At 42.5% G+C, this 119,467-nt stretch overlaps 2 protein-coding genes and 1 long non-coding RNA gene across 6 annotated transcripts; 2 read left to right on the top strand and 1 right to left on the bottom strand.

The window, feature by feature from the left end:
* The first annotated feature begins 1,238 nt into the window (after positions 1 to 1,238).
* On the top strand, positions 1,239 to 54,086 carry SMARCAD1 (SNF2 related chromatin remodeling ATPase with DExD box 1). The gene is made up of 24 exons (XM_075421500.1): positions 1,239 to 1,435; positions 1,667 to 1,894; positions 18,323 to 18,497; positions 22,707 to 22,884; positions 24,928 to 24,991; positions 29,133 to 29,221; positions 31,851 to 31,940; positions 32,586 to 32,667; positions 34,104 to 34,495; positions 40,055 to 40,257; positions 41,515 to 41,605; positions 42,720 to 42,819; positions 44,351 to 44,410; positions 44,621 to 44,696; positions 45,166 to 45,301; positions 46,282 to 46,419; positions 46,728 to 46,823; positions 47,701 to 47,818; positions 48,081 to 48,202; positions 49,345 to 49,533; positions 50,409 to 50,527; positions 51,477 to 51,659; positions 53,106 to 53,215; positions 53,537 to 54,086. Exons 2-24 carry the CDS (start codon positions 1,690 to 1,692, stop codon positions 53,596 to 53,598), a joined length of 3,078 nt encoding a protein of 1,025 aa, XP_075277615.1. The 5' UTR covers positions 1,239 to 1,435; positions 1,667 to 1,689; the 3' UTR covers positions 53,599 to 54,086.
* Positions 54,087 to 60,749: 6,663 nt separating this feature from the next.
* On the bottom strand, positions 60,750 to 92,302 carry HPGDS (hematopoietic prostaglandin D synthase). The gene is made up of 6 exons (XM_009936973.2): positions 92,208 to 92,302; positions 80,089 to 80,230; positions 68,956 to 69,048; positions 65,383 to 65,492; positions 61,902 to 62,000; positions 60,750 to 61,216 (listed from the first exon to the last, which is right to left on the bottom strand). The coding sequence occupies exons 2-6, from the start codon at positions 80,219 to 80,221 to the stop codon at positions 61,052 to 61,054; spliced, it is 600 nt and encodes a 199-aa protein (XP_009935275.1). The 5' UTR covers positions 80,222 to 80,230; positions 92,208 to 92,302; the 3' UTR covers positions 60,750 to 61,051.
* LOC142361443 (uncharacterized) lies at positions 85,117 to 105,731 on the top strand. Of its 4 annotated transcripts, none has more exons than XR_012764072.1 (5): positions 85,117 to 85,446; positions 89,596 to 89,817; positions 94,051 to 94,295; positions 98,061 to 98,965; positions 99,722 to 105,731. It is a non-coding gene; the product is annotated as an uncharacterized LOC142361443 (long non-coding RNA). The 4 variants fall into 4 exon arrangements; XR_012764071.1 differs by having other exon boundaries at positions 98,061 to 103,686; positions 104,570 to 105,731; XR_012764073.1 differs by having other exon boundaries at positions 89,600 to 89,817; positions 98,061 to 105,731.
* Positions 105,732 to 119,467: the final 13,736 nt, after the last annotated feature.

Here is a 119,467-nt window from a genome sequence, read left to right as displayed (position 1 = left end):
TTTTCCTTGATATTTGCATGATGGGAAGGGCAGGAGAGCTGGAATTTGGCACAAATGATTTGGCCTAGCTGCCCATGCTGGGTAAACGCAACTGTTTGTGGCACCACGATGTGTTGCAAAGGGCACAGAGGCAAAGGGAGCACCAAACAGCTCCCATGTGAGAGTGCCCTTAAGAGGAACAAACTTTACCATAATGATGATACAGTACGAAGCAGCCAAGACTTAGATTTGCTGACTACTGGTGACAGAAACTTATTTTTATGATAGAAAGAAATTTCTAGGTAGAGGAAAGGTATGTGCAGGTGGCATTTCTGGAAAGACATGGATCCCCTCCAGCTTTCACGCTGTAGCAAGTCTGTCAGCCCACACCGCCAGCCCAGCCTCTGTGTAGCCTGGCAGTAACGCTGACAGCGGCACACAACCTGGCACAGCGCAGCCACGACCCTCACTCGGGCCTTTGGGCTGTTGCAGTTTAAATGGCAAATAACGCCGAAGGAGCTCTCAGCAAGCCACCCGGTGCTGCGGAGCTGGTGCGACGGATGGGGAAGTGGCCTTTTTCTGTTCTTCCATCAGCGAGCGCAGCCTCTCCAGAGTGTTTTTAAGAGCTGCTGCTGCACCTGGGCCCTCAGTGTAACACTTCCTCACTTCTGCCAGGCCCCGAAGCACCGCGTCTCACAGGGGGGTACCATTCCCAGGGCAGCCAGGTAAAGGCACGCGCTGAGGAACCTCAACTGGAAACTGCCCTGAGCGCCACGTCCTACAGCTCCGGAGCCCCTGCAATGGTCTTTCCGCAGCCCCTCACCCAAACTGTTCGACCTGGCGGCCGTGGTAGCAGTGACCTGCACCCTCGCTTGGTACCAAAATGGCGCTGCCGCCGCGCGGGGGGTGGAAGCCCCCGACCCAGGGACAGCCCCACCCCCAGGGGAGCGGCGGGCCAGGTGCGCCCGCCCCTCCCCCCCCCCCGCCCGCTCAGGCCCCGCGGAAGCCCCCGCGCGAGACCTCCGTGGCCGCGGACACCCGGGAGGACCCTCAAGAGCCGCGGCCGCCGCGCGGAAAGCGCGCGCGGAGCCTCCCCTGCCCCCGCCCCGCAGCCTCAAAGGCCGCCCCCCGCGCGCAGGCGAGGAACCGGCTCGCTCCGCTCTCGAGGGAATAAGGCGGGAAGGCGCACGCGCCCACGCGCCCCGTCCGGGCGAGGCGATTGGTGGGGGGCGGTGATGTCATAACAGGGCGCCGACGCCACCGCGCGTCGGCTGGGAAAGCCGCGGGTTGGTGCCGGTGCTAACGGGGAGCGTTGTGCTCTCCGCCGGCCGGCGGCTCCTCCCTCCCGTCCCCCCTCCCCGCCACGGCCAGGGGCCGCAGGGGCCGGCGCGACCCGGCCGGCGGCGCTGCCGCTCCCTGCCTCCCTCCCTCGCCCGCCGGCCCCGGTGCGCGGCAGGTGCGTGCGGGGCCCGTCGCGGGGGGTCCGGGGGCCGTCGTGGGCGGAGGAGGGGGGCGCTGGGGCGGGCGGGGGCTGCCCGCTGCCTGGCGACGTCGCCGGGCTCGCGTCTCCGTGGGAATGGGGATGCGCGGCCGGTCGGCGGGGCCCGGCGGCCGGTCCCTTCGCCGGCGTGTGGCCGGGCTGCGCCTGATGGGCCCGGCCGCCGCTTCCCGGCTCTCCCCCCCGCAGGCAGCGCCGATAGGGTCGGGAAGATGAGCCTGTACAACCTGGACCGCTTTCGCTTCGAGAGGAAGAGGAAGAGGAAGAGCGCGGAGCAGGAGGAGGAGGCCGCGTCTCCGCCGGCAGCCTGGGAGCAGGCGGCGGGCCCCGCGGCTGCGGGTGGTGCCGCCGGAGGGGACGGGGAGGAGGCGGCGGACGGGAGCAGCAGGCCGGGCGCTCCGGCGGCGGAGGGAGCCGGTGAGTCGGGGGTCCCGCGTGTGGCCTGGGAACGGGGCGAGTGCTTCGTTTCTAGGAATAAAAGTAATTACTGTCTTGTTTTGGGGTCCCTCCCCCCCCGTTGGCTTGTTTTATGAGTGCGCTTTGCTGTGCATCCGTGTTTCGCAGCAATGTCCGCGGAAATACCCCTATTTGTAATGGTGCTTCCTCTAATGGAACCTGAAACGACTTTTTTTTCAGTTGAGTAAACAAGCTATAGTTTAGCTGTTTGAAGTATGCGATGCTTTTCTATTTATTAATAATCTGTACTGATAGTTATTTTGTACTAATATAGTATATCAGGGTTTTCAAAGGAAAAAGAAAACACCAGTTTAGTGTTCTGATAAATGCAGCACTACACGGGCTTAACTTTTCCGCTGGAGTCCGAGGCTAATGCGATGTGGGATATCGCAGATAAACCTGAAAAGAAAGAAAACAGTTCCTTTTCAGTTGGGCCTGGTTTTGTAAAGAGCCAAGAAACCTGCTGCTGATTCTCACGAGCTCATGGTGTTCGCAGTTTTGTAGCAGAGAGAAGTTTGTCCCCTGTTCTGGCAGCAGCTTGTGGTTTTCATGGGAACATGGAAAACTTGCTTGTGTAGGACTTACTGGTTGGTTTGTTTGGCTGACAGACTAGACATGTGCTGTTTCTGTTTGGACTCACCAGTTAATGCTAATAAACAACTGTAACAGCTGTCAACTGCATCATCGCATTCACCTGCAGCTTTTCTGTTACTGAAGGAGTAAGAATGGAAAAACAAAAATAATTTGTTGCCAATTGTTTTTTACATTTTGGACATTCCATATAACTTGCAAGACCCCTGTCAGGATACAAGCGTTCTTGGAGAGATCAGACAGACTTTGACTATGTATTTAGTCAGAAATGCAGCAACAACATCAGCTGGTGGTGTTTAACTACATTTGTTTTGCATGCCACTTTCCTTTGGTGGAAGGCAGTTTATTGTAGTACCTTATCTATGCGATAACAGAGAACCTTTCATGTACAAGGAGGAGCTCCTCTTTTAAAGGTGAGCCAAATCAATGTTACAGGAGATTGATATTTACTATTCCATGATTTTTGGTTTTATGCAGGTTGACTGTTTTCAGTTGACTGGAGTGCTCTCATGTTTACATTAGTAAATACCAATTGGTGTTTTATGTTTGAAAAAAAAAACAACACCTCTAAATCTTGGCTTGAGAGTTCCCAATCTGGAGTCAGGTAACCTGTCCACTAGTAGAGAGGATGTTTGGGTGGTAGGGAGAACTTACCACAAGAAGCAAGCAACTGTTAGTTGTGGCTTCGACGTGTGGTGCTCTGTAATGGATCGCATGAAGGAGCGGGCGCTCTGAGGACGTGCACTGTGGAACAGGTGCTGTCCTCCTGTTTGTGGTAAGTCACTATCTCGTGCAGTGTAGGGGTTACTGAATGCGGGTACCCTGCTTGAACTGTCAACATAGATGTGAGGTGATGGATGGTGCTTTGTTTTTTGTGGCTTATTTGTCTCTGTGAACAGTTTTTTTTTTTTTTAATACTACATTTTGCCCTTTAATTTGCTTGCAGACTTGACTTTGCCATGGAAACACATAGGTAGACCATAACTACCAAGGCCAACAAACTTTAAAGTTTGTAGTTTTTCAAAATGCTGATCTCCCTTGGCTGGTATCCTACAGGGGCAGGGGAAGGAGAAGGCACGTAATATCCAATTTAGACACATGAGTATGAGCTTAGACATGAGGTGATAAAAGGAAAGATGGAGGGCAGCCTAGAAGAGGAACTGTTGTGGAAGGCTAAGGGATTGTGAGGAAAACTCATGGGAGATGATGGTAGCTACCAGTAAAGCAGGGCAGAGGGGAGCGGAAGTGTGGGCAAAATTACAGCGAGTGGCTGACTTAGAGTCCATGGACACAGATGCTGGTGTAGAACTGGAGTGCTAATTAACATTTAACATTGAGATGTAATTACTAGTACTTTGCATTTACATAATACTTCGTCTTTCCCGGTATTGAGTGTTTAAAGAAGATGGAGTGGTTTGGTGACTTTTTTCACTTATTTGCACATCATTATGTAACCTATCTGAAGGAATTAATTAACCATTTTAAAAATCAAATGAGATTTGCTGCATCTGTAGAGGTTAACCAGAAATAAAACACTCAGATTTTGTCTGCAGGACATGAGGTGCTTAAATGCTAAAGAGGAAACTAGATTTGATTAGCAGATGCCTATGCTCCTTGTTTCCTATTTAGTGACAGAAGACAGTTTTATTGCTTTAGCTCAAATAAAATGGACAGCTAATGGCAGGGCTGAGCAGCGGGTGTTAAAACTGTTTTCTTACGTTTTGTTAAATTTTGTTATACGCATTTTTCTGTGTTAAATAGTCGCCGGTAGAAATGTTTCTGTCTTTGATCAGATGGCTGTGGTTTTTGAATCCTTATTTGCAGTATGTATTCAATGCCATCCTGTTCATCATCGCTGGGAAAAAGATCAGGATGATAATTTTGCTCTACTGTACGATATCGACTTATGACATGATAACATCAATGTGCATGAAATTAGTCTTGTATTTGCATGCGGCACTGCGGTCATTTCCGTACCTCGGATCCTATGTCTTAGAATTTGTTAATAATCAAACTCAGCCTATGGGGAAAACCGAAGGGGATACCTTCCCCCACTCTTTCGCCCCCCCTCTCTCCTTCAGGCCAGTCCTAACGGCTTTTGGTAATTTCGAGTACCCGTGGGATGCTCAGGGCAGCACTCTCCTTTTGTTATGCCTCCTGAATGGGTTGCAGGTTTTGTTTAGGGTTAAGCAAGTCGTTAAGAACGTCCTGCAGAGACCTGCCCCGGGGCCGGATAGCTGTGAGTGGCTGGGTGTGTGGGACAGCATGGGCAGATGTCTAGAGCAGTGGGCACCTGCGGTGTGTTTTAAACTCACCCCTGAACAAATACAGAATCCGGACAATCTGGTAAAATATCTGCAAAAAGTGTGCTGCCACCCTGGGAACTCCAGAGACACACAAATCACCGCAGTTTGCTGGGGTCTGGCCCATGCCTACCGAGCCCTGTTCAACCTGATTCAGTGCCCTAAAGGGGAAAGGGGGGGAAGCGAAGTGGCAGGCACTGCGACTGGCGCTGCCCCCCCAGCTGGCCCTGCAGCCCCTCCAGCCCAGCAGGCAGTCACAGCCCCCCAGACTGGCACCACTGCAGCCACAGCTGCAGGGTCTGCCTCAGTTTCCCTGGCAGGCACAGCAGCTGCTCCAGCCCCAGTTCCAGCTGCAGGCAGCGTGGCTGAGCCCAATGACCAACCTGTGCTGGTAGCAGTCGCCCCCCTAAAACTAAAGAAAGACACAAAGAGAGCAGATCGCTCCGGGAGGGATGATGATGAGCCAGGGTCATCACGGGAGATAGAGACAGAGATCATCACCCGGTCCCTGTCCCTGGGCGAGCTGCGAGACATGCGGAAAGATTTCAGCCGCCACCCAGGTGAGCACACTGTCACCTGGCTGCTGCGGTGCTGGGATAACGGGGCCAGCAGCTTGGAGTTAGAGGGCAAGGAAGCCAAGCAGCTGGGATCCCTGGCCAGGGATGGGGGCATTGACAAGGCCATTGGGAAAAAGGAACAAGTCCTCAGCCTCTGGAGGAGACTTCTGTCAGGTGTGAGGGAGAGGTACCCCTTCAGTGACGATTTTGTATGTTATCCTGGCAAGTGGACCAATATGGAAAAGGGTATTCAGTACTTGAGGGAATTAGCTGTGCGGGAGCTGATTTATAATGAACCAGATGATGACCAGTTACCCACCGACCCAGATGAAGTCCAGTGCACAGCATCTATGTGGAGGAAGTTTGTGCGGAGCGCACCCTCCTCATATGCCAACTCACTGGCAGTTGTAAACTGGAAAGGTGAGGAGGCACCAACAGTGGATGAGGTGGCTGTCAGACTCCGGCAATATGAGGAAAGTCTCTCTTCCTCGCTTGTCTCAGCTGTAAATAAATTGTCCCAGAAGGTCCAGTGACTCGAACAGAGTATGTCCTACTCCCCACCTGTATGGGCCAGTGTCTCAGCTATTAGGGGCAAGCGTTTCTCTGCTCAGGAGAGGGAATACAGAGGCTATACACCCCGGGGCACCCTGTGGTTTTACCTGCGTGACCACGGAGAGGACATGAGGAAGTGGGATGGAAAACCCACCTCAAGTCTAGAGGCACGAGTGCGTGAGTTGCGAGGTAAAACAATCACCAAAGGGGATTCTGTTAGGAAAAATGCTGCTCCAGTTTCCAGAAGCCAGCTCTCCAGACCAGGTAGACAGTTTGATCTTGATTCCGATCCTCTGGAGGGGACCTCCAAGTCATTCTTACAGCAGGTGAGCAGCAGATTCTCTGACAAGGATTAGAGGGGCCCTGCCTCCAGCCAGGTGGAGGAAAGGGACAACTGTGTTTATTGGACGGTGTGGATTCGGTGGCCTGGCACGTCAGATCCACGAGAGTATAAAGCTCTAGTGGACACTGGTGCACAGTGTACTTTAATGCCATCAGAGTTCAAAGGGTCAGAGTCCATTTGCATTTCGGGAGTGACAGGGGGGTCCCAAGAGCTGAGTGTACTGGAGGCTGAAGTGAGCCTCACTGGGCAGGACTGGCAGAAGCACCCCATTGTAACTGGCCCCGAGGCTCCGTGCATCCTTGGGATAGACTATCTCAGGAGAGGGTATTTCAAGGACCCAAAGGGGTATCGGTGGGCTTTTGGCATAGCTGCTTTGGAGACGGAAGAAATTAAACAGCTGTCCATCTTGCCTGGTCTCTCGGAGGATCCTTCCATTGTGCGGTTGCTGAGGGTTGAAGAACAACAGGTGCCAATCGCGACCACAACGGTGCACCGGCGACAGTATCGTACCAACCGAGACTCCCTTCTCCCCATTCATCAGCTGATCCGCCAGCTGGAGAGTCAAGGAGTGATCAGCAAAACTCGCTCACCCTTCAATAGTCCCATATGGCCAGTGAGAAAATCTACTGGAGAGTGGAGACTGACAATAGACTACCGTGGCCTGAATGAAGTCACACCACCACTGAGTGCTGCCGTGCCAGACATGCTAGAACTTCAATATCAGCTGGAGTCAAAGGCAGCCAAGTGGTACGCTACAATTGACATCGCTAATGCATTCTTCTCCATCCCTTTGGCAGCAGAGTGCAGGCCACAGTTTGCTTTCACCTGGAGGGGCATCCAGTACACCTGGAATCGACTGCCCCAGGGGTGGAAACACAGTCCCACCATTTGCCATGGACTAATCCAGGCTGCACTGGAAAAAGGTGAAGCTCCAGAACATCTGCACTACGTCGATGACATCATTATATGGGGCGACACAGCAGAGGAGGTTTTTGAGAAAGGGGAGAAAATAGTTCAGATCCTTCTGAAAGCCGGTTTCGCCATTAAGCGAAGTAAAGTCAAGGGACCTGTGTAAGAGATCCAGTTTTTGGGAATAAAATGGCAGGATGGGCGCCATCAAATCCCAATGGATGTCATCAACAAAATAGCAGCTATGTCTCCACCAACCAGCAAAAAGGAAGCACAGGCCTTCCTGGGTGTTGTGGGTTTTTGGAGGATGCACATCCCAAATTACAGCCAGATTGTAAGTCCTCTGTACCACGTGACCCGGAAGAAGAATGATTTTGGATGGGGCCCTGAGCAACGACAGGCATTTGAACAAATTAAATGGAAGATAGTTCATGCTGTACCCATTGGTCCAATCCGGTCAGGGCAAGATGTTAAAAACGTGCTCTACACCGCAGCCGGGGAGAATGGCCCAACCTGGAGTCTCTGGCAGAAAGCACCAGGGGAGACTCGAGGTCGACCCCTGGGGTTCTGGAGCCGGGGATACAAAGGATCCGAGGCCCGCTATACTCCCACTGAAAAAGAGATTCTGGCAGCATATGAAGGCGTTCAAGCTGCTTCAGAAGTGGTCGGCACTGAAGCACAGCTCCTCCTAGCACCACGATTGCCGGTCTTGGGCTGGATGTTCAAAGAGAGGGTCCCCTCTACGCATCATGCCACCGATGCTACGTGGAGTAAGTGGGTCACGTTGATCACCCAGCGCGCCCGAATGGGAAACCCCAGTCGCCCAGGAATTCTGGAGGTAATCATGGACTGGCCAGAAGGCAAAGATTTTGGAGCATCGCCGGAGGAGGAGGTGACACGTGCTGAAGAGGTCCCACTGTTTAACCAGCTGCCAGAAGATAAGAAACAGTATGCCCTGTTCATGGATGGGTCCTGTTGCATTGTGGGGAAGCAGCGGAGGTGGAAGGCTGCTGTATGGAGCCCTACACAAAAAGTTGCGGAAACTGCCGAGGGAGAAGGTGAGTCCAGCCAGTTTGCAGAGGTGAAAGCCATCCAGCTGGCTTTAGGCATTGCCAGTCGAGAGAAGTGGCCAGTGCTCTGTCTTTACGCCGACTCTTGCATGGTGGCCAATGCCTTGTGGGGGTGGCTGCAGCAATGGAAGAAGAACAACTGGCAGCGCAGAGGCAAACCTATCTGGGCTGCCCCATTGTGGCAAGATATTGCTGCCCGGCTGGAGCAGTTGGCTATAAAAGTCCGTCACGTGGACGCCCACGTCCCTAAGAGTCGGGCCACTGAAGAACATCAAAACAACCACCAGGTAGATTGAAGTGGCTCAGGTGGATCTGGACTGGCAACATAAGGGTGAACTGTTTATAGCTCGGTGGGCCCATGACACCTCGGGCCACCAAGGAAGAGACGTGACATACCGATGGGCTCGTGACCGAGGGGTGGACTTGACCATGGATACCATCGCACAGGTTATCCATGAATGTGAAACATGCGCTGCAATCAAGCAAGCCAAGCGGGTAAAGCCTCAGTGGTATGGAGGACGATGGCTAAAATATAAATATGGGGAGGCTTGGCAGATTGACTACATCACACTGCCACAAACCCGCCAAGGCAAGTGCTATGTGCTCACAATGGTGGAGGCCACCACCAGATGGCTGGAAACCTACCCTGTGCCCCATGCCACCGCCCGGAATACCATCCTGGGCCTGGAAAAACAAGTCCTGTGGCGACATGGCACTCCCAAAAGAATTGAGTCGGACAACGGGACTCACTTTCGCAACAGCCTCATAGACACCTGGGCCAAAGAACACGGTATTGAGTGGGTGTATCACATCCCCTACCATGCACCAGCCTCTGGAAAGATCGAACGTTACAATGGGCTGCTAAAAACCACTTCGAGGGCAATGGGGGGTGGGACTTTCAAAAACTGGGATACCCATTTAGCAAAGGCCACCTGGTTGGTTAACACCAGAGGGTCCACCAACTGGGCTGGTCCTGCCCAGTCAAAACCTCAGCGCCCCGTAGAAGGGGATAAAGTCCCTGTAGTGCACATGCGGAACATGTTAGGGAAGACGGTTTGGGTTAGTCCTGCCTCGGGCAAAGGCAAGCCCGTCCGCAGGATTGCTTTTGCTCAAGAATCTGGGTGTACCTGGTGGGTAATGCGGAAGGATGGGGAAGTCCGATGTGTACCTCATGGGGATTTGATTTTGGGCGAGAATAGTCCATAAATAAATTGTATAAAGTTAATTGTTAAATAACCCTGTCACTGTCTGTTATCACTGTTATGATTGTTATATTTTGTACCAGTAGTAGCATAGTAAGAATCGTCCAGATTAGAGAAGGGTGGACTTTTTCGATGAAAACCTAGCAGAGCACAGCGATGATGGAACTGGACCTGGTTTTGAACAACTGGCATCCAGCAACTTCATCAAGATCAACATCTCCTGCAGACTGTGGGCACGGGCCGCACCAGATACATCAGCCGTGAGCTCCGGATGCAGCAAGTGACCGCCCATCACCACACATCACCTCCCCTGCCACGGAAGACCATTACGACAGATGGAGCCTGAAGTCATGGATTAAATGAACTCAACGGACACTTTAGAGTGATGATCCATAGACTAAGGGAATGATGTCTGGAGACAGGAGAAGTGGTGGTGATCAACTGGACAATGGGGGACCTGGGCATGACGTAGATGGTATGGAATAAGGGGTGGATAATGTCCTGGGTTTGGCCAGGACAGGGTTAATTTTCACCGGACTCCAGGAAGGGGCACAGCCGGGAGGTGGGGGCTGACCCCACCTGGCCAAACAGAGCCCGGTATTCCATACCATGTGCCGTCACGCTGGGTTCCGGGGGGGGGGGGCGGCGCGGCGGGAACTCTCACTTGTGGCTCGGGAGCGTGCGGTGCTGGTGCGGTCCGAGAGAGCGGGTCTGTTTTGGTCGTGTTGTCTCCTTATCTGTATCATTGTTGTTCCTGTTTCCCTCTGTTTGCTGTTCTGTTAAACTGCCCTTATCCCGACCCACCGGTTTCTGCCTCTTTCTTTCCATTCTCCTCCGCACCCCGGCGGGGGGAGGGGCGGCCGCGTGGCGCTTTTGTTGCCGGCGGCAGCCAAAACCAAAACAAAAAGATACAGAGATGATCAGCTTATAGCACTGTGTGCTCTCTCTACTGCTGAATACAAAAGTCAAAGTACTGAGTTCTTTTGTATAAGAAGCAATTTGCACCAAGTTAACTAAAAACAACTTGCCCTAAACTCAATAAATTTTGTGAGGACAGCAATTACTCATATTTCTTCTGAAGACAGACAGTGGATTCACAAAATACTGGTATATGAAACTGGGGAATAAGAGGAGAGCGTTCCTTATTGCACTGAAAAAAAAAAAATTAAGTAGCTGATGGCTTTTTTGTACAATTTCATTTGCTATCATGCAATCATATTATGTATGTAACAAGAATTTTAAAATCAGACTCCTTCAGGAGCGCAGATGGTTCGGTAACATTTTTTAGGGACTTACTCAGATATCTGTTTTGTCAAGTGTCTTCAAATATGCATCTGATGAGAAGATGTGATTGTTCTAATTTCATTCGTCTTGGAAAAAGTAGTCAGATGATGTCTATTGCGTCATGAAACACCATTATCTTTTTAGCTTATTGTTTCATTTTGTTATCCCAGAACAAACTAATACTGGTAGATTGTTCTGCACCCTGGGTATATATGTATGTATGTATGTAATGCCTCTTGTTGCTGTGTGTTGAACATGCATAGCTTACGCTTTAATAAGCAGTTTGTAGTATGATGGCCAGAAGAATTGGTTGTCTTTGTACACTTAAGTACATTGAAAATTACGCATGCTTGCAGTGACTTTGCAGCCAAGTTGTAGGTGATAATTCTGAACATCACTTAAGTGAGGGGCAGAAACCAACTATGGGAGCAGTAATCAAGTTATATCTGAAAGACACTTCTCGAAAGAGTTGTAAAAATGTGTTGGAGTGACTTGTTTTTACAGAAGTCTGTGCTATTATTTACTAAATAATAACACATATTTGGTTTCTGTTAAGAAAACAGCAAAATTGTCTTCCTAATTTTCAATTACATGTTTTTAATTGTGTGAATAACCTGGTGTACTAAGATAATGAGATTATTCCAACTGTAGAAATAGAGCAGAACTGTAATAGAACTATAAGAATCAGAAGAACTATCATCATGAATTTCACTGAGACTTGTATTCAAAAAGCATGCTTACAAAGCTTCAGCAATGAATTGAAATAAAATTTGTAGATTAAATTCAACTACTATATGTAATCTTGTTATTGATAGTTGGTTTTGTTGATACCTTCTCTGTGCTCTTCAAATATCTAACCCAAATGACTGCACTTTCAGGTTACTATGGTGAGAATGTCACATCATTCACTTGCACTGGGACTGCTTTTTTGTTCTGATGTTGTCATTTTCTTTATGATCTGAGGAAGTCATGTCTCTTATGTCATAGTTTGTAGAGTGTAATTCTACGTAAAGTATTTCTGGAAAAAAGTAATGACTGCAGTACCTACTGGACTTTTCTGAGGATTCATGGGAAGATTTGTTGAAGTAATCATCATTTTAACATGTTCTCTTTAAGAAACACCTTAGAGTAACACTGACATTTAGGATTATTTTAGCAAATGAAAAAGATTTTCCTTTGAAAATGGAATATTAATTAGCTTGTTGGCTTGAACAGCATGAATTTGATAGTGCTTTCCAAAACCAGGTGGAAATTGCTTTCCATTTGACAGTGTTTGTTATGCAGTGGTAGTAAATGTGGTAAGCCTCAGAGTATTACCTCAGTTTTGTTTTCATTTGGGAGAGAAGAGGCTGGCTTTCTCTTGAGTGTGATGTATAGTTTCTGTAAGAGGCTATATTTAGAATTATAGGGCAATGTATTATGGCTCTGCGCTGGGTATATGCTTCCCAAAACACTGTAGTGAGTATGATTTAAAAAAAAATGCAACGTGACATGTTCTCAAGAGTAGTTGAAGCTGTGCATTTACTGTCTATGCTAAACAACATATTTCCTCTAATATATAGTAAGTTGCATTTGAGTACCTTTGTAACTTATCACTGTCTCCATGTAATCATAGACATTTTGATCCAGCTATGAAGTGTCTGTATAGCAGCAAAAATCAGTTGTTGGGTTTTGGTTTTGTTGTTTCTTTCCAATTAGGGTTACTTTTGTGGGTTTTTTTATTTCTAGCCTTGGAGTCAAACACTGGTCTTATGATTGCCAACATTACTTAATAGTCCTTTTTAGTCACCTCTAATCAGGAAATTCTGCCTCCAATAATTACATGCTGTGGCAATAACTGTTTAATCTGTTGCTACTCTACAAGGTTATAATTTGCTCTAAATGTAAGAACTCTTTATTACATATGTGATTTCTGCTCTCTTTCCACCCCCACACCTCTGGTAGTAAGGGATTCTGTTCAGTGCAATAGATGGAGGAGGGGGAGAAGGAATTGCTGCTTTTTTCAGAGGGAGCACACCTTTTCCAGGCAACTTGGCATTTCACAGATATAGGAGGTAGGAGTTGTCATGAAGACTGGACAGTGATTGCTATTTAAAGTGAAAATAAAATGAGAATCACTAAGTGAAGCAGTAAATACTCTTTTTATTTAAACCTAAACCTCTTCCAAGGTTTATATTGTAAAAAATTAAATTATTTTTTAAGACAGTGTTACTTTTGTAGACTTTATTTAAAAAAACAAAAACAAAAAAAACAAACAAAAAAAACAGTAAGGGTGCTTCTTAGCGAAGCTGTCATGCATGCCTGTCATTTGTGTGTCACGCTACTTGCAGAAGGAACATGTCTGGAATAGTCTAACCTACAAGGCAAAGATCATGAAAACCAACTTGATCAATTCTGTTAACTCAGTAGAGATATGAACTTCTCATGCTTCTTGTAGACCTGTTTTAGTATTTCCATTCACATCTTTTTATGCATCTTGTATTTCTCTCCTATTGTGATAGCCCTTGCTCTCCTAGCCCAACTTTAAAACCTTCCACATTTTTCTGCTTTTTCTTTGCTAGTGAGCAATTGCTGAAATAAATTTGCCTGCATCTTTATGTTTAAATCTAATAAAAATGTTTGATACGTTCCCAAAAGTCTCTGTTGCTCTTCTCCTGTATTCATCTTAAACGGTTTCCATATAAAACAAAGCAACTGTGTCAAGGACAACACGTCTCCTTCCACACATGGGCAGACAGAAGAAGGCACCACTGAGGAACGTTCTACTGCAGCATGTTGGTCTTAATTGCAGGGAGGCCTGTCTTGGGACAATATGTGTTACTGCTTCAGGACTGGTAATTTTTAGGTCTTCCTAAGCTTACCCATGTGTAGGCTTTTCAAGATAACAAGATTACTTTGCAAAGTGAGACTTTTGCCGCTTCTAGAAATCATTACCATAATCCTCTGTCATGTTTTGAAAGTGATGGAAAAGGTTTAGATTTTTATAATTCGATTAAAATTGAGGCCTTTTATCACAGACAAAGGAATTAAACACCATGTGGCTCATTTCTGCATTTGATTATCAGATGACTTTATTCTAGCCTCTCTGTGTCTAGTGTCTGCTGGCAAATCAGCTTTGAAAACTGGCATTACGCTCTATACTAACTAGACTCCGCAGGTTTCTGTGTTAGTGGATGGAGGCAAAAGAAACTACCTTTATTTCCAGCTGAAATTGTGGTTCCAGAGTTAGCAGCTGAGAAAGCACCACTGGTGTTTGGAATATAGACACATTAGCGTTAAGAAAGGATTGACGCGCTAGAGGGGAGAGGATGCCTCTGATGCTGTATTTCAATTATGAGGATGTAAAATCTCTTTATAGGAGGACTTGCACTAACAGTTGTGTCATTAAAACTCAGCTCTCCTGGGAGTTTTGTAGCTGACTCTCCTGCACTTTCCCTGTGTGGTGGTTTTGGTCGGTTTTCTTATTCGTTGTTCAAAGCTTTTTGGTGTATGAAATGAGCGTGGAGATTTTGTTTCAGCCATGTGCCACCCGAATTCAGAGTATATTACTGTCTGTCGTTCTTCACTGAGTCTTAATAAACCATAGCTATTCTTTGTCTAATTTTAGGGTCTCTTCTACCTCTTCTCTCTCGCTCTGTGTTTTCACCCATCTGCTTACAACATAAATCAGAGACTGTCAGCAGTGGGGAGCTCCGGTTTCTTCAGTACCAGCTGCATAGGTTGGGATTTGTTGTGTCGTGTCACAGGGTAAAAGGCTTGTCTTTGCGTGGTGGCAGGTGGGGGAGCCCGAATAACGCGATGCGAGACATGGTCCCTGTCCTGGCTTCTCCCAGGGCTGTCACAGGAGGGCTGCCAGCCCTCGGAGTTGAAAGTGACGCCCATTGCCAAGAGTCAGCAGCAAGGCTGTTTGAACTGTTGTCCCAAAATTAGGGTTCTTTTACCTGGTCTGGGAAAAGCTGATCCACGTGCAGATTTGAGATGTTTAATTCATGTCTGTGCAGAGGTGGGTGCTAGGTGGTAACACCACAAAGCTAGCACACCTGGGCAAACATGCGGTAAACATTTGTACATTTTGATCAACAGTTATCAATACTTTTACGGTTATGCTTAATCGCACTCTTTCCCGTTGGGCCTTCTGCGTCCCCACTTAAAGTCACAGCATCCTTTCTTTTTGCTGCTAATGTTCCATGAGGAAGGGGCTTTTCTTGGTAGGGGGCTCTCACTGTCAAGGGTGGGTTTTTTACCATACTAATTAGGATAGTTTACTCATAGTTGAAGTATTCTTCTTCTTATCAGCAGTTTTATTTCATTTTGCACTTAATACCTTGTTTTAATTGTGACTTGTCAGTTCCTTGTGTTCTTCTGCTGTCCTCCTCTCAGTTGTTTCACATCAGGAGCACTGTTCGGGTAGGGGGGGTTGCTGTCTTTTGGGGATCTGGGACTCATGAGGTGCCAGTAAGAATTTTTCAGATTCATACAAAACTTGCTATGGTATGTTTAAGGAGAGAAACCAAAGGTGGGGAAGGGGAGAGATCACAGTGGTTTGAAGTGTGAGCAAAATAGAGGGGTGAGAGGAGAACAGGGGTCGGTGATGTGTGGACAGGTCAGTATCCTTGTCTGGCCGTGCCCTGTTTGTGATCACCACGGTCAGTCCTGTCTTGTTAAAATCCTCTGCTAGCTGCTTTCCTGGATAAAGGGGAGTCTCTTAGGTGTGCACGGGGATCTGAGTGCCAGCAGCTGGAGAGAGGACCAGGGCTCACAGGCCAACGTGTCTGGAGTACCCAGCAGCCAAAGGGATCCGAGTGGGTGGAAAATCAGGTGGCAGCCTGTGGGGTCTGCATGTCTGTGGTGACAACCCCTGTGGAAGGAGCAGGGCTGCCAGGGGATGAGCTGCGAGCAGGTGAAGCGGCCTTGGGATCCAGGGAGGAACCGGAGGGTCCGAGTCACCCACTTGTGTGTGGGGCAGCCCGAGACGAGGGGGCCTGGTGCCAGCCACCGGGCAGAGGGTGGGGAGATCTGCGATGTGCATGTCCATGAGCCTGTGTGAGGGGATCTGCGCTGGTGTGGGGTGCGGGCCCTGGGGCTCCTGTGCCCCGGTGCCAGCAGGGAGGAGGCTGAGGCTCCACCCTGGGTGGACTGGGTGTCTAAGGCCAGCAGCCAGAGGCGTCCCCAGGTGGGGGGTGTGTGTTTGGTGACAGCGGACCTTTGTCATGGTGGGCCAGGAGGGGAGCGGGAGGCAGCCGTTGTTTGTGTGCCCCTGGTCCTGGAGCAGGGGAGTGAGTGCGGGCTGGGTGGCGACAGCAGTGGACTTGCCAGCCACCTGGGAAGCAGTTTCTTCTTTGGCACGGAAGACAGACAAACCCCTTTGTACTAAACCTGGACAGTAAGAAATGTGGAAGTGACAGATTATAGAGGTTTTTAGGTGGAAATTAAAACGTGGGTTTCTCTGCTGAAACAAGACGATTCTTGTTGTAACTAACCCTCTGACAGACTGTGATGTTCTTTCATGAATTAAAAGCTGAGATGACGATAATTACGTACTCTTCCTTCTTGCTTCTCTGTTTCCAAACTAGTGGACTAATGCCTGGTTAGAAGTGTGTTTCATATTTTCAATAGGGTTTTTCCTGTGCATGGGTAAGGTCGTCTGAAGACTTAAGGTTTCAACGATTGCTTTGATGAACTGTCATTGAACCCTTATTTGCATTTCCTCATGAATACTAAAGAAGCTGGAGTTATGCTCACTCCCATCTCTTTAACCAGTGTTAAGCTCCATTATGAAGTTCTATTCTTCCTTTTCAGTAGTGCGCTATGTAACATTTGGTACCAGAAGTTTTTACTTCATTTGGTACCTTTCACTTTCAAAGCCAGTATCACCTGGTAGTTTCCTGTCTCAGCAAATTGCTGGTACTTCTGGGATTTATCTTAGTTTTCATCAAATGCTACCACAATGAGTTATTTTAATTTCACTTTCTGCGGGATTACTTTCATACAGAAAATACTCTCTGCAGTGGTCACGTTCTCTGTTCCATGCATTCTTCTTTCTCTCTCCAGTCATATGCCTCTGGGGTCTGTAATTTGTCTGTACAAAATTACTGGGCTCACCAGCTATCCTTTCGTTCCAGCTCTGGCTGTAAAAATGGTGGAGTGGTAGAAAGGAATGAAGTCTTGAATGCGCGGGACTGCTGTGCTAGGTCAGGCTAGGTACCATTCTTGGCTCATTCCTTTCACAGAATACCTTGCGTACTTTTCTTCAATTACTGTCATGAAAGAACACACTTAAGAGGTGGCAATTGCATTCGAGTATTTCTGTTTAATGCAGATTTAAAGACAGAAGAGCTAGAAGCTGCCTGCTGAAGTCCGAGTGTATTGGGTAATTATTGTTCTTTTTCCTTAGGGTTTTCAAAAGATGGCAGCAGAACAGTTATAGCCTCCATAGGCAGTGGGTTGAACCATGTGTTTTGCCTTGCCCAGGCTTATATGGGAGCGTCAGAGTTTCACTTGGAACCACCTTGAAATACACAAAATGTGCAGTTAGATCACACTGTGCCTGAGCTTCGTTTGGTACTGTGCTGAGAAGGGTGACAAGGCAAAGTCTAATAAAGCGTAGGCTTTTTGGTTTTGTTTTAAAGTGTTCTAATCCTCTCTCCGCTTCAGGTTCAAGACCTATTTTGTATGTCAGGTTTTGTGTAGATTTCCCTGTGTGGTCAAGTTTTCCCTATCTGTGCATGGCGTTGATTTCAGGTGTAGCTGACATTGAGGGACTTAGTCATTCATTTTTCATGACTAATTCAGGAATTGTAGGAATAGACTGAATGCTTCTGCTTTTGGTTGTCTGACGAGCATGTTCATAACTGAAGAGTTAATACACACTAATGCACGCATAGTGGGTCAATTTTGCAAGTGTCATTGAAGGTAGTATATGATTCGTGAGAAGTCTTCACAGTGACATACCCTGGTTATGCATAGATTCTCTATATCCTGATGCTTCCTATCCAACACGAAGCATCCTTCCCATACAGCGTTACCTTGTTAAGAGTCATCTGGAGCATAAAGTGGAAAAGACTGGCTAAATAGGTTATGTCTCTATAGGAATTGTAAGTTACCTGTCAAGTCCCTTGGTCTAGCTTGCTATTTTTCTGCAGTATAACACTGACATTCCCCTTCTGAAAAGCTGTCAAGACAAGCAGAGCTTAACTCAGCCATCAGATACACCGATATGTTTCTATCCATGTCCTGATCAGCCTGGAAATAGTTCAGAGGATTTTGCTGATTTTTCATTTTTCCAAAAAAAAAAATGTATTTATGAGTAGTTATTAACCTAAAATACATGACCTTAAACTATGGTATGGAAATTATTTGTTTGGTGTAAGAGGGTTGAGGATCTTTTGCCAGGTACGTTACCGCTTTGAGGAATACAGCTTTCAGGATTTTACCATGCATAAGGATGTGACTTGTCTTTAAATGTTTGCTGTGTATAAAGAAGAAATCATGGCTATCTGACACTCTAAGTACAGCTAAATATTTGAAGTCGTAAGTCATTGTCTCGTATCTTTTTTCCTATTGAAATGTCTTGCACAGGGTACTCCGCCATCCCAGAAACTCCTGAAGCCAAGAGGACAAGGAAAGAGTCTTATTTCAAGCATCGAAGAGGGGTACAGTTCATAGATGTGTCTTCAGACAGCGAAGATGAAGAGCCAAGAAACTTCAGTGCTGTGAAAGAAAACTGGGCTCCAAGGAGAAATGTGGTTGTAATGTACGGTTTAAGCCAGTTTTCTGTAATGTTTGTGCAACATATGTGAAGTTCTAAATTGAAATACTGAATTGAAATCAGAGGCTGGGTTCTGCTTTACTGGTTTACCTGCCCTAACTAAGCTTTACTGGATTTCCATGAAGAAGAATCCAGCTCTTAAGCCATTTTCACAGAGAAGACACTTGGGAGGGAGGAGTTCTGTGATGTTGAGTGATAACTCTGATGTTCATTAGACACTTGAGCATTTGCCCTTCTGAAATCCTTCTAATGGCACTTCAAAGCTTAACGATAAAGTATTTGTTTTATTAGTTCTATCTATGTTGGAGCTGATTTTAGCTTGTTTTATTTTTTTTTATGAAACCGTTGTGGACAGGAAAGCAAGTAGAGCTTCAGTGTGTCATATAAGGGTTCCTGAGCTAAAGTATCAGTTGCATGATGTGTTTGGTATGCTTAGTGAAAACTTTTTTTATTGAATTGGAAATTTATGTTTTTGAGTAAGCTGGGAGAGAAGAAAATAGTGTGCAAGAGTCACTTGTATGGGTGCTAAAAAGGCAGCATTGAGAGTGCAGGAGAGACAAGATGTATACAGACACCTCACACAACCAGTTGGAATGGCTTAAAGAAATCCCCGCTGTTTATTACCTGCTAGGTATATGTCTGAGTGACCAAAATGTGGTAATTGTCTGTGCCCCTCAAATGTTCTTGGGCTAAGTGAAACAAGATGGCTTAACTTGCGTTTTTGAAAATCTGGCTGAACTAATCTGCAGAAAACTTTTATGGGAATAGCACCCTTAGCAGGCGTAGTCTCTTGTCAGATATTCAGTCCCTACGCAGAGTGTGGAGTTACTGGAGCTTGTCAGCAGAAAGGAAATAATGCTTTTCCCTGCTGCTGTTATCTGAAATTACTGATTTTTTATTTTTTTTTGTAAATGCATCTTTCCTGAAGTTTCAACTTAAGGCAGATACATGTTTTTTTTTTTAAAAATAATAATTTTAGTAGTTAGCAGAGTGAACTGCTTTTTTTGTCTATGGTTAAAGTTGTAGATTGTGCAAGGATACAGAGACTGCAAGCAGGCTGTGTGCACCGAATTGGCTGTGTGCCATGCTGTGTAAACACAGTTATACTGCTCCTGGGATCAACCTGATTTGGAAGCAGTACAAGCAGTTTTGACCATGTGGAGCCGACACAGCTAATAAGCCACGCAGGATCCAGCTTGCAGAGCCACAGCTTGCTATTTCTGTGCTGTATACCGATTACTGGGAGTGAGGGATGGACAGTGAAGTGGCTCCCAGTGGGACTGATGAACAAGAACTACATCCTCTTGTGCTCTTCATTATTCCTGTGTAGCCACGGGTCTCTTACGCGCCAGGCACCCCAGTGCCTGAAATTTTGGCACGATGTGTTGGCCCAGGTGCTAATCAATGTGTACTGAACCCACTAAGCTATCTCACAAGTGACATTCTGTTTGCGCTAATATACGAAATGGGAGCGTGGCAGGAACTAGCTTGGATCTGGCCAGGCTTGTGAGCTCTGGCTCATGCTGATTTTAGTCTGGTTTTGTGCAGAATTAGTCAATCAAGTGTCTTTGCATTGTGCATTTTAGTGCTTGTGTTACCTAGTGTTTGGGGGTTTTGTAAATTTTTTTCTTTTTGAAGGGTATCCTAGACCCTCTTACCCTGAATAAGGGAGAGAGCACAAAGTATGTCTTTCCTGAAAGGAGTGTGCCGTGAGCTCCAGCACCAGAATCACTGTCTGGACACGGCTGGAGAAAAGAAGTCTAATATGAGGCTTTGTGGGTCGGAGTCATACTCGTTTAGCCGTTAAATGAGTGTTTCTTCATACTTGATAAGAATGTCATTCTACAGAGAGGACAAGATTTATAGTGTGTGCAACTCTGGCTTTGTTGACAAGTCGAGGCCTGTAACTAGTGATGTTCCCCAGGGGTCAGTACTTGGCCCAGTCTTGTTTAACTTATTCATCAGTGACCTGGATGAAGAGTTAGAGTGTACCCTCAGCAAGTTTGCTGATGACACAAAACTGGGAGCAGTGACTGGCACACCAGAAGGTTGTGCTGCCGTTCAGTGTGACCTGGACAGGCTGGAGAGTTGGGCACAGAGGAACCTGATGGAGTTCAACAAGGACAAGTGTAGGGTCCTGCACCTGGGGAGGAACAACCCCATGCACCACTACAGGCTTGGGGCAGATCTGCTGGAGAGCAGCTCTATGGAGAGGGACCTGGGTGTCCTGGTGGATGACAAGTTGACCATGAGCCAAGTGTGCCCTGGCTGCCAAGAAGGCCAATGGTATCCTGGGGTGTATTAAGAAGAATGTGGCCAGCAGGTCGAGGGAGCTTCCCCTCCCCCTCTACTCTGCCCTGTTGAGGCCGCATCTGGAGTACTCTGTCCATTTCTGGGCTCCCCAGTTCAAGAAAGATGAGGAGCTACTGGAGAGAGTCCAGCGGAGGGCTACGAGGATGATGAGGGGACTGGAGCATCTCTCCTACGAGGAAAGGCTGAGGGAGCTGGGCTTGTTCAGCCTGAAGAAGAGAAGGCTGAGAGGGGACCTAATAAATGCTTATAAATGTCTTGAGGGTGGGTGTCAGGAGGATGGGGCCAGACTCTTTCCAGTGGTGCCTAGCAACAGGACAAGGGGCAATGGGCACAAGCTGAAGCATAGGAAGTTCTGTCTGAACACGAGGAAGAACTTCTTCCCTCTGAGGGTGACGGAGCACTGGAACAGGCTGCCCAGGGAGGTTGTGGAGTCTCCTTCTCTGGAGATATTCAAAACCCACCTGGACGAGGTCCTGTGCAGCCTGCTGTAGGTGACCCTCCTTGCGCAGGGGGGTTGGACTAGATGACCCACAGAGGTCCCTTCCAACCCCGACCATTCTGTGATTCTGTATCTAGATGTTAATCATCAATAGGAAAGGATAGGGTAAGTGCAGTGTTACCATTTCCATTTGGATTGATTTGCTTTTTTAAATGCAGTTTATAAAGAAACTTTTTTTCCTTATTAAGGCAAAAAGCTCTAAAATATGCTCGTAGATTTTTCATAAGCCATTTCACTAAGACTTTTTTTCTAAGTGGTTACTGGTTTCACCTTCTGAAGCTTACAACTAGATGGCTTGGTAGATTGAAGAGGAATTTGGGTTATTTTTTGTTTTGAGGATTTTTTTTTTTTACTCCAAGAAGCTCAACCAGGGAGCTATGTGTGCCTTTTGAAAAGGACAGGGAGAAAAGAATTATCTGATGAACGGATGTCTGAAAATAGTGTGTATCTTCTATGTAAGTGGCATGTTACTACTTTTTTCATAATTGTATTGCAGTCTGCCTGTTGCAACTGCTAAAGAAAGATACAGTGAGGAACAGCAGGTTTATTTTTAGTCTTTTATCTATGTCTGTGGAGAGACACCCACAGGCAAGCCTTTCTGATGGTGAAGTCCTTATGAAATGGCAATCTCCATAGAGTTCGATTAATTTTCATTCAGGAAAGGAGATTTTTATGTGTCTGTGGAGGGCAGTAGGATGTGAGACTTGTGCTTATGTTCAGCCTTGTCTGTGCAACTGAACATTGTAGAAAATACATAGGGATTGCTTTTCCTGCAGGTTAGCTTTAGTTATAAATCTTCCAGTAACTTCCAGGACTTTGTTTTTTTCAGAAAGATTGTTCCCATGTTTAGATGTTTAAGACTCTGCATAAAGATCTCTGAATTTTCTTTCTTAGTGAGCTGAGAACTAGGACAGAGAGTTGATACCGCTCCTGGAAAGCTTTTGCAAAGAACTTATCCGTTTATCTGTTGGGCAAATAAATACTAGCAAAACTGTCTGAGACAAACTTGGCAGGGTATGATGTAATTCAGGTAGCTGAAATGATGAAATGTGTTAAGACGATTGTTGCTAAATTGGCAAGTACCCTTTTATAGCACAATACGAGGGCAAGTCATGGTATTTCCCTTGTCTGTTCCTCCTTTCCTTTGCCAAGCTGAAATGTGTTTACTGCGAACAGAAGACTGTACCTAATCATATGTGCTTTATTTTGTCCTGAATAGGAGGTATCACTCTGGGTACAAGTTGATTCAGTGTTACTGAATGCATCTAAACACATTTTGCGTGATCCTGTTGGTTTTGGTTTACAGTAGTGTTCTGCTAGAGTAAAACATTCATAAACAATAATAAATTTTATTTCTTTTTTGCCTCCCCCATACATCATAGCTCTGAACAGTCTGATGGTGATGAACAGCCTGAAGATGAACTGCCTCAGTTGGCCTATGTAAATGGTGGGGATCAGCTGCCAGCTGTGAAGGAGGATGTAGAGGAAGACATCAGAGATGGAAAGCTGCAAACACTGAAGGAACTTTTTCCCCAAAGAAGTGACCGAGAATTACTACAAGTAATAATGCTCTTTTCTTTTGATTTATATTGGTGACTGCTTTGTAGGCAGTATTCCTAAGCCTCTGGCTTTATTAGAGGAAACAGCCTTAATTCTTATTAGCAAAAGGATATATCAAAGTAATGCATTTTAGGAGAACTGCAGCCATGTAACATTTCCATATACACATGCATACATACACAGACCTTTACGTGTATGTAAAATTGAATATATATATATACACACACACACCCTTTATATATATAAAATCCCTTTAGATGAACTCGACAACAGTGAATTCCAGCATATAGAAAATTTTTCTATTATTTCTTTCTGTTGAGATGTTTAATCTTGGTAGCTGCCTTGGTTGATAACTATTGATAACTGCCATTGTTGGAGTGCAGCTAACTGATCAAATGCAGAATGAGTTAATTCATTGCTGTCTTCTCCAGTAGGTGAAATGTTGCACCCTTGCATTTATGAGATTTAATACTCAAAGGCTTTAATACTTAAAGCCTTCAGTGAGGCAAAAAGAGAGTAGGTTTGAACTTACTATAATTTATTCTGATTATGCTGACATGTGAACCTGAGATACTCTTGGCCATTGTCCAATGCACGGTACAAATCTACAGTATCATTATGGTAACTTAATACAGTAAAATATGTTCAGTACAGTAAAATATATTTTTAGCCAGGTTACTTTTCCGTGCTGATACGCAACTAGGTTTTCACTAGCTTAAGTCTTCAAAGCTAAATGTGTTTAAATTAGTCTAAGTTTCCTGGTTGTTGAAATGTCATTAAAGAAACAGACAGATTTTACTGGTGCTCCTTGCTGGGTGTTTTTTTTTTTGTTTCCCCAGTGGATCGAGCTTTATATTTAGAGTTTCTACTTTAGGAAGAAAAAAGGGGTTGCAAATAGCAGTTTTTGAATTTTTTTTTCCTGGACATGGTAGTAAAATTTACATTGTAGGTATCCAGAATATATGAAGTTTCAATTTTTGGCCATGTAGAATGTGTTTAAACCAAAGAGTGATAGCAGTTCACCGTAGCTTAGAAACTAGCTAGACATGACACGTGGTATGTCTGACTGCTGTTTTGTGACTTCAGTGGTGTTTCAACTACTCAGGGGTATGTAGTGCTGACGGTATTTATCCTAAGGAGAGTGTAAGATAGCTCCTGTATCAGCAGAACTTTGTAGTACATAGAGGCTGTGCAAATTTTTGTCTGCAGTTAACACATCCACAACATTTTTGAAGGAAGACACAGCAATATTAGGCAAATCTATTGTTGCTTCATGAAGGATCTGTAACAGTCTGTCACTACAAACCTGATGAAGTCTATTAAGAAAAAATCATGAACCTTTTGGAAAGGAATTTGTGTGTTTATAGCAAAATTGTAATATGCTGTTTACAGACGTGGATAGATACTTGGGAATCGGGATTCCTCATAGCTTTATTTTTTAATATTTTTTCATATTTGTAACCTTTAGGCTGTTTGCTTCTGTTGCAGTTCTCGCATGCAAAAAGCATTCTAAAATTCTCAACATCCAATTAATTTGTAAAAATGATCTATTTTGAGAGTGATTTTGTGGATGGGAAAAGAATCGAGCACTGCAAGGAAGTATAGATAAACTTGGTGTTAGAAGTTTCATGCATGTACTTCCAGGAAATCAACCTGTGTGACAATAGCATATAGGCATCTTAAGAGTTAACAAATTAGGCTTTTGGATCATCTGTTTTTGTGATAGTAACATTGAAAAGTTTTTGAAAAATAGCTTTTAAGTAAACCTGCATAGTATGTTTGTGAAGTAGGAAAAAAGCAATAAGAAATGAGATTGTATTAAAAATGTTTTGCAGTAGGTTTTTGAAGTGTTTCCAAATACAGCTTATGTGGTCAGTCTACCTAATTTGGTATTCATTAATTATGTTCTTGATTTTTATAATCCATGTATTTTTTGGGGGGGTTTTAAAGTGTATTTCAGTCATGCTGATCTATTGTTGTCCTCCTTTGTTCAGCTGGATTAAATCTCACCACTTAGCAGCTGGCCTTTTTTTTCCTTTGCAGTTGATAGAATCATCAAGCACAATGGATGAAGCAATAGCTGCTGGTTTGAAGTTCAGTGATGAAGGTATGTTTATCAAAAAAAACAAACAACAAACTTTAGAAGCTGTAGCTAATTTAGTGAAGTACACTTGGCTGGGAGGTATTTAAAAAGTGGTAAAGCATACACTAAAAGTTATACTATTGGTTTTTTACTGTAGTAACACAAATCTGAAATTACAGGCTTTGCAAGGAGAAAGGTGAAAAGAGGATGCAGACCAAAATCCAAAAATAGAACAAAAAAGAGGAATTTGTTCTGTGAAGGTCAGGATTGCTTTACATGTGGGTCCTTAAGTGATTTCTATTTTCTCTGGTTCCTTCCTTGGCCAGAAGTTGAGGCAAACAGTAATGGGTCAGCAATAGTAATTCTAGATGTTGTAGGTGAGAAATCTGGTGGTATGGAAAAAATATACCCAAATTTGTTGCCACTCATAAATTGATATTGTTTGTGTTAAAGCCCATCACAATATTCTCTTCAGACTGACTTCCAGACTTGCTTGTGATTCTAAATAAGAACTATTAGTCTTAAACATTAGACAAATCCCCACAGTTCTCTAGCAAAACATCCCCCAAACCATGCCTTTGAGCTGTTATCAAAAAAAACCAACCAACCAAAAAAAACCAAACACCGCAAACCAAAAAACCCAACACGTGATGTGGGAGCGTGTGGAAAGTGGTAAGCATGTCAAAGTGTCATCATTCTTGGGCTTTGGGTTTGTTTCACCGAAGTCCAGGGTTAAGTCTCTTGCCTTATTAGTAGTTTTAACTGATTTACTGGGGTGGGTGTGGGAAGAGTGGAAGGTTGTTACAAATATTAACATCATTATAAAAAGCTGATCCATTTCAGCAGTCTCCATCTGTTTGCAGTTCAGTTGTCTGTGGTTTTCCTGAGAGATCTTCGTGGTTTGGATATGATGGAAAAAGCTATTTTTGATCACTCTTGAGTATAGTAGTGGTTCTAAGTGCTTCATGTGTCTTTTTCGTGCTGTATCTTATGGATTTGGAAGGCGTGTGTCTAGGAGGCTCATGTGCTGAGGGAGAACAGTTTTCTGTTTCTTTCTAAAGTAGAAGATTTTTTTGCTAATGCGGTTTCTTCTGTTTTACTTACTCTATTTTCATCTTCTGATTTTTATGTACAACTTCAAAGATTTTTTTAATAATTATCAGAAAGCTTTAAAACACTGGGCTAATTTTAATGAAGAGTTGCTTTTGTCTTTTTGTTGTGTGTGTTTTTTACCCACCCAGACCAACATTTTGAGGTTATCACTGTGTGCATGATCAGATTCTGTAGATGGGACTTGTTGGATGCGGGCAATAGAAAACTAAAACTGGCATATGTTTGAGGGACATGCTACTTCTGAGTGCTGCTGCTCCTATAAAATCCCTTCCTGGAAGACTCTGATTACTTTTAAAGGATTTTGATTAATATTAAACTAATTTAAGCTAATATATATTCTTAAACTTTGTTGCAGTTCACAGTGTTTGAACTGAAACACTTTGATTTCTGGTATGTAGGCCCTGCCTTTTGGCCATTTTTGTGTTGATCTAAGAATGCTGTTTCACATCCTTTCAATATGAGCCCACAGAAAAATCTTCTTGGCAGCAAAATTCTCACTAATCACAGCTGTTGTATAGAATACTTAGGTGTAAGCATGCCTGAAAATGATGGTATAAATCACCTCATTTTGGACACATTTTTTAAAAACGGAGACATTACTGAACATCTGCTTATATATATGTTAATTTATGATACACTTTACTTGTTGTGATCTGTTGACTGTGTGAGAGGTCAGGGCCAAGATACAGTTTTGTGAAGCATGGCTTTGCTAAGAAAGTGTGGCCAAGTCATCTCAAATTTTTCTGTCCTTTCAAAATGACAAAACTTTGTATTTATTGCTTGAATTCAGTAGCTGTATATAGCTAAAACAAGAAGCATTGTGGATGACTTACAGGTATGAAGATTAGATGTGACACACTGAAAATACCTGTATCAATGAAAGATAGGAAGTTATAGTAATACCTGCTGCTTGTGATTTGTTTCTGGTGTGGCATTCTGTATGTCTTGAAAACCGTGAAAGCAGTGAGGGTGCTTCTGAGCTGAAGCCTCATGTAAACCCGTCTGATGTTCACTGCTTTCTGAACAGGCAGAAATGGCTGTTCCTTTTGTAATGGTGGGCAAAGTCACAGTAATAAGGGGTTTTTTTTTTGTAGTGGTAGCAGCAAATAACAGTGGAGGTAATTACAGATGCCTCTCTAAATCTTGAAACCCTGGAGCTGCTTTTCTGATTGCTCGTTAATCATAGAATTTATAGAGAACAAGGATTCCTCTGGAAGGCCCGGTGTGCCCTGCCTCCGCTCCAAGGGTGGTTCCCATTTAGCAGTAACAGAGTTTCTTCATCCCCTCAGCTGTATGCTCCAGTAGCACAGGAAGGAATGATCAAGTGTGCCTTGCAAAATGAATGTCTTCAGAAAGCTGGGATTTTTTTTGTCATTTGCAGAGACGGTGGGTTTCAGAAGATTTCTACATAATTCTGTGTTGATAGGTTCCTGAGACCATGGTTACCCAGATCCTTTGCTACAGTTTAACTGCCTCTAACATTGCTCGTGATCAGGCTTTCTTCAAAGACTATTGAGTGCTCAGCCCGCGACCTCAAAACAGGGAGATCTTCAAAATACTCTTACGTATTTTTAGGGCAAAGAAGTTTGCAGGATCACTGTTTGTATTTGGAATTACCCATCCTGAATGCAGTTTTAATTGAGCTAAAGCAGTAATAGCATGAGGCCTCTGTGACTTCTAGAGCTTTACCCAACAGCAGGCTGACAGCCCTTAGCTTTGGTATAAAGACAAATGGACGTTTCTCACTTGAGCAGGTAGCATGGCTTTTCCTGGCAATTTTGTTTGAAGAAGGTTCTTGGGCAGAAAGGTCAAGGTCTGAAAGGTGAAGGAGAGCCACTTCCCCTCCATTGACACATTCTCTGGATACTTTGAACTGTGCCTATTGTATATATTTATACCTTTATATAGAAATACACAGACAAAAAATATCAGTGTTTTCTGGTATCTCTTGCCAGATCCTTCATTTAAGGAAGAATTGCTGATGTTTTACTTTTCTCCCTTTGGGATATTTTAATGATTTCTTTTTTTTTTAATACTTGTATGTTGTGTCTCTGGTGTCAGAGAGAGTGAATGAGTCTACTAGAAAATTTATTTGAAAGTATTTTCACACAAAATGACTTTGTGTGTGTGTGCGCTTGTTCACTGGTTTCCTTTGGCAGTCTGGGAGGTTGGCCAGAGATGCTGGTATCAGACGTCAAAGGTCCGAGACAGTTTTCAAGAAAGATTTAACTTGCAGTGCTATTTCAGATCACAGACAAGGAATTTTTACAATAATTTGGTCTGGTAACAGTTGCTGCTTCTAGAAAAGCTAATGTGCAGAAGTAGTGGTGGTAATGTGTTGTTGCCTTCATGAGGTGTGCCAGGCAATGCACCTGACTGGGCAGGTTTTATCAAGAGATTATTGTCTTAGCGTTACCACCAGGGCCCAAAGATGTTCAGAAAGTTCTGACTCGTATGAACTATTCGTAAGTAATATGGTTATCACTGATATTTAGTTATCACCGACTTAACATGCATAGTTTTCTTTCAGACATTTGGATTTAATGTTGAAAGATGTTTGGTTGTTAGCTGTCCTGTGTGCACCTGAGCCAGAAATCAGTCATCAGCATTTCCAGATTGGCAGTGATGTGCATATTCCAGCTCATGGCTGGGGTTCAGCCTTGATTAAATACCAACTTTGGAAAAGTAGTCAGCTTGAACAAAAACAGACGGACAGATACCTTTATGCAACTTGTGTGTAAAACACTTGGCGATTATAAACAAAGAGAGTGCTATTTCAGTTGTTATATATGAGAGGTAATTGCTTGATTAGTTGCCAAACTACTAAAGAAAACTTAGAGGTAAATAAACATGTACTTTCAAGCAGCTGCTTTGCTTGCTTGAAGTTGCAATGTATCTGTGGACTATAACAGGAAACTGTTATGGATACTGGTAAACGTCTTCTGCAGTTAATAAGTAGATACTGTAGTGTTGGTCTGAATGATCCTACTGTTTTGGGGTAAACTTAATGAAAGGAATAAATTTTTCTTTTCTACCTTAATTCTTTTTAAAGTTGCCTCTTGTAAAAGGAAACTAGAAGGTTCTCCCACAAATTGCAAAACCAGAAACGATCAAGTCGCAAAAAAGCCAGAAACTAATTACGTAAGTACTGTTTTTTCTCTCTGTGTGTTATAAAATAAGTGGAATTACCTGACTTGGTCAATAACAGTGGTGTAATGAACTTTGTGTTTTATCAGAAAATCCAGTCGATTTCAAATCTGGCCATCTGAGTGAGGTTTTTCTACTTTCTTCTCCTTGTCAATTCTGAATGGAATTACCTGCTTTGTTCTTTAGTGTCTGTTGATTTTTTATCTCAATAGGCTGTTCACTTACTTTTGTGGAAGGGGTTGATGGCAGGTAGCAGTATGTGAGGCACTCAGTACCATTCGGTTCTTGTGAACACCAGTGGGAGTTACAGGCTACGGATCACCTTGCCTTATCAGGTCATTCCTTGTGTTTGAAACTATGACTTAGGGAAATCTTTAAAATAAATTAATTGGTTACATTTAAAGGCATTATTACTTTGACTTCTGCTAATAAATAGGAACTACGTAATGATCCTGGTGCATTCAGGTTGGTATTTGCCAGATCCTATGCACAGTCTTACAATGCTGTCATGAGGCCGGCTCCCAGGCATCCCAGTAGACGTCCTTGAAAACCAGAGACGGGGGATTCTACAGTAAATTGTAGAGGCTGAATGGAGGATGGTGACTATCTTTGTGTTGAAATTTAACCAAATATTTTCCTTGGTCAGAACAAAAATGAAGAAAATGCAGAGTTTTCCATTAAAGCAAAAATATTATTACTTGGATATTCCCCTACTTGTTGAAGGAGAGCTGTGAATTTTGTGAGACAAGATTTGCCTTGGTTTGGGTTTGTTCCTACATAGGAGACTTTACTGAATTATTACCCAGCCAGCCTAGCAAACAATGCTTCACTTGAACTGGTTTCATTCAGGAGTTTGATTTCTGAGCTTAACAGTTCCATTGCAATTAAAAGGGAAAGGATTGGGAAAAATAAAGATGAAACATGGGTTTTTAGAATTCGTGACAGAGAAACATAGTGAGAAAACTTGCAGGGTTTTTTTACTCGCCCTAGCTTTTCCTCTTGTTCCTAAGACTAGAGCATACTTTGCCAGCTATTCTACGTACTGTAGTTGTACTCTTAATGACACCATAGGCTTGCTGAGTAAAGGAACAGTGTCCTCTTTGGGGGATGAAGGAATTGAGAGCAGCTCTGACAAGAAGGGATTGGGGGTACTGGTGGATGAAAAGCTGGATATGAGCCACCAATGTGCCCTCAAAGCCCAGAAGGCCAACTGTGTCCTGGGCTGCATCAAGAGAAGCATGGCCAGCAGGTCAAGGGAGGGGATTCTGCACCTCTGCTCCACTCTGGTGAGACCTCACCTGGAGTCCTGCGTCCAGCTCTGGAGCCCTCAGCCCAGGAAAGACATGGACCTATTGGAGCAGGTCCAGAGGAGGGCCACAAAAATGATCAGAGGGCTGGGACACCTCTCCTATGAGGAAAAGCTGTGAGAGTTGGAGTTGTTCAGCCTGGAGAAGAGAAGGCTGCGTGGAAACCTTATAGCACCCTATGAGTACTTAAAGGGGGCCTGTAGGAAAGATGGGGAAAATATTTTTAGCAAGGCTTGTTGTGACAGGACAAGGAGTAATGGCTTTAAACTAAGGGAGGATAGATTTAGGCTGAATATAAAGAAGAAATTTTTTACAATGAGTGTGGTGAAACACGGGAACAAGTTGCCCGGAGAAGTAGTGGAGGCCTCATCCCAGGAAACATTCAAGGCCAGGTTGGATGGGGCTCTGAGCAACCCGATCTAGTTGAAGATGTCCCTGCTCACTGCAGGGGGGTTGGGCTTGACGACCTCGAAAGGTCCCTTCCAACCCAAAGCATTTTGTGATGCTCTGATACTTGGAGTGCTTCTGGGAGATCTGATTTGTGCTCTTTCAGCATATAGCATCATTCAGTAACGTAAATATTAATCAAAACTGTTGGCATCTCTACCGTAGATAAGTAGATCTGTAACCACTTTGCATTTAAAGCTCTGTGAAGAAACTTGCGCAATTCCTTGTGGTGAATACATAACAGAGCAGCTTGTGGCATGTAGAAGTTTTGGCACTCGTTTGTAAGAAACCGTCCGTTTTGCAGGCTGATCGTAGCTGTTAGCAAAGCTATTGTTGACGAAAACTTTTGCCAGCTTTTGTGTGACTTCATGGTGCTGTGACACAGTATTTGTGGATTTTTTTACCCATAAATCTTCTTATAAACACCATTTGACATGTTTATAGACTCTGGTTACATACTGCACACTTGGTAATCTCGCCTAACTGAATGACTGTTAACGCTGCCATCTTCTGCCTTAAATATCACCCAGAATCACTACTAACTTTTTATTTTAAAGAAATATAAACTAGATAGTTCTAAATTGTTTCTATTTTGGTATGTAACTTTGCACAGTGTATGCTTATCAAGTAAAGAATTAGTCTTTCATGACTGAAGATATTTTCTCTGCTTAGTAAAGTTTTGGTCTGATTTTGATCATTGGCTATGTATGAGGAATCACTTCTCTGAGTTGGATTTGTCTTAAGTGCTTTTGTCATTTGGAGTGGCTCTGTAAGGATAAGCAGTATTTATTAGGTCTCTTTGTGGTTTTTTTTCTGTTTCCATGCTTGTAATTTACATTAAATGTAATGGATTTCTTTTTGTAACATAGCTGGATGACTCAGAACCCCAAAGACAATGGGAGAGGCAAGAGATGCTTGTGAAGAAGCTGCAAAATACATTCCCTGGATTGGATAAGGAGGTGAGCTTATGTGTCCTGATGGCACATCAGGTTTTGACTTCTTAAGAAAACTGCAGCTGTTGATAGTCCAGATGAAGCAGTCCTTACACCAAGAGCACTCTTGGAAAAAGCCCAGAGTAGGAAGGTGTTTGCTGTTGCTGCGTATGGAATGTTACTTGCCCTGAACAGAGAGCAGTTGGATGTAGTCAGGACTGTATGGAGATTCTCATCCTACTTTTTTGGTCCCGTGACAAGCCTGGCACAGTCAAATTTGATGACCTGTTATAAAAATGCAGAGGGAAATTATCCCTCCCTCTCTCTTGCGCTCTCCTCCCCTGGAAGACTAGATATACTGTGCACTTTGTATTGGTTTAGTACCCGATGATACTCAGCAGCTGGTCAGGGCATTTTAATACTGTGCTTTGAATTGTTGGAAACATAGCCTGTTTATGTGTGTTCTTACCCTTTTGAAAAGTGGACTGCAGCTTTGCCTGAACTGAGTGTGTAAGGACAAACTGAAGGGTTTTCTCCTTTTGAAATAATCTGATTTAAAGGGTTTTTCTTTGCCTTGTGTAATTTAAATTGTTAGTGCCTTAACGTTATCATGCACAGAAATTTAGTTTTTGCTTATCTTGCCACAATATGAAATTATTTATCTTTTGCTAGGAACTGAGAGATGTACTTCAGGAACATAACTGGGTGTTTCATGAAGCACTGGAGGCCCTAAGAGTATTTGCAGAAGATGAGGGTAAAGACAGATTTGTAATTCATTTTATCCCAAGATAAACAGACTTGTGACACAAATCTTTTTTTAGTGGCCAGCAATGAGTCCTGACAACACTATGCCTAGAAACTTGCACTAATACTTGAAATCAGTATGATGGGGAGGATAAAAGAAGGAAACTCGATTTTTCTGTATTGTTAAGTGTCATGATTATTTTATCTTTTGTTGTGTAAGTAGGGATAAATATCTTTGCCTTGCTAATACAAATTTACTTAAGAAGTTGTAATTACATATAGGTGTATCATAAAATGTATTTTGAAATGTGTCAAAGCTGACACCTGCTTCCCTCCTGCTTGTTTTGAAGTAAGTTTTATTTCTTAACTGGAGTAATTTGTAAGTCAGTAATTGCAAATAACTGCACAGATGACAAGTGACACACCATTTTATCCTTTTAAAATGTATTCTAGGAGAGAAAAATACTAGAAATAGGCCTTAAATTATGCAACCAATTTATAAATACCAGTGCATTAAATCCGATAGGGAACAAGAACCATGATTCTAGGTACGTCTGTGAGTTATAACTTAATTATTATTTAATAAGTTGATTACTCTTCAGAGTATTACACAGCTGTCAGATATGTATACGTTTTGCTGTATCAGCTGTTTATATATTCTTGGGATTGGATAGTATTCTTAATTGGATGCTTAACAAATGGAGAGAGCTGTCAGTATGCATGAGGTCGGGTCCTTGCTGCTGCTGCTTCTGAGGAGGTAGACGGTGGGGTTGGAGTCAGTCAGCAGGAGGCTAAGGTTGGGCGGAACAGAAAGCGTTGCAAGTGCTTTCTTCCAAAGAAGAAAAACCCTGCAAGTCACTTCTGAAAAGGACTTGCTCACGTTCTGTTAAATAACCTCTATCTTAACTATAAGACAGTAGGATTATTTTGGGCAGAAATACCTCATTCTTCCAGTTTCTTTAACAAGTGCGTGGTTTGTTGTCCCACTTCTAATGCTGTACTGATTTCATAGTGAAAATAGGCTGATTTTCTGAAATCAGCAGAATTGGTGTCTCTGCAGTCATGTCGAGTGGGACCAGTATCTCATCTCAATGATACATCAGAGTTCTTCATTGTCTGCTTTTACCTTGGAGCTTCTGCAGCTCTCACACTGTTGAGTGATCAGCTGTATTTTAAGATAGTTGCTTTAAAATTCCTGCTGTTTGAGCAGTATACAAATTGGTATTGCTCATCTTATACTCACAGCTGGTACTATTTACATGTTTTAAATAGACTAGCGTGGTGTTTGCTCCTCTTTTCTCTTAGTAACGCCTACTGTTCAGTTGTGTATTAAATACTAGAATTGTGGTTTATATCTATATAGGTTTTATTTTGGAAGAACAGTGGGTTTTAATTCACCCTTAACAAGTGTGCGTTGATGTGTTGCCTTCTATATTGCATGCATAGGCATGGAGTTTCCTCCCAAAAGTGAAGCTCCTGACTGGACTGAAGCCTCCACCAAGAGCAGAAGTGATGAGAGTAAAGAGCAGGCAAAGCAGGAATCTTCTGAGAAAAAGCAGAACGGCTTTCAGAAAAAGAACAAAGGCAAAAGGAGCTTTTGGAGTACTAAAAGAGAAACAGAAGACTCGGAGAACGAGTCAGCTTCTGAAGATGGTGGCAGCTCCCTTGACGAGGACTATAGCAGCGGCGACGAAGTGATGGAGGATGGCTACAAAGTGAAAATCCTCAGCTTCCTGCAAGATGCTTCCCCGAGCGAACTGACTTTGATTCCCCAGTGTTCTCAGAAAAAGGCTCAGAAGATAATAGCGCTCCGGCCCTTTAACAGCTGGGAGGCTCTGGTAGGTTCGCATTCTTCTTTTCCTATCCTCAGCCTGCCTAGAGTCAAGGTGGCTTCAGCCTAGGGAGGCTTAGATGGGTGGCCTTATCCTGATTAGGCTAAAATGCTAGGTTCCTCCTAAGCCAATAGCATTTCAAATAGTGTCATATGACCTGATTTTGAATGAATTAAGGGGTGATTTTCCTGGAAAACTCAAGCTGATTGGCTGACATTACTGTCACTCACTCTGTAGCATAGAAAGTTGGTTGATTTCACTGCAGAAGAAGAAATTAGAGCTTTCATTTGGGAAGGAGGTGTTTGCTAGTCTGTTCTGAGCTCTTGTAGCTGAAAACCCATGCAGGAGGCAAGAATGTGGCAGGACCTTTACTGCAGGCACTTGAATAGCAGCAGCAGCAGCTTCCAGGGTAGCTCCATGATTGAAGGTGCCAGGATGGATATTTTCAGTTTCACACAAGAAACAGTTGCTTTCTTTTTTTTTTTTCTTTGTCTTTTTTATTTAATCTACTGCAGCTTAGTCTCTAGCATGGTTTTGCTAGCAGTGCAGCCATTTTTTAACGGAGCGAGCTGCTGTGTTTTTATTAATAAAAGGTAAAGCATCAGAAGGCTAAACCACAATCCACAACAGAAGGGAAAACAATATCTGTGGTGAGTAGATTATCTACTGTCACTGGGATGTTGCTTTCAAATGTTTCCCATGGTTTGTTTGTCGCCTTCACATGCAGTTTCAGTTAACTGCAAGACATCAGACCTGATAAAAGCAACGTCCTGGTAAGAAATTTGAAGTGCATTATGGCAGATTTTCTTGGTTTAATTTATTAGTGCTTTGGATTTTAAAGCAGTAATTGTACGTAGGCCTTCTTACAGAGTAATTGGTATGTTTTATCATCAGTATGCGTTCTGAAACTTCCCCCACTGATGTATTCAAGATCCGCTTGTGTTTTTTCAGAGCAGAACAGAACTTCTTCAGTATGTGTAAAACAACAACATTTATTATTCGGTGTGTGAAATGTTTTATCACAAAACAGTTAGAGATACTAGACAGATTTTTTTAAGGAAAACAAAATGATCTTTGTATGTTGTGTTGCAAGGGGGGAGACAGAAGAAGGGTACTTGAAAAAAAAAAAAAACAAACCGAGGTGCAGGTATGCTGTGAAAGAAATCCGTTTTGCCTCAAGCCTTTGGCTTCTCACACAACATCTGTCATACGGCTGTTCCTTTCTAAACTTGTTGGATTTTGCCTGAGCTTAATTCTTTGCAGAAATATTTGCTACAGGGCTGTTCTCCTTTTCTCTGTGTAAAATATTTAACAGAAAAAAAAGCTGCATGGGCCTGTCTGAATTCAAAATTTGTCTTTCATAAAGATTGCTGCTGTCAGCAACCACGTTTATGTGGTATTGCGAATACTTGCCCAGAGTGGAAGTGGTTTGCAGGAGATTTTAGCAGATGTTTCATATCAGTGTGTATTTAATTGTTTATAAAATTCCGGTAGCTGAGTGACCCAGTGTTTTTCCTATTAATTAATAGGAGTGGTAGTATAATGGGGAGAGCTGATTCAGTTTCAGCATTAAAGAAATTGACTTAGTTTTAAGGTCTCGTTTTGTTGTAATGGTATCTTCTGTAGCACAATGTAAAGCACTAGAAGTTGTTACCACTTGTTTGCTATTAGAATTGAGGAAGATCTGAAGGCTCTCAGCCTGAGATTAAGACTAAAGCCTATGTATTTGGAAAATGAATATCTTATTATAGTAAATTAAAATGGCTTTTTTATTCTAGACAAGCTTTTTAAGTTGAACTAAGATTTTTTTCAGAGGTATTTAAATGGATTTCAAGCTTGTGAAGTTTTTAAGAATGCTTGAAAATACTTATTCTTTGGAGCGGATACTTAAGACAGATGTTTAACTTGATCTAGTACCACTTAAAATACACAAGAAGAAATTTAACAAGGTGCTCTGAAAATAAATGGAGAGCGCTGAAAAAGTCCATGCTCGCGAGGATTAATTCCTTTGGCAGTTCAGAAGTGCCCATACTGTAGGTCAGCTACATTTTGCAGGAGGGTAGTTGTGTCCAGTCTTCAGTGCTGGAGGTGGCTAGCTACACTACTTTGTGTAAAGAGTGCTCGGCTCTGTCCCTGAGGCTTCAGGTGTCTGTCTTCTCATTCAGAGAAGTGACGCTTCTCTGTGCGAGGACCTCCAGCTTCTCTCCAGAATACGTTGTGGGGGAGCTGTAGGTGACAAAGTAAATTGGGACGTGTGCTCTGAGAGGGCGCGTTTGAGTACTCCTTGTGTTCGCAGCTTCAAGTTGCCCTCTGAGACAGAAACGGAGGTGTGATGCTCAAGCGGGAGATGCCAGAGCAGGAGTTCATGAGGAGCAGCTCTCCGCTGCTGGGAGCTGGGGATTGTAGGGGAGCGCATGGGGATGGGGGGGTAGGCAGGCGAAAGGGTGGTCAGCAGAAAGTGGGGCTGTGAGGACAGGGAGGGAGGGAGGAGCACCGAGAATATGGGTGGCTGCGGAGGGCAAGGCAAAGATGAGGGTTGAGAGCAGACTGCGAGACAGGGTGAAGAGGAAAGTTCACCTCGCTGTGTCTTGGTCTGATGCCACGTATTAGGTAGCTTTGGTGCAAGGGGCTAGTGTTCTGCGATGCCTGTCACGGTGCTGGCCTGCTCTGTACCAGCTTCACGCTCTACACCTCCTTGGGATAGAGATGTGTCAGTAAAATGACAGCCATTAGACATACCTCCCCTCCTGGTGGGTCCTTTGCTACGTTGGCTTCCCACCTTCCTCTCCTGTTCGGTTCGGGGTCCTGGTGACACCCCAGTGGCACACGTTGCAAGCCGGCAGACACCATGGTTTCTTTCCTTGGTGGAAGCACTTCTGGGCACGCATCATGCTTCCTCCTCACCCTCACTCCTCTAAAAAACTCATTGGCGCTTAATTGTATTTTGACAGAGCTCTCTCTTCCAGACTGTTGGAATTGGCCAGTGCTGGAAATGGCAGCTCTCAGCAGCGTTTCCGCAGCAGACAGGCTGTAAACACGGTCACGGCACGGCAGTGCTGCCCGTGTTCCGTGTGTGCCTAGGAGCAAGGGCAGAGCCACGGCTGGCTCCAGAAGGAGCCCAGCTGAGCTTCTGGGGTGTGGGGAGGTGTTCTGGTCCTTGGCCTCTTGTGTGTGCCCGGTGCAATTTCACGCTGCCTCTGGTAAGCGGAGGGGTACGAACTGGAGGGAGTTTAATGCTATTTAGTTTGTAATTTGTAAGGTTTATAATTGTTAACTGCTTGAATGTCCTTTCAGTGTAGAAATATATGTATCTGTATGAGGTTTGCTGTATCCTTTCCTTACTCTCATTCCCAGTATAATTATTGCAGCACAAAATAAGCCATCTCTTTTAGCATTTAAAGACTTTTCGAGAATTCAACGATGTTCATTGCTTTTAGAAATTACAAATTCTTAAGGAGTGCACGCAAGTTAAACTCACGCAAAATGTTACATAGAAATTCTGACATAGCATGTATTTAGCTTATTGCTTTAAGGGGAATGGGAGAACTGAGCAGGGAAAGATGGACTCACTTGTCCATCGTATTCTGTATACTGCAGTAGTATATGATCTAGGAGATATAAACTCAAGGGAGGGTAGCTTTGGCTTTTTTCTCATCTCTCATGTTGCTTGGCTGCATGTGTACAAACTGCTACAAAACCCCAAATAGCAGGAAATCCAGAAGCAACTTGCACCAAAGCAAGCTGAAGGAAAGCAGCAATTGCATCGGGTTAGAAATGGGAGCTGCTTAAATTGGAACTGGGGTTTGTTGATCAAGGTTGAGGCTGACTTTCACTCTTTAGCAGTAAAGTGAAATCCTAAATCGCCTTCAAGTAATGTAAAGTAAGCCCAAGCAGAGCCTGCCGGCGGGGCGGTTGTGTGCTGTGAGGCACTGCTGCAGCCCGGGACTCTGGTGCCCCTTTCTTCAAAGCGTGCTGTGGAAGCTCATGGGTTCAGTTGTCCATGATGGTCTCACATTTTTGGACCTCATTTGGAAAAAATGGACCTGGGAGGATGTCAGAAACTCTGGTAAGCCAAAGGCCACACAAGGATCTGATTTGTGTTCTGCAACACAGGGTAACATGGTAGGTTTCACATGTAGACCAGTGGCTAAAGTTTTTCTTGTTGTAACTCGGAGATTAATGTTAATGTACTGACACAAAACAATATAATTTCTGTTAATAACTATAGATTACAGGATTTATATTCATGCCAACCACAGCTTTAGGCATCAAAACAAATGTTGAAATTTTTTAATGACCTATTAAAAATCATATTCTTTGTTTCTTTTTATTTCTAAATAGAGGTGTCTATTTAGAAAACTTTTTCACAAGTGTTGACTTGTGTGCCTTAACCTGGTTTAACCTGTGAGTGTTGGTAAACTTTCTGGGTGTTGTTCAAAATGGAAAAAACCACAAACAAGCCAAAACACCCCCCAAACTGTAATGGAAGTCTGCCGGTATAGGGCATCACAAATGTGACCCCAGTTATTGCAGAAATAAATTCATTAGAAGGTTTTACGCTTCCTGCAGGCCGGCCCTACATGGAATCCAGGAGAAGTTGATGGGCCCGAAGGGCCGGTTTTGGCACAGCTTCAGGCTGCTTGGCTCTAAAATGGAGAATATCCATATTGTAGCGAGGATACGAAGTTTAGAGGAAGGAAATGCAAAGTAGCTAGTGTGGACTTGAGGAAGCAAGTGGTGGAAGAAAGGCTGCTGTGTCAAGAATGAATGTGTTTGTTGCAAGAACAAAGCTTAGGTGAATCTTAGCTTGGTGAAGAAATTCTCTGACACTGAAATGTGAAGAACTGAAAAGAATGAACCAGTTCTTGCTGATCTTTTTGGGCCTGTCAGTACTTAGTGACCACAAAAAACCTGACATAGTTTTGAGAAACTTCTTATCCCTTAAATCTTTAATTTTTTCCAGTCTGCCTAAGTCCATTGTGAATGTGCTGTTTGTGGTACAGTTAGAAGTGGGACCGAGTAATGCTGAGCTCCAGACAAATTAGTAACAAAATCCTAATAGCTGCCTTCATAGGTTGTTTTGCCTTGATGCCTACATTATGATTGCATCTTATGTCTTTAGTATCTAATAGGGATTGCTTAAAAGGAGATCTAATGATAATCAGTAGATTTTTTTTTTTGTTCTTCCTTTTGTGGTTTTGTTCTGTTAGTGGGCCTGGCCTTCAAAGCTTGCTTTGCGCTGTACGTTGCCTCCTGTTGAGGATTTTAGGAGTTTAAAGCTCCTATATTTTACGTTAGAAACTCTTCAAAGAAATTGTCTCATGTTTTAAGATATATTTTACAGTGTGAGGAGCGGTAACGATAACGTTCGGTGTGGATTCACACAGTTTTGCAGTGAGCCGAGTGTGTAAGGAATAATTGAAATGTTGAGAGGAGATCGGGATGCTGGTGCTGTCTGCTGCTTGAATTGCTTACTGCCTGCAGCAGCTGTGGATTTTCACTGTAGCACCTTTGCTGCTATTACCAGTGTTCATAGTTGTTTTTTTTTTTTAAATTATTTTGCAGTTTACAAAAATGACTAAGACTACTGGTTTGTCAGAAGACATAGTGTGGAACTGCAAGATACTGCTGAAGGAGAGGGACGTGGTTCTAAAGCTCATGAATAAATGTGAAGACATTTCAAATAAACTGACAAAACAAGTAACCAGGATTACCGAAGATGGCGGATGTGGATGGAACATAGAGCAGCCCTCCATTCTGAATCAGAGGTATCTTTTGGTTTTTTATACTTACAAGAGTGTCAGGTAATAAGGTATACGTGAAGACTGGGATTTTCAAAACTGTAGTCTATGAAAGTATAGGTGCAAGTGTTTGACACAACAGCTCTCAGTGAGCTAGGTAACGATGTGCAACACTTGAGGAAATTCAACAAATGTTTTTAAGTGTATCAGGAAAGCTGGTGAGGAGGATAGGAACATAAAACCAAAAAGATATTAACAGTGCTCAATACCTTGTTTTACTTGCTCTGGTTTTTGATGAATGTGGAAGCCAACCTGGAGTGATGGGTCATGAGTTGTCAGCTGATTTCAAACAAACAGCCGAACAAAACTGCTTCTGTAATGGGGGACCTTATATTTCAAACATGTCAAATTGAAATGAATCTGAGCAAACTTGTAAGGTTTATCAGCCGGACTGAAGACCGCATTTGGAAAGTTGAGATGTACAAGATGATCTGGAACTCTGTATTCAGTGGGAGAGGCACCAGGGATGTGTTGGGGAAGGATTTATTTCAGAGATGTAAATTGATAAGGATCTCCAAATGGATATTGGGAATAAAGAGACAGCTTAGGAGGAATGGAAATGGGTATGGTGGGGGATATTATCCCGAAGGGTTAGGAAGCATAGGGGTGAAGTGGAAATGGCCAGAGTAGCAACCTAGACCAGATTCGGAGGCTGTTAGTGGTAAATAGCAAAAGGATTTTCAGCTCTGTCAAAATAACACCTGAGAGGGAGAGTGAACTGTTGGGAGGGAGCTTATCCGTGGTGTTTCTCGTTTGGCGAAAAATGCTGACCTAGGTGACTTGCTGTAGAGTGTGTTTTGTGGGTTGTGCGTTTTGTTTTTTGTTTGGTGCCGACACCACCAGTAGTTGTACAACAGGGCAAACTTAGTGTTGCAGCTGCTAAATGCTACTTAATTTTTTGTGTATTTTAAAAATTAGCAGTTGTATAAACTGCTTTTAACTGGTTGTGGCTCTCTGATTTTAGAAGGGAATTAATTGTAATGTTCATTTTGATCATTGAAGATATATGAAAGTTCAGATAAAATACTTAGTTCAGAAATGCTCTTTGGTATTCAGGTGACTGATTAAATAAAGTTTGTGTTTTTCACTACACAAGGAGATCTGGGTCCATTTAAATGCAGGCAATGTTAAACTTACTGTTCTGTGATGAACAGAAGTGTAAAGTTGTGTTTCACGGGGAAACAAATTAAAGATGGTAACATGTTAAGCTTGATGTCTTAACAGTTTGCAACTCAAGCCATATCAGAAGATTGGTTTGAACTGGTTAGCGCTGCTGCATAAGCACGGATTGAATGGCATATTGGCTGATGAAATGGTAAGTGTGAAGCTGATTATTTAAGAGTTGTTAAATGTTTTGCAGAAATGACTTTGTTAAATTCTTTCATTTCCTAGAAACTCCAAGCAGATTCTAAGTAATTTCTTTCAGGTAATATAACTTAAATTGCAAACAGTTTCTCTAGATGTTTAGAAACTGGTGAGCTCTTGCTTTAAATTTGAAAGTCAAGGGTAGCTTAAGATTCATGGACACGGATAATTACAGGTCACATGGTGTCTTCTGATGTGACGGACACAGTTTCTACCACAACAGATTATCCTCAAGCCATTCATTTTAATAGCTCCTTGCCCATAAATATAATTCCACCATTTCAGCCATCTCTTGTCGTTACGCTTCCTGTAAGTTTTGAAATAAGAGATAAAAGCTTATGAGTTTGAGATTTTGTTTGGTACTGACACCACCAGTAATTGTACAACAGAATAAACTTAGTGATGCAGCTGCTAAGCGCTAAGTGTGGTGTCAGTTGCTTTTATTCCTGGCTGCTATTCATCTTGTCACAAACCGTGAGTGAATGGATGGGTTTGCTTCACTAAGACTTAGGCAGTGTTTCTCAACTTCTGTAAGTTTCATATTTATAAGAACTACCTTATATGCGTATTTTGTAGTAGATAAGTTTTAAAATCCATGATACAGAAGACAGGAAATTGAGTATTGGCAGAAACATAGCCTCATCTTAAAGAAATCTGATTTCCATATTAAATTCCCGATCAGAAATAGCTGGAATATTGTTTGTACAACTGGCTGAAAGGGAAAGAAACAATTAGTTTCCAAGTAATCGTTTGTCTGCAGCACTGTTTCAGGAAGGTAAATTTTTGAAGAAGATTTGAGGGATGAACTTGAACTAAAATGGAAAACTACATAAATGGAAAAGATGAATCCCTGATGCTTAAATGTTGAGCTGAAAAGATAGTTTGCAGTGATTGAACTTCGGAAGGAATTGTCTTCTGTGAAACAATATGATTAAACAGAACAATTTTTCTGTGCAGATTTGTAATCTTTAGTTAACATTGACTACACTGTAATTGTCTTAGGAGTATGAAATATGTTCTCTACAGACTGTAAATTTTATTTAAATGGATTTGTTTTCTCTTAGGGCTTAGGAAAAACAATTCAAGCTATTGCATTTCTAGCTTATCTCTACCAAGAGGGCAATAGGGGTCCCCATTTGATAGTTGTGCCAGCTTCAACACTAGGTAAGTTACAAGCTGCAGAATTATTTGTTTGTTTAAAAAAAAATTGTGGATAGACTGTGAGACAAAGATAATTGTGTGAAAAAAACTTTCGTTTTCTTATGGTGATGTTCAACTCCTTAAGTAATTTGAATTGGAATGCAAACTGTACTGAAGACGTGCTTGTTCTGAATTAATTAGACCTAAGATGGAAATTTTTTCAAATATGCTTTGTGTGGTTTACAAAAAATCAAACTGCTTGTTACAATTTGAACTTGTTTAGCAAAGTAGTCTTTTTACTTACTGAATATTGGCTGAAATCCCTAGTCTTCGGGCAGCGCTTGGGATTAGGTTTCGTGCCATTTGAGACTTTCAATGTCTTTTTTCCTCTTTGCTGCACAGAATCTGTCACAGCACATCAAAATCCTAAAACGATGAGGCTGACTGTCGTTTGGTTGTGTGTTTTGATTGTTTAATGACCTCAGCTGAAAGCAGGAGTAATATGGTGGAATAAAGTATGTCAGCGAAGCTGATGAGTTTGAGCAGAAACTAGTTCTCCATGGAGTAAAATTTGGTTTTGTTGAATGATTGTAGTAAGCAGAAAGTAGCAAGTTTGATTTAGAAAGAAAATGCTGCTTTTGAATTAAAATACCGATATGGGCTTAAAAAAATTCTCTTAACACATCAGAAAAGCTTGTGGGTGTTCAACATCAGTTCAAAATTGCCATTTTCAGTGTGCTTTTAAAATCCACTAGAACCCATCTTTTAAAAATAACTCTTAAAAAGGCGTGTTACTTAAAACCTGAGGTGTACATAAAGGTGTAAATGAAAGTGCTTCTGTGAAGCGGACCGTAAAGGCTCATGCACGGTAGCACAGGTTGGTCCAAGCCGAGCAGCGTGGGGATGCCTGGGAAGCGTGGTCTACCCGCAGCTTTCCTGACGCTTTTCCGAGGTCATCTGCTCAGCCCCGATCCGGGCCCAGCCGCGGCCAAGCGGCGTTCACCAGAGACCCCTTCTGCTGCGGTTTGGGGCCAGCGTCTGTCCTGGCTGCCACGCAGCCTCCCCGCGGGCACGGTATCGTCGCCGGTGGCCGCTCTGCTGTCTGCGCACCTGGAGCTGGGTCGAGCTGTCAGGCTTCCGTGCCAAATCCCAGAGGCACTGTCTCTCCTGATGAAACACTTTTAGATGCAAGTACTGACAAATGAAGTGATTTGCTTTGAGGAATGAGCTGTCTAGGGAAGAAACAGGGCTGAAAAGTTAAGCATTGGATAATTTTACGTGGTGGCTACAGACTGTGCAGGTTCTGTTTCTGTAGGAGTTTAAAGTGCAGGGTGGTTAAGCAAGAGTTACTTAAAGCCCACTTGTGGATTGTTTAATGTCCTTATATATTACCAGTGTTCCAGCTTTTACATAGAAGGTTTCTTAACCTTCAGGAGAGTTTAAAGGGATTTCCTTTGAAATCAGATGTATGGTTTAATGCTAAGGTGTGTCTGAAGTTATGCAAGATGTAATAAAGTATAAATGACTTGGGTTTTATTTTAATGATATCTTGCAGATAACTGGATAAGAGAGGTTCATCTGTGGTGTCCTGAGCTGAACGTCCTTTTTTACTATGGTGAGGAATGTAATTTAGAAGTTAACCTAATAATACAGTTGTTTGCACGATCAGCCTACAAAACCATGAATTGTTCATGGAAGTATTGTTTTAAGACAGTTGTTTCAGTACAAATTTATTGCTGACTGTATTTCTGTATACTGTCTTAAAATTTTACGCATATATAAATTATACATATTGTGCTCATTGTATGCTTTTGTGCTTTCATAGGATCGCAAGAAGATCGGAAACATCTCAGGGTGGACATTAATAACAAAGTGGTTGATTTCAACGTGATTGTAACTACGTAAGTACAGTAATTAAATACCAAGTGAGATTCGGTTAGCTCCTACTGACCTCTAGTGGTACAACAAACCAAGGTCTGGGTTTTGGGGAGGTGGGAAGGGAACTTAATATTGGTTTCGGGTAGTGGTTAACTAGAATTTTATTAATGCTATAGCAGATACTGTGTAATAGATGCTTTAGATCCTATTTATCTAGCTATTAAATAGTAAATACTAATGGATACTTTGTGATAGATTTGCACAGGTTTTTGGAAAGTGTTATGGAGTTCACTGGCTCATCAAGTAAACTGTAGCTATTTGCCAGTAGTAAACTGTGTTGTGGTTGGTTACTTCTAGGCAGTTTGACGTGGTACCCTGCCTCTTCTGTCCGTAGCTCTTAACAATTTTAGGGAATTTAATATGATTGTGAGAGCAGTATGTTCATGTTAAATTTGCATTTGATGTGTTTTTTATGATATCTTTCTCTGACAGATACAATTGTGCAATTAGCAGCTCGGATGATCGAGGACTGTTTCGCAGGTTGAAGCTTAACTATGCAATTTTTGATGAAGGTCATATGCTCAAAAACATGAGCTCTGTACGCTACCAGCACCTTATGACAATTAATGTAAGAGGTTTAGTTATTGTTGGCTTAGGGGGACAACTCCTGTTTTTTCTGTTTTGTAGTTATGGGCTGAGGGAAAATGGACTATTAACTGTGACGTTCTTATACACATGATGTTCCAGAAACTGCAGTATGCAAGGGAAACTAAGTGTTCATGTGATCTTAGGAGTGAATCCTGCATTGTGAACTCTTTCAGGAAGACAAGCTCCCAAAGAAATGTAACAAATTACCTATGGCATCATTGTAATGATGCTATAATTGCATTGATGGTAGTAGTTCAGTATTAAGCAATTTTCCAGTTTTATTCCACGGTATTAAAGATTGTTGTTCTGATGACTTGTGCTGACAGATTGTAGTTTTTAAGGACCTACTCTGACAGGACTGTGCAAGAAAAGCTAGCTTTAAAATAATTTGTTTTCTTGTCACTTGTGGACTGAGTCAGCAGCATTTGAAAAAGAAAATTTGAGTACCACTCTTTCTCTAATCACTGTGATTTAGCACTGTAGTATTGGTACAGTAATCATATACTTATGATAGCTTATTGCAACTTAGTTTGCAAGATTATATTTTCATCAAAAGCATTTTTAAGAATGTGATCATTAAGTAGTTAATCTATGGCTTGTACTTTTTTTATGACATTAGAAAAGAAATGATATGGGAGCTACAAGCAGTACATAAATTTTAAAAAAATCACACAAACAAGAAAAACCCTATTAGAGCCAGGAAGGCTTTTCTTACATCTGGATTAGGCTTCTTGAATAGTCTTAAATTGATAAGTGCTCAGTTACCCACAGATCCGTAAACTATTTTGACTTAAACAGGACATTATTCCATGAGATCTAAGTATCTTTTAAGTTTAAATAGTTATTATTAAACCAAGTTCATTTACTCAGTTCTCCATAGCTATGTTGTTTATGCCAATATTAATTTTTAACCTGTTCAACTAATGCTTCTCACTGCTGTTTTCCACTTCGGACAAATAGGCAAAGAATCGCTTACTGTTGACGGGGACTCCGGTTCAAAATAATCTGCTGGAATTGATGTCCCTCTTGAATTTTGTCATGCCGCATATGTTCAGCAGTAGCACAAGTGAAATCCGAAGGATGTTCTCTTCAAAAACAGTGAGTGTTATATATTCTCTTCTTGAAAATAACTTTTTTTTTTGCTTGAACACTGCTGTGCTTAATTCCTGTTTTATATTAGTATCTTATGAAAACAGGTAAATTGATTATGAAAATCTAGAAAATGAAACAATGAAGTAAACCATTTAAAGTAAAAATGTGTCATAACAGGATATTTCAGAATACTAATGGTCCTGTTAGATTTGTCTGTTCTGGCTGCGTTTTTCATCAAGCTAGAGTAGTTGAGGTGGTGTTGTTACAGCTGAAAACTTCACACTGTAATTGAATTCTTCCAATATTTTCCTTAGAAGAGTGCTGAAGAACAAAGCATATATGAAAAGGAGAGAATTGCACATGCGAAGCAGATAATAAAACCATTCATCTTGAGAAGAGTAAAAGATGAGGTAATGTTTTATCTTTAAAATAAGATAAATTCATATTATCAAAAAGCCTGCTAATCTTTGAGACTAACAGTAGAATTTAATGTCAAATTTTGTCAGTGCTAGTTTTACCATTTTATTTAGGAAGAGCAAGAAACTTGAGCTATCTTTCATCTTTCGGGAGTTACCAAGTAAAAATGTGACTTACTGCAGCTTTGGGTTTTGATCCTCATTATTTGCTGACTTTGCAGTTGGGAATTTTAGTTAGGCAGGATCACCAAAAGATAATTCGGTGTGCTGCTAAGAGATGAGAAGTGAGAAATCCTCCACTTTAACCACAAAACTTACTTGTCACTTTATAGTAATGATGTTTTATTTTAACTGAAAGTATTAAGGCAGTGAATGTGCATGTATGTACTTGTGCATCTGTATGACTAGAAACGTGTGTGTTATTTTGCTATCATCACAATGTTTCTTTTTCATTCTAAAACCCAAAGCCTATTTAAATTCTCCTATTTAGGATTGCATATATAAAAGAAAGGGAGAACTTAATAATGATCCGATACATGTTTCCGTGCACTTGGATACTTAGTAGTAATTGGCCTGAAGGGGGGGTATCTCTGACTACCATGAGTGTAGGTTCCAGGTATTGCATGTATTACTATGTCGTGCAGTTTTGGAGTGTGCAGACCATGTTACTTGATGGGGAAGGGATGTATAATCCAAAACAAGTTCTGAATTTGTCAGTTGAACTGCTGACTTAATGAAGTTGTAGCCAATGAAAGGAGATGAGATAGGGAGTATGAATAGAGTAGCTTAAAAGCAGGCTTGTAAGATAGTACAGAACTATTGACTGTTCACTACAGTACAGTTTTTACCTGGTATGTTTTTATTTCATCAGGTCCTTAAACAGCTACCTCCCAAAAAAGATCTCGTTGAATTATGTGCCATGTCTGAGAAACAGGAACAACTATACTGTGATCTTGTAAACAAGCTCAAGAAAACTATTAACAGTAATGGTATGTGAGGATCTCGTTTCCTTTTGCTGGATTTTTTTCATGCCCAGACATAAGCCAAATGCGACTATAAAGCCCTTGCTTTGTAGAAATGTTTGAACATTTGTAAGCTGATGGTATCCCGTCTCTGATTTTTTCCTAAGTTCAGGTAATAGGTGAAATGTCAAATTCAATCCTTACAAGTAAAATTCTCTTGAGAGATAAAGATGCATCAGATAAGCATCTATGTACTAATTCTGAATATACCTTATTTCTTTGTTTACAGAGAAAAACTCTGATATGGGAAATGTAATGATGCAACTTAGAAAAATGGCTAATCACCCTCTCTTGCACCGTCAATATTACACAACTGACAAGCTCAAGACAATGTCCACGCTGATGCTCAAGGTAAGGTGATAAGATTCAGAAGCAATCATTAATTTCTCAGAATTTTGAAAGCAACTTAAATAGATTTTTTTTATTAATATTATTGTCAGTTCTCTGGCCAAAATGTGTCTTTGCAAAACAATTCATTGTTGCTGCTTTTTATTTTTCTGCATCTATCCAGTTCTCTAATCAAGCTCTGTATGTGTTTTAACACTGATTTGTTTGTATCAGACATTAGAATGGAGGGAATAGTCGTGGGACTGCAGTCATCTCCTTTTCATTAGCTCCCCTTTAACACCTCTTCCCTCCACCCCAAAACTGAAAACCAAAGTACTTAAGAAAAAAGATCTTGGGTGCGCACTTGAGTTTAGTATTTTCTGAGCAGCAAGAAATCTAGACTGTACAGAACTAAAACAGGGAAAGCATAAGTATTGAATTGTTGAGGATTTTTTTTGTTTTTAATTTGGCTGGGGTTAATGCCTGTGGAGTTTGGGGAAAATAGTTGCTTCTTTTGAAAGTATATATGACAAAAAATCTGAATGTGTAGCAGGTGCTCTAAGAAAGTTGCAGCTGGCTTTGAATATCTGCAGCTTTGCTAACATAAAGCCAGTCAATGTTTGGGGGAAGGGAAGAAGTCACCCATTGGTTTATGAAGGATTTTTGTCCCTTTTTATTCCTACTCATACCATCGTACTCTCCAGATGTGGCTTTTCTTTTCCTCTTTCTTCCAGGCATGACATCCCTCTACCCACCCTACATCTTGGGCTGGGCTTCCCATGTCTTCTACCATCTATCCAAGGATTGGACTTCCCTTTTAGGGAATGTGTCTTCAGGGGAAGAGATCTGATACGGGGGTAAAAGGTCATAGGGCTTGATGGGAACTAGGTAATTGCTGTGGAGGTTGAGCATATACTTCTTAGTTTTTGGTAGTACAAGTTCTTGTAAAAACTAAATTGCGAAGTAATGGTCCTCTACTATATACCTGGGGTTGCAGAGTTCATCTTTTGTTGCATGCATGAGCCACGCTCTGGCATTTGTCTATGTCTAGTTGTGCTGCTTTGGCCTTTCAGAAATTTTGGATGTTATTGTGTGGTGGTTTTGTTTCTTCACGTCTGTCTGGAGAGAATGTGTATTGCATTATTTCCCTTCATTTTTGCTAACAGGAACCCACGCATTGTGATGCTAACCCTGACCTTATCTTTGAAGATATGACAGTAATGACAGATTTTGAGCTGCATTTGCTTTGTAAGCAATATTCTAACGTCAGTGACTTCAAGTTAGACGTGGATCAGATCTTGGATTCTGGAAAGTTTAGAGCACTGGAACGCATTCTCTCTGACCTTAAAGAGAAGGTTGGTACTACAGATGGCAGAAACATCTTTTCCTGTCCGTCCAAAGGAGGGTGGCTCTAAATAACTGGTTAAATTAACGTCTGCTAGGTGTATATGCAACCAGTTGCTTTTCTGTGGAGTATTACAATGTGATTTAGTGCATGTGCAGTATTGCAAAGCAATACTTAGTTTTTAATGTGCAGTCCTGCCTACACATGTCACTTGAGAGACAGCTGAAATAAGCTTTCCCATTCTCTAAGTTTCAGAATATTCATCTCGAGTTAACACGACTTTCTTAATGTATGGAGGGCTAGTATAACTTTCACAGCTCATGAACTTTGACCTTTTGGCAGTTATGTAAGACTGTATTACATTAGAATAATCATGTATGTGTTAAGCCAGTGTAAAGGTAAGAAGAGATCACTGCTTTGAGTCAGTGTCGAACTGGCTTATTTTACAAATACTTCAGAGTATCCTGAATTTGTAGAAGTGTATGCTGTGCAGCTGTTTGATTATTCCAGACAACAGACTACTACTGCTCTGTATGATACAGAAAATAGCTTAAATTTAAGTTTTTATTGAAAATATTTTTGATGTTTATCGATGGAGCAGATCTGTCACTTATGCATTTGATGTATGATTTCTAGGTTGAGTCACCTAATTACAAAGTAACTGAAAAAAATGTTGCACTGACAAAAGGTGGGTTAAGGCAGCAGAAATACTGGATACAATGTCTTTACTGAAAGTCAGTCCTGACTTGGTGAATTTCAGCTTAGTCTTTAGTTTGGAAGAGAAGAACTCGGTTAAAGTAAAATCACTTATTTGCACCAACAAAGTATTTGTGTAGTTTGTAGCTGATGTGTTTTAAAACTTTTGTTTTGCTTTGTCATTTCCAGGGTGACAGAGTTGTATTGTTCAGCCAGTTTACTATGATGCTGGATATCTTGGAAGTTTTCCTAAAGCATTGGCAACATAGGTACATTAGGTTGGATGGAAAAACACAGATTTCTGATCGGTATGTGACTTTTAGCTGAAGATGAGAGCGCAAAAATGGATGTGTGCGTGAGGTGGGGAGGCTACTTAAAACCCTTACCTTTGTTTTCCAGTGTATAGAACTCTGTGGTCAGTGGGCATTGACTGTAGAAGGGTTCAGTGCTGGATTTCAGATCACCTCAGTAAGGATGAGGCTGAAAGATGAGTTTCAGGTGGTTGGGTTACAGTCTTAGCAATTGAAATGGAAAACTTGTTTTCAGCAGTTCATGGTGTGTTTGATTTGCTTGTGTGTCAGCATGCTATAACAAAAGCTCCCCTGTAGATATTCCTTGGAAGTATAGTATATCTGTGTTACAGTAGGCAGAGAAGCCCCTTTGCTTCTGTAAGACAAACCACTTGCTCTGAGACATTCTCAGCTGAATTCACAGCTGAAAGTGTTGCAGTGCTTTTTTTTTTTATATTTGAGCTATGCTGGTTTTCTGCTGTTTGCTGTTTCATGATTTTTTTTAAATTTTTTTTTAGATGCCCTTTCCTTCATTTCAAAGAAGTGTCATTCTTGCTGTGGTATTATTTCCCACTTACAGCTGAAATCTGTTACTAACTACCCTTGTATGTGCAATTAGTATAGAAGACAGCCATGGAGCTCAATTCCTCCCTCCCCTCATTTGTTTCATGTACTTCGGTCTTCCCTCATCCTCCAGCTTGCTCTTTGTATCCTGTGATCATCCAAAATCTTTTTCCAAGCATCTTCTCATTCTTTGCTATCGATCTGTAACTCTGAGTATGTTTCTCTGGTCACTGCTGAGGACTGTTGGTACCCTTTGTCCTTCTGCGTAACATCTGTACTTTTGAGCTGCTTTGCAATGCCACTGTCCTTGCTTTGAAAAGATCATCCTAATTTCTGTATTCAGCTCTGGAGCCAGTGTGATGTTGTCTTCGAGGCCTGATTTGCGTTTTCTTGTGTTCTGCAGGATACATCTAATAGATCAGTTCAATACCGATATGGGCATATTTGTATTCCTCCTGTCAACCAAAGCTGGTGGCTTGGGAATTAATCTGACCTCAGCAAATGTTGTTATTCTTCATGACATTGATTGCAACCCATACAACGATAAGCAGGCTGAAGACCGATGCCATAGAGTAGGTCAGACAAGGTAAGACTCTTTAATTATAATGCTTGGCTTTTCTTGGAGAAAAGCTCTCAAAGGAGGCATAAAGGGCAGTATTTTATGATTAAAAATTCAATTTTAAGCGGAGACTTGCATAAACCAGCTCTGGGTTGGTGTGGGAGCTAGTTAATTGTAATTGTCTTAACACACGTTGCTGCCAGAACAAACCTTATTTACATTCTCATCCTTTTTCCAGTTCTCTGCAACTCTCCGGTTCTCTATAATTCTCAAATTTCTGGTGCTAGAAACTATTTCAAGGCAGATCTGGAGTCTTTGGGATTGTTTGGCAAAGCTGCTTGTTCTCTTCAGGAGACTTCTAAGCTCTAAAGTGCCACCCTGTCATAAAGAGTGAAACCGTGGCTGTTTCAGAGTCCACCATCAGAATAAGCTGATGTGAGCAATAGAATATGTTTAATAACTGGTATTTCAACTGTAGTATGGGATGAGGGGAAAGTAGAGTTGTGTCTGTTAACAGAGATTCTAGTAACTGTTCAGACTTTGTGGTGGCTGGGAGTACAGGAGGAAACAAATTTTCTGGCAGTACAGAGTACAGTTGGTCCAGACACCAGTACAGGCTTGGGGCAGACCTGCTGGAGAGCAGCCCTGCAGAGAGGGACCTGGGTGTGCTGGTGAATGACAAGTTGACCATGAGCCAGCAATGTGCCCTGGCTGCCAAGAAGGCCAGTGGCTTTCTGGGGTGCATTAGGAGGAGTGTGGCCAGCAGGTCGAGGGAGGTTCTCCTCCCCCTTTACTCTGCCCTGTTGAGGCCTCATCTGGAGTACTGTGTCCAGTTCTGGGCTCCCCAGTTCAAGAAAGATGAGGAGCTACTGGAGAGAGTCCAGCGGAGGGCTACGAGGATGGTGAGGGGACCGGAACATCTCTCCTACGAGGAGAGGCTGAGGGAGCTGGGCTTGTTTAGCCTGAAGAAGAGAAGGCTGCGAGGGGACCTTATAAATGCTTATAAATATCTTAAGGGTGGGTGTCAGGAGGATGGGGCCAAGCTCTTTTCAGTGGTGCCCAGTGACAGGAGAAGAGGCAAAGGGTGCAAACTGAAGCACAGGAAGTTCCATCTGAACATGAGGAAGAACTTCTTCCCTCTGAGGGTGACGGAGCACTGGAACAGGCTGCCCAGGGAGGTTGTGGAGTCTCCTTCTCTGGAGATATTCAAGACCCACCTGGATGAGGTCCTGTGCAGCCTGGTGTAGGCGACCCTGCTTCGGCAGGGGGGTTGGACTAGATGACCCACAGAGGGCCCTTCCAACCCCAAACATTCTGTGACAGAAAAACTAAGCTCTTTGTATTGCCCTTTTGTTCATTTCCTCCTCCTTGTTTTAAGCCACTGCCAGCTGAACAAAGTCATAGCAAACCTTCCCTTCTGCACTAATCCAAAGAAACTACAAAAATGGATTTATCGTATTTTGTGGTTTTCAGAGAAGTAAAAGTCATAAAGCTGATCAGTAAGGGGACTATTGAAGAATCCATGCTCAAAATCAGCCAGCAGAAATTGAAGCTAGAGCAAGATATGACTGCAGCAGATTCAGGTAAGTCTTTTGCACATAATGATGTCCACTTAAGTGAATTAAAGTTGCTACAACATACTATGCTGAAAAAAAAGAAGGCTCTTAATGCAGACAGGCCTGTTTTGGTTTTTTTGTTGTTTTTTTTTTTTTAATCTTAAACTAGAAAGATGTATTTGTGCTGATTATTGTTCGGTTTGATGGGAGGTGCCCTCTGAGTCTGACCCACAAATCAACGATAGCCTCCTGCAAGCAGAGGATTTTTGTGCAGTTTTCAGGATCTAGGCTTTTGTCTGTTTATGTGAAATAGTTTGAGCTGCACTAATGCCTGTTTTTATTCCTCAGGAGAAGAAGGAACCATTCCAGCAGATATAGCCACGCTATTAAAAGCTTCTTTAGGTCTCTAAAATGTAAAATGTTGTGGAATTCAAGGAAGAAAGGTGACGTTATACCCCAAGGACTGTTGCATTACTGATGACCATGAGTTTTATGAACATTTGTAACTTTTTGTAGTTTCTTTATTCCTCATGCTATTGAAAATTTTTAACACCGATAGCATTCTTTTGATGCTTAAAAACATAAATGGCCCGAATGTGCCAACGTCGGATGCCGAATAAACATTATTTTACAGATCACTTTTCAAAATGGGGACCTAAGTAGTAATTGTTATAACAAATCTGCTACTGCTTAAGGTTTGTCAGTATTTTTGTAATTATTTCTACCTCCAAATATATATATAAAAACTGTCTGTTTCACTGGATTACACGTGTAGATTTTTTTTATATGTGCCTTATTTGACAATGCTCAAGTCTGTTTCTGCTTGTTTTGGTTCATTTGATGTACCGTACCGGTTTTGTATCAACTTGTTCAAATAAAATTCCATAGATTAACAAAATGTTTCCATTTCATGGTTTGTGGGGATGTGTGTGCTATAACTTGCATGTCATAAATCAAATAGGAAGCTTTCAAACTAGCTGAAATGTTCCATTTGAACTGACTTGACTTTATCCAGAGGTAGTTAATTACTAATGTTGCATTATACTCTATTCACGGTTCTGTTAGGATATTGATTATAAAAACAGAACTCCTGCCAAATGGAACTTTCCACCCGGGTTGCAATTTTTTTGTCAGTCCGTGGCGTAGATACCAGATCTGCGGTCTGCCGATGAAGTGCCCTAAACACAGCGCTTATCTCTTCTCTTGTTGAAGTTTCAGTGAATTTTGAATTTGTCTCAGTGAAATGAAGGGCTTCAGTGGTATCAGTGCTGATGTGTGCCTCCACCTGAAGGTTATGATCTGCTGGCAAGGAGAAGGAGATAGGAGAGGAGGTTGCCCATTTCCCTGGAGAGAGGAAAAGACTGAAATTTGGCCTTTGGAACTCGGAGTAGTTAAGATTCAGACTGCTGCTTTTTTAGAAGCTGGAGGAAGGCACAGTATGGGGAAGTCCTTCTTGCCCCTGCCTTCTGTTAAAGCCTCAGCTGCTGCGTGCTCTGTTCAGAGCACAGAGGAGAACGGCATCCTAGCACTCACTCTGCTTTGCAATATGGGCTTGGTAGGTAGTTACCACTCTTCTATAGGTGGTTGTCAAAGTCAGAAGACGTTTGTTGTGTCTTTTGAAGGAACTGAAACAGTTTTATGTGAAGAGTAGGGAAGAGGAGCTAGAGTCTGTGGTTGCTTGGTATTTCAGCCTGTCTTTAGATACTACTAGTGATTAGTCAGTGAGCTGATCCGTGATTTGGGCATCTGGTGGGGGTTTTTGTGTGTGTTCCATTATGGCTGTGGGTATTTTTTCCATCTGTGCGTGATTTCTGCAAGTGAAAAATGGATGGAGAATGCAAGCTTTTAAAATATTTTGAAGGTTTGAAAGGCTTCCGGCCATCCAGAAAAAGTATCTATTAGTATTAATTGATACTTTTTCTGGATGGCCGGAAGCCTTTCCTTGTCGCACCAACAAAGCGAGAGAAGTAGTTAAAATATTGTTAAAAGAAATAATACCAAGGTTTGGGGTACCAATTGGCATGTCTTCCGATAGGGGAACACATTTTGTAGCAGAAATAGTTCAGCAAGTAAGTAAAATTTTAGGGATAAATTAGGATTTACATACCCCCTGGAGGCCACAATCAAGTGGAAGAATTGAAAGAATGAATCAGACATTAAAGCGACAAATAAGTAAAATTTGTCAAGAGGTGTCTTTGAAATGGCCACAAGCTTTACCATTAGCACTTCTGAGAATCAAAGTTCAACCTAGATCTAAAGATGGTGTAAGTCCATACGAAATTCTGTATGGCAAACCTTATCAGACTCCTTTGATCCCAGGGGATATGAAAATAACAGGGGAAACAGATTTAAAAATGTATTTGATTTCTTTAGGAAGAACACTTGAAGCACTCCGAAAGTACGTTGTGCTGACCAGATCACTTGCTTTGGATACACCTGTGCATCAGTATCAACCAGGTGATTTCGTGTACATAAAGACTTGGAACTCTGAACCACTGCAGGAGAAGTGGAAAGGACCTTTTCAGGTACTGTTAACAACTTACACTGCGATCAAAGTAGAAGGGGTAGAACCGTGGATACACTACACTCGAGTGAAGAGGGCCCCTTCGTGGAAAGTCATCAATAGAGATCCAAAAACTGCAAAACTGACTTTGAAATATATCTAAAAAAGTAGCTATTGCTGTAAAATGTGGGGAGACTGTATCTCGATCTGGGAACTGATGATAATGGGAGCACTGTTCAGTATATTAGAAGTAAGAACAGAAAACGTCGATTCACTGCCAATAAAAGCGGAACAATTAATATACCTCCCAAGGAGGACTCCAGAAGAAAATTTGATGATCGGGCTTATAAAAGAATTTGCAAACTTACAAAACGTGACCCAAATAACTGCGTGTCTTCCAATCCCAAGGGCTGTAGGAGAATCAGTTCCGTGGGGAATCTTAACAACAAATCTCAAGTAACAAAGAACCCAAAAATGACGGTACTCATTGTGAACAAGTTCCCATTGTTGAGTGGCAAGAACGAATAGATTATGTTAGAAAACAATGGAAAACCCCTGGAAGTAGAGCAAATTGTGAGAAGTTACTAAATTATGTTTTTGTCCAAATAGTTTTTCCCAATATAGGTTGGTGTGCTTATGATGAACCCGTTAAGAAAAATGTTACTCGAACAATCATGAAATGGGAATGCAAAGAGTCCAACAAAACTAAACAAGAAATAACTTTGTGGGATTCAGTATGGTCAATGGCCATCACATCTCAGTTCCAGTATATGGCCAGTGCTCCCTGGTGTTTCACCTGGGATGGAATGATTTTTGCAGCTTTCCCATCGGTCGATGACAAAGGAAGTACTTCCCGGGAAAAGGAAATTGTAGTACCCTGGTAGAATTGTACAAAAATATATAATTGCAGCACAGTTAGTAAAGCGATCCAAAATGTTCCCCCTCTAGCAGCTGCCTTGAAATATGGATGCCAGTGTAGGGGACTTAGAAATGATTTACAGTTGACTGATACCTATAAGCCCAAAAGAGGAACATTCTTTAGTTGTAGAAAATCTACAATTCAAAGTCCAGGACACTTAGTTTGGGCAATGAGTGATGGAACCTGGTCCACTCACCTACCGGTTGATGGTAAGGTAAAACAAATTACTTTAAGAATGCCAACATTATGTCCAGTTTGGAAAAAGACTCCCTTTAAGGGGAACTCTGAAAATTTGCAATTATTACGAATAAAGAGATCAGAAGTTGAAGAAGACGAAAACTGGAATGAGCCTTCAACAGGAGTAAAAATTGGATGGGCCTTAGAATCTTTATTGACTCCCTTATTGACTTATAGGAATAAGGCCTGGTTATATAAACTAACTGGTCAAGTAGAAAAATTAACAAATGTAACAAGAAAGGAATTCAGACAGTTAAACCTACAGTTGCAAGCAACCTCAAGAATGACTCTGCAAAATAGAATGGCCTTAGACATGCTCCTGTTAAAAGAACATGGAGTATGTGGATATCTGAGAGATAAAATAGATCATTGTTGTATACACATCCCCAACGTCACTCAAGATGTTGAACATGACCTAGACTTACTAGGACAAATAGAAAAAGACACTCAAGAGATTCAACACGACATGCAGGAAAATTGGCTTGACAAAATTTTTAATAGAGTGGAACATTAGTTCTTGGGTCAAATCTTTAATCAGTACCGGACTGCTTTTATTGTAGTAGTTGTAGTAGTAATGCTCATATATTATTGCCTAAAAAAAAGAACTCACCAACAGAACTGCTTTTAATCGGAAAATTATTCAAGCTGTTGCTAGAAGACAAAACCCTGGTGAATCGGCTGCTACACCTCCACCACCCTGTAGCGAAATGAATGAATTATAAAATGAATATAACAATCAATAACTATCTAACCATTGCAATTGAAATGAAGTTTGATATAGAATAAAATGGAAGTATTGAAAAGATAATTATTTCAAAACTTCCAAAGGGGGGAAATGTAACCAGGGAGATGAAATCTGTTAACCATAAACATAAACCATGTTGCTAGTTATGTCCTTTGTATAGCCCCTGCCCATCTGGACGTTAGGTCCAGCAACAGAGAGTTTGGTTTCCAGGTAATTATCAATGTTAAACAATAGTAGTGAAAGAAATTTTTAATAGGAATAGCGTTACTATGGTTGCAGGTGTGTTTGTGGTTTTTATCTATTGTCTAAATTAACTGAAACAAAAGTTTCCCACCTGAAATGTTAGCAGTCGCCTAGAGCCAGTCAAGGCGACCTAGCTACAGCTAAATTCTACCTGGCTTTTCTAGAAATCTTTTCTAGAAATCTTCTGTGGCTATCCTGTGTGTTCCAAAATGCACAGCTGAAGTACACACTCTCCCATAATATCTCCCATAATATCCTCCTAGGGAAGCTCAGGAAGTGTGGGCTGGATGAGTGGTCGGTGAAGTGGATTGAGAACTGGCTGAATGGCAGAACTCAGAGGGTTGTCATCAGCGGCTCTGAGTCTAGTTGGAGGCTGGTAACAAGTGGTGTCCCTCAGGGGTCAATACTGGGCCCAGTCTTGTTTAACTTCTTCATCAACGACCTGGATGAAGAGTTAGAATGTACCCTCAGCAAGTTTGCTGATGACACCAAACTGGGAGGTGTGGTAGATACACCGGAAGGCTGTGCTGCCGTTCAGCGTGACCTGGACAGGCTGGAAAGTTGGGCAGAGAGGAACCTGATGAGGTTCAACAAAGGCAAATGCAGGGTCCTGCACATGGGGAGGAACAACCCCATGCATCAGTACAGGCTTGGAGTGGACCTGCTGGAGAGCAGCTCTGTGGAGAGGGACCTGGGTGTGCTGGTGGATGACAGGTTGACCATGAGCCAGCAGTGTGCCCTGGCTGCCAAGAAAGCCAATGGGATCCTGGGGTGCATCAAGAAGAGTGTGACCAGCAGGTTGAGGGAGGTTCTCCTTCCCCTCTAAACTGCCCTAGTGAGGCCTCATCTGGAGTACTGTGTCCAGTTCTGGGCTCCCCAGTTCAAGAAAAATGAGGAGCTACTGGAGAGAGTCCAGCGGAGGGCTACGAGGATGGTGAGGGGACTGGAACATCTCTCCTATGAGGAGAGGCTGAGGGAGCTGGGCTTGTTCAGCCTGAAGAAGAGAAGGCTGCGAGGGGACCTAATACACACTTACAAATATCTGAAGGGTGGCTGTCAGGAAGATGGGGCCAAGCTCTTTTCAGTAGTGCCCAGCGACAGGACAAGGGGCAATGGACACAAACTGAGGCACAGGAAGATCCATCTGAACATGAGGAAGAACTTCTTCCCTCTGAGAGTGACAGAGCACTGGAACAGGCTGCCCAGGGAGGTTGTGGAGTCTCCTTCTCTGGAGATATTCAAGACCCGCCTGGACAAGGTCCTGTGCAGCCTGGTGTAGGTGACCCTGCTTGGGCAGGAGGAGTTGGACTAGATGACCCACAGAGGTCCCTTCCAACCCCGAACATTCTGTGATTCTGTGAAGTAGGGTGGAAAAGTACTTTATCACATGGGAAGGGAGAAGAGTAAGAATGAGTTTGTCTGCTGTGCTTCTTTAATTCCACCTGTTTTGCTGGACTAAATAGTGGTATTTAACAGGCAACCACGAGTGTTTAATGCTGCAATTAATTAGGATGTCTGTTTGTTTCTCTTGAGCATGATCCTAGCCCAGCTCTTACCCCATTGTATTTGCATGTTCTCACCTGTTTTCTTCAAATGTGAAACAAAACAAAATGCCTGCCCTGTACAGGGTGGTTTGTGTGGTGGTTCGGTTTGGTATGTGTATGTCATCAGTTGATGTAGTCTGGCTGAGCAGTGGCTATTCCTTAAACAATCCCATCCCTATAGACCCCTGGGGTCAGTACCTGTCTTTAAGTGCTGTGAAACTCGTATGTGTTTCTGCCTTTTTTTTTTTTTTTTTTTGTAACTCTTTCTGCCCTCTTTAATTTGAGGTCTTAAGAGACTGTAGAGTCACCATCCTGGGAGATATTCCAAAGCCATCTGGACACCGTCCTGGGCAGCTGGCTCTAGGTGGCCCTGCCTGAGCAGGGGATTTGGACCAGATGACCTCCAGAGGTCCCTTCAGCCTCAGCCAGTCTGTGATTCTGTGTCTCTGGTTGGGAACAATGTACAAGGGAAAGAAATAGAACTGTTTGAAGTCTGTTGCTGAAGAAGAGAGGAGAGTGGGAGCTGAAGAAGGAAAAATCTGTAGAGAGCTAGAACAAAGTGTGCATGGAATTGCAAAGTGGGTGGAGAATACTGTATTGGAATGAGTATAAGATTGGACCGTGCTTTCAGTTCTGCCAATACCTGGTTTGTCTCTGAACTATGAGTGGTTGGTTGGTGTCATTCATATGATTCAATGAAATAATACTTATGGTGGGAGGGAAAAGCAAGTGTGAAGGGAAATACTTTCCCAACAGTGGCCATTTTCAGCCCAGAGGATTGCCCAAGTTTGTTGTGGTTTATCTGCTTACACCACAGTGGAGTCCTCTTGCAAGCACTTGTCTCCCCTTGAGTTTGTGTAAACCGCTTGCATCTACAACCATCCACGTTGCCAGGATTTGCACCTGTTTTCCCCAGTGCCAGAAGAACAAGCTGTCTTTGTTCATTGTTCTAAACCTGGTTTCCACATCTGCCACCACCGCCCCCCAGTTTGTGTGTCCTGCTTACTGGAAGGGGTGCTGAGCTGCTCAGTGTTCTCACAGCTGACGTGCTTATGGAGAACTGGTTCTGGTGGGGGCACCAGCTCAGCTGGGCAGCTGCTTTTTGTTCTGGTTTGGTTTTTTGTTTGGGTTTTTTTGTTGTTGGTGGTTTTTTTGTTTTGCCTTTCTTTTGTAGTGGCACAGCAGAAACTTCAAGAGGCTGAAGAAAGTGCTTGAGCACCTTGAAGTTTGTTGATCAAGTGTGTCTTTTTTTTTTTACTTTTATTTTTTGCTTAGTGTCTGTAGTCCTCCCACACATTTATCCTCTGTTAATTAGCCTGGTTTCCTCCAGATTGAAAGTCTGTGATAAATGAAGTATTGCTGAGACTGCATCTCTCCAGGAAAGTTTATTCATCTCTTCTCCCTTTGAGAGCCCGCAGAACATGGGTTAGGTTGATCAAGCACTTTGAGTAGTGGGGGCAGTGTGGTTGAAACCACACCTCTACCTCAGGCTCTACTCTACTAAATCAGCTTTTCAGATTCTCTCCTATAAACGGATACAAGTGGTAGATCTTCATTTCATATAGTGTACCCACCTGAAATTAATTTAAATTATTCTAAAATCAATAACTTAGGATGCTTTTCATGTTGAAAACTAAACATGTGTTTGTTTTTTCCAGTCTGCACAGCTGATCTACATTATAGTCTTTGGTCTTTTCTGGATCCAGGCTGCAATGGCTGGCAGTGCTTGCACTCTGTCCCTGAGAGCCAGAAGCCTGGGGTAGCTGTCTGCCAGGTCGGGTTTGCAGGCCAGAAGCGTTGTGCTGCACACATCCCAGTAGAAATCGGCCCATGTTACCTGGTGGAAATGGGAGAGAAAGCAGTAATTTTAGTTGGTAATCTCGAAAGCTGGGGCTATGAATACTCTCAGCAAACGGCCAAAATGAAACATGAATTTATCAGTTTCGTGGTCTGTTTGTTTTTTTTTTTTTTTCCTTTAAAGCCTATAATTACAGAGCTAGTCATTAGGTTGCAATGTGAGGCTTGACTTCAGTAAATATTGGTTAAATAAAGCCCTTGCTACAAATATCACTTCTGTTATAATATTAATCTTTTCTGCTGGAACTGTGCTGCAGAAAAGTGTTTTCATTAGTTTCCACACAGTTTTGGGTAAAAAAGGGTATTACATTTTCATAGAGGTTCTTTTTTGTGTAGCCCTATCAATTGATCAGTGGTTATAAACAGTTCTAAACAACTGCATTGACTAGTACAAAGGCATTTATAGTGTTTCGTGCCAACGTACTTCTAAACTGGTTCAGAAAATGCAGGTCCTAGTCCTGGTTTGCCCCACTATTCTAATAGCATGGAAAACAATTTTCGCTTTGCAGTTGAGCAACCACTTGAGTATTGGTAAGAATAAAGAGTTAAAAGAGTGGGGAGAGTTGTTTCACAGGCTGGCATGAAATCCAGAAATTCAACAGTAATCAATGATTCTATTTTTCTGGCAGCCAGATTGGAATGGGAGGAGCAAAAATGATACTTACAGACTTCCCTACCAGCCAGTTGTTATCCCCTAAGAAAGTATCCAAATCTTTCAGTAACTCCGGTGCTTTGTTGGTGAGGATATCATCAAATGCTTGTTTCTGGGGGAAGAATGAAACACAGATGCGCACCAATGCGTAAGCACAGCTGTCTCCAAAACTGAAATTTTGGGGGTTTCTTACTTATGAAAAAGAAAGCTGAAATCTGAAAAAGATGACAGTGAAATCATTTGGTCTGACCCAATATTAAGAGTACTCTCAGTTCTCTTCAGAAGAAACAAATCCAGGTTGGGATTAATACAGCAAACAGCTATTATTTAAGATAAGCAAAGAAACACAGAGGTAGCTGTCGTTTGGGTACATGCAAAGGGGCCCTGTGGAATTAAGAAAAGCTGAGGTAGGTACCCATGAAGTGTGTTAGAGGCCCAAAACACAGCATTCCTGGCTCAGTGAGCCATGCCTTAAGCCAATTTCTCCCTTAAGGAACACCTGGGAGCTCCTCGATGCTGAGACACGATGTCTGGGATGACGCTGCTCGTTTATCTGTGCTAACAGCCGCCCAGCCGTGGCAAGACGGGAGTCCTGCCATAGATTCGGAACAAATCCATCTATAAAATATATTCCCCAATGTCTCATGGTCATTTTTTGGGAACTCTTGAGTGTCATGTTTTCTAGTGTATGGGGTCTCAAATTTCCAGACTCCTTTAAGCTCGGTCTTTGTGTGCTGCCAGTCAGATGCTGGTCTGATATCTTGACTTACCAGCCATTTTCATGTGAGGTGTGGAACCTGGGTTTTGAGCTTTTGCTGGGTTTATCTTTGAACTTTTATGTTAGCAGGTTATTCTGCTTTTTTGTCTCTGCAGCAATGAGATTTGAGCTGGTTAAATATGATTTTAAAGGCTGAAGTCTGCTCTGAAGGGTATGAGCTTTAGTATTTTTAGGTTAATGGACAAAGGATGAGGTTGTGTATGGTGGTGGTTCTCTGCTAGCTGTTCCCTGTGGCAGAAAGTTTTAAGGCTGCTGTTAGAGGGGGTTAGCTGTCTCCTTTGGAGAGAGAGAAACTGTTTCTGGTTTTCTCTCCTCACCTGCATGGAAGCGACTGAGATCTCAGACTGTTGTGATCATCTGGTCTGACCCAGGTGGCACAGTTTGTGCAGCTAACGTGCTTGGCCTTGTTTTGGAGGAACACACTTGGGTTTGGTTAAATAACACTGCAATATAGGAGCAGAATTATTTCAACAGCTTTGAAATTCAGGTTAATGAAAAAAGAACAAAATTTAGAAGAGGCAACAGCCTAAATTCTCCCCAAAAGCGCAGGCTGAAATAAAATCAGTATTTCTGCAGATGCGTTTGAAGATTTGATGTTATTTTCTGCTGTCTGTTAGGAGCATAGTAGCTAGATGTTGTGACTGCAGGTAACAGCCAGTAGTTTGCAGTCCAGAAATTTCACATTTGTACCCTGTGCTGTAGCATTTCCTTTTTTTTTTTTTTTGGCAAGTTCCTCTGCTTTCCCATCAAAAATACCCCCAAACTATGGTGCGGTCATGGTGGTAATGACCTCCCCCAACTACAGAAGTACGCAGCCACCTCATGAAGCTGGTGGGGATGTGACCAGGATCCACCTTCTGGAGTGGCACCACAGGCTTGTCTCAACCCTGGAGCCCCTCCAGCAGCTGTGACACAGCTGTGGCAGCACCAGCTATTTTTTGGGGGATGGCATAGGGAGAAGGGAGGGTCTGTGCCTGGCACGGAGGGAGCTTCCATGGACAGCTTCCACCTCTGCTCCCTTTACCTTGCTTGGTTGTCTCTTTGTTGCTGGCTAGATAGAGAAAGGCGAAAGGACGTGTTATGCTGAGGGATGTGTGTTCCTGGAGTCCCTTCTCAGGTGTGGAGAAGTTTTCTGACTTACTGTGTGTAAATTACTTAAATCTGGCCGTGCGAGACCGTAACATGCTACTTCTACCACAAGGTGGAGGCAGTGGACCCGGGAGGAGAGAGGGAACAGCTAACAGTGAGAGAAATGCTGGAGATTCCCAGAAAGTGCGTGCCTCCATCTTCCTTGCCCCAGAAACACTCCCTTGCACGCGTACGTGCGTACAGGCGTGTAAGGGTTGCCTGTGAACTCTCTTCCCTCTTAAATTCATCACTGGTGAGATGATCCGGGTCCTGATTTTGGAGAAGTTCAGGAGTTCCCAGCTGCCCCCCGCGCAGGCGTTGTGGTGGGACTCTCCCTGCGCAGGGGCAGCAGTGCTGCGGCGGTTGCGCGCTTCTACACCAGCACGTTAGCACTGGTGCGGCTGTTCCTAAAGGATTAAAAATCGTGAATCGACCTCCCCTCCTCAAATGAGGAAATCACTACCAGATGAAGTAATTCACATTTTTGAAGACTAAAACCTCCAGACAGACTTTCAGATGTTCCCCTGCAAGATTTCAGAGCATTTTCATATCATTTCATTACTTACTGATTTTGGTCAACGTTTTATACTCTGTGGTTTCTGTAAGAAGATACCCTAGTCTGTCTGAAATGTTACCTTTGAATGAGTGGAAAGTGGCTGCACTGGTAGTTAATGGGGAGACCTGTTGTTACACTACCACTTTCCTAAAAGGGTCAGATTGGCTGCTTGGGTCAGAGCTGCGTGGAGCTGTTGTAATGCTGGAGTTAACTCATCCATCACCCTCTTCCCCGGTAGCTGATCTGCATGCTTGCTCTGGGGGCATTGGAGAGGGGGAGTGGACTGATGTCAACCCCCCTCCCCTAAATGCTGCAGGACTTGCTCGTGACTGTGTGTTCCAGTAGGCATGGCAGCATGTTGGCCTGGCATCTGTATTTGCAGAAGCAGCACAGAGGACCAAGGTGGGGCCGCAGGGATCTGAGGAGTGTGGCCACAGTGTTGGTGAGGGGTGTGCTACCTCCCCTCTTCAGCAGTGGCTGCTGTCCTACACCACCCTGGTAACTGAACAGCATTTGTCCCTGGAAGCTGATGTTACTGAAGATTGATACTTACTGAAAGCCAAGTAGAAATAAAGACGTAGAAAGGCAAAAGGAAGATGGGATGAAGCTGTTATTCTTGTTCAGTTAGCAGAAAGAGAAAGATTTGCACTTCACCTGTTTGTAACAAGATACAGGTATAGCATAGTGCCGGCTGGGGTGGGAGTGTCCTGTCTTTCCCCTTTGAAGAGCGGTTTTATGTACACCTAATCATAATCCTTGATTCAAGGTGAACCAGTGAGGGGCAGCTCGTGATGGCCTCATCACTGCTTCCACCAGGGGTGGAAAAAGGCTGGTGAAGGAGAAGGTGGAAGAAAGCAGAAGGCCTTGGCTGGATTCGCCTGGAGGAAGAAGCACAGAACTCCTCCAGCTCAGCTTTGCTGAGGTGAGGTGATGGACCCAGGGGCTGGCACAAGGCAGTTTCTCCAGAGGATATGCTTGGGTGCAGAGTCATGGCTTATATGCTATCTTTGTGTAAATTAGTGATTGTCTTACTCTCACGTCCTGGTTCTTCTCTGCCCAAGGGAACAGCATCATGAAATCATCTATGGTGTCCACAATGGCATCAGCTAGCGCCTGTTCCACAGGCGTCTGACCTGCCAGACCTGTGGGAAGCAAGCACATGAAGGGATGTTAGAGACAGCGTCAGCAAGAATTTTGATGTCCTGAAGGTAAATTCTGTTCTTTGTGAACATTTCCATAAACATATGTTCTCTCCAGTGCTTTTTTGATGCTAACAACGTGCATTTGACTCCTTGCATCCAGATGCAATCTCATCTATCTTTGCTTTTTTCCCCATCCAGCCTCATACAACCATCCAAGGTAGTGAGCTGTTCTTTCCGCCACCTGAGCCCACAGCCTGACTACTACTTCTTTATCCTTTTTTCCACTTTCCACCATCGCAGGACATTCAGTGAGGGTCAACACAAATTCCTTTCTGATAATCCTTCCCTATGCAAGCTTTTAATGTCCTTCTCCATCTTGTGGTCTTTCTATCTCTCAACACGACCTCCAAAAGTGCTTCTGTCAAAGTCTGCTTCTCTTTGCTTCTGTCCTGCCCATTCAGTCCCACTTTGAACCTTCTCGTGACATCCTGCTTGCTTTTGATTACGGTAATCAGGCACCTTAGCCAAACTTTGCCTTGCTTATAAACCCACTTTCCTCCCCTGTTGTCCTTTGGCTTGCCTGTAGTCTTTTCAATGCTACTACTTTTTTCCACCACTCTCGTTCCACTGACCTGCGTTCATGCTTTCACCTCTGTGCAGGTTCAGGTCATCCTTTTCTTTCTCTCTTGGTTGTTTAAGACTCACCTGGAAGCTCTGTGGCTCCCATAAACCATATGCCCTTCCTCTGCCAAGTCATGTCCCTTACAGAAACTTTATGCTTTTGAAGGCAAGTAATGCGTCTTTCCTTTTGGGCATCAAGTTCTGTGAGCCTTCAGTAAAGAGTCTGCAGACATCAAGCTGAGTGGTGTGGTCGACATGGCTGAGGGACAGGATGCCATCCAGAGGGACCTGGACAAGCTCAAGAAGTGGGCCCATGTGAACCTAACAAGGTTCAACAAGGCCAAGTGCAGGTCCTGCATCTTGGTCGGGGCAATCCCCAGTATCAAGACAGGCTGGGGGATGAAGGGATTGAGAGCAGCCCTGTGGAGAAGGACTTCGGAGTACTGGTGGATGAAAAGCTGGACATGAGCCACCAATGTGCACTCGCAACCCAAAAAGCCATCTGTATCCTGGGCTGCATCAGAAGAAGCGTGGCCAGCAGGTCGAGGGAGATGATTCTGCCCCTCTACTCTACTCTGCTCTGGTGAGACCCCACCTGGAGTCCTGCATCCAGCTCTGGAGCCCTCAGCCCAGGAAAGACATGGACATGTTGGAGTAAGTCCAGAGGAGGGCCAGAGATGATCAGAGGACTGGAACACCAATCCTACGAGGAAAGGCTGAGAGAGTTGGGGATGTTCAGCCTGGAGAAGAGAAGGGTGCAAGGAGACCTTATGTTTATAAGAAAGATGGAGACAGGCTTTTTAGCAGGGCCTGTTGTCCTCAAGGGGTAATGCTTTTAAACTAAAAGAGGGCTGATTCAGACAAGATACAATGAAGAAGTTTTTTGCAATGAGGGTGGTGAAACACTGGAACAGGTTGCCCAGAGAGGTGGTAGATGCTCCGTCCCTAGAAACCTTCAAGGTCAGGTCGGACGGGGCTTTGAGCAACCTGGTCTAGTGGAAGATGTCCCTGCTCACAGCAGGGGGATTGGACTAGATGACCTTTAAAGGTCCCTTCCAACCCCAACTATTCTCTGATTCTGAGAGTTGTTAGTGACAGGCAACTAAAAATGCCATTTCTTAATTTTGAAGACTTAGTGACACAGGCAGACTGAACAGCAGAAGTAGCAAGTTTTTACTATAAATTTGAAAAAAATTTCTTTCCCCTGCCATGCATGGTTCTTTTTCCTGCTGTAGCTGACAGTGTGCTTAATGCCAAAAGGAGAACAGCCTGGTCTGAGCGTGCTCCAGAAACCCAGCCTTTGTGGCTGTTGCAAGCCAATGGAAATGCTGTCTGGGGAAAGTCTAAGTCAGAACTTCAGACGGTAAAAAGGAGCACAGCTCCAGATCAGCCTCCCGATAGGAGACGGGGAGGGAGGCAGCGTGGGTGGGAGGCAGGCTTTCTCATCGTTTTTCATTACTAGGTGTACGCTCATCATTCTCCTCTCTTGCAAGTAGTAGATTGCATCAAGGATGGAGGAAATTGGCAGGAGCGCAGTACTGCAGACGTGCTTGAAAATACCTTGTGCTGGTGCCTTGAAGAATAACGCTCTGCACTTCTGCCTGTTTTCTTAGCTGGAAAACAGGAGGTATTTTGAAAAGCAGGTTACAGCTCTTCACTCAGAGTGTAGTAAAGTAGGATAGTACTTGCTTCCCAGCCCCCCTCTTCAATCTGCTGATGTTCAGCACACCACAAACACAGCCAACTTCGACCAGACCAGTTTTGCAGATCATTTTGAATGACAGCTTGCTGACCTAAAGCAAGCTCTGACTACTCTCTTTGATTACTGGTATTACTAAGTCTTCTATCACTTTATCTAACCAGTCGAGTGCTTCCATATCATGTAAGTATTTAAAGATGCAAGTGATGTCACCGTCTGATCTAATCTCTCTGCCAGCTCAGAATTATTGCCTAAATCTGCTTCAGAGTGCTCTGCCTGCTGACTGTGATAATCTCTAACACTTCCAAAACCTCCTCCTCATGGTCATTGCTCTGGTTAGCCTGGCAGCTCAAAGTCTAGCTCCAGGAGAAACTGTCCTGAAAGCCTTAGGGAAGCCGCAGGTACATGCTTTCTGTCGTGCAGTGACAGGTGAGTATGAAGTTCATTGGCTGGAGAAGTCAGCCCGAACCCCAGGTATTGCATGCAGAGGGGAAACATAATCAGATGTAAGGGGGGATTATTTCTGAGTTTCCTTTAGGTGTACACACTTACAGTATTAAATATGCAGCTCAGCCACATGACTTCAGCTCAGAATATCATTTCACACTACAAGTTGTTACTCTGAACCTTTTTTTGTCTGTTTTTTTTACTTTCTACATCACATTCGGGTGACTCGAAATCCTGTCATACGGCATTGTAGCAGATGCGCCTTGCTCTGTTTCTTCTTCCTGGTCTTGGAACCACGGGGTTGTAGCCTGAGATCTCATCAGGACTGCTGCAGCAGCCCCAACCCAGTGAGCAAAACTGGCACCAAATCATGGTAAGGAAGGCTGATGAACATGGGCATGCCACAATACAGTGCTTCTCAGTCCTTTTTAAACCATTGCTGTGTGAGCAGCACCTCTAATAGCACCCTATACGGCACACTGCGTTTCTGTGCTCAGCACTTGACGCTGGCAGAGATCCTACAGATGCAGCCAGAGGCTGATAACTATGAGCTGTTTGTGCCTGGGAGAAGCCCCAGTGCCAGTATTGCCATGCTGGTGTTGACTTCTCCTTGGTTGGTCTTGCCAGGCTGTTGGTTTGTTTCTATTTTTCCTGTGGGTGCAGAACAGAGCAAGAAAACAGTCAAATATGTGTTACCTGATTCTCTGGCGAGGTATCTTGCTATTGCCAGGCTCTGGTGAATGATAACTCCATCTACTTCCAGAACGGGGATTTTGTGGAATGGGATAGCTTGGAAGAGAAAGAAAAAACAACCAAAAAGTTAAATCCTATCCCTTGACAGTGAGAGTCTGTAATAGTTTCAATGCAAGGCTATGCATTGTTATGGCATTTAACAGTTTCTCAGTATTTCTGTATGGAAATGCATGGACTTAAAAAGAAAAAAGTAAGGTTAAGGACGTCACCAGATTACACTACAAGAAGGCAACGATATTGTAGAAACTGGGTATTGCATTTCCTATTTCCTAGTCTTGTGCTGTAAAGGCTGAGTGTGCTCCTACGTATCCTGAATTCTTTATGCAGGGAAACTCTTCTGTATAGTCTTCTTTTTTCCTTCTGTTGCCTGCTTTCTCCTCCACAGGAGAGTGACTGCCAAGGTTAGGCACAGTACTACTGCAGATTTTGTAGTTCAGGATCCTTCTGCCGTATGAGATAAGAGATTGAGTAAAGACTACAAAGGTGCTTTTTCACTTACACTTGTTTTAAATTCCGAAGCAGTGATTCAGAGAAGTAGCTGTATTTTGGAACTTACATTGGGATGTTTCACTTGACAGTCATCACCAACAGACAAACATAGCTTTCACACTGAACTGCAAATGCTAAGAAGATATTCAAATTTACCTGACTTGGCTTGCATTAAAAAAAAAAAATTCAGTCAGTCATGAGGAAGAAACCTCCAGACTTTAAGTACAGAGGAAAACAAACTAAGCAGGCATCATGGATATCTGTAAGAGAGTTTGAGATGAGAAATCAATCTTCTTTTTCAGTTGTGAGTTTAGCAGCATGATGTATGTGAAAACTTGGACTGCTCTTTGGCCATGTTTCGGAGAAGCTGCTGGCATGATATCGAATGGGGCCAGAACCTCGGAGCAAAGCTTAAGCTGGGGAAAACTATTGCGTTGAGGGCGGTGAGAATCCACTCGTGGGAGCCCTGTGCTGTTCACTGGAGGAACTTTCAATCTCTGTTTCAAAGGACACTATTTCATTAAATCCAAGTACATGATTGCAAGTGCTCACCATAGCCAAATACTTTGCACCTGGTTTTCATCTGGATTACACTTTATGTAAAGAAGTGTATGTCTATCTTAAAACTGCCCTGCAATGTAAGAGAGCAGTAGCAGAAAAGTGAGAATGTTGGCTACTGGAAAAGTGCAAGGTGCTTTCAAACCCAGGAGAGCTGTCTTTATGGGACTGCTAGAACGCCACTTGTATTCCGTAAGGTTTCTTACTCTTAGTGTAAAGGGAAAAACAATGAAACCTGATGCACTCATGACCTGTTTATCAAGATAACTTCATCAGTGACACAGTCATTGGTGAACGCTGCCATGTGGCTCTGTGGTTTAGCATGCAGTCTGTGAATCACATTAGGTATCAGATCTTAGATGTCAAATCTGTACCTGCAAAATGAATTTGGCAGCTGCACAAGACATCCAGGACTCCTCTGTGCATTATTTTTCTGCATCTGAACACAGTACTAATGATACCCTTTTTTTTTAACCCCCAAGTTCAGCACGCTGTGGGGCCGATATGAATTTTGATGCTGATGAGTAGCAGGAGCAAGAGCATGAACTGCTGTGCCACAGGGAGAAAGCAAGCACTGCTAGTTGTTATTGAAACATTAATAGACTTGTTGTGCAGCAGACTTCATATATTTATTATCCAGAGAGCAGCAAGGTCTTGGCAAGTCCACGTATTGCTTCATTGAGAATCCAGAGAGGAACAGGCACATTCCTGAATGCTAAACCGAAAAGGTCTCTGGTTGTGAAAATGAGAAGAGCCTTGGTCCTGTGCTGTGGGTTAACAGTGCAGTGCCCTGAGCATCGGTGCCTCCGAAGCCACAGAGCTGTGAAATAACTTTCGTTTGCGCAGCATAGCAGCACATCCTTCATGCGGACGTGAGTGGAGGGTATGAGAGCGCGTGACTGCTGGACGTGCCGTTGTGGTCAGCCTACAGCTGTCTTCTGATCCCCCCAGACCACACAGGCTGTACAACAGGTACAAGCAGCAGCGCAGCCCGCTCGGGAGCAATAACTGCCTCCCCTGAAGGAGTTAACCGGCCTCTGTGGAGGCCCCAGGAGGAGTGCACTGGGCTGGTGCAGTTTTGGCTGGGTCAGCGTGACTAACCAGCCTCTGTAGCAATAACTGTCAAAACACGATGATCGCTGCGCAGGTTGGGAAACTACAATTGCGTCATCTGGAAACCAAACAGACCATTTTCTGCTGTGTTTACGTGCTGGGGAAAGTCTAACAGCCACAGCTTTGACTGATGTTTCACTTTATCAGCCACTACAAGGAAAATGAAAGCCAGTTTGTTTGCACAGAAGTTTTTTGTTTTTTTTTTTTAAAAAACCCTTAACTACAGCAAAAGTAGGAGGCATCTTTCTGACAGCTGAGGAACATGGATTAAGGTGTGAAAGGCAGCTGGGTGGCAGAGTGGTAGTAATCGTTCATGTTCTGTTTCTCAGACACATGGCCATTTCTGGAGTCACTTTTTTTCCTAGCAGTCCACAGAATTCAAGAGAATCGCTATTTATTCTTTGAAAACATGAGTAATGCCTACAAACTTCCTCCTCAGTGCTGAGCTATTTTCATTAAGATCTGATTATTCTTTCCTGGAAAAGAAACTGAGTTTACAGTTAAAAATATACAAATACAGATTTGATTTGTGTGCAATAGAAATATTCATACACTTGCATGATTCATAATGCAAGTATAAAATAAATAAGTGAGAGCAGATTTTATTTTGCATTGTCTCGTGAGCCTTAAATGTCCAAAAGGCATTATACTTTGATTTATAATGACACCTGGGTCTTTTTTGCGGAGAGGCAGCATATCTATTGCCATCATTACTAAACAATGAACTATTTAAACACAACAGATGGTAAATGGGAGATGTTCCTTCTTTTCTTGTGTGTTCAAAATGCCATTTGATTTTTTCTTATAAAGAACAGGGGGGAAAAATGTGATTTGAATATAAACATAGGGTGTTTTTTTCTTGCTGATAGAGTGTATGTATATGATTATACACTGACTTTTGTGGAGTGTGGAGTTAAGCTGTAGATAAGTGCAGTTCTGAGAGGTTTGAAGAAAGCATGCTTGTGCTGTGCAGATCATTGTAAAAATCTGTCATTTCTTCTTGGGTGCAGGGCATGCTATTCTTGCACACCAGAAAGTATGGCAGATATCCAGGCTGCTTTGCAGCTGAACAAAATAGCAAAGAACAGTCAAGGGGTAGAAAATATTTATACTACCTCTCCTCCATATTGCAGGAGAAGGTTTAATGGCTTATAAAGTTGCGTTTTCAGTCTGGTAAAGTTTACAAAAAGAAAAAAATCTTTTTGCTTTTGAAATATTATTATCCAAAATCCATGTAGCAAGACCAAAGTTTTAGTAACGTACAGTGAAGTATCTTTTTGCTCTTGAACTTAAAAGAACAATTTCCTATATTGATAAATTCATAGCAAAACCAGGAGATTGATTACGTATAGATAAGATTGGCTGTTGTGGGCAGGAATGTGTTCCCTGTGAAAGCTGGAGACTTCCTTTTCCAAGTGGAGAAGGGTGGATTTATGTCATGCAGCTCACCCTAAGGAAGCGTGCAAGAGCCTTCATACTGGATGGGCGCAGTCTGATTGCTGGAGGCAAGGTCAGGGTTTGGCAAATGACCTCGATGTGGCCTCTCAACACCTTGCCCATAGCCCGTTTTTTCTGAAGCGCAGCAAAAACCACAGCCAGGCCGCCTACTCAGGGGCTCTAAACTAGAACTGAAAACCCTCTGTCTGTACAAGAATTTAAGCAGTACTGCTCTCAGACTCATAGATATGCACTTTTGTGGTGCTTTTGGCCCTGGCTCTGCTCGCTGACAACACACACATAAGGAAACTCTGGGGATGTCTGAATGTGCCGTGTGTATAAGCATTGCATGAAAACTGCTAAATTGCACATGGTTTTGGTGAAAGGTTTTTGTGCAACTCCAGCTGAACAAAGCACGCAGATCAGTTCCTGCCAGGCTCCTACATCAGATGAGCAAGCAAAAGTGATGGCACGTGAAGCTGGAGTGTGAGGGGGATCTCATTTGGGTAGAATGAGAGTTGTGGGGGCAAATCATGAAACAACACACATCAGAGAAATCGTGAATGAGCAGTTCAGCCACAGTAATGCAGACTGGGAGGATGTGTGTGTTGTTTTGCTAGTTTTTCTTTAACCTTGATGAGTTAAGGGGGCTGATTTGTACTGAAGTCTGTTTATACCCTTGTGTACCCCTACGGATGTCCTTTCCATGTTTTCCAAAACAGTGTTCTCTTGCAAAGCTTCCGACTCCCACTTGAGCAAATACATTTCAAGAAGGAAAACTGGAAAAATCTGTTGCTGTCGTTGTACAAACAGTGTAATGTCTCAGGCAAGAACATAATATATGACCCTTCCCTTTTAGTTTCTACTTGCTTTGTTGCTCATCTGAAGCAGAAGGTGCTATGAACGCTTGGGTTGATTTCTAGAGTTAGATTGAAAACTCACTGAAAAGAGGAACAGGGTTTTTCAAAAGTATGCTTTTTGGATAACTAAACCCATAGTCGTCTTTAAATTGGACTTTCATCACGAGCAATGTCTTGCTTTCCTATAGTCTTGGTTATTCATTGCTTTTAGTATTGCATGCCGGAAAGACATCCGACAGACTTTACACACCCCATGAAGAAAACCTTGACAGAGGGTAAGTGTAAGTCATCAGCCTTCTCTGCAGTCTTGCTTCTCATTTTAGGAAGGGCTTGCTGAAAAATCTGCGCAGTGTTTAGGAGCTGGAAGAATTCCTTTTTATACATACTTTAACTTTGGTTTGCTTTTGTGACTGGAACTGTGATGTTTATAGTCTCTGCTGGCTACTAAGCAGGGAAGATGAGGCCTGGTGTGTGTTAAAAGCAAGGACATCTGTATAAATTGTCTCCATCCCATGAAGTCCCTAAGGGCTGTGATAACTATTCCCATCTGGGCATGCCTATAGGTTCTCACCAGTGTTCAGGCCTGCCCTTTGCCCATGAGCTCCTCGCTCATCCTCCTGGGCACGACCCAGTGAATGGTGCTCATGTGAGCCTGTTTCTCTGTCAAGGACAGCGAGGGGAAAGACAACACAGAGCTGAGCACAGTTTTGTCCAAGCCTGGCAGCTAGGCTGGTTGGCTGCTGGTGTGGAGAAACCAGAGCTTAGTGTGGTGCTATGCTTCTCGCCGCTGCTCTCCCCCAGCCAGTGAGGAGCCATGATGCAGATAGTTTTTAATGTTCTCCTTCACTTAGCTCTTTCTTCCTTTTCCATTCATCTTAACTTCTTCATTATTCTTCTCCTTCTTGTCTCTGTTCTTTCCTTCCCACATTTATCCTGACTTGCCTCAGCTTTGCTCCCAGGCATGAGTTCAGGTTGCCCCATTTCTCACAAATTGACCTGCTTTTCCCCATGCTTCCTCCTGCCTGTATTCAAATCACCCAAGACCTTAATGCTAAGCAGCCTGTATTTGAGTAATTAATAGTTTTTTAATCAAGTAGCTTAGATTGATGCCATAGTAAGGCAGCTGGATTGGTCAGATGGAGGAAAACACGTCACAGCCATGCTTCTCACTACAGTATCTCTGTCAAAATAAATTCTCCTTTGCCTTGAAAACTAACCGTAACTGCTTTTCCCTTCTATTCATATTTAAATTGGATCATGAGAAACAAATATATGAGATACTTTGCATCTTCCAATAAGATGTATATGAAGGATGCATTTTTTGAAAGGCTGGCAGAGGAGCAAGGCCCCTGGGAAGTGATTGGCCTGGAGCTGGAGGCATCCAGAATCTGTATCTTCTAGAAAGGGATGACCAGGATGGTGCTCTGATCTAACTTCAGCCCAGCTTTAGTGATGTAGCTATTACAGCTCATATTCTCCTTGAAGTGATTGCTAAGCCCTACTTTTTAGCCAATGACAGCTATTTACACATCTTAGCTAGAGCTGCGTAGCAGTAAGTCACTGAGGAAACAGGACAACTGCTCGCTTGAGAAATTCTTGTCTGCTGTCAGGTGCCTCTCAAGATTTATCTGTCATCTTGGAAGTATTTTCAGTGCAATAACTAGTCTCTCAAGTTTCCTGAGGACCTTTCAAGCACCATTCCACCCCTCCTAAACAGTTCATGGGATGTTTACAGCAGTCAGTGAAATGAAAGCATTCTTTGCTATGACGATAAAGTCTATGTAATCGCAATTGTGTCCAGTTCCCTGAATGAGCCAGAGAACAAAAGCCATTACTGCTTGCTAGCCTAATATCTCAAGGAGATGGTAACTTGGTGCACTGTTACAGTGGATTTTCTGCTATATCATGGCTTACATCAGTGCAATGATGCTTTTTGTGAGGAGCCTGTTATGTGGCAATACAGATTTTGGGTGAGTTATGTGATAGTATATAGATCTTGAATTGACTACGGTTAAAATGGTTGCATGGTCAAATCAAAGTCTGTTCAAAGGGAAACACGAAATGTGAGTTTGTTTACTTATTTAAATAATTACTGACTTCTATAGAGTGAAGAGTCATGTAAAGCTGCTACATGATATTTGTCTGTTTTTTAAAATTCTGTGCTAAATGTAGTCAATGCTAATACTTACAGAATCACAGAGTGTTAGGGGTTGGAAGCGACCTCTGTGGGTCATCCAGTCCAACCCCCGTGCCGAAGCAGGGTCACCTACAGCAGGCTGCACAGGACCTTGTCCAGGCGGGTCTTGAATATCTCCAGAGAAGAAGACTCCACAACCTCCCTGGGCAGCCTGTTCCAGTGCTCCGTCACCCTCAGAGGGAAGAAGTTCTTCCTCATGTTCAGACGGAACTTCCTGTGCTTCAGTTTGTGCCCATTGCCCGTTGTCCTGTCGCTGGGCACTACTGAAAAGAGCTTGGCCCCATCCTCCTGACACCCACCCTTCAGATATTTATGAGCATTGATAAGGTCCTCTCTCAGCCTTCTCTTCTTCAGGCTAAACAAGCCCAGCTCCCTCAGCCTTTCCTCAGAGGACAGATGTCCCCTCATCATCTTACATACTAGTTTGCTTATATTATAAACTAATATAAACTACAATCCTTGACCGAAATCAGCAGCTGGAAAATTTACCAAAGATTATCTGATTAGTGACAGAATGGGAAAAAAAGAAATGTTGAGATACAGAAATTTTAAGTTCAGAGTGTATAAGCTAAATCACATAAGTTTTTATGCCCCCCTCTCATATGTAAAAAAGCACCATTTAGGTGTAAACAAAATCAGTGAGACCATTTTTCTTGGAGTGAGGGGTTACTTATTAGCCTGAAGTACTGTTAAGATGACAGCTTGCTGGGGAGAGCCACATGAAAAATGGCAAAACAAACAGCAAAACCCATCACGCTCTTCAGTCCAGGTCAAAATTAGATCTGCAGCAGCTGCAAGTCTGCTTTCCAAATGGCCTTTCTGCACATTCATCTTAATGCACACTTTTTCCATTTTCCCATCAATCTTACAGAACTAAGTCTTTTCTTCAGAATAATGACAGTGTTTTCTGGTGTATATGGTATCATTATTTGTTTGGTAGGTTGGTATTTGTTGCGAAACCTTACTTTAGTTTTGTCAAAATTAAAGAAGCAAACCTATCCTCTGCGCAGAGACCTGACTACTGGTGCTCTTAGACAAACTTGAATTCTTTGATTTGTTCTCTTCATAGCTCAAGAAACGTGAAGTGCTCTCCTTGTTCAAACTCTTGCCCTAAGTATTTTTCCTTTGTCTTTCTACATAATACTTGAAGTTTTTTTTTAAAAAGGGACATTACTTTGTACATGCAGACTCTGCAGTCAAAACTATTTTCAGAACTTTCTGAAAGTGGCAAGGGGATAATTGCAAACATGGTGTATGCAAGTGTGCACAGCAATTTGTCTGGTATTTCTTCATCTCAGTTCAATATATAGTTACGTAATTAGTTCAATAAATTGGACCAATTTTAATGATTTTTGAGGGTTGCAAAACAAGCAGTGTAACTAATTGCTATTACATTAGCTGCTGTTACATCAAATGCAGCTGTAATTCCCCTTATCATTGCTAAATGCTTACCATCCTTCAGTTTTCACCAGAATGAGACCCTGGAACCTGCTACTTTATCCTTTTTCTTTTTGAAGTAGACCCAGTCCAGGCAAAATGCAGAAGACATTCATATTCCGTATTCAGCTCTTTCTTATGAATCCTGAGCTTCATAAGAAAAAGCTGAATACGGAATATGAATGACAGTAGTGTGGAAGATCTCTCAGCAGAGTGGACTATGCCTTTGTACATGCAGTGGGTTGGATGGATCTCCTCATTTTGTATTTGCTGTTGAACACAGCAGTGATTGAACATTTTTGGCAAAGATCCTGTTACCTGCTTTACTGAGGACTGGTGCTTTTTCCTCTTCAATCCCTGCCGCCATGGAGGGAGCTGAGGCATGTTTTGAAATTTCAGGGTAATGGAGAACGCAAGTGGTTTGTTTTCCTTATGGCAAATGGTGCATCACTGCTGTGTGCAATGCTGTTGTAGCGTTGAGACACACAAATTCTAAAGACCTAGTCCCTAGCTGGGAGGCAAACATTTCTTGTATTGAGTCATGGTCTGCAAAGTCAGTGTGTTTGGTACCTTGGGGCAGGTCAGGGCAGTGGCTATTGGTCTTGTTGTACAGTGTAAGGCTGTTGACTGCAAAGCCCTGTTGCTACCTTTTATTTAGGGTTTTGCTGAATGATTTGCCTGTGGGAGATTACTTTGTCTGGAAATACCATGAGTAACAATTGCTTCACAAGGGAGGAGGAGGTAGTCATCAGTCTCCAGGCAATTTCCTTAGCAGCATTACATTGTTATGCATACAAACAAGACACCTTTACTCTTTTTTTAATTGATGAACCTCTTAAATTGCATATTGTCTGCAAGGAAGACGCTGCTGCTGGCAAATGCCACCACTGTACTGGTGCTTGATCTAGGATTCAGGGAGCCTTCCAGAAGCAAAATTTTAGCAACCTGGTACGAGATGTAATAGTACTTTCAGACAGGCATCCAACTATTTTTTTGTAGGTGTAGGTTTTCCTGGTCAATTAGCATGACACATTCCAGTTCCCATCCACTGACTGGGTGTCTACAGAAGTCTGAAATTCAAACAACGCTTAGGCCAGCACAAATTTTGCACAGATGATTTCACAAATCTGAGAGCAACAGCTCCCACATTTCATTAAACTTCTTATCTGCTTTGGAATTTTGTCTAGGAATCATAGTAGAAGCTTCTATGAAAGACTATTATACAGAGAAAAAGAAAAATCTTAATTAACCCTTGGCAAACCTGCTAACAAACTTCACATCACATAGAGACAGACAGACATCCAAAGGTTGAATGACTTGACCAACGTTCATTAATGCCACAGATATAGCTACAAACTGTGTTGCTTAGGATTTCTAGGCAGCCTCTGCTCCCAATGTTTTGGTGGTAATGGTGTTGCAGCTGGGCGTGCGCTGTAATGATCAAGCGCCATACATATAAAGCTTCACTGGGAGGTTTACGATGTAAGCACTGAAGAAAAGCAGAGGAAGGATTTTCCTGTAGTGTTTCTTGTTCTGGCTCGCATATCTTTTCCTAGGATACAAATGTCTCTGTAGCCTTTAAGCCACTACTCATGCTCTGTCTCTTGAATTGTCTGACTTAAAAATCAGTATGCAAAACTCTACACAGAATTATACTTTGCTAATATTCTCTGAACTTTATTTTAGGACATAAGTGGGTATGTATATGTGTGAATATGCATGTAGTTAAGTAGGAAAAAGGCCTAGGCAGAGCTTTCCTCTGTTCCTCTGAGTTGTCAGTCTTGCCTTTAGCTTCTGCCTTGCTTCCTTGTGAATTGCAGTGGGAGAGACATAAACTGTATCACATGGTAAACAGGTTTAAGCTCTTAAAAAGAAAAGGTTTCCGAAGTCAGCCATCCCTAACTGAAAACATCACTTCTCCACTGCTTCGTCTGCACTCCTCTCTGGGGGTTGCTAGCTAGTGTTTTCTAGATTTGAGCACCACAGATGGGCTTCAGATGCCACTTGGAGAGCAGCAGCGCTGTCGAGCATTTGTCACTCAAGTCACTGCAAACATTATGGAAAAGGCCAAATTTAACTGCATCCTGCAAAAATTTGGTAGGGTGCTGCCTGGGCATATAAAGTGGTGTGAAAGCCTACTGAGAAGCATTGTTTGATTAATGAAAATCACATTGTGCATTAGTTGTGCATTTTCCCAAAATTAAAGGTGTTATTCTTCATTCTGGATGTGAAAAGCATCACAGGCTGTGTAGCAAAATACAGGTCAAATCCATAAAAAGAAGGTAGATATCTCTGACTTTGTATCTCCCTCTCCAAACTCAAGATCTGTTTCATTTGAACTAAGATTAATTTAATGATCAGAAAAGACAAATAGCTTTAATAAGCTGAAGATGGTTACTTTTAATTAAAATACATGAAATGGAGTATTGTAGCCTGCAGAGTACTCTCGGAGGGCTATTCTTAGGAACAGTGATATTCTAGCACCTCTTTTGATCAGTTTGTTTTCTCTTTACTGTACAAACTGATTTGCTTTGTTTTCTTTCATCACATTCCCTCTCTGAAGACCTTTCTGGTTGCAGAGCAGTGTTGTTCTTGACACTTTTTTCCAATTTGGCTTACTAAAACTGGGGTGAAGGTTGTGGTGTGGTCTCTGAGACCAAATCCTTCAAAGAAGCTGGGAAGATTAGCACACATCTGGTCAGTTTTAGGCAGACAAAGGCTGAACTGAATTGATAAGGAGTAAAAGCCCAGCTGGATAACAGCAGATAACTCATTTTAGACTGTCTGAAGATTTGGATCCAGACTTCTGTGAAAGCACCAGAAATGACATTTTGGCTGCCTAGACAATAAAATTCCCATAGGTTTCATTAAAGCCATGGATTAAATGTGTTTCTGGTCATTAAATATAGTGTTACCTCCTCAATTGCTTTGATTTTTGAGACCATTTCTAGCAGAGCTTTTGATATAAGATCCCGTATTACTTACTTGGTTTGATTTTGGGCCAGTCTGCCACTTCTATCCTGTGGTCTTCATACTTCTTGCCCGAATAGGCAAACAGGTAGCGACTGATTTCTGCTCTTCCTCGCAGATTGAAGTACGTCAGCTTGTAGTGCGGCATGCTGGATCCCTGGAAGATAAGACACCGTGTTGCTTGAAATATGTGTAACTCAACCCCTTTTTAGAAAAGCACACCATATGCTTGTTTTTGAAACATGTGATTTTACAATACAAAGGACATATTACACTAAGCCATGATGCGTTGTACTTTGCAACCATTGCGTTAGTCACGCTTTTTCTTTCTGCATTTGTCAGCCACAATATTCAGACTTGGACAATGACAGTTAAACCTGCAGTTCCTCCTTGCTGATCTCCAGAAAGGTGGCTGGATTTTTTTTTCAGAAATATTAAGAACTTTCAGCTTTCATTTACCTTTCTTGTGACTCCAGACTCAGACCATTCCTATATAGTGTTTTTCAGAGTGCAAATCTAAAACAATATACTGTAAGAGAAGACAGCCACTGTCTTGAGTAGCAGCTTTGTTCATGCCTGTCCTGCTCAGGCTCTGTTGCTTATAGAGACCTTCACCCAAGACCAAATCATGAGAATTTCCAAACTGTTGTCATTTTTGTCATTAACTATTATACTAGTTGCATAGGCAACTGACCCGAGTCATTTTAGAAGCAAAATTTTGCTATGAAAATTAGTCTACACTGTTGTTTTGAGAAAAATAATCATCAAATTCTCTCAGGTTCTTGTACAGAAGCCAACAGAAAATTTGACATTACTTTGTTAGTTTTTCACGTGGATTTATCTTCATTCAGTTCTAGTTAGGAATCATATAGCAGGAAGGCGCCATTTGTTTCTCAGTGTAACAGGCAACAAAACAAAATAGTCATGAGTTTGATTGTACAAGGATGGTGCAGGAAAGGTGAACAGCTAAGGCCCCTTTAAGTCAAAAATAGGCTATTAAACTCTGTGCACATAGCACCTTAATAAGAGAGATCTTTGAACTCAGCTGAGACTTAAATGTACTGGCTGAAAGAAACAAAAACAATCATCTGTCTCCTCCCCCAAAGAAAAACCCTTTCAGCCTTAAAGTAGACCTTGCATGTCATTTACCATTCTTCTGTATCCATTAGATTCAGTGTTAGCAGTAAAGCGTGCAACACAGATCATCTGCACTAGGAAAGAAAGGGAACTGTTTTTTCTTAATGAGTAAGCACTACTACATAACCTTGCAACAGAAACAACCTCCTATTTAGTCATCGTGCCTTTGAAAACGTATGCTTGAGGGCAGATGATATCATCAGCTTTCACTTTAAAGGGAGAGGCTCTTTGTTCAGAAGCTGGGAAAGCTTGTGCTTAATTCACTCCAAGATGAGCAAGCTGCCTTTGCCACTTTCTCCTCAAAAATAAAAACACATACTTTCTGTCCGTAGAGTAGCAAAGGCAAAAAAAAATTTCACAGCAATAAAGCACACGGAAGGCTGCTTGATTTATTGTGAAAGATACCTGTTGCCCTACAGCACGCAGCGGGATCAGCAGAGGTTGTCAGTAAATGGAGATTTTTCACAGCTGGTGGCCCAGCAGGGAAGCTGCTGTAGACAAGAAGAGTTACCTATGGAAGTATCTACCAGTGCTTCAAAACAAAGACACCACTACAGTTAATTTGTTTTAAGTCGAGCAAGTGTGTTCCTTTGCACTGTATAAAAGAGGGAACCTGCAGGCAAAATGAATTACATTAGGATGCGATTAGTTTTCTAGGCATGTTAATTACCAGAAAATGAGTCTGTTGCTTGGTTAACACAGCACGCTGCTTACAGGTGTAACTTTCTTTCTCTATAGAGACAAATTTTGACAATTCCAAATTTTCGTGCATATTTTAGATGTCGCACAACTGTGCTACTCTATTTTAAAATTCTGTACCCAGATTTATTACTTATTATGCTTTATTATACTTATATTATGTTGTTATTTGTTATTATACTGTATCATTTATTATGCAGGATGCTTGGATTATATGTCTACAAACTTGATATAAGAAGAAAAGACAATATAGTAGCTTCTTTTTCCAACTTGTCCATGCCGCTGATCTTGTGTGGTCATTCGAGAGTGAGGAACAACATTTTTAGAAGAGCCCGTAGTATCTGAGGTTCAAATTAGGCATGACTTAGTGATCTGGGAGTAAAAGGGAAAAAAAAAACCCACTTGATTCCTACTTCACTATTTTTTTAGAGGCAAGCAAATACTACTGATTCAGTCTGCATGTGGAGAGGATATGACCTTTAACACGCAAAACCCACGCAGTGTCTGCTTCCCTTCTTTAGGGGTGTCCGCAGAGCCTTTTCTACAAACAGTAATGGAGGCTCCAGGGCTCTGGACTTCCTACACCACTCACACACGGCTCCAGCATCTCGGCTACCTCTAGCCTGCCTTCACAGAAAGTAGTTGAGGGCTGGAAGACATTTAAAAGCACAAAAATAGAAGATTTTAAGGTACAGTCATGAGGAAGGTGGTAGACAGTTGTATATGGAGCGGGCTGGAGACGAGTGAAGCATAACTTATCTGGTGGCGAGTATTTTGAAAGAGAGCAGTGTCCTTCTTACTGTGGGAGAGCTTTATATACAAAGACATGTATAATCAGGACTAGTGAGATGATGTAAAGAAAAGGGAATTTTGGCTGAAGATCAGGAAGCCTTTCTGGCTGTTGTAGTAGACTGTGGAATATTTTGGTCTGTCAAGGAAGCAGTGGAAACTATTGTTTGAAATGTCTAAAGCAAAGCTAAACAAATTTCTGATGAATACACCGTAAGGAGTAACCAAATATTTGCAGTGTTGATGCACGTTCAAGCTTATGATTTTTTTTCCGTCTGTGAACAAAAAAACCCCAACCCTACGAGGAGTTTACCAAAAATACTTGACATTTTAAAGGCCTCTATAGCTTTATTGTAAACATGTTTTTGTAAATATTTGTACGTTTTATTTTTTATTTGTATTCATTGTGAAATGTCAGGAGCAGCGCTTCCTAAACAACTACAGATACATTTCTAAATGAAATAAATGGTTGTGTCTGGAATAGCTTTTCGCCAAACACACAGAGTAAGTTGTTGGGTTTTTTCCTTACTCTCCTTTATCTTGTTTCCCCATGTGTTTTGTAAAGAAATGGATCATGAGGAACAAATTTAAAAAATTTTAAAATATCTAAAATTACTAAATGATTGGGAAATGTGAGTTTTAGGGGAAAGTAGTCTATTTGGGGAGTTTGAGTTAGTGCCTTTTTTTTTGGGGGGGGAGCTAGGGGGATCTTTAAAAGAATTTAAAATTATTTCTCTTTTTTGAAGCTTAGTCATGGCTTAAAAACACTGGAAGACGTTGGTGGGGGGAGAATCATAGTGCCCAGACTTGCAAACATTTAGCCACCTGCTTAGTGCTATTTAACCTGTTCGGGTGAGCTCGTTGCAAAGCCAAGCATGTGTAAGAGCGGGAGCGGGCTGATACTTTCTGCTAATAAATCTGCCATCTAAGCAGTGGATTTTCAATTTCTAAAGTGATGAATACATGGCCGGGACCCACCTGTACACCTGTCCTGCCTTACATTGACAGCGCCTGTGGAAACCTCAGCCCCTGTTTTACTGCATACAACTTTCAAAGCACTGAACTCAACTAGTCTAAATTTACTACTAAATTAGCTTTAATACTTCAAAGTTGTTGACCCCCTTAGCTGATTTTCTAGCTTTCTTCTGCGGCTTTCTTAAAGCCAGCTTAATTGGCTTTAACATACCTTTGAACAGAAGATTAGTGGATCTTGTGATTAAATTCAACTTTTGGAGCCACTCAAGTGACAAAATCAAGCAGAAAAAATAAGAGGAGGTCAAATATGTGTAAAGGTGGCATCCTCCACATTCCTCATGAGTCAAAATTCAGGTTGAGATTACAAGTGTTTAAGACATCTTGCGACAGGTTTCAGTTTAAGACTGTCCATGTCTTTATGGAGATACGCTATTACCTGATGAATTTGGGATGCTTTTATTCCAGTTGAAGCAGGACTGAGCAATCAATTTGAACACTTCAAACAAGATTAGAGTTAAAATTCAGAGCCCAAGAAGGAATCAGTGTCATTGTCTGAGAATTAAAATGCCGAATTTCACATAGCACTAGTACTGAAGAGGAAAAAATACTGGCAAATTGAAAACTATATGAACATACTGGGAGGATACCGAAGCAAACAGTCCCGGTGTCTGCAAGGTATGGAACACTTTTGCTCTTACTGGACGACAGTGCTCCGTTTCCAAGGGTAAATCACAAGTTCACTGCCTGCATTTTGCCTGTTTGAGCTAAGTTTCCAGTGTGTGTCTGGTGTAACCCAGGGCAGGCAGCCTCTGTCAGCTGGTGCACAGCCCTGCCCGCCCAGCCTGAGCCCTCGCCCTGTGAAAGTAAACATCAAAACTCTGCTGGGCTTTGTAGAGGAACAGCGTGTCATCTCTGTTTTGGAAAATCCAGCCCTCAAAGGAACACAAGGAAATGTTCTTCAGGCTGGTGGCGGACGCAGAAACCTGGAAGCACATGCTCAATATGTGAATCGGCAGGGGGGGGAATGAAGACAAAAGGCAGCACTTTATTTCACTTATTTTGGATATGGTTATTAATATTTGAGGTGACAGGCAGTGGAGACTGAGCTGGGGGCAGAGGGAGTGAAACCAGTTGAGCTAGTTGTTCACATCTGTCCTAAGTCTGACAAAGGACCTTGCAGTGCAAAGTCCCCTTTAATTGTACTTTGCACTGTGAGAAACTAAGGGTTTTCTTGCCTTAAGGTTTCACCATCGTTCGAGGATTTAAAAAACCCAAACTGTTTCCTTCAGCAAGCAACACTGGTAGGGTTAGGTGAAGGTTCATCTGGGTATTTCTAAAAATCTGGGGCTCAGGCTGTCTGCCTGGAAGAGATGATGCATTGCATTGTGTGTATATTTATTTAACGTGAGGATTAATCATTAATTTAGGAGTCACTTATGGGAGCACCTAGCACCTGACACACCACTGTCCTGGCCGTGGGCCTGCCAAAAAGGGGAATTTGGGGGGATCTCTCCACTGCCTGGCATCATCGGCCCTGCCTGCATTGCAACCAGACCAGGACGCGGTCCGTGAGGGAGCTCCGTTTCATTTCCCTGTCCTAATACAGCTTAGGGCTGCCTCTGTGGACCCGGGGCCTGTCATCGGCCACCGGGAGAGCAGACCTTGGGGTCTCCCGGAGGAAAGCCGGTTCCTGCTGAAGGGCGCGAGAAGGGAAGGTCCTGCCGTGTCTGACGGGGAAGGTGAAAAACTCCCTCTGAGGACTGGTTTGTGATGGTAAAGTCAACGGATACCTCTGTTTATTTTATTATAAGATTAAGCTGTTTTATCAGTTTGGAGTGTTTGGGTTGCTGGAGCTGATATTATGCATTCCATTTTCATGATTTTGTAAGATGAAAGTAGAACAACAAACCCACTTGCACTTGTGTAAGCCTCCAGGTGTCTTTCTGCCAAGAAGCATCTTGCTTTATGAAGTGTGAAACAGAGTTCATGCCCTCTCTAAGCAATAATCTAGCTGAAGCTGAAAAGCTTGCTGGATTTATTTTTTTTCTTTCTGTTTTTATTACTGGTTTTAAAGCAGTTGCTATTTTTTTTTACAAAGTCTTTCTGCAAATTTGGTCTGGAAATTCGATGAGTCGGTTTGAGACAGGATGCATACCCAGCAGCCTGAGTTGGGTATCCTACCAAGGTGTGTACGGGGGCACTGCAATTTCAGCCAGTTCATCCTTTTACTCACGTCTTTCTGTGATGTCCTGGATGTACCGTGCCACGTATACAGCCTGAAGTTCCTATAACCTGTGTCAGCTGAATGTTTTCCATTTATGGCAACACTGGGATTCCAGAGGGAAAACTATTCCTTCTCCTCCTCACTGCCAGTCACAGGGCCCAGTGGTCCCAATGTCAGTTAGGAAATTCAATTTAGAAATGGAAAGGAGAGAAGCTGTCTGGGTGTATGAGGTTTTTTATTTGTATATACAGACAAAAGAGTCTTTACACATTAGAGTTTTTCCTTTGGCTGTTGTCAGGAGTGACCTATCCAAGTACAAAGCACGGACTTTCGGATCTGATCCTTAGGGGCTGGGGAAAGTTGTGTTATTTTATGGAGTACGAAGAAAGACTTTTTTTTTTTTTTTATCCAGAAAGAGACTTAGTCTGCCTCATTTCACCTGAGAAACATTAGGAATATTAAGTTCAGTTTTGCTTGTCTTGCTTATTGTCTTTCTTACACATATAAATGCCTCATCCCTGTATTTGGAGAGCAGAGTATTAAAACCACGTTCTTCTTCCTCAATTTTAAAAAATGTTTCCCTGTCCAAGTGAGTCTTCCTGCCCTCATTTTTTAAATTTTGAGTTTTCAGAGGAAGGAACTGGAGAGACAAGAATAAATAGTTGTTGTGGAAAGCAAGTAAAGGAAATCTTCCACTGCCATAACTTAGACTTTTTAAAAATGCACTTTGCAATTTTATCAAGGTAGGAAAGAGGGAAAATGTCTGTGTCCAATATTTCTTCCTTTTTATTTCACCAACGTAACAGTCAGAAAGCTTTGGAGGAAGACGTGCTTGGTTACTTTCTGCCTGAGCAGCGCCAAAAAGGCAGGAGCCAGCTGGAGAGTGGCCTTGCCCCAGCGGCAGTGCGAGATGCAGCTCCCCTGCTGCTTGCTGAACCAAATTGGTTGCTGTTGGAATGCCTAAATTTTTTTCCCTTGGATGGAAAATTATTACTTCTAAAGGCTCCCTGTGTTTACATTTTATGTCTAAATTCAGAGCTGTAATTACAGACAGAGATAGCAATGTATTGGTCCATTCTAGAGGGAAAACATTTTGATGGTGAGAAATCCGTCCATGCCAGCAAGAACCAGTGGCTGGGTCGCCCTTCTGGCTCCCTGCCTGTGGGGAATGTTGGTGACTCTACCTGCTGAAGGCACTGGCTTAATCCAAGCTGTTTATCTGCCTGTAAGTAACATTAAGACAAATAACTTTCACCTTTCCCTGAAAAAAAACAGGGAGTTATGCTAGGTATTGTGCATGGTGTGCCCATTAAATGGGGAAGGCAATGATTTTGGGATTCCCATTAGGAACAGAGAATCAAAGAATCAGGATGGTCCTCTCTTATTGCACAGTGAAAAGGCAAAATGCTCATTTTCACAGAATCACAGAAAGAAGGGAGCTCTGTGGTCATCTAGTCCAACCCCCCGCCAAACTCTGCCTGCTTTTAATGTGGAGTCAAAAGTATTAGATGCTTAAGAGATATTTTCAGCCTTTGAAAACTAAAACCACTAATGATTTTTTGGTTTGTGGGCTTTTTCTGCCAAAAGATATTTTTATTATTTCTTCTTTAGCAAAGAAAATAAGAAAATTTCTGCCCCATTTTTGGAGGAGAAGGATTGGAGAATACTGGCAGAATAATGGAAGACACTGCAAATCTTCCAATGGAAGTTTTCCACAGCAGTCTCTGTTTAGACACAGAGTAAAATGAAAAGTTTTGAGTAATTCTCATTCCTGTCAGCTCTGTTTGACATAAACCCTCTCTCTGAAAAGCAATGGTCTCTTTTCACCCTCTGCCCCAATTATAGAAAATAAACATTTTAATTTGAGCCCTTCTTTTTCTATGCTAGGTAGCAGTCTGGACCTTGGAGAGAAAAGAGAGAAAATCTGCACACTCTTTTCTGGTCAATACACCAATCAGCTGAAGTAAATATTTATGCAATTTGATGTAGGGTTGAGTTTTGAAATAACAACTCCCAAATGTAATAGTTGCAGCCTGGTACTCCTTAGCTTGATTTTCAAGATTAGATATATGCACAGCTACAAGCACATATGGGTTTTTTTAGGTGGAACTTTGCATGTGTGTACTCAGTGCATTGGTAATTTCCAACCTGTGCTGGAAATTAGCCTCCCTAACATAAGCAGAGTTTTTCAGGCATTGCAGTGGGATTACAGAGGAGTACTAATGATGTGAGTGTATCAAGTGACCTGATGAGTAAAGCTCTGCTGTGTGAGTGAGGGCTTTTGAAATCCTGATCTATCAATGTGTGGGTTTAAAAAAGAGGCTGGAGGAGAGCTTAAAGCAATTATCTGTCCAAGGAAGCTCCAGGCTTGGTTTGCTGACGTGGGAAATCAGAGCTGTAGAAAAATCCTTCAAGAACATGTGGGAAAAACAATTCTCAGTGAAAAAGGAGGATTATAAAAATGCTTATTCTGATAGGCTTTTTTGAAGGTGAGAGTCCAATGTGACCAGACAGTGAATGAGTGCTCGCTGTCAACACTGTTGTAGAAGGAGAACACCAGGGGCCACTGGGTTTCTCCAAGGTGACTTCGTAGCTGCTGCTCTTCACATGACTGTTCCTCAGGCAGCTGCAGTCAAAATGATAAGAATTCAGATATCTGAAGCTCACCCCATTTATTTTAACTGAAGTGAATGAGGGAGTGCTAACACGTCAGCAGGTACGAGGAGGCAGAGAGACAGTGATGGACAGGGCTTTGCTGGCCTGCCTCGGCAGCATGCTGCTGCTCCTGCCTCACGTGCCAGGCTCTTTGGTTTGGGGCCTCAGCATCTGTGATGACTTTGCTTTCTATCTGATCCTCAGTCTTTTGGTTTGCAGGTACTTGGCCCCAGTTTCATGTGAATAACTTTTAAAAACGTTTTCTGCAGCCTCCCAAGCTGTAATGAGCTTCAAATGCATAAATTGCACACCTGAGACCGTGAAACACTGGTAAACAAAATTGTAAGAGGAGATGTCACGGGAAAGATGCAGACTAAGGAGTGGTGTAGGAGAATTTCTCAGGAGAGACTATTTAAGTCTTTTATTTCCTCATCAAATGTTTAAAGAATTCCCTGAAGCATTTTGTGGTAGAAAAAAGCCCAAATAATCTCAATTCTTGCCAACACCAATCATTCCTGTAAAATTCATGCCTTGCATCTGTCTGTGTAGTCTTCAGATAAGTCAGCAGCCTCACAATATCCCTACAAAGCAAAGAGTGTAGTTGCAAGCCACGTTGCGTGTGTTAAGTGGTTTAGTCGGCTCTCCAAAGGCAGCTGCTCGCTTTGCCAGGATGACTTCATGTTCATTTCCTGAACTCTCAAGCTTGTCCAGCACAGTAATTTGTATAACAACTGTCTTGGCCACCTAGCATCTTGCCTTGGATGTGAAAAAATGAGGGATTTTTTCCTACCCCAGCCACGTGTATGTGTGTGTCTGTGTATATGTACAAGGGGGAGTATGACCACCGGCTCCTTCCCCCTGCTAGTCTAAACCACTTTGCTCTTGAACAGTCACATGTTGTGAATCCACTGTACAACTTGCCAAAAATAAAAAAAATTACAGGAATGAAAGAAAAAGGATTAGGCAAGTTTTTCAGGACAATATATGTTCCCTGTAGTTGGGATGGGTGAGATCGGACAAAGTTTTATTCACTGTTTTCACAGCCAGAGTGAGCTTGAGGAGACGGAGGACCTTGTTAAAGCGCTCTTTGGACATTGCCAGTCTTCTTGAGAAGACCAACACCGGGAAGAGTGGAGCTACAGCCCTGAGTAACACCTGCCCAGGAGCCTGGGGGATCACCTAGATTTGCCCATAAGCTATTGTCACCATTTAGAGGACAGCTATAAACATCCAAGACCACATGCCTTATGGTCACAGACTGCATGGTATGTAAAACCCCAGCCTAGCTGTCCCTACACAAGAAGAAAGTAGTGTCTGAGCAGCTGTTTGCAGCTGATTTCACCTTGGCTCATGGAAACACCAGGCAGCATCTGGCTCTGGAGCAGTGCCCATCGCTGCAGGTTCCCTGCTCTGCCCCAGAGTACCATGGCACAAAGTTCTCATTTGCCCGAGTCATACAGTTACAGAGACTGGTATTCCACATTTGTTCTTTCCTGTTGTCAAACATCAACTAAAGAAAGGTTGTGAGACCTTTCAAACCGTCCTTTCTGTATACCCTTCTTTGTCCTCCTTCTTCCTTTGTCCTCTTCTACCCAAATACAAAGCATAGATGTGTGCTTGGCACATCTGAATGTCCTTGTTTTCTCTCCTATCCCATTTCATTCTCATGTTTTACAGACTCATTTCAGCAATGTTTCTAGTTGCTTCTGAAGAGCTGCAAAATTAAGCACTTCACTTTTTCAGTTCATTGTAGTAGCTTATTTTATGGGAATTTTAGCAAATAGACTCTGCATAAGTGAGGTTCTTTAAAATGATGACACTTTAAAACACGTATGTAGGACGTGGCAGATTATTATTCCACCCCTCCCTTGGGCTAACTGGCAAAAGGGTGTAAAATTCACCCGTTTGATATTCAAACATATATGATAAGCCTTCAACTGAGGTGAATAAGCACAGCTTTTAGTAGCATGGCATGCTGCTTACCTATCCAACACCAGCAATATGTCAGTGACTCCTAGGGAGTGTAATTGCTTGCCAGTAAGATTTTGGTCAAGGTATTCTGAAAGTGAGCGCCGTCGTCAATTACTTCTGCTTTCTAACTGCTCAGAAGAAGGTTGTGTATGGCAAACAGCAGCCAGAAATCTTAACAGCCAACCCTTAGAGCAGCAGAGTACATTTGCTGGTGACACAGGAGTGTGCAGCACTGAAGACAACTGGCTGACACACTCACATGTGCACAAACCCAGAACACAAAGAATTTTTTTTGTGTATATTTTCAGTTTAAAATTTGGCGAGATTCAGTCTTATTTATAGCCAAATAGATTTGATTGTGTGTCTGGGCATGTGTACATCTGTGGCATGGAGTAATTCACATGGTGTATGCATTTTTAGGGAGAGGTGGATTCTAGTTTGGATTAAAGAAAACAAAAGAATAAACAAAAAAACTTACAAAAGACCTTTGTGTATAAAGGTTTTCGATTTGTTTGGGGTTTTTTTGTTTTACAAAAGTTTTAGGTTTTGAGTATGAAAGTACCAGTGTTTACAAACAGTTATAAGGAGTATAGAAGTCCAGGAAAAGTACTTAATAGCTACAGTTTGTTTGCTCGGATAGTTTGAGATGAACAAGTGAATAAAGTATGGCTTTTAACAGAGGAAATGTGCGCAGGAGGATTACGCACACAGGCAAATGACAGCAGTTAGAATGTAATGACAAAAAAAGAATCCTGAACAGATATTCAGAATATCTTTTTGAAGTAAAAGGCAAAAATCAACAATAAAAAAACCCTGTGACCTTTGAAAAGGAGAAAAATATAGCAGGTGGAAGCAGATGCAGGAGGTTTCCCTCTATAGAATAATGGTGGGAATTAAGACGAAAGTATGTTAATCCATTGGTGAACCAGAAGACAGGAATTTGGAAAATGGACAGAACAGTGTACAAAAATGACCTGGAAGAATTGGTTGGTGCTGCTTAGTATTCATCTAATTCCTCTGACATTAGCCTAGATTTGGTTTGGTTATGTAAGTGGATGCATAGACATCAGCCTTTACATATAATAGAATATTGCTTTGAAATGGTTTTTCAGTTAATGAAACTCCCTGCAGAATGCCAGGAGCTTCCCACACCAACTTTTTGCTGCTCTGCTGATGAGGAAGGTGTCTCTCCGGCAAGTACCCTGATTATCAAAGCAGCTCAGTAAGGCTAGCATCAGGCACTGGTGAGAAACAGGGGCTTGCTGTCACAACAGGCTAGGCATCTGCCTTTTTTGCCTCTAGAAAAGCAGTCCAGAAGTTTTGAAGTCTGATTGCAACAGTGCATGTGATTGTACAGGTGTCCTAAGTACAGCGGGCAGTTTAAAGACGCCCGCAAGTAGCAGAGAAGGTGTATAGATGGGGTACTTGAGTTGCCCTTGCAACCACTGTGTAGAGCTCGTGGTTATCCCTCGCTATGCCAGTAGCACCAGTCAGAGACTCACGTTGAATAAACCCAAAATGAAATACTCTCAGTATTTGCTGTAAATGTAGCATAACTGCCAAGACGAACCCCCACGCAGCTGGTATAACAGTAGCCCTAGGGAGGGCAGAATAGGATTAGAAGAAGAAAGGGGAAAGAGAGGAGCCAGAATGTGGCAGTAAGCGAAGCCAAAACAGAACTCACTCTGTTGCAGTGACACAGGGTCCCTTCCTCAGCACACAGCAGTCCCTCTGAGTGCTGGTCTCAGTGGAAAAGGCTCATATATACTGTTTATTAATATGCAAACCACTCCCCGTGACAAGTATGCCATCATGACTCTCTCTCTCCCCCTTCTCACACACAAAGCAAATGCATCATTCCCTGAGATAACAAGCAAGCTTTGTGACTTTTTTGGAGTAGTACAGCAAATTGGCTAATGGAGCTTTTCAGCTTGTGTTCCAGGGCAAGAAATACTTTAAAGTGCCATTTAAAAAGAAATAGACGCTGGGGAGCTGAGTCAGATGATGGGAGTTTTTTTTTTTTAAATGTAAGAAGTGTGGAGAAAGCCAAGAAATGGCCGTCTTAGATTATTTTTAACTGAGGTGAAGTGCTCTTGATCTAAGTATCTGATTTAATTATAGAACAATGCCTTAACTAGCTGCAATATCCTTAAAACAGAGGGGCAAGAAATAAAAACAACCAGAAAAAGAAGTTACAACTTCCAAGCCTTTGTCATAAAGAACAAAGTGATTTAAGATATATTTTTTGCTGTTATCCGTGAAGAAGGGGAAAGAGGATTCGAGCAAACTCTGTCCATGAGTAATGCACATTAGTAGTTAGAGCTCTGTGATGTTATTTCTTCTTATCTCTGCTGGATGTTGTGCTTTGTCTTTTGTTTTTTTTTTCAATCCATTTGTACTTTGACCTGAACAACGTCTGTTCAATGTTGCTATGCTTTGCTTTCCTCCTTGTGTGCAACCAGAACGCGGCAGCGATGGAGCAAAGCTTTCGGGTGCTAAAGACATAGGCCTGATATGTCTCACACAAACCGGCTTGGAGGCCTTGATCACTTTGTATAAATAAATGGTTGTGGGCTTCCTTCGCAGGTGCAGAGAGCAGCGCTAACCAAAGCACTCCCTCCTGAGATGAGGAGGTGCCAGATGTTTGTAGCTCGCATGATTAATCATTTGCCACAAGTCAACCCATTTCCATGCAATACATGTTTTCCCCTGGTGTCAGCAGCTGAGTTTTGAACCCCCAGCTGCCTTTACGGCTAACAAAGTTTTTAAAAAAGAATACCCACCCAAAATGATGCTAATTGGGACTGGTGTCATCTGAGTTTTGAGCCAAATTGTCAAGGCCAACCTCAACGGTGGCACTTCCATGCTTTTGAACTTGCCTTGACTGCAAATGCATGCTTCAATCTTCCTCTTCTCCAGCATGTCAATGGGGGTGGGGGTGGTTTTGAGTACACCCCAAAAAGTAAGTTTAAAGTGGCGGAAGTAAAACCCTATTTCACCAGTTTTTAATTGTTCATTGTATATAAAGCAGCCTCTATGGGGCATGACAGCGCCTTCAGTCGCAGAGGAGCAGATTTCCGCCCCCCCATTTCATCAGCAGAAAATTGAAGCAATATTTATGGTTCTCACAGACTTTGCTCTTGGAGACAAGTAAATGGAAGTAATACAAAACAAACTTATTTTACAAATCTTTGCAACATTTTGAGCCGCTAAGGAGTTTCATTTATTTTAAGCTGGAGCAGAGTGTGGAACACAGCAATACGTTGCACGTTCTGGTTAACGGACATCAGTTACCTCCTACTTTGGCTGGGTTGCCAGTGGTAATAATACATTGTAGAGCACTAGAAAGATCATCGGTAATCTAGCTTTTACTTTCAATGTGAGATAGTTAATGAGTTAAAACTGTGCCTTCTTTCCTAGAGTTTTCTTTGTTGAGTTGGTGTAAAGCACAAGCACTTCTTTGCACTACAGTTACACCTCAAATGTCTGACAAGGTAGTAAAAAGCCCTTTTTCACTTTGCCCCTAGGAAATCTTTAATGTGGATGAGGGAAAATGTCTTCTCAACCTATGGCAGAACTACGATGAGGACCAACTCTTCAACTTTGTATTTTAAAATGGGTAACTCAGTCCCTGTCCAGTGGAAGCCATGCTCAGGCCACGTATCGTGGACAAGCATCATTTCCTCCCATTGGCGCTGCTCTGAACACCTTAAAGTCTGGCAGGGAGTGCAGTTATACAAACAGTGGGATTTACAAAGGACATATTACTCAGGTGAGTGCAGCTCTTCGCAGGATCAGGAGGTAGGTTTCATCTCCTGAAAAGTGATTCTGCCTTTCTGCCAGATTCTGCTCGTTGCACGTGTGAACGATCAAAGAAGTTCCTGTGCTTCCTAAAACAAGAAGTGATTTGTGCCTGCAAGTTTAAAATAATGAAGTTAGTAATGCGCTGGACTGATTTAACCTTAGCTCCCTCTGTTGATGATTTCTGCCAGATTAAGCTCCCCATTCCTGTTGCCCTTTTGGCCTGCGACAGCTGTTGACGGCATGAAAAATTCGCTGAACTGCCAGTTGTATGCAGTGAATCACTGTTGCACCAGGCTCTTTGCCTACAGTGTCTTTCGCTTCTGTCCAACTTTGGGAAGCTTTAGGACTGGGAGAACAAACTGGTCAAGATCATAATCTATTAAACAAAGTGTATGTAAAACCTAAGTGGAGAGACCTCCATCCAGGCCAGACACCTTCCCCTCGGATGGTGGCAGCGCCTTTTTTGTAGAAGGATCTGTGGTGAAACACCCCATCTAGGCAGTTTGCATTTTGACAATTTGCCCTTTGGTCATGGAACAAAGTCTAGTTTGCTTGCGATCAGCCGAGCCCCGTGGACGGCTTTGCGGGTGTGTGTCTGGTGATAGCATGGGGTCATCAAGTCAGCAAAAGGGTGCTTGCTGTGCAGTTTATACGGGGATGCGAAGATATTAACTAAATGGCATATTTTCTTCCTTGGTCAGCACGGAGGCTTGCCACTCAGCTTGAAAGCACTAGATAAACGCAGATGAAGCCACGTGGATTAAAATTAAATCCAAGATTTAGTTCAGCAGATGTCCCTTTCAGAGCGTTGACAGGCTATTATGGAATCAGTACACTGCAGGCTAGATCTCTTGCCCCATGATTCCCTAAGCATTGCGGGATCATTCTGGCTACTGACTTGTGGCCAGCCCTTCCCCACCTCTTCTTTCCCAGTCACTGCTTCACCTTGCGCCCCAGAGTTGATAATCAAGGAGAAGATTTGGAACCAGACACAGTATCTCATGCTTTTGCCCATGTTTTGTTGTAAGTCTCTGCCCTTACCGTGCGTGTCAGTAGAAACATCTGCAGCAGAAGCCTTTCCTGACAGCTCGCTTTGGGAACAGCAAGGGTCCAGCTCCCCCTGAGCTGAAATGGGAGTCAGTGCATGACCACGCTGCAGGAAGGGGAATCCCAAGCAGGCTTTTACGGTGAGCCAACTTTTGCGCTGAATAAGACAAGCCCATCTTACCTAGACTAGTAACCTGCAGTTAGTATATCTACTGGTGTGTCCAGGACAACAAATCCACTCAAGCCTGAAATTTCACTGTAACTTTAAACATAGCTGTCGTGTTCACTGCCTTAGAAATTTCCTCAGCCCTTCCCTGCCTTTTTATTTTTTAAATTACAGTGTTATGCTGCTATTACAGACCTGAGCAAATGAACATTCAGTATAAGATATAGGAAATGAATAATGATACTTACAATGATTTTTAAGCCTCTTAATGAGGGATATTAGGCCTATATTTAGAAATCTGAAAATACAGCAAAGGTGCTTTACCGTGTATCTTTATATGTGATAGAGCTCAGCATTTTGCCTTCTCTTCAGCAAGCAGTAAAGTCAGGCAGAGAAATTCAGCTTCAGACGGACCTAATGTTTGGCAAATGCAGCTTAAGTTTGCAAGGTTTTGCTCAAAGAAGTGCTCTGAAGGGACTGAAAATACCAGGTATTTATTTTTGGAAATGTTGACAGGTTTAAAGTTGTTATTGTGAATTAATGTTCTCAATGCTTTTTTTCTAATTTGAACTATAACCTAAACCAAAAAAAAAAAAAAGTGAGTGTACTTTAAAAACACCATCTGTGTGAATATAAGCACATTCTAACATTTGCACCTTGCTTTGCTCACACATATTGCATTGCTTTGTTTATGGTATTTTGTAAGAAGTATACAGAAGAGTCATGAATGCATTTGAAAGAAATCATCCATTCTTAATCAAAAGTCCTTCCAGTGTTACTGTAGCTCTAGTAATAGACAAAGGTTAATGATCAATGAGATCATTAAATGAGCAATAATAAGATTTGCTTTTGAAGCAGAACAGCTTAGAGAAGTAATCAACTACAGAGAAGCCTGCAATTTGGGGGGGGTTGGGTCTAGCTGATAACTTTATTCCTCTGCTGCTGGCAGCATGGATCTTTTGTGCATAGAAGGGTGAAAAACATCAGCTGAAAGATTAATCTTCAAATTGCTACCTGGAGAGCAAAAGCAGTAAAAAGCAGACCTTGAGACACAGTTGCATACTTTCAGAAATGATCTCTTGGATTTATTAATAAGAAGTAGGAAAGTTCGCGCGTGCAGTTGGTTGTGTATGAAATCCAAATCCCAGCGAAGCTGGCTGAAGGACTTGTGCTGCCTTCAGCGGGCTCTCGTCTCAGGTACTGCTTTTGCACTTGAGAATGTGAGCAGGGTTGTAATGGCTCATTTGAAATTACTTTTTCTAGTGCATTTGCTTCAGCATTTACTGTAAGTGATGCTCAGCCCTGAGCTAGCTGGTAGACTATTTACTTTCTTAATCTTAGCACTCCTATTTATGGGGAAACTGGCCAAGATAAGGAAAACCCAGTTACCCTATAGAATGCATTTAACCTAATAGCTTCTCCGGCTTAGCAGAGGAGAAATGACAGGCGTCCCAACTCACAGGGTGCTGCATGCATACAGGACATTTAAGCACAAATTCTTAATGAGTAGCCAGAGGGTTCATCTATTCAGAAGATGTAGTTCAGCATAGAGACAGAGAGTGAAGGTCCTTGGCAAGTCAGCTGACAGCTGACCCGTACCCATTTGTGGTCTCTGTACTGATGCGTTGTTTTGTACTACGTCCTGAAGAAATTCCCTCATAGAACTGAAAAAAAACGTATAGCCAAGTCAGGGCCAGTCAGCTGCTTTCTTCATTTCAATTAATGTTTTGTTATTCCTCTGTAAAAGGGAAGGAAGAGTTAAGAATTAAATATCTGTGTACAAGTTGCAGAAGATAAGAGAGCTTTGTTCCTCATTTTGCGCATGTGGTTGAAGTATTGATGAAAACTGGAGATGCTGTCATTTTATGTTTGGATAGTTAAATCACGAGGTTTCATCCCCTTGTGAACCCTTGCGGTTGTATCATATTGCATCAAGGACTACGTAAAGGAATCAGAGGTGCTTTATGAGTAGGAGAATAATCTGTGATTCACAGAAGTAGGCCAATGCAATTAATGAAATGTTAAGCCTCGTAATGTAACGCAACATGTGCTGTCTGCCTGAGTCCATCCACGTAAGTCTCAGCAGGGATAACATTACACAGATGTGTTGCTTAACAAGCAAATATCAAAAGCTTTTAAAGAGAAGCCTTCTTAAAAACATTAAGCTGCTTGATCTTATGAAAAGTACTGGATGGTCTCGCTAGGAAGACCCTGGGGAGTCCTGAGCAGAAGCCAGACCTGGGTGGGGAGGCCACGCTCCCCATTTACAAATATGCACTGAGAGGCTGAAGAGGAGGAGAAATCCTTCAATCCAATCTTTTGAAATGTGAGAGTTCCCCCAAAAAGTAATCTCTCCACACCATCCTTAGTGATTCAACAAAATGAATCATTCGATATCACAGTCACTTTCAAGGAAACTGAGGTGGATTAAGAACAGGGTTTAAAAACTTTGTGGGATCGTGGGGTTTTCTTTTTTTTCACTGGCTATTTGGTTTTGTTTTTGTTTTTGTTTTTTTCCAGATGATTGCTGTACGAGAAGTTTTCAGTTCCTGGAAGTATGTGGGGGTTATCTGGCAAAGTGAAAGAGACTAAAGGATCAATGTCTAAGCCTTAGTTTTGCTACTACACGACAGAGTTGTAGGTGCTTTATGAAGCACGTAAATGTAACACTTCATCCTGCTGAAAAACCAGAATTCTACTTTTAAAGGAGCCAGGTGTCCCCCATGACTCCAGCAGTGACTTTCAAGCAGCAACTGCTCTAATCACAGTAGAAACCGGTGCTGGTAAAGCCAACATAAATGCACTAGAGGAACACTTGCATTTATTACCAGATGACAGAACTTACCCCATTCCATAGCTAGCCTACATCTAAAACTCACTGTGTCCCTAGTGTATTGGTATGCTGAAGGAGGTTAGAGGAAACATAGGTATAACACATATAAGAAAACCCTATTGAAAATACCAGGTGAGGAATGAACTTTTTTAGCTGAAACACTGGATGTCTTTGATGGTTAATCTTGAGGAAGAATAAACACCAAGAGACTGGGGCAGTTATCGGAACCGATTGCAGAGACAGGAGGAAGAAGTGATGAATCTCTGTCTCTGTGCACCAGAAACAAATATGAACTCAAAAACCAGGGAAGCTTTGAGTGTGGAAGTCAAAAGAAAATCAACAGAAGCAAATAGAACATTGTCCTGGATTTATGACCATGGAGATAATCCATTTATTCTTTTGTGCTTAAGCAGAAAGGGACTTTGTGTGTTCTGCTTCTCAAAGACGATAGCAAAAGAAAAATAATCTCATATATGGATTGCTAGCTGTTATCTTTCCTCGCTGAATTAAGCAATAGTCTGAAGTGCTTAAAGAGAAGTTACTCAGGTGTTTGTTGTACAAATTTATACTGGGTATGGAAAAAGCAAATTAGGTGGGTACAAGGGGTTTAGCCTCATCTATTCTTCACCCCATCCATTTGTCTGATGGCTTCTGAAGCTGCACACAGACAGCTCTTGCCCAAGCGCAGCCTGATCACGTAGCCCGTGTGCTCCCGGACGAGCCGGGTGCGTGGTGCGTGGTGGGGCTGGTGCCTGGCTGGGGCTGACGGGGACTGCAGCCAACGTGTGCTGCCCTGCCCATAGCGCAATCGCCTGGCCTCCCAGCCTCCGTTCACGTCCTCTTTTGGGTCGATGCTGTGTTCAGACCTGTGGGCCTGTCTTTAAGGGTGCTTCCAGCTGCTGGAAGCTTTTGGTGCAAAACCACAGGTCACCATGTGTGGTAGGCAGCTGTATTCCTGATTTGCCCATAGAATGTAAAGAAGCACAAAGCTAGGTGCATAGACCTGGACACCTTTTCTAAATCTAGCCACAAATACTTTACTGCTTTATCTCTGTCTTGTGCTTTTCTGCAGTTGATGAGGTGCAAATGTTAAATATATTAAGGCAGTGTCTTTTGTTTAGTGGCTTGAAGTGCAGCAGAAGGGGAAGGGAGCTACTATTTGTTTGATGTTACACAGGTGTAAACTGCAAAACTAATTAAAAACTAACAAATGCCAGGCATGATTAGAATGAGAATCAATTGGGAAGAGCTCTGCAGGAAGAGCAACAGAGATAGCCTTTGGCTTCAGACTCTCTTCTCGCAGCTCCGGAGAACAGAGAGGGATGTCTGCTCTTTTCCTTTTTCTCAGGTGCCAGAGAGCATAAAATAGCCCTGCCAGCATGGGGCACGGAAGGATGGTCTGGGTCAAAATGCAGTTTCCAACAGCCATTGTGCTCTACGTTCCTGCTGTGGTAACCAGATATAGTGGTAATTATGAAAGTGCAGAGCAGAACTGCAAACACTCTTGTCTTTACACTGCTTCTGTAGAGGCCAAATGGAAGAAATGCTACCTTTTCTGGTAACACACACTTTTTAGATTTGAGGAGATATTTGGAGGTATTATTAAGTGCCACGGATACATCTGGGTAGGCAACATGTGTCCATCATCAGCAATCAGCCAGAAATATTTGCTCATAATGGTACAGTTTCCAAAGTGGCAGAGAGGACACCAAGCAAAGTGACGTAGCTGGAGGAAGTCGCTTTTGGGTAAAGTGATCTTACATAAAAACAATTCTATTACTGTTTTCTGTCAGTGCAAAGTTATTCATCAACTGCAGTGATTTGAGCTTTAATTCATATGAAGATCAGAGCTTGCCCTGCTAGGATTCCTGGACTGGTCGTCTTGTCTTTTCAGCACAACAGAAAACAATGTGAAATGCCTCCATCTTTCCAGAGACGAGCCTTTCAAGGTCAGTATCAGTGCTTTTATTGCCTTCCCAAGGTCAGAACACATTCCACCTCACTGTCACTTCCCTTTCAGAAGTTTGAAATGATCAAGAATCCTGCCTGGTGAGCTGTTCCTAAAAGGTTTCTGGTTTTGAATGTCTGGTCCTGCATCAATCACGGTATCATGAAATTGTTTGTGTCTGCCCTCCTCCTCCCCCTTTTCTTTGCAGGACATGCAGAAACCATAACAATCTCTGAGAAATATAAAGACTTTCAGATGGCCACCATCCTTCAGTTGTTTGTTCGTCTCCTTTTTTCCATAAACTGCAGACTTTTAAAGAGTGAAAATCAGAAGAGAGCTTCCTGCTTTTCACAGATGCTGCCATATAACTGACTTCATCCACCCAGCAAATATTGATTGTGAGACTGAAGGGGCTACAAATATTTTGCTCTTAAATACATAGTACTTTTTTTTGGTTTTGATTTTGAAATACAGAAAGTCTTCATGGCAAACTGCAGTGGTATTTGCATAGCAGCTCACTCTTCGTGTTCGCTGCATGTACTTGGAGCGTTACCACTACTTAGAGGGTTAGACAAGTACAACTGGCACTTCACCAGAAATGCTTCTGGGTTTGGATGCAACTGGTGTTTGAGAGTCCTTTGTTACCAGAAAGGAACAACAACAACAAAAGGTTAAAAGTGTACCATGTGAAAAGACCAAGTTCTGCAGTGTTGTGGACATTGATATTTTTGTCATTGTCTACTGTGGGAAGGAAAAAATACTTCAACATTGACGTAAAACATTTGATTTACTCGTACATATTTTGGACCATTCCTTCTACCCTCATAAAATCATAGGAAAACATAAATCGCTTGAACTACAACTATTTTGATGTCTTATCCAAAATATTTGCTGTAATCTTAAGGCTTTCGCAACATCATCTTTATCTGTAAGTGTGTTTTTATTAGCGAAAATAGATATTTTTTTTTTCCCCCAAGAGCATTAAGTACCTGTGCAAGTTGTCCTTGTTTCCATGGTGGATTTATTTTTTTTACTGTTTTAATAACTAAGACGGTTCCTTACCTGCAATTTCTTGTGGAGTTCTGACCTATTAAGGAATGTCTTACTGCACATAGTATGACACACAATGTTATTTTATACTAAGCATCAAAACTGTGAATACACAGCAGCCCACAAGTGATAGAGGCTCTCCCCAGCCCTCTATGTGTCAAATACTCACTGCATTTCTGCAGGGGACTGAAACTGAGACAGGGTTTTCTTTTTTGGTGCCCGGCTTTTGTGGAAGTGGTGATGAAACCATGCACCCGCTCAGACAATGTGCCCTTTTGTTTCCACTGATTCAGACAGTGGCAGGAAGAGAGGGAAGCAGGTTGCAACATGGGGCTTGGAGGAGCTGACTGCCTTGTTAGGGTGGGGTTGCACCAGGCGGGCTGGATGCCTAAAGATAAAGCAGAGGTATGTGTCCAACCTTAACTGTTACCTTAACTGTTACGCTGTCAGTCTGGCATCTTGCCTGCAGGCAGCTTTCTCACCTCTACCGATCTCCTGACCTGTCTAAATGAGTGATTAGGGGAGTTTTTGCTTATCCGGGTAGTCCCCTGGATTTTCTAGAAGCCACCCAAGCCATCCTCATCTCATTTCTATCTCAGTCTCCCTGCTGATGTACAGGTAGCAAGCGCTGCTGCTTTCCCATCACGCAGCAAATGCTGGTAGCTCAGACAGGGCACTAGATCCCTCCGCAAAGGGTGGCAGTCAGAGCTGGAGTGACGCAGTCTACACTCATGGCAAAGTGAGAGCTAAAACCTTTGAGAGCTCGCAGGCTGAGTGCCGTGTCCTGCACAGACCCCTGCCTCTGTGCAAGCAGGCTTGTAGTCTTGGTGTATACTGGAGAGAGAGACAGAGACCTGGTGCTTGGGTACTGCTGTCTCTCTTCAAATGCTGTTTCCCCCTTATTCTCTTTTCCCAATTGCTGCTTTCCCCAACATGAGATGATACTCTCTCATTTCCTTCGGTGCCGAGTGTGAAAAGTGTACAGTCTCCTCAAGTGGTGAACACTATCTTCTTCTCACTGCAAAAGACGTAATCCTGATAAATGGATTTCCTGTCTTCAGGCAACAGAAAAATCTTGCAGAATATGTTCACCATGCTGCACATGGCTCTTCTTCCATATTAAAATGCTCCCTACTGAGTACTTTCTGGTTCGAACTTTCCACTTTTTTTAAAATGTCAGTAAACTTACCAAGTTCCTTTTAATTTTTCTTTTAGCCAAATTGGTATTATGCAGGCTTTCAGTAATACACTTCTGTTTTTCCTCGAAAGAAACTGCTAAATTATTGGAGAGTTCTTCTGATGTTTTTACCACAGTGTTGGAAGAAATAAAAGTAGCTTTGTGTTATTGATAGTTAATATAATGTTTTGCAAACTTCTGAAAGCTGTTGAGTTAAAGTAACTGAAATTAAAGTTGTACATTCATTTAAGGAAGTCGATATAAAAAAAGGGGAGCGGTGTTATCTGCCTACGCCTTGCACTGCTAATCCCTTACCATAAATGAGAATAATTCTGGTCAGAAAGGAAATGAGAAGAGTCCACAGATTATAAAATGCAGCTAGTGAAGTAAAGATCCAGCCATACCCTGACTGCATCAAAAGCAGTGTGGCCAGCAGGTCAAGGCAGGTGATTCTGCCCCTCTGCTCTGTGCTGGTGAGACTCCACCTGGAGTCCTGTGTCCGGCTCTGAAGCTCTCAGCACAGGAAAGACATTGACCTGTTGGAGCAGATCCAGAGGAGGGCCATAAAAAAGATCAGACGGCTGGAACACCTCCCCTGTGAGGAAAGGCTGAGAGAGTTAGGGATGTTCAGCCTGGAGAAGAGAAGGCTCTGGAAAAACCTATTGCAGCTTTTCAATACTTAAAAGGGGCGTATAAGAAAGATGGGGGCCACTTTCAAGTAGGGCCTGTAGCGATAGGACAAGGAGTAATGGTTTTAAACTGAACAAGGGGAGATTTAGACTGGATAAAGAGAAGAATTTTTTTACAATGAGGGTGGTGAAACACTGGCACAGGTTGCCCAGAGAGGTGGTAGATGCCCTGTCCCTGGAAACATTCGTGGTCAGGTTGGATGGGACTCTGAGAAACCTGATCTGGTGGTAGATGTCCTTGCTCATTGCAGGAGGTTGGACTAGATGACCTTTAAAAGTCCAACCACAACTATTCTGTGATTTCATGATCCCTCTTTTCTGAGTTTTCTGTGGAGATTTATATCCCCAGTAGAAGCTGAAGAGTAACATCTCCATTCCAGCCTGAGATGGAGTAAGGGCTTTGAGGACGCCACATGAGACACATCACAGTGCTCTGGAATGAAAGTATGGTAAGAGATCGTCTGGGAGTAGTTATATGTGCTCATTGATGTTTGAAAGCAAAAGAGAATTTTGTCACCTGTAGAAGCACAGTTTGTCGATTTTGTTACTCAGTGGCTCAGGAATGTATTTGCATTCTTTGGGGGGAAAAAAAAGGTAAAAAGTTTTGGCACGCACACTCTTTATTTAGCATAGTTTACACATTCTCACGAGGTTTATTTTATGTAGGCTCTTTTAAGCGGAGAACTGAACCAAAAGCAATCACAGACAATGCACAATGAGTTGCTGGAAAGAGGATTTGCCCTTTGTATGACTTTGGTTGCAAACACTTTAGCTAATGCTGCAGATGATCTGTTTGTTCCATTGCTGAAGCTATCTTTGACCTCATTTCCTCACATTATCCACCAACTAGAGGCTAATCAATAGGAACTATTTGCAGTTACTCATAGCCCAATGAAAACTAAAGATGATGCAAAAATTGAGGTTACTTGTGCAAGAACATAGCAGTAATCGATTAATTTTTCTAGTGTTGCTGCTGCAGGTTTTGGTGCTAAGGTTAGGGTTGTTTAGGTTGGAAGGGACCTCTTGAGATCTTCTAGTCCAGCCCCCCTGCTCAAGAAGGGGCAGCTAGAAGTTGCTCTGATCTGTGTCCTGTTGGGTTTTTAATATCTCCACAACCTCTCTGGGCAACCTGTTTCTGTGCTTGACCACCTCCACAGTAAAAAAGTGTATTATTGTGTTTAGATGGAATTTCATGTGCTTTAATATATATCCATTGCCTCCTGTCCTATCTGTGGGCACCACTGAGCAGAGTCTGACTCGCTTATCTTCACCCCATCTCTCTTTGAGTATTTATATACATTGATAACATCCCTTGTGCCTTCTGTTCTGCAGGCTGCATAACCCTGGCGCTCTCAGCCTCTCCATGTATGAAAGATGCTCCAGTCCCTTAATCATCTTTGTGGCCCTGGGCTAGCCTCATTCCAGTAAGTCCGTATCTTTCTTCAACAAGAGTGCCAGAACTGTGACTGGAGTTGGTGATCCTACACTCACCAGAAATAAGAACCCAGAACTGTTTGTGGACTTGTGTTATTCTCTTGGAAAAATTTTGCTGCCTAAGTAAATTATGCAAATTTAGGACACTCTTAGCACTATGCAAAATACTTTTGAATACTACACAACAGAAATGTGAAAACAACCTGCCTGCTGATGACTAAGTTACACTCAAAACCACTTATTCCTAAGTGGCATCATCGCGGTGGCCAAATGGTGATCTTAATTTGTAATAAACTGAGTAGAGAAGATAGATCATGGATATCAAAACCACCAATGTTATGATCTATAGCTATTTTTGTCCTCTTCCCTGTTGGGGCACATTCCTGAATGTGGTCTCTTCACCAAATTTGAAATCAGTGACTCTCTTCCTAGTCACAGGATGGGAGGGTTATTTAGCAAGTCCTGAATCACTCTTTCATTCTGAAATAGTGGAGGCAGAAGCCTGGAAGCAAATTTTCTTGTTGTTATGGATGATAAACACAAGGAAATGTAGTTCTCAGCTCATGAGTACTGTATACAATCAACGTAACTTATGAAAGTTTATGAAAGTGCTGTTGTAATTAGATTTGCCAGAAGAAATATTTTACCTAATTCTTAGGCATAGATATCTTTCAAACAAAGAGAACTAAGACTGCTGAATTAGTAATCCAGCTGTATTAGACCTCTATGCATCAGAGAAATATTGGAAATCAATACTTAAATAAAAAAGTCTCATAGTATTACACAGTTTAAATAAAAAAAAAATTATTAAATCCCTCAGCAAGTCAATGGAAACTATAAGTAATTTGGTTGAGATCAGGTGTTTGCTTGTAATATGCACATCCTCACCCCAGAAGAGTCATAGTTTTCATCTTTGTGGACCTGCTGGAGTCATAGTTTTCATCATTTTTGTGGACCTGCTGGAGAGCAGCTCTGCGGAGAGGGACCTGGGTGTCCTGGTGGACGACAGGTTAACCATGAGCCAGCAGTGTGCCCTGGCTGCCAAGAAAGACAATGGGATCCTGGGGTGCATCAAGAAGAGTGTGGCCAGCAGGACGAGGGAGGTTCTCTTTCCCCTCTACACTGCCCTGGTGAGGCCTCATCTGGAGTACTGTGTCCAGTTCTGGGCTCCCCAGTTCAAGAAAGATGAAGAGCTACTGGAGAGAGTCCAGCGGAGGGCTACAAGGATGGTGAGGGGACTGGAGCATCTCCCCTACGAGGAGAGGTTGAGGGAACTGGGCTTGTTCAGCCTGAAGAAGAGAAGGCTGCGAGGGGACCTTATAAATGCCTACAAATATCTGAAGGGTGGGTGTCAGGAGGATGGGGCCAAGCTCTTTTCAGTGGTGCCCAGTGACAGGACAAGGGGCAATGGGCACAAACTGAGGCACAGGAAGTTCCGTCTGAACATGAGGAAGAACTTCTTCCCTCTGAGGGTGACGGAGCACTGGAACAGGCTGCCCAGGGAGGTTGTGGAGTCTCCTTCTCTGGAGATATTCAAGACCCGCCTGGACAAGGTCCTGTGCAGCCTGCTGTAGGTGACCCTGCTTCGGCAGGGGTGTTGGACTAGATGACCCACAGAGGTCCCTTCCAACCCCTACTATTCTGTGATTCTGTGATTCTGTGATCTTCCAGAAGCTAAGGACTTGTCAAATTGGTTTATCTAATCTCAGGTATTCAGAGTGAGACTTGTTCCTTCAGACCCTATTTTCAAATGCTTTCCAGCTGGCTTTTACTACACTTGTAGTACAGAATTTTGGGAGCCCATGAGGCAGATAGGGCTTTACCCAACATGCCACGTATGTCAGGCCTCTTGGCGAGTCAGAGCAGAGGCTATATGTGGACTGGTGGAACGTGTGCTTTGAAGGCAGGCTCCCTAGTAGCAATCAAGCATTGCAGTGTGCTCATCCCATTCACAGGGGCATATCTATCACAAGACATGGTCCTCCTCACGTGACCTCAACTTACACACTTGGGGTTTTCATTAGTTGGACAAATTTGATTAAGTCAATTTCTCAGCAGTTAAGCAACACAGGTAAATGCAGCTGTTAGGTCTTTGTACTGATAAAGGACAGAGTAGTAGTGAAGAAGCTTCTAGAAATACAACATTTGTGTAAGGGTAATTTTCTAGGAATGGATAGAAATGAGACCCTGATCAGCAGACACTGAGCTAGTGGGGAGGATGTGAGAGGCTGTGGACTTCATCTGCCTCTGTGTAGAAGACAGAGGAACACCTGAAACGTAAGATACTTTAGGGTGGTTAGAGATTACTGTTTCCCCCTTGAATACCTGTGGTCTGGGTGAATATTACTGAGCTTATCAAGAGCCAGCCAGTCACTTGTAATTCCAGCCAGTCCCCTGCATTGCCAGTAGGGTATTTGCCAACTGAAGCCAGGTCTGTGTCCTTGATCATATTGACTGGTGGGACATGTCCTGCCTGAGAAAGGCAATGGACTGCCTTTATGGGTGTCCCAGGGTGGTCAGACATGCCTTGTTACACCCCCAGGGCTTTAGGACTCCAAAACAGGCTACATGCTTTTACAGCAAATTCAACCTTCAAAAGCTGCAGTGATATTAATTAAATGAAAAAACGAAATGTGGGAGAAGTAAATCAACTTCTAATTAATAGGGCAAAAAATTGTTCTATAGGCAGCAAGCTATTCCTTATCTGCCTTTTGTAAGTCTTAGTGCATGTCCTTTGAAAGAATTAGTGGTGGTCAGTGGCAAAAGAGAGATACTGTGCTGGGTGAAACCCAACTCTGACAGCGACTTGTACATCTTCAGTATAAGAAATAAGGAATGGTTTCAGAAGAGCTGCCAGACAGGGTTGTATAAATTATTGATACCTCAAAAGTAGGGCAGGGTTAAAATAATGTAATTGTGCAAGAGGTGAGTATTTGTAAATCATAGAAGAAGAGAACTCTATAGATTATCAATGAATAAGCTTAAGGAATAGTGGGTAAAACTACACCGTATAATTTAAATCCAAAACAAAAATCAAATATTTTTTATAGGACCACTTATTCAGGAAAGCTAAAGTGAAGTGTTGCATGGAATATGTGCATGACAACTGGGACAAAAGTTAACACCAAAACAGAAATTGGTTTTCCAACTCACACCCATTGCACTGACTATCTGCAGTAGAAAAGATATATGTGTATTTTTTGCAGGTCTGAGGCTTGCAAATTCTTTCTTTTATTGCTAATGTTAGAATCCTGTTTGTCTGAAATGAATGTTTCTAGTTACATATTCATGGAAGGGTATCTTGAACTCAAATGCATCATGGCTAAGTGCTTCAGTGAATGTAGATGTAAATGAAAATCTTGACAGAGTAAACTATAAATAACTTCCTTAAAAATAAACTTCATTTGGAAAACTCATGCTTGAGTGAAAGATCCTGTTTTCCAGAAACATCCACTCCAATTTCCAAGTTGCTTGGAAAATGAAACAATTATTGCAAAGCAACAGAAGACCCTCATTGTGGCTTAAATTTTCCACATACCAAGCACGTTATAATGTCTGTACTAATTAACTTGGTGTTCCATGCTTAGTTTCAGCTTCTAAAATACCTCACTGCACTGAAGATGTTTCAGCTCTCAGCTCTGAGGAGGCTGAGCTCTTCTGCGGGGAAGTGCGAGTGCGCTGGCAGAAGGTGACGCTGGATTTGTGAACGGCACGTCTCTCCTTGTCAAAGGCTGGGACGCCCCTGCGAAAGCAGGGCTTTTAGGCATGCGGGAAATGCCCCCTGGATGGTACAATCGAGCGTGCCACTTTGGATGATCAGGTGAAATCTTTCATGACATTTGTTTATATGTGCTACATCTTTTAAAAATAATGCAGTTTGCCACGCATACTGTTTGGGGCTAGTACAAAATATCCTGACTGGCTGCTATCTTGAATATCAACACAAAATGTTTGAATATCAACATAATATGTTTTATAAAGAACATATAAAATGACTAGGCAATGAAACAATTAATTGATTTTATAATGAAACATGAAATCGAATAGACTTTGAGATAGAGTTGAGAGAATCTGGTGTCTGATCTGATTAAGATCATTGTCATTTTCTGCTCGTTAGAGCCCAGCAGCTGCTGGTGAAGAAGTCATTAGTCTTAGTTTAGCAGTCATGGAGGTTTTACTTAGTGATACGTGAGTGACATCTCAGTCTTAGAGCTTGTCAGTACACTAGTGACATGGTCGTTTTGACGTGGCCAGATTTGTATCACGGGGAGACAAAGGGGACTGCAGAAAACTTCACTGGATGCTTTACCTTTTGATGACAAAGTTCTTCGCTGAGCTGGAATGGGGAATCCATTGTCTCCCTATGGCTAAAGTCATGAAAGCATATTGTAGAAACTTTAGACATCAGTAGACTCCTGAATTTCTTGGGTTTAAAATCATTTCAATGCACAGCAGGTCCAAAGAAACTCAAGAGGCCCAACTGCTTTTGCTCTGGGGCATGGTTTTGTTTTGTTTTCTCCATGGCGCTTTCCATGCAAATAGCAACCTGGGGAAGATGAGTTTGAGAGGGCAAGGCTTCTCTACCTGGGAGGTGTTTTGCATCCACCTGGTGCCCCAGCGACTTGTGTTTGCACAATCAGGATGTAGTTGAGAAATGTCTTTGAAAGATTTCTTGGATTTATAGAGTGATACACAGAAATCTCAGCTCCAGGAAGTTGCAGTTTTATCATTGAACAGTAGCCTGTGTGAGGAGATGGTCTTTGCCTTGAAATATAAGCAGAAGGCGTTAATAGAAGAATTTCTAGACGGGTGATAATTACACTTACCTGATGCATGCTAAAGAAATCTCTCAGTCTGAAGGGGGCTATTATGAGAGCTAAGCAGGATTTGGAATTGCCCTGCACAAGACAATCTGATATTTGCATGAAGAGCTTTGCTGATATGAAACGCTCATGTTTCAAGGGTTTTTTCCTAGGAATCAAAGTCCTTAAAAATCAAGAATTTACAAATATAGAAATATTTTCAGTCTCAACAAGATATTTTAATACTTCAAAGTCTGTAAATTGCGCGTGACTTGAATTATTGAAATCTCTCAAGGCACTTTATCTCAGTACTTATCCAGATTTTCCCACATTGATGGCCTTGGAGGGGTAGGCAAGGGTGAAAGTGTCCTTTCTAAAAAAAAACTTTTATAGCTATTTTTCCCTTACAAAAATAAGTTTCATGTGAATCACCTACTTTTGTGTGACTCCCACACATCAAGAAGTTCAACCAGAGCGAAACTTGTAACGTCAGCACTGGATGAAAATGGGAATCATTGTATTTCCTCCAAGGCAGAGGGATAGGTAGTTTCCTGTTTTGTTAACTGCCAAGAAGTAAATCACTTCAGTTATCTCAGCAAAATGAAATACACTAATTTCTGTATTTAGCCAACCTGAAATGAAATACTGATATTTTTTTTAATATTCTAAATTAACACACAAAACTTCCTGTAAAATCTGTGTTTCCCCGGAAAAACTCAGAATACATTTTGTTTGAAATAAGGCCAATAAAGAGCTCTTGGTTAGTTCTATGAAATACACTGAAGATGTATTTCGTCCTATGCTGAGTTCTTGTTTTTAGCAAAACCTTGAATGTGGAGTAATGTTAATACATCTCTGCAGTGTTCCACTGATTTTTTTGTTTTCGTTGCACTACTGACTTTCTAAGTTATAACTAAGAAGTAATATTAAATGTTTCAAATTTTTAGCCAGAGTAGGAAATGGAAAAAACAGCAACATATTAAGTATAGAAAATGTGAATGCATTTTCAAAGACAGCTTAAGAGAGTTTTTAAGCAGCCAAGTCAAAGGGAAAAAGTACTTATGCAATCAAATATGGCTACAAAAATTTCTAGCACATTAATACATTTTTAGAAGTGATAAGCTTGTGGTGATTCTGTCCTTCATTTACCCACAGCCTTTTAAAGCTAGGCTGGACGGGATTTTGCCGCTGATGCACAAGAAAGTGCCATTAACACAGGGATGTGAGCTGTTGCAGCAGTCCATTTGCTAAGGTGGGATCCCTGTCATCTAGCTCTGGTCTTTGAAGGGCAGACCATGTGGTGTGTGTCGATTGTTTTGTGAATAGTCCCTCTCAAATAGTAGCACTATTTTAACAGTGTAATGTGGCAGGCGATTTACTATGGGAGGAGCAAGTGCTATCTCCATAGCTCATTGTCCCTTCACTTATCACAGGTTAGTCAGATTTCAACAGTTCTTTACAGGTGGGTGAAATCATCACAGATCCATTGTATTTAGCTGCCACACAGGTCCGTATTCACATTCCCAGCTATGGGTGAGTGCAAAGCAGTAAGTGAATATAATACCATTTTATGAATATCATACTATTTTATGCTAGACCTTACAAACAGAACAACACCGGCTTTGTTAACAGACTTTCCTTGTTCTTTATACAGAGCAAAAATCCTGAGGGGTTAGTGTCATGTGAATCTGCTAGCTAATAAATGCTGCGTGTTTTAAGAAATGTGGCTTTTACTACAGTACTAATATTCTAAAGGTCTAACCAATTTTTCGTACAGTTAATATTAGAAGTATATATGTACGGATAGTTTTGTTCTGAAGTAAAATTAATTTAATGCCTAAAAAGGTACAAGGTAAATCTATGCAGTTGGTCTCTTTCTGGATGTAAAATGAGGACAGGCACTAGCTAGCATGCTCACATTCAGAAATTCTGCTGTTGTACTTCTCTCCAGAATCTACCAGATATCCTTTTCTCCAAACCAGTGAAAGTTTATCAGTGCCTTTTTTAACCTCTGTTAATTAGAAAACTCATTTGTCAGTATAAACACCCGGAAAAAACATAGTTCAGGAGACCAAATCTAAACCCCAGGCTAAGTTTGCTAGATACCTACTTCTCATACCTTGCAGCCAAAAGGTTTTTGGAAGATTTTTTGTAGAAGCATTTGTAAAGCTAGAATTATCGGTTTGCTGGTACCCTGGTTGTTAAGTGTGCCAAGTCACAACTTTTTAAACATTATAATCATTAAAGTAAATTTTATAAACCAAAAAATGGTTCTAAGCTTTCAGAGTTTTGACTGTAGTACATCTGTTAATGAGCCAACTATTAAACCAGGTCAGTGGTTGTAATTTTTCTGCCACAAAAGAAAAACAAGATACCTTCATCAGCTCCTCTTCTTTGACTTTAATTCTTCTTTTCAGTTCTGCCTGAGATGCAGTTTGCCTGCAGTCTTTTCATGAGATATATGACATGGCTAGGAATTACCATTTCCAGAGCAATCATATGGTATCGTCACTTATGTTTCCTTTCCAAATGTGACCACTTCAGTTAGGTGAATGTAGTGCCTCTGTGGGATGGGATTAAAGAGTTAAGAAATCCTGGGGAGAAAGGAGGACCCTCTCCGGGTGACACAACGGCAGTGGTGACCAGCAGGTGGGGAAATGCTTGTGCTGTGAAGGGACTATAGAAATCGCAATACGTGCCAAATCTGTCAAGACTAATTATTAGTATTAACAAGAAGTTATGCAATTATCATCAGATCACAGTGAAATAGTGACAGCAAATTTAACAAGATGTTTATGTAGTTAATCCTTTGGTTGATGTATGGTTTATAAAGTGCTACAATGGTAATGAAAATGTCATGCCTTCAGTGAGGCCACTTCAATGAAATAAAAACAAGTTGGTGCATGGGTAAAAATGAGGCTGTGGAATTTTGCAGTGCTGCACTCTGCACGGTGCTGTGTTCCTGCTAGACCAAAACAGGATCAAGGAGGTCTGAAGTGAGAGGTGCTGAAAGAAACAGGAAGCAGGGAGAAGATACAGCTTCAGCTGCATCTCAGGTAAAGCTGCCCAGAGGCAGCTGGGGCGGAGGTGCCTGTTACACTGAAAATTTGGTTTTGAAAGACAGCATCTGGGAGCTGCTGTCTTGGTTCTGTGGGTGAAGAAGGTCCCAGGTCAACTTTGGCAGACCAGACAAGATTGTGGAGCTGGCATGCTGAGTCACCAAACTGGTTTCCCAGGCCAAAATACGCCTCTGAGAAATCCCTGGTCAGGCTAGAAGGACAAACCAAGATTAGGTTTGTTCTAAGTGTTGTCATGTCTGTGTTTTCTTCTCTAGCTTTGCTTCATGCTCGTGATCCGACTCTTAAATAAATAATCCTTGACTTTATTCAATAAACTTTGTGCTTCATGTTTTTTCCTCCAGTATTTAAAGTCAAGTCAGGTGACTCATGAGTCAGGCTTTCCCGAGCCCCAGGGCACGTGATTCCCATACCACTTACCGGTAGGAAAGCTGCTTTGGGGCTCACTGCTACTATTTACACACAGTGTGAAACAACTCCCAACTGAAGACCACGCAGTGAGCTGTTGGAAGAACTTTTCCAGTTGTTGGGAGGCTGAAGCCCGCCTGGGCAAGGGCCATTGGGAGCTCCTACGTCAGCCACTTGAGCAGCCCTTTCTGGCCATGCTTAGCCAGTACGAAGAGCCTCCCCAAGCAGAGGGCAGGAACTGCAAGCTGCACCCGACAGCAGACAGTGGAAACAGACTCTCAAGGGTCTGTATCACAACCCTGCCCTAACAAGCAAAACTGCAGGTGACCTGGATATTGCAATGAACTATGTTGTAATTAACTGAGCAGCTGCATCTATTCTTCTAGCCTATTTTGGCTGCAAATTACCTCATGTGAATATGCATTAAAAAGGAGATCTGGATATGCAATGGACCAGGAGCAAAGGTGTGAGCAGCTCATGGTTCTCAGCCGAGCCAGGAACTCACAAGGCTGTTGTAATGCCATCAGGTGCTGTTCCTTATTTGTACCACAAGAGGCATTTCTATGGCCAGATGGTCCTTCAGGATCAGTAGGTCATAGATATCCAGCTGCCTGTGCAAGAATACTTTTCTTCACCATCCGATGTCACTGGGATCTAGAGAGCCTGGCAGGTTCTCGTCAAGTCTTCATTTATCAACTCTGTGGTTGCTTCTAAAACTCTAAAACCACTTTGGATGCAAACAGTTTGGTCACACCAAACTACATCCTCAGCCATAATCTATATGGTCATTGTGTGGTAACTGGCCAGGGGAAAAACCGGATCATACAATCATATATGGGAGTATTTCAAATCTCTGTGTAGTTATCCATAGCTACAAAGGAGACAGAAAATAGAGGTTTTTCTGTCATTCCTTTATAAGCCCTATATAAACAAGACCCTTTCGGCAGATTTATGCCTGGGATGGCTGCTTTCTGAAGAGCAGCAATAAAAGACACACAAAGATGTTACATCCCATATTTGAATAGTCTTTGTCTATTTCTATGTTTGGCCGTATTTTCTCCTACCCCTTAGTCTCGTCTCCAATCTGCTGCTCATCTCTGTTTCTTTGTCATAGTCAGACAGATGTTGCCCTGTGCTCTGCTTTTTTTTCCTTATGACTTCTTTGTGTAAGGACTTTCACTTCTGTCTCCAGCCTACCAGCCCAGGTAACTGGTAATTTATCTCTTCTTTTCACTTCTTGCTTCACTTAACCTACCTCATAGCCTCTTCCTGGCTAGCTTTTCAAAGGCTTAATCTGCTGGACGTTTCATCTGGTACTTCAGTTCCTTCCAGTTACCTTCTGTAGCCCGGGTCCTAGAGCCATGACCTGCTTCTGAAGGATTCAGCTGCCTGTGGTCCAAGACCTTGCTGTGATACAGCACAGCTGCAAAACCTTGGCTCGGACTTCTAAGATTGCTTGACTGTGAAAAAGTACAGAGACGAGAGTCATGCAAGATAAGAAAGGTAAAACCGCAGGCAGAGGAAGATTAGTAGCTCAGGCATTCAAGAAAAAAAGCACAGTGATACGAAGAGGTATAAAACAGCAGGAGAAGATGAGGAGCTGGATGTTGGTAGGTCAGTGGTATCAAGGACCAGCCTGCCCAGCCTGATGTGGTGGAGGCTGGTCCTGCTCCACCTGCCCGGCAGATCTGGCAGCAAAGGCTCAGCAGACATCTAACCGAGAGGCAAAAGGGTATTAATCCTTACTCTAGTCGCTCCTCAATCTTAGGTAGATACGGAATGCATTAGCCAGTACATAACCATTTTGTACTTTTGTGTATGGGCTGCTTGCTGAGTTTCTTTGTGAAAGTTGCCTGTAGATGGAGGTCTACACAACACATGTGTGTGTTTTTGTCTCACTTGTAAGATCTGCAAGGCAGTGCCATAAAACATGAGCTGTTGTTGTACAGCCAGTTTCTTGTAGCCTAATGTATTACTTTTCTTCTGCGCTGCCAAGTTGCCCAAACCCTGTGCACTCTGTACGAAACCTGACCTGAGCAGAGCTCGCTGGTGATGGAACAAAAAGCACTGTTTGCCAGTCACTGAATATAGATTTAGGGGAGCATGCAGATATCCTGAGGGATCCCAGGCTCTGTTGGCAGGCAGCACTGACCTGAGTTTATCTAATCTTCGGGTTGAAATTCAGAAGCCCTGAGCGAATAATCACATTTTTTGGTTCCTAGTACAGCACATTACTCTGCAATAACTTTTAATTCCTTTTGGCAGTTAACTGTATTAACCTAAATCACCACTGTTGCAAGCATCTCAATACCTGCTTAAGGTCTGTTGCTTGCTGGAAAAATCTTTTCCACCAAAATTGGTGGTAGATTCTCATTTTCTGTCAGGACTATTAGCTACTGCAATGCCTAGAAGTTCCAGCGGGGGTTTGATGGAAACAGCCCTGTGCTGGGCTCTGACAGGAGGAATAACGGAACTGAATTGACATGACCAGGTTTTGTTGAAAAGCAGCGTAACATTTCTCCTGCCTCTCATACCAAATCCAAATTATCTATCATCTGCTGTTACCAGATTGAGATGGATGGAGTGACATTTTGATTTAATTTTTATTTTATTAATAACAAAAAACCCCATGGCAAATCTTGCCAGTTGAGTGGAGGACTTTTTACCTCCTTGGCTTCTGAAGCTAAACCTTTGCTGTGATGCTGCACGAGGTGTCGTAATCTGCTTCCTCAGCATTAGATATTGGTTTCTGGCAGAGCTGCAATGCTGAACTTAATGGTGTAGTTGGGCAAATACTACAACAGTAAACACACCTGAGAGCTCAGAAGCATATGTTGTCTGTCTGAGAGAAACTGCATTAGGCACTAACTGCTTTGCTTCCTCTGAAGAAAATGTGGTAAATTCTTCTTGTGTTCCAGTGTTATGGTTTGGCTGCGGCCGGCAACAAAAGCGCCACGCGGCCGCCCTTCCCCCCGCCGGGGTGCGGAGGAGAATGGAAAGAAACAGGCAGAAACTGCTGGGTCGGGATAAGGGCAGTTTAACAGAACAGCAAACAAAGGGAACAGGAACAACAACGATACAGATGAGGGGAATACACAAAACAAAACAGACCGCACAACAGAGCCGCTCTCCACGACCGCCACTACCGAGCGCTCCCGAGCCGTGAGAGAGAGTTCCCGCCCCCCCACTCCCCCCCCAATGGAACCCATCATGACGGCACATGGTATGGAATACCCTGCTCTGTTTGGCCAGGTTGGGTCAGCCCGCCCGGCTGTGCCCCTTCCTGGATTCTGGTGACAATTAACCCTGTCCTGGCCGAACCCAGGACATCCGGTTATAATAATGAGTGGTTCCAGTTGGTATTTGAATGATGACAATACACCATTTTGACTAATGGAGCGGGCAAGACAGAATTGGATGATCTAGCTGGTTCTGCTCCATCTCTGAATTTTTGGTTTCTCGCTGTTCCAGTCCTTCATTTTAATGTGGAAATGAGTGTGTATAGAAAAAGAGCTGTTGCTAAAGCGTATAAACCTCAAAGACACTTGCTTTACTGTCTGAGTGTACCTCTGCCAAAGAAACATCTAGTTCCTTTTCTTTGTATCATTTGGGAAAAGGATTGGGAGAATACCTGGGAGCAATGGGAAAAGCTTGAAAACAATAAGAGAACTGAAAGATTTATTTAATACTGTTTCCTTGTTACTGTATGCATCTATATTTCAACAACTGTGGCAAAGCTTGCTTTACAGTCTAACATCCCATTATGCTTCTGAAAGAGAAAAAAAAAAAAAGTTTTCTTCTCTAGGCCAGCCTTCTCCTGAGCTGAACAGTGGGATGGAGAGTTCAAACTGCAGTTGCCAGAAGAAATGGTCAGCTAAGGCACACTTAGCTTCACTAATGAGAATTATTCATTGTATTGGGAAATGTTTATTTTAATTGAAGTGAATTTTTATCAAAGTGTGTATAGGCATGAACGTGTATGCAGGCGCTCCCAGCATTTTAGGGTCTATAATCTGACCTGCTTATAGCTCTAATTCAAAATTTTCTATAACATTTATGCATAAAATTGTGGTTTAAAAAACCCCGCTTTATTTAAAACATTAAAAAGCAATATGATCCCAGTTTCAGATATACCTGAAATGGTCCTCAGAGTAGCCCTATGTAATTTACTCCATCTCCTGACAAAAATCTCATTTCAGCCTGTTGTTTTAATATTTTATTCCATCTGCTTCTTTCTGCCCTGCAGTTTTGAGCTTTGGAGGAAATAGTATCTCTCCCTGAAACTACCCAGGACTGAGAGCTCCTTTACTCTCTGGCTATCCCTTATTCACTGTGTGTGTGGGGAAAAAAGTTTAACAACTCATTTCAAAGCTTCCTTCATGATATATTTCTAGAGGAAGCAAAGCTTCATCTCCTTCCCGGGGAACATGTACCTTTGTGTTTTTGTTTTCTTTAGGAAATAATGAGAAAGGAGCTCTGGAAGTAGCTGCTCTTGCTTACGCCTGTTGCAAAGGGAAGGAGGACACCAACCGGTGGCAGAAGCCCAGACACCTGAGTCCCATACCAACTTCCTTCGTGACAGTCATCAAGTCTCTTCGTTTGTATGTCCTGCTCTTTGGAAAGGGATTATATCTTAAATGTTTGATTTTAGTGAAGTGCTGAATTTTCGGTATATCTATTTTGCTGAAGGAGGTAAGTGCACCCTGAAGACTTCTGTACCGGATGGGATGGGGGTCACAGAAACTCATGTGGCATTAGACCAAGAAAAGCCCAGAAATGGGCTCAGTCTGTGACAGAGAAGATATTATAGACCGGCGATTGTATGGTGAAGAGAAGAACAGGGGTTTTAGTTGCCTATTATTGTTGTTTCTTCTGGAAAAACTGTGAATTTAAGTATTACAAATCCTTCTAGGCTTTTCTTCCAAATTGTGTTTCTTTTCTTCTGGAGCAGAATTGAAATTTGTGAAGATAAAAATCGCAGAAGATCCTGCCTGAAAGAAAGATAAGATAAGATTAATTTATTTTTCCTTAATTTTAGCACCTGCATTTGAAAACCATTCTCAGATTCACATGTTAAATTGTCATCCAGAAGGTATTACTGACAGCTTATTTTGAGAGCAGAGATGAAATTCAAGTTTCTTCGCACTTCACGATAAATGTATTATTATGCCTCTGATTCAGTTACTGCACACTATTGCTTCTGTTTTATGAGTTAAGAATCACCACTGGTTTTTGTATTTGTCACTGAGTCTTTCAGATATTTAAGACAAGACTCTAATCAACATTTTACAGGAGTTTGTAGTTTAAATTTCATTTTATTCTGGGTCAGCCTTTGTTTTAGGACAATTCTGTGTGAAGAGCAATTCAAAACACAGGATTGTTGGGCCTAAAAAGGCTGAAGAAATTATGTTTTGGTCTTTGCATCAAAGCACATCCTAAGACCTTCTCAAATTTATTACTATCTATCTCATATCCTTAATTTTAAAGGGAACTGGATTTTAGTTCTGCTATTCTGAGAGTTGGCTGGTGGGATTAGATCACAATGAAGGGACCTGCAGAGCTGGAACTGGCATCTGATCACTGAGGTGCTATCTGCCAGGGCAACGCTCGAGAAGGTCACATCACACATGCTTCCATCACTGCACTCTGCGAAGTACCGTAGCTGGAACGCGGCAGACCATTACCCGCGAGCATGCTGCCTAGCGCACGCAGAGCCGATGTCGCCGTGTCACCCGGGACTGTCGGAGCTGTGTTAGGTGCTGTGGTCAATCCCCTGGAGCTGACACTTAACAGGGCAGAGCATTTTCTGCTAAGTGTTTGGGGCTGGGACATCGAGGCGGTAGCACGGCTGCTGCCTAATCTGTATTCCTTCTGGATTTGAACACTTGTCCCTCTGGCTCTTCAAGGATGTGCTGGTCATAGTTAATTTACATCCAAGTACATTCTTCCCTCCTTCAGCACATAGAAACTGAAGACCTATGGGGGCTTCCTTATTTCTGTGTGTCTCTTTCCAAAACAGTGTTTGAATTAGGGGACCAACACCAAGTCTGGGTTTCTTTTTTTATAACCTCATAACCAAGAGGCCTTGTAAGTGTTGATAGGACTCTGATGCATTTAGTGCCCAGGATGAAATTCTCCAGGCCGGCTTTTTACGCAAAAGGATTTTATTTTAAGCATTTAAAGTGTGAAAATGTTTCTGTTTATAGAAATAAGTCACCTTTGACCAGAAATGGAAAACTTCAGTATAGAAGATAACAGTACAACAAAAACATATCTGTGTGGCTGTTGCTGCCGTGACTTTGACAACAAAAGTTGTGACTTTTTGGGTTTTTCCCTAAGCTGTTGGAGAAAACTTGGTGATGAAATAAGGCCAGAGGAGAACTTGTGAGTCAGTAAAAAATCAGAATATCTTTTCTGTGGAAAATTCTTGCACACAAAATGTGTTTTTTAACCAAAATGAGTGTTAAAAGTAAAAATACTGTCTTGTTTACTGAAATTTTGTCAAACCA

This window comes from Opisthocomus hoazin, chromosome 5 (assembly GCF_030867145.1).
Source record: "Opisthocomus hoazin isolate bOpiHoa1 chromosome 5, bOpiHoa1.hap1, whole genome shotgun sequence".
NCBI lineage: Eukaryota > Metazoa > Chordata > Aves > Opisthocomiformes > Opisthocomidae > Opisthocomus > Opisthocomus hoazin.
Note: the sequence above shows the minus strand (reverse complement) of the source record. Positions and strands in the feature narration are given on the sequence as shown.

Coding starts and splice junctions, on each gene's coding strand:
- SMARCAD1 (XM_075421500.1), top strand. CDS start 1,690: ATGAGCCTGTACAACCTGGACCGCTTTCGCTTCGAGAGGAAGAGGAAG. Junction 18,498..22,706: donor AGGAGAAATGTGGTTGTAAT/GTACGGTTTAAG, acceptor CATACATCATAG/CTCTGAACAGTCTGATGGTG. Junction 44,411..44,620: donor GAACGTCCTTTTTTACTATG/GTGAGGAATGTA, acceptor GTGCTTTCATAG/GATCGCAAGAAGATCGGAAA.
- HPGDS (XM_009936973.2), bottom strand. CDS start 80,221: ATGCCGCACTACAAGCTGACGTACTTCAATCTGCGAGGAAGAGCAGAA. Junction 65,493..68,955: donor ATACCTCGCCAGAGAATCAG/GTAACACATATT, acceptor TGCTTCCCACAG/GTCTGGCAGGTCAGACGCCT. Junction 62,001..65,382: donor AGAAGAACCAGGACGTGAGA/GTAAGACAATCA, acceptor TTCTTCCCCCAG/AAACAAGCATTTGATGATAT.